The 144,179-nt window shown below is 40.1% G+C and overlaps 1 pseudogene across 1 annotated transcript; it reads right to left on the bottom strand.

The window, feature by feature from the left end:
- Positions 1-14,763: 14,763 nt before the first annotated feature.
- On the bottom strand, positions 14,764-15,308 carry LOC112608449 (annotated as a pseudogene). The gene has a single exon (XR_003115996.1). The product of XR_003115996.1 is annotated as a cytochrome b-c1 complex subunit 6, mitochondrial pseudogene (transcript).
- Positions 15,309-144,179: the final 128,871 nt, after the last annotated feature.

Below are 144,179 nucleotides of genomic sequence, written 5' to 3'. Positions count from 1 at the left end.
ATCCTCTATTTTCTTCCCTTTTGAGCTAGATAACAATTTGCAATGCAGCTGTGTAACATCTGGTAGCCAAGAAATACTGCTGGAGAGGTTTTCAGTCTCAGAGTTTGATGGGTCCTGATACACAAACCATTTCTCATCAACTTTTCCTGGATGCCAAAATGCATCTCAGGAATACGTGTTTGGGAAATATCCACATGTCTGACATTTTCCCCACATCTTAGCTGAGGAATACCCCCACAGTAAGTTGATATACTTTATTGCAGAACAAAATAAGAGAATACATCTAAGTCTCACTGACTTTTTTCGCTTACCAGCAACTACCTGACCCCAGAATAGTTGATCCAGGGGGAAGCACTGCTGTTTCTTAGGAAGGTCTATACAATTATGGTGAGATGGATAATAAATATCATTCTGCCTTGATTTGAAGACATTTCCAATTATAAGACATGAAACTTATTTAATAAGAGCTCCTTGGGGGGAAAAAAAAAGAGAGAGAGAGAGAAGCACTGCATTAATGTACATGTCAATTGTGAGATATCCCAATTTCAGAAATGTTAAATAACAAAAAAGTATACCTCAAAATCTAGAAAATATAATAGCTGATATATATAAATTGGCAACATGTGTCTGTGGTTGTTTTTTAAGTTTCTTTTATACTCAAAATGAAGTTGTGAGTTAGATATTTTGATGTCTCTTTTACAGATGAGGAAATTGAGTCTCAGAGGTTGAATCAATGGCACAGAAGGGAATCGAACTAGCTCTTCCCAAGAAGGTCTTCACATCAGAGAGAGATTCTTCCTTCCAAGCTCTAGAACCTGCAGGGAGGTGGAAGGACACTAAACTTGGAGACACAACAAGCTGAGTTTCTTCACAAGATTTGGCCCTAATAGAGGCAGTGTTAGGGCTAGAAGCTAGTTTGCATGATTCCACAGTTATCCACAGGGACTGATATTTAAAATTATATCCAGTGTTCAAAGTTCATAAATTACTGATAAAAACAGCCTGTTGAAATTTCATTGAATAATTGTCAGCTTAGTTCTCTGTCACTGCTCTAATGACAGCCACCAAGTACCTAACATGTCCTGTATGCTACATTCTTAACACTTTATACACATTGTGTTAGGTTATAGTCACAGTGAACCTGTGAGGCAGGTGAATTGTTATAAGCACAAGGAACTTGAGGCACAAAGAAACTCGCTCAAGATTCAGAATTCAAATCCAGATTTTTCTAATTCCACAGCAGGGCTTTTAATAACTAAAATAACTAAATAAATTGTTATCAGGACACAGAAGAAAAAAATACAAAAGGCAAAAACCTCTACTCCTAGAGATTTGAAATCCATTTGGTGAGGTAAGATTAAAACATATGTAACAATGAGAATAAAATTCCACTCATAAATGTTATTACCCCATTTTGCAGATGAGTAAATAGAACCTAAGGCTATAAAAATCAGTGAGATAGAATTCAAATCCAGGATTTTAAAGCTCTGCTCCAATTCTCTTTCTACCTTTACATTGCATCAGCCATGCCATTTCATTTTTGAGAAGGAAGCCAGGTCCAAATGATATTCAATAACTGTCCCAATATGAAACGTTTATCAAACTTTGATGATGTGACTGCACCCGGTGATTTATGTCTGAAATTCCAAGGATGAGCTGTGACAACTGAAAGGCTCTGTCCTTTAGATCCTCATATTTACTCCATCCTCATTGCTTCCTGCCTGGCACTCACTCACCCCGATCATAAATATTGTCTGCCACTTTTATGATTATTGGTGGTTAGATATGATGAATTCTGATACTAGTCAACTGTGGAGGAGATATTAAATACATTAGCTAAATTTTCCTTAATGCCTCATCCAGTATGAATCAATATTGGTTTAATAATTAACACGTTTAAACATTTTTATGTATATTTCATGATAAGATGATCTATGTTTATTTTATGAAAATGAAATATTTAGCTCCCTGCCACCGATGGTAAAGCCATTCCAACTTAGAGCTTTCTCTTTAGCTTGCTGTGGGGCCGTCGTTTCACATTCTGGGAGAACTGGCTGGTTCTCACCAACTGTGACCCGGTAGAGGATGCTGAGTTCATAATGAGAAGTTGAGAGCGTTTGGAAAAAGAAAAGGCTTAATGCTGAATAGAGAGCTCTGAGAGGAGCCTGCTGGAATGGTGGTAGCAACTCTGACCCCTGACCCACCTCTGCTTCAATCCTACTGCCCCAGCTTTGCCTCAGTCCTCCTCTTCAGTCTGAAGGCATATACTGAGCATTGACTGTAAGTAGGATTCCACTCCCTCACTCAAGGAGAGGCATTATTGGAAGGTGGAGTGAAAACCATGATTTAGAACCATGGTTCTCACTTGGGGGCTATTTCTGGTCTCTCCCACCACTCCTTGGAGACGTTTGGCAATGCCCGGAGATATTTTGGTTGTCACAACTGGAAGACTGTTACTGAGTTCTGGTGAGCAGAGGCCAGGGATGCTGCTAAACATCCTACGCAGCACAAGACAGCCCCCCACCAGCAAAGAATAACCTAGTTTAAAATGTCAGTAGTGCCAAGGCTGAGAAACTCTGATTTACCATCAGACACTGGTAGGCTTGACCCCAGTTCTACCATGTGTTGTGTGAACTTGAAAAGTTTCTGGTCCTTGCTTTTCACATCTCTAAATTGGGGATAATATTTATTAAAGTGTCTTCTTTATGAAGCTAGGTAAAAATTAAGTGAAAGACAAATATTAGAAGTCTAATGTTTGGCACTATTATGGACTGAAGGTTTGTATCCCCCGCCAAATTCATGCTGAAACCTAAGCCTCAATGTGATGGGATTAGGAGGTGGGGCCTTCGGGAGATGATTAGGTCATGAGAGTATAGCCTCATGAATGAGATTAGTGACAAAAAAAAAATTGCTCTCTCATCCTCATGTGAATACAAGGAGGAGACGACTGTCTGTTACCTGGAAGGGGGCCCTCACTAGCACCCGGTCATACTGGCACCGTGATCTCAGACTTTCAGCATGCAAAATTGTGAGAAATCAATTTCTGTTGTTTTTAAGACACTCAGTCCATGACTCTTTGTTAAAGCAGACTGAACTAAGACAGGCACCTAAGTTCAGCTACAGGATACTGGAAAACTATCCACGAGAGGTGAAAGGTAAATTTTTAAAAACATTCACTTTTTTTTTATTTCCTCCTGTATTTTATCTTCACTATGTAATTTTGAAGTTCCTTAGTATCTTAGTTTGAGACTAAGCTTCAAGAAGCCTTGGGAGCCTTCATTTGTTCTCCTGGGAATCTGCAACCACTACATGAACAAAGTAGCCTGCTGGGGAATGAGAAACCATGTAGGACAGAGATGAATTATCCCAGCTGATGTCATTTTAACTGGCCCACTAGTAGACCAGAGACCGTGATTGATCCCAGCAAAGACCAGAATAACTGTCTGCTGAGCCCACCCCCAACTGCCAAATGGCATCATAAGCAAAATCATTGGTTGTTGTTTTGAGCTGCAGTGTTTAGGGGTGATTTGTTACACAGCAAAGACTAACTGATTCTGTAAGCTAGCACCAAGCACTAAGAGGCCAGAAAATAGTTTACCCAGAAAGAAGGAGAGCATGTACCAAAATATCTGAAGGAAAGAGAGAGAGAGAGAGAGCAGAATTCCTATCAAACTCTAACTGTGACTAATTTCTTTTAAGAAGACCATGGATTCTCTCCTTAAAGGGTTAATAGCTTCTTTATATTTGCATCCAAAACATTTTTCCCATTCTTTTCATGTACCTCATCATCAGTATCGCCTGAAAACCTTGTCAATTGGACACCCTGTCATGGACCCCATGTTTTAGAGCTGTGCTACCTAACATAGGAGTCACTGGCCACATGTGGATATTTAAATTTAAATTAATTAATTAAAATGCAATAAAATGAAAAAAAATCAGTTCCAAAGTTAACTAGCCACATTTGAAGTGCTCTGTAGTTACAAATGCCAGGTCATATCCATCATCACAGAAAGATGTACTCGAGTGCTACTTTAGAGAACCTCTCTCTGGTTCTTCTTTGGAGAAAGGAAGTGAGAACTATATGGGAATAAAGGGATAGCCAAACTTCCAGACCCTGCATCATGCCCAGAATGATCCACCCAGACGACTCCAAGTCCACTTGCAGAGTCCCATCCATGGATCTGGTGCCTTGAGAATGGGCTCAGCTGTTGATATGCATGTCTCTAGGTATGAAGGGTGCCTGAAGGGTATGTCTTAGATGGAAGGGTGAATTTGAGGCCTGGGATTTCCACACACAAGCACATGAAGATCCTCTTGATGTAAGAAAAAGCTGGAGTAAACAGAGAAGGTAAGGGGGCTGCAGGCCAGGACCCTCTATTTCTAATCTTGCCTTAAGCCTCACAAAAGTGAGGGGCAGGTCTGTTATCACCTGTATTATAGAGTTGATTAGTGATTATCTTTGTTTCTGTTTTAGCAAATTACCACAATCTTAATGGCTTCAACAATGCAAATTATTATCTTAAAGTTCTGGAAGTCAGAAGTCTGAAATGGGTGTCACTGGGCTAAAATCAAGGAGTCAGCAGGGCTGCATTTCTTTCTAGACATTCTACAGAACAATCTCTTGCCTTGATCTTTCTAATTTCTAAAGGCCACCCACATACCTTAGTTTATGGCCCCTTCCTCCACCTTTAAAACCAGCAATGCCAGGTGAGTCTTTCTCATGCTACCCTCTCTCTGATTCTTTACTTTTGCTATTTTCTTCCTTTTAAGGACATTTGTGATTACATTGGTACCATCCAATAATCCAGGATAATTTCTCTATTTTAAAATCAGCAGATTAGCAACCTGAAGTCCTCTTTCCCATATAACCTAACTATTCACAGGTTCCAGGGACTAGGATGTAGTCTTTCTGGGGGCCATTGTTCTTCCTGCCACAGTGATTTAAGAGTATCCTGTACTGTCAAGCACTTGTGGGTCAAGAACATATGTTCCCGACTTTAGCAATTCCACAGTCTGTGCCAAGCACTTTTATATGCAGACCTTATTTGAGCCTTACAGTATTGCATCTCTATCAAGCACCTGCAATATGTCAGCAGGATTTAATTGCCTGTGCAAGTAAGATACTATTATTTTTATTCCACAAATGAAAAATCTGAAACTAAGAAGAGGTTAAGTAACTTGTCTGAAGTCCATTTCCTTATAAAGTGCAGCATTGAAATTTGAACTCCGTTGTGCAACTATAAAACCTGGACCGTTGTCAGTATGCCAAGACCTTTGCATACATTATTCCAGTTAATCCACACAACATTAATAATAATGCATGCTCTTCATTGTACTCTTGCTACATGCCATGCATTTCATATATCTTATCTTTGATCTTTATGGCAATTTTACAAAATAGGCAATATCATCTCAATTTCTAGAATTAAAGAAAGCCAGACTTAGCAAAATTGAATGAATTATCTGAAACTATTTTAGTTTCTATTATATGGCAGGCACTGTTCTAGGGGCTGGTGATACAACAGAGTAGCATGCTTTCATTCTCATAGGACAGATAGATCATAATAATCCAATCAATAAATAAAGGAATTGATCATATGAGAGGTAATGAGTGCCGTGGGAAAACTATAAATTATAGTTTAAAGACAGTGTGTGCTACTTTTATATAGGATGGTTGACAAAGACCTCTCTGAAAGTCATTGTTGCGCAGAGGCATGGAAGAAATAAGAAACCAATATATACAAAATCATCTGGGATGAGAGCATGATAAGTAAAGAGAATGGCACAAGCTCAAGTTCTAAGGAGATAATGAGCTTGATGGGATCAAGGAACAGCAAGAAAGTGAATCTGGTGTGAGCTGCATGCAAGCAGGGAGAATATTTTTCCCCAATGGAGTCCCAAGGGGTCCAGATGACACAGGGCAGCCCTGGTTATTGTCCAGTCAGAGTCACTTGTTTTACTCCAAATAAGATGGAAAGCTATTAATCAGAGGAAGATTTTGAGTAGGGAAATAACAACAATGGTTCATATTGTAAAAGAATTACTTAGGTGCTAGGAGGAGAATAGACTGAGGGGGCAGGGGGGGCAGCATGGAGACCAGAGAGGAGGCTGTTGCTCTTTTCCTGGAGAGCTGATGATAGCAGTAGTCATGAGAACTATGAGAGAAAAAGAAAAAAGAGACAAAGACGAGCCCAGAGTTCTGGTCTGAGGAACTGGAAGAATAGAGCTGGTATTTACTGCAAATGGGGCTGTCTCCATGAACCTGGGGTCTAGGGTACTTTTTTTAGACCATGGGAGGCATTATGTCATGTTTCTATGCTAATTGAGAAGGTTGTCTGGAGAGGGGAAAAATATGATTTAGGCAAGCCAGGATGATTTCTAAATTACTAAAGCAGTGACCTTGAGAGGAGGTTTGGCTGGGATGGAGAAAGGCAGAGATGATATCTACAGGCATGAACAATAATCTATAGAAACAGGAGGGAAAGAAAGTATAGAGGCCCAAATCCCAATAGGCTGGCAATAGTGATAGGGTTTGTAGATGTTCTCATCAATTTTCTCATGAAATAGGTAGCAACATCTGAGCAAAGAGTGAGAGATGGAGGAGAGGTATTGGATAGGTGAGTGAAACAGAGAAGAAATCAAATAGTCATGGTGAAGGGATGATGAAAATGTGGTAGAATTTGAATCCAGGTTAATCAGGCTCCAACATCAGCAAACTCCTCATATACCATATGGTTTTGATTTTTCCTGTAAATATATATCCTATTTCCAATTTGACAGATGAACAAAATGATTATTACAAGAGTTTATATGGCCTAAGTCTACTCAGCTTGTTACACTGCAAAACCTGATTTCAAACTAAAGGTTCAGACCACTAATTCACAGCCTAATGAACCTATTCACAATTCCTCCTGTAGGGAAACTGAAAACCATGGCAGATGATTCTCTGAAGGGGTAATGAGGTGCTGAGTCCGTACCTCAAGCAGCCCCAAAATGTGGCAAATGAAAATCATTTTTCTGCACGTTTCCTTGGATTTTCTCAGCTGCATTTTCCCCTAATACCATTGCCTGATCTCTTGTGTATTCAGCTCTCTTCTATACTCAGGTCAAGTTAAAGCAACAGATATAAGACTAGTTTTGACCTGCCCCTGTGAGTCAATGACATAAAGCAGAATATTTTTGTGCTGAGGGCTTTTGAAAAAGGGCTGAACTTTCCTGGAAAAGATCAGATCAAGATAGGACATCTGCTTTTACTTTTTTTTTTCTTGCTCGTGAGTCTATCCTTCCTTTTCTTTCCTTTCTTGATCCTGTGAGTTATGATTCATAGCTAAATGTGCCAGTTAATAAAAACTTTGGAACTGGGCACAGTGGCTCATGCCTGTAATCACAACACTTTGGAAGGCCAAGACAGGAGGATCACGTGAGCCCAGGAGTTTGAGACCACCCTGGGCAACATAGTGAGACCCCATCTCTATAAAAAATTTTAAAATTAGCTGATGTGGTGGCAGTCGTAGCTACTCAGGAGACTGAGGCAGGAGGATCGCTTGAGCCCAGAGAGTTGAGGCTGTGGTGAATCAAAATCATGCCACTACCCTCCATCCTGGGTAACAAAGTGAGACCCTATCTAAACCACCCCCCTCAACACACACACACACACACATACACACACACACTTTGGATTCTGTATTAGGCTGTTCTTGCTTTGCTATGAAGAAATACGTGAGGTTGAGTAATTTATGAAGGAGAGAAATTTAATTGGCTCACAGTTCTGCAGGCTATACAAGCATGACACCAACATCTGCTCAGTTTCTGGGGAGGCCTCAGGGAGGTCATGGCAGAAGGTAGCAAAGGGACAGGCATATCACGTGGCAAAAGCTGGAGCAAGAGAGGATGAAGGAGGTGCTACACACTTTTACACAACCAGATCTCCTGTGAATTCAGAGTGACAGCTCACTCATCACCAAGGGGATGGCCCAAACCATACATGAGTGATTCACCTCCATGATTCAAACACTTCTCAGCAGGCCCCACCTCCAACATTGGGGATTCCAACATGAAAACTGAGCAGGGACACGTATCCAAACTGTATCACGTTCCAAGAAATTTTCTCGTCACAATCTTTTTCAGGGTTGAAAGAGATCTTGCATATCACCATGCCCAGAATCACTTTCCTCAAATGAAGAGACTGAGACTAAAGAAAGGAAGTGACAGTAATTGCAGACCAGAAATAGTGGTTTCTTCACTTCCAACAAGGTCTGGAAGAAGGTTGTATGTTATTCAGACTTTAAAGTAACCCACAGAAAATGATACAGGATTCACAGTTTCCCAACCAGACTCCTCAACCCTAAAATGACATTTGCAAATAACATCAGGAAGAACATTTTTCCCCTTGTTTTTGATGTCTAATGTTTAAACTTTCTTTAAAGGTTGTATTCTAAAAAGGTTGAGTTCATGGAGGGTCAGTGACTCAGAGACAGACTTCAGGGCTATTTAAAACCAGCCCTGTTTTTGTGGCTTTTAGTGTCCCCACCACAAAGAGAATGGTGGGGTGGGCCCCACAGGAAACTGGCTGCAGTGAAGAGAAAGTGAGGAGCAGGACAGCACCCCCAACCGCTTGGACAACCTCAAGATTTCAGTTATAGCCCCTCAACTCACTGCCTCCCTGACCCACCTACAAACTTAACTGCATCTACACTTGTTCCCTGCCTTCTCTCCTATTTCCGAACTTTGTGGTACCTAAGATTTTTTCCTTCTGCTCCATGTCTTTAAACTCATCTCTCTACACCTCCTGTAAGACTACATTTTCTCAAGTGGGTCTTTCATTTCTGAGATGTTTAACTCTCCTTTTCTACCACTGCCTTCCTATCAATAATCACATCTATCTCCCATAGCAGCTCCTCAAGTATGCCATGTTCTCTCCACATCTCATCTTTTCTTAGTCCTTCAATGATGAGCATCTTGAAGAGTTTCTTTGCCTTGACTATTTCTACATTCTTACTTTCCATTCATTTCCCAAGCCAATGGAATTGGAACTCTTCTTCCAAAATTTCACTCAATCTTCTCTTGCCAAGGTCACCAGTGATATCCTAACTTCTTACTTTCTTATTTTCTAGATAGGGTGTCTGTACTATTTGCTATTGGTTACTTCTTCCTCAAAATGGACTTCTTTCCAGGATTCTCAGGCTCCTACAAAGAATCTTTTTCCTTTACTGATTTTGTAAATACTAAGGTTTCCCACGATTCTCTTTGACTATATCTTTGCCTTCAATATACTTTCCTTTTTCCTCCCTTCTTTCTTTCCTTTCTCTGTCCTTCTTTTTCCTCCTCTTTTCTTTCCCCCTACTCTTTTCTCTTCTCATTCTACACTCTCTCTTGTGGCAATGTCACTCAAACTCAAGGCTTAACCTACACTCATAGTCTAACAATTCTAAACTTGCCATCTTCTTCTTAACCTTTTTCATAGCAATAAGCACAATTTTATGATCATCTATTAACAATCTCTGCTGTGCACCAGGAGATTTTTTATCAATCTCCTTAGGCCCACAATGCCACTGCTAACCTCATCTTTAATACATGCTATGGTTTGACTCTGTGTCCCCACCCAAATCTCATTTTGAATTGCAATCTGAAATGTAATCCCACACATTGCAGGGGCGCACCTCATGGGAGGTGATTAGATCATAGAGGTAGTCCCCCCATTCTGTTCTTGTGATAGTAAGTGAGTTCTCATGAGATCTGATGGTTTTGAAAGGGGCTTTTCCTCCCTTTGGTCTGCACTTCTCCTTCCTGCTGCCATGTGAAGAAGGATGTGTTTGCTTCTCCTTCTGCCATTGATTGTGGGTTTCCTGAGGCCTCCCCAGCCATGCTGACCTATGAGTCAATTACACTTCTTTCCTTTATAAATTACCCAATCTTTGGTATGCCTTTATTAGCAGTGTGAGAACAGACTAGTACAGCACATGTAATTGTTTACCAAGTGCAGCTCTTGCTACCTCCTGATAGCAGTGTAGTCTGGTGGAACTATTAGGGAACTGCTCCGTAGACAGCTGTCCAGGCTTCTAGATTGCAGGGGAGATATCTGATCTGGAGAGTACACACTGGGAATGATCCAAAAGAAAGGAGAACTAGAAGTAGGTGAAGTCACCTAAGAAAGACTCAGAACAAGAATTCAAAATCTAGGGGTACATGAATGGTTCCTCAAACGATATCTAAATTTTACATATTGGGTACATATGTACATTGTTTCAGATAATTCATAACTTTCAAAGGTATCAGTGGATCTCAAAATTCTAAATAACCCCTAGTTTAGGGCAAAGTTAATTTTTGTTTAATTATTACATATATATGTATATACATATCAATATATATACACACACATATATAAAAATATGTATATATATTTGCACTTTTTCTATTGGGGATCTGCATCACTGATTCAATATTTGTCTTCTCCACTAGATGGCAAGCTCCAGGAGGGCAGGGTCTACATTATTTGTGATTGTATACTGAAACAGTGCACATAAAAAGTATTCTTCCCTAATTTCCTTCAGACCATCAATTCTCTTTCTTGGGCTTCAGTGACTTCATCTATAATGGTAGGTATTCATTTTTCACAATTTGTTTTTCTAAGCATCAACACTCTGGCACAGTGTTGGTCTTCATCACCACTATATCCACAGAGTCTTCTGAGCCTTAGTGCTGGATCTTCTAGTCACATAGAACAGGTGGGAAAAGATGGGAGTAATTATAATAAATTGTGATGTGTGCTACAATAATGGCATTAGAAGATGCTAAGGGAGAGGGGGTGGCGAACAACCATATCTGGAGATGCAGGCATAACTTATCTCTAGAAAAGTCCTTGGACAAGTTCACATTAGGCCCAGAGCAGGATGGACATTGCCTCCTTTAGGTAACCCCCAGAACTAATCATACTGGCCATACTCGGGCAAGCTCATAGAACTCCTTTCTAATCATTTTAGATGTCTTTTTTTTTCCTTCTCAATTTCAACTCAGGTCTCACAATTTATAAAAAAAGAGAAAATTACCTGACACCATAGTGTGTAATTTTCAAAACTACCTGTTCACCACAGCAAAGCAACAATGCCCAGCTCCCAAAGGAAGCATCATTCTCTCCTACATCCCCTTCCTTCCAACTTCATTGTGTGCTGTGTCACATGAAGGCCAGGAAGGAACAAACACACCAGAATTCAGCCCGCCTTGTGGGTTTACTACCTCATCTGAACCGCAGCCATTTGAATGTCTATAAACTTCTTTCATTTCTCCTCCTCATGGCCTTTGAGCTTTTCTTTCTTAAAATGATACTCTCATTTTTATTAAAAACAAGACTTGCAACTTCTTATATTTTTAGCCTGCACCACGTTTAAAGTAATAACTTCTCTACTTCTCCAGATTATTCCCTTCCTTTGTGCCCTATTAGTGTGATGTAGTTAAAACAAAGACGAAATCAAAACAAAGAATTTGGACTAAAAATCCTTACTTTTGAAATCCAGCTCTATATCCTGGCCAATCCATTCTTCTGTCTGCACCTTAGTTACCTCATATGTTAAATGAGCACAGTAAGAGTGCTATTACACCTTCTCATAACACTTCTTTCGGTGAGAGTTAGATCCGAAATCATGGGGCCAAGTGTGCTGTAAACTCTGAGATCCTCTATGTAAGTCAGTAATTAGTATGATTTCTTTTAAACTTTATGGTCTATTTCATACCTTCAACTTTGGTGAGCACCTTCCTTTTTTAAGTCTTTATACCTTTTCCAATTTTAGAATTTTAATCAAGCTTCTCAAAATTTACTTCTCCATGTAGTGAAAATTTGTTTTTTGGTTAATCACGTTTGTTATTCAAGGAAGCAATTCTATCTGACTAATTATTTATTCAACAAACATTTATTGTGCATATAAAATGTGTAAGTTATGATCTTCGACTTGATACAATGCAGTTCCAACTCCCTCTATAACAGTGCCACCTGATGGTTCTGATGGTTATCCCACGTGTGAGTGCTCAAAGAAGTGAGGGAACCTACATGTCAGCTAATTTCTTGAGGAGGCAGCTTTAATTTTTAGGAAGTGATCCTGAGCTAATCTATATCTTCCTGCAATTTCCACCTACTGTACTATTCTAACATTCACTGTTCTCCTCTACAAGTGTTTGGATGTTTGCAGATCACTACCAAGATACTTTTCCCAACATTTTCTTTCTCCAGGCTAAGATTAAGAAGGTTCCCCAACCATTCTTTGTTTCTGATTTGCTCTTCCTTTTCTTCTAGCCTCATGGTGGTTTGTCACCATCAAGTTTATATTGTGATTGAACCACAAATTGCAGATGTGGTTGGACCATGGTTAACTAGAGTAGGGTTATCATTTTTCCCCATCGAGCATGAAACAACTCTTAGTTCAGCCTGTAAGAGCATTAGCACTTTTTGTTCCAGTCAGAGCTCATTGTTGACTCATGCCACTGCCATACTTAAATAGAAATAAAACCTCAGACTTTAAACCTATCTTCTCTCCAAACCATATTTTCCTCATCTCTTATTTATAGAGTTGGAGTTTAAAGTGAATACCTGATATTTGTCCTATTCAATTTTATCTTTTTAGATTTGATCCAGTGTTCTTATTAGTCAAAAAGTTGTTGAATCCTGATTATCATTCAGTGTACTGGCTGTTTTTCTGAACTTCATGCCATAGAAAATTCAATTAATAAACCTTCCATGTACTCCTACTGTTAGTTAGCATGTTGCAAATTATGGTTGCAAATGAAGTTTATATACAATGTAACTGCACCCTGGGCAATTATGTTATCTTTGTTACCTTTTTTATTTTTTATTTTTTGAGAGGGAATCTCGCTCTATTGCCAGGCTGGAGTGCAGTGGTGGTATCTCGGCTCATTGCAACCTCTGACTCCCTGGTTCAAGTGATTCTGCTACTTCAGCCTCCCAAGTAGCTGGGATTACAGGCATGTGCCACCATGTCTGGCTAATTTTCATACTTTTAGTAGAGATGGAGCTTCACCATGTTGGCCAGGATGGTCTTGATCTCCTGACCTCGTGATCCACCTGCCTCAGCCTCCCAAAGTGCTGGGATTATAGGTGTGAGCCACCGCACCTGGCCTGTTACTTCTTTTTTAATCTTCAAAAATCACTACAGTGTATGAAGACTTGATACTATGAAGCATACAAAAGATATCACATCTAGCATGTAACCGGTGTTCAACAAATGCCTCTCAGGTGAACAAAACCAAGAAAGAGGTTTACCAAACCTAATTTAGAAAAAATATCAAGGAAACTACACAGAGAAAAAATAAGAGTATCCTCCATATAAAAGTTGATGAAAGGGAACACAAAGTTATAAAGGTAAATTAAATTCTGAATGGAAGTCAAAAACCAGAAGGTGTAGCTGTATTCAAAATGAGACTAAGCACTCTAAAACTGAGAAGGTACATAAAATACTTTCCCTAAAGACAGGAGCAGGGTGATGGCTGATACTGATGGCCTTCTGAGGATGTTTCGATGAGCATGAGGAAGCAGCACACAGAAATAAAGCATCCATCCCCTCAAAACACACACACACACACACACACACACACACACACACACTCAGAGAGAGAGAGAGAGAGATATGAACTAACTCCCCAGAGAACATCCACTGTGGGCCAGGCATTATGCTAAGTCTCATTAAAGTCTCCCCAAAACCTGCAAGAATGCTGAGGAAAAAAATAACAAAATAAAGAAAAAATAAAAATTAAAAATAAAGTCTCCCCAAAACCCATTGAAGTTGATACTATGGTCATGTCCACTATATAAAAGATAAAACTGAAACTTAAAAGGTTACATAAATTGCTCTAGGTCATGTACACAGGAAAGATCAGATGTAGGACTTAAGCTTTGTTATATCACTACTGCAACTGTACACAAGTGTCTGTAGGTACTGTTACACAGTTTGAAACACTGGCTACAGTTAATCGATAGTTACTACAAGAGAAAGTACTGTCAGATCAAGACTCAAAGTACAATTCCCTAAAGACCAATAAAGAAACCCCTGTGAAGGCAGGTCTAGAGCCCTCAGATCCCTCTCCAAAGAGCCTAGTCTGGGTTTTCCATTTGTGTAAGATATCTAGTTCCCCTTAGCATTTTTGTTTTCTCATGCCAGCCAGTTCTGGCATTTTATCTGTAGTCCACACACTAATGTTTAGATTGAAAAATTAGGTTGACAACATCAAGTGCATAGCCTTGGTCATCCCCCAACCCCACATCCATTCAACTCTTAGCCAACTTAAGTGATTCGCTTATGATCTTTCACCTCACTACCTTATCTGAGTCAACCCACGTCTCCTTTGATTCTCTTACTTCAATGTTCAGGTCAGTCTAATGTCTGTGTCACAGAAAGAATGCTGGAATTGGGAGAAATAAAGAAGCAATGGGATGTGAGGAATGGAAAGCAAGCATTGAAGCAATGAGAATCTAAATATTCAATTGCCAGGCAATCAATAACCTCAGGCACCTTGCAGAAGAAGATGGTAGGTTTCCAGGAGGATAGTCCTGAAAGCCCTGCAGACACATCATTTATTCACCGAATATTAATGGAGGACCCCCTATGTGTCCAGCACTTTGCTATTTACTGAGGGTACAAGAGTGTGCGAGTCAGAATCAATAGTTTACTGTCTACTGTGGATCAATGGGAAGCCTAGACACCAAAATCTTAGCACTAACTTTGCTAATGACACACGTTATTGAGATACCCCACTTTTTTTTTTTTGCAGATCACAGAACACAGAATTTTATTAAGATGGAATCACTGCGAATTACATAGAAGCTACCAGCCTAAGCCAAAATCCATGAGGTTCATGTGAACTTACAGTTACACAAATAAGAAACAAATGGTAAATCCAAAACCATAAGGAAATATTCTGATGCCCAGAAGATGAAGGCTGGGGTGAATAAGTCCACACACTTATTTCAAGTTGTTAAAGAGTTTGTGGGCCATGCAATGGTCCCTTGCATACAAGAAGTCTAAGAGCTCCTCCGTGCAATCCTCTTCTGTATGTGATCGAGAGGATACACGCTCATCACAGAGCTCTAGCCGCTCCCGGGCCTTTACACATTTCTCCAACTGCTCGCATTGCTCTCTCACTGTTGTTAGGGGATCCACTAATTCCTCCTCTTCCTCTTCCTCCTCCTCAGGATCTCCGGACTCCGGAAGCATCTTTCGCTCATCCTCCAGTCCCATGTCTGGCTACAGTTCTAGATTCAACAAGAGCAGCAACAGCGGCACCTAATCCACTTCAGGATCAAGAAGGACTTGAGACACCCCACTTTCTTCCAACTCAGTTTCCCATCTGCATAACATGTGGGTAAAAAATGCTAGACAATGCAGCAATTAAGGTCTCTTTCAAGGGTGGTGGCTGTTTTCCTGAAACAGTCAATATCTTAGATTCTTTGTTGGTGGCTTTTCTCAAGTTTGCCACTTGGATAGGGAGTGGGGAAGCTTCCTGCTGGAAAAGTTCTTTACCATTTTCATAATTGAGTTATGCACTCCCCTCTGTAGGTCTTTAATCTTCCAACATTAATCCCATCAGTTCTGTCTCTAGTGAGCCCTCAGTCCAAGATGTTTGTCTATTAAATTAAGAGTTTTGCAGAAGGGTAGAGCCATTTAAAGGCTGTAAATCACTGGGCAGTCTTTTAGCTGCTCTCTGCTCAGAGCCCCACTGCATCATCCAGCACTCATCCTGCCACTGCCTCCCCTTGGGCCTTGGCTCTCAGAGACAGACAGCTCTGGAGCGTGCAACTGGCACAGACCTGCCTACTCCAAAACCTCCTCTATAGGGCCAGCCCGTCCTAGGGGTGAGTTGATGGAGAATTTATATGAGTCATTGATTAACCTTCAGGAATGTCAAGGGCAACTTGATGCTCTCACTGGTTCTTCTTTCACCTTTTTCCCTAGTGCTTTTCATGCAGCCAGACCCGTGCTTGAGATCCTAGTTTTAATAACTGTATCGCTTGATTATATTCCTGACCCTGACTTGAGATTCGAACCAGAATAACAGAAAACTAACACTCCTGGGACCCTAATTTTTTATAAACCAGATCTTGTATATAGCTTCTATCATTTATATTTTTGTCTTTTACCTGTAAGGTAAATGATATTATTATTCCCATATTATTGATAAAGAAACTGAGGCCAAGGCAGATTACATAAAGTGCCAAGTTTTTATGACAAGTTAATGATGGAGATGAGATTTTGAATCTGAAGCTCGTTTTCACCAAAGCCTGTGATATGCATTCAGTCATTCATAGGTGCTTTTTCTTTCTTTTCTTTTTAATTAATTAATGTATATTTTTTGAGACGGAGGCTCGCTCTGTCACCCAGGCTGGAGTGTAGTGACCCCCGATCTCAGCTCACTGCAATCTCTGCCTCTCGGGTTCAAGTGATTCTCCTCTCTCAGGCTCCTGAGTAGCTGGGATCACAGGCGCCCGCCACCATGCCCTGCTAATTTTTTATGTTTAGTAGAGATGGGGTTTCACCATGTTGGCCAGGCTGGTTTTGAACTCCTGACCTCAGGTGATCTGGCCGCCTCAACCTCCCAAAGTGCTGGGATTACAGACGTGAGCCACTGTGCCTGGCCCATAGGTGCTTTTTAAATGACTACTGTCATCTGTCATGCAGGGTACCAGGCTAGTGTTGTTATGGTAACCAGAATACTTAAGATATCCACATCCTCTTGGAGGATACAGTCTGCCCTGCAGAGGTAAGCATCCCCTGAGGACATCAGAAGCATCGGTACCAGTTCTTTCTCCCTGTCTCTTCACTTGCTGATGAGATTTCTATTCCTGAACCTTCATGCTGTGGCCAGAGTGCTGTCACTTTCTAACTCTTGTCCTGTCCATCTATCTGGCTCTCAAGAAATTGCCATAGACTCCCCAAGCCACACTCACGGGGAGCCCTTGTTAAAGCATAGCATGGGCTAGCGGTAGACTGCCCAACGCTCTACTGCACGATATATCTTTCCTGCTGCTTCAGATTGTCTTCTCTTGTCCTTCCTCTGTAGTGCTTCCCCACTCCTGGGGAGGTTTTCAGGTCTTGCCCCAATGTCTGCTTGATTGTTTCAGTCTGTTGCATTCCACCTGCCTGCCTGTTTCATAATGTTTATCAGCCAAAATAAATAAAACAACGCACAATAATGAAACACAGGAACAAACCCTGGGGGTGTATTCTCCATATATATGACTCTTTTCTCAAGGACCTCCTGATCTCAGGCTGTCCCATGACACCTGCTTTCCTGGACTCCACCTAGGTTGACCTTCCTCTAAATGCCTCATGCCTCTCAATGAGGCTTCCCTGCTCCCACTCATGATGAATCTCTCCAGCTTCAGGAGAAGCTGTCATCATATGTAAAAAATGACATGAAAGATTTACTTACAATATGTAGAATGGGGATCACACAGGGGCCAGAAATCAGACAGGTTGATTCAAGTTCCAATTCTACCAGTTACCAGCTATGAGATATTGATCAGGTCCCACACGCTCTCTGGGGACGTTATTTCTTTACCTGTTAAATTGGAATATCAGAAGCTATAATGACTTTATAATGGGTCTATGTAGGTAGGCTGAACTACATTTCCCAGAATTCCCTTTTTTATGTTTCTGGTTAGGCTGCACCATAAAGGAAGAGCCCTGCAAAGTTCTGGAGGGTGGACCAGTAGCCATTTAATACCTCACATATGTTATTACTGACAAGCTGGCTCACCTAATTGACTTGAAGTAGCAGCTGGGCTTGCAACTGCTCTATTTTCCCCTGGGTCCTCCTTCAGCTTCTACCACTGCTGGGTCAGGTGCTATGTTTAACTCTATGACAAGTGATATGTATGGTGTCTGTAGAATACCTATATCACCAAGGCCAGAAGCAACAAGTTTCAGTCCATCCTCATGGGGTTTCAGCTGATGCTTGTGGATTGAGTCTGCCCTCAACCTCCAAGCTTTACATCTATCTTACCTTTCTGACTTCCAGCCCTTTGAGCTTTGAGCTCCATCTAGCATTAGATGCAGAGACAATGGACTTACAGACACACTTAACCAGCTCTCATAATTGCAAAAGGCCAAAAGCCAGTAACAGGAATTTTATATATAGGTATAAGTTTGTGTGATGAACCTGTATTTGTTTGTGTGCATGTGTGTAATCAGTAGTTCTGCTTCCCTGGTTGAACCCTGACTAACGAAAAGACCATTTATTAAACTTTCAAGAAAAGTACGAAACTCAGGAGCATAAAAGGATAACCATCAGCTCATGGATCTGCAGTTCAGCTGAAGGGACTCTTCTTCAGGCAGCATCTCTGTTGGTTACTTGGAGTGCCTGTGTTCCACTTGTGTTTATTCTGGAGCCCAGGGACATCAGTTGCATGAGGAAAACTCTGCTCCTGAAGATGACAGAAGCTCTAGGGGACAAACCCCATTGAAAAAGCACATTTTAAGCCCCTGATTATATAATGTTTACTGACATCCCATTGGCCAAATCAAATCACATGGCCAAGTTCAAAGTCAAGAGGCAGAGCGATGCACTTGCCTTTTGTGAAAGAAAGTACAAATGTGTATGGTGAAGGACATGGCTACAAAATGAAGAATGGGGGACTACACTTCCAAGAGAGTGGTTCAGAAAAGTATCCAGAAACCTGCTTCTGCCCTTTCCCAGCTATGCTGTAACTAGATAGGCTATGAATGAACTGAGCAATGACTCTTTCAATTCTGATTTTGCTACTAAGTAGCTGTGGGTTATTTAAAAAGTTAATTCATAACACTTTGTCTGAAAAATTGGAATAATAATGCTTAGCCTTGGAGTAAGACCAACTGGATTCAATCTTTTGATGATTCATTGATTTAGGGAGAATATGCAATTATAGAGTCATCAAAAGAATGGGAATAATCAGGGGTTTATTTCTTTCATTTGGTCATTTTAAAATTATTTCATTTTAAATACATTTTATGATACAATTTTAAAATTATAAGTAAAAATAAAAGACTACTTTCAAAGCCCTCACACCCAAGTTCATACCAATGCCCCCTCAAAGGAAATCATTGTTAAAATTTTGCTTATATATTTCCAAATATTTTCATGACTTTATATATATGCATGAATTACACACACATGATCATATTTTCTCATACTGTAGCTTGCTCTTTTACTTTGCTATGTCTTCATTATCTTCTTATTTTAGTCTATGTAGATCTATTTCATCCTTTTAAAATCTGTCTCATATTCCGAAGTGTGAATCTACCAGAATATGTTTAACATTTGCTCTGTTAATGATCATGGAAATTCTTCCAGATATGCCTTAACAAACCCAGTGTTGAAGTTTGTACCTGTCTTTGTGTAATGTGAGAATGTTTTCTATAGGATAGACACCTAAGAAACTGCTGGGTCGAAGAGTATTCATGTTTTTGAAATTTTGATAGATAACTGCCACACTGCCTTCAAACAAAATTAAAAAGAAGAAAGAAAAAAAGCCTGATCCAATCTACAAACTCACCAACATTATAGAGAAGTACCATGTCTCCAAATATTTCACAACACACAATGCCATCAATTTTTGAGATTTTTTTCTAATAACGGATTGGATGGTTGTCACAGGACTATTATGATGAATGATGTCAGTAGGCACAAGCAAAGAATATGAGTTCTTTTAATTTAGTAAAGAATACCATATTAGTCCATTCTCATACTGCTATAAAGACTTACCTGAGACTAGGCAATTAGAAGAAAAGAGGTTTAATTTACTTACAGTTCCACAGGTTATACAGGAAGCATGGCTGGGGAGGCCTTAGGAAACTTACAATCATGGTAGAAGGCAAAGGGGAATACTGGGGGAACCTACCCCCAATATTTCAATGTAGGTTCCTTCTATTTTCCATAAGTGTCAGACAGCTGAGAAATAACAAGAGACAGTACAAAGAGAGGAATTTTACAGCTGGGCCACTGGGGGTGACATCATATATCGGTAGGACCATGATGCCTGCCTGAGCCTCAAACCACCAAGTTTTTATTAAGGGTTTTAAAAAGGGGAGGGGATATAAGAACATAGAGTAGGTACAAAGATCACATGCTTCAAAGGGCAAAAAGCAGAATTACTAATAAGGGTCTAAAAAGGATCACATGCTTCTGAGGGAACAGGACAAAGGGCAAACACAGAACTACTGATAAGGGTCCAACAAAGATCACAAGGCAAAGGACAAAAGCAGAACTACTGATAAGGGTTTATCAGTACAATACAGTACAATACAGTGGTGCACGTATTGTCTTGATAAACATCTTAAACAACAGAAAACAGGGTTCGAGAGCAGAGAACTGGTCTGACCACAAATTTACCAGGGTGGAGTTTCCCAACACTGGTAAGCCTGAGGGTACTGCAGGACACCAGGGCATATCTCAGTCCTTATCTCAACAGCACAAGACAGACATTCCCAGAGTGGCCATTAATAGACCTCCCCGCAAGGAATGCATTCCTTTCCCAGGGTATTAATATTAACATTCTTTGCTAGGAAAAGAATTTAGCAATATCTCTCCTACTTGCACATCCATTATAGACTCTCGGCAAGAAGAAACATATGGCTCTTTTTGCCCGATCCTGCAGGCAGTCAGAACTTATGGTTGTCTTCCCTTGTTCCCTAAAAATAGCTGTTATTCTGTTCTTTTTCAAGATGCACTGATTTCATATTGTTCAAACACACACGTTTTACAATCGATTTGTATAGTTAACACAATTATCACAGTGGTCCTGAGGTGACGTACATCCTCAGTTTACAAAGATAACAGGATTAAGAGATTAAAGACAGGCATAAAAAATTATGAAAGTATTATTTGGGAACAGATAAATGTTCATGAAGTCTTCACAATTTATGTTCCTCTGCTGCAGCTCCAGCCGGTCCCTCCATTCGGGATCCCGGACTTCCTGCAACAAGGGAAGCAGGTATGTTTTCTCATGGCCAGCAGGAGAGAGAGCAAAGGGAGAAGTGCTACAAATTTTTTTATTTTTTATTTTTTTAGACCGAGTTTCACTCTTGTTGCCCCGGCTGGAGTGCAGCAGCATGATCTCCGCTCACTGCAACTTCTGCCTCCTGGGTTCAAGCAATTCTCCTGCCTCATCCTCCTGAGTAGCTGGGATTACAGGCATATGCCACCATGCCCAGCTAATTCTGTATTTTTAGTAGAGACAGGGTTTCCAAATGTTGGTCAGGCTGGTCATGAACTCCCAACCTCAGATGATCCTGGTCACAAACTCCCAACCTCAGATGATCCACCCACCTCGGCCTCTCAAAGTGCTAGGATTACAGGTGTGAGCCACCACACCCAGCCTAAGTGCTACACACTTTTAAATGATCATATCTGGTGACAACTCACTCACTATCATGCGAACAACAAGGGGGATGTCTGCCTCCATGAGCCAATCACCTCTCACCAGGTCTATCCTCCAATGATGGCAACTACAATTCAACATGAGATTTAGGTGGGGATATAGAACTAAACCATATCAAATAATAAACTTAATCTCCTGAAGACTTAACAGTGTTCTCTTCACTATAGGGGCAAATTTTGTTGGTCTTAAATCCTTCACAATAAGTCTTTTTGTAGGTGATACAACTCAAACAGAGTAGAAACCGTACTGAGCCTGCAAGTAGCTCAGCTGTGGTAGGCAAGATGGTTCCCAGAAAGTGTCCATGCCCTAATCCCCAAAACCTGTGAATGTTACTGTACAAGACAAAAGAAAGATTGCAAATGTGATTGTGGTTAATAATCTTTAGATGGGGAGATTATCCTGCATAATACAGGTATGTTCAGTCTAACTGTGTGAATCCTTAAGAGCAGAAAACCTTTCCAAGCTGTGATCGGAGAGAACCATGTTTACAGAAGAGTAATCAGGGAGATACTATGAAGATGGGGGAAAGGGTTATGAACCAAGGAGTGGGCAAAGACAGATGCTTCCATAGAGCCTCCAGAGTGTAGTGCAGCCCTGCCAGTGTCTTGCTTTTAGCCCAGTGCGATCCATATCAGACTTCTCAACTACAGAACTGTAAGATAACAAATTTGTATTCTTTAAACCACTAAGTTTGGGTTCACTCATTATACTCACAACAGAAAATTAATCTAGTTACCCTCCTTGTTTGTGTTCTGGGGCAGAAAGGCAGTGATAATCTCCTTTAGGATTCTTCCTAATGAAATGTGGGTTAGGCTCCTGCCTACCCACTAAGTACAAGGAACTGACAAAAACCATAGAACATTTGTCAGTATTGGCTGCAGGAATTAACCAAAGGTCAGTGTATACATGTTTGACAGGCATCATCTACCTGGCAGATACAGATGCAACATACAAGCCTGTTTGACTTAATGAAAACTATTATTTCAATTGTGCCTCAGTTTTAATTTGTTTAATTGTGAATGGGGTTAGTTTTCCATGTATTAATTAGCCATTTTTTAATTTGCTGGCTTACAGCTTTCACTAATTAATCAAATGGGTTGTTTGCCTTGTGATAATGACTGTAAAAACTATTTATATATTTTGTATTCAAACCTTTCGTCTGTTAAATTTGTTGTAACTATTTCTCTCATATATATATATATGTTTTATATATCTCTATATATTTCTATGTAGACATGTATAAATCATGTTCCACATAACAACATTTTCATCAACAATGGACCAACAGTGGTCCTGTAAGATTATGATGGAACTGAAAAGCTCTTATTGCCCAGTGACATCTTAGCCATTATAATGTCATTGTGCAATGCATTACTCAGGTATTTGTGGTGAACCTGGTGTAAGAAAACTTATACAAATGTAAAGCACATACAATTATATACAGTACATAATACTTTATAATGATAATAAATGACTATGTTACTGGTTGATGTATTTACTGTTATTATATTTTTAATCATATTTTAAAGTGTCCTTCTACATCTTACATATATGTAAAGTTAATTGTAAAATGGCCTCAGGCAGGTCCTTCAAGAGGTATTCCAGAAGAAGGCATTGTTACAGGAGGTGACAGCTCCATGTGCATCATTCCCCCGAAGACCTTCCAGTGGGACAAGATGTGGAGGAGGAAGACAATGATAATAATGATCCTGACCCTATGTAGGACTACATGAATGTGTATGTTTGTGTCTTATTTTCTAACAAAAAAGTTTGAAAAGTGAAAAGCATTTAAAATAGAAAAAGTGTATAAAATAAGGATATAAAGAAAAATATTTTTGTATAGCTGTACAATATGTTTGTGTTTTAAGCTACCTCTTTTACATTACTACAAAAAGAGTAAGAAAGTTCAGAAAGTTTAAAAGTTTCTGAAATAGGAAAGTTACAGTAAACTAAAGTGAATTTATTATTGAAGAAATTCAAATATAAAAATAAATTGGGTAGCCTAAGTATATAGTGTTTATAAAGTCTATGGTAGTGTATAGTAATATCCTACCTCTTCACATTCACTTTCCACTCCCTCATTAACTCACCCAGAACAACTTCCAGTTCTGCAAGCTCCATTTATGGTAAGTGCCTATACAGGTGTACCAATTTTTATCTTTTATATTTTACTGTGCCTTTTCTATGGTAAGGTATGTTTAGATACACAGATACTTACCAGTGTGTTACAATTGCCTACAGTATTCAGTACAATAACATGCTGTACAGGTTTGTGGCCTAGGAACAATTGGCTATATCATATAGCCTAGAGGTGTAGTAGGCCACACTATCTAAGTTTGTGTAAGTACACTCTTTGAGATTCACGCAATGATAAAATCTCTCCTAATGATGCATTTCTCAGAATGTATCCCTACTGTTAATCAACACAAATGTGTGTGCAACTCTCTCTCTCTCTCACACACACACACACATACACACATCGGTCAGTTTGTGTTTTTCTCTGTTTCTACTGGGTATTGTGACTTCTATAAGAAGGCTTTGGCAAACTAGGTTTATTTTTATGAATTACCTTCTACCTTATTCTACCATTATTCAGTTTATGACTTTATGCCCATATTTTGCTCTTTATACATGTGAAACTTATTTTTTAAATTATTTTGGAGTTTTAAAAAAATGTTAATTGACATAATAAATGTACGTACTTATGTTGTACACTGTGATATTTTGATGTGTGTATTCAATGTGTAATGATTAAATCAGAGTAATTAGCATGTGTATTACCTCAAACATTTATTTTGTGTGTGTGTGTGTTGGGGACATTCAAAAGCCACTCTTCTAGATATTTGAAAATACACAACTAATTGCTGTTAATTAATGGCGCCATATAGCACTATAGAACACTAGAAACTTTTCCTTCTATTTAGCTCTAATTTTGTGTCTGTTAACCAATCTCTGACTATTCACACCCTTGCCCAACTTCAGATGGACTAAGACAAGACTTAAATATGAGACCCTAAACTATGAGACTGTGGTAACCACTATTCTACTCTCTACTTCTATGAGACTAAATTTTTTAGCTTCTAAATATGAGAAATATGCGAGATATTTCTCTTTCTGTGCCTGACTTATTTCACTTAACGTAATGTCTTCTAAGCTCCTCCATGTTGCTGTGAGTGACATGACAGAATTTTGTTCTTTTTTCTGGGTGAATAATATTCCATTGTGTATATAGATGACATTTTCTTACCCATTTACCTGTTGATAAACACTTAGGTTGATTATATATCTTGATTATTCTGAATAGTGCTGTGATAAACATAGGAGGGCAGGTATCTATTCAATATACTGATTTCCATTTGTTTTTGGCTATATTCCCAGTAGCAAGATTGAGATATCATATGGTAATTCTATCTCTAGTTTTCTGAGAAACCTTCATACTATTTTTCATAATGACTATAAATTTATATTCCCACCAACAATATAGGGGTTCCCCTTTCTCTGCCATTCTAACTGAGATAAGATGTTACTCCATAGTGGTTTTGATTTGTATTTCTCTGATGATTAGTGATCTTGACCGTTTTTTCAGGAACCTGCTAACTATTTGTATATGTTCTTTTAAAAGATGTCTATTCAGTTCATTTGCTCATTTTCAGATTGAATTATGTAAGAGTTTTTGTTTGTTTATTTGTTTGTTGCTATTGAGTTGTTTTAGTTCTTTGTCTATTCTAGATATTAATCCCTTATTGGAAGAATAGTTTGCAAATATTTTTTCCCATTATTCAAGCTATTTCTTCACTCTGTTCATTGTTTCCTTTGCTGTGCAGAATATATATAATCCAATTTATCTATTTCTACTTTTGCTGCTGTGCTTGAGGTCTTCTCCATAAAGTCTTAGTCCAGATTAATGTCCTGGAGGAACGCTCCTTTGTTTTCTTTTGGAAGTTTCATAGATTTGGGTCTCACATTTAAGCCTTGTCTTAGTCCATTTTGTGTTGCTATACAAGAATGCCCGAGACCGAGTACTTTTTTTGGGGGGGGGGCGGGGAAGGTTTATTTAGGTCATGGTTCTGAGGCTCATAAGTTCAAGGGCATGGCCCTGGCTTCTGGTGAGAGTTACTATGCTACATCACAACACAGCTGAGAGAGCGTCAAAGGGAAAGTGGGCCTGTAGCAAGAGGGGAAAACCTGAGAGATGTCCTGGCATTATGACAACCCACTCTCATAGGAACGAATCCATTCTGATGAGAATTAATCCAGTCTTGTGAACTCTCTGCCATGAGAATAGCATCAAGTTATTTATGAGGAATTCAGTCCCACAACCCAAATACCTCCCACTAGGACCCTCAACGCTACTGTACTGATGATCAAATTTCAACATGAGTTTTTGTGGGGACAAACAAATTATATCCAAACCATAGCAAGTCTTTAATCCATTGTTAGTTGATTTTTGCATAGGATGGGAGACAAAAGTCTAGTTTCATTTTTCTGCATATGGATATCGAGTTTTCCTATCAGGAGTTATTGAAGATATTATTGTTCACCCAGGGAATGTTCTTGGTGCCTTTGCTGAAAAGCAATTAGCTGTAAATCTATGTATTTATTTTTGGGCTCTATATTCTGTTCCATTGGCCTATATATCTGTTTTTATGCCAGTACCATGATCTCTTGATCATTATAGCTTTGTAGTACATTTTGAAGTTGGCAATGTGTTGCCTCCAGTTTTGTTATTTTTGCTCAGGATCATTTTGGCTTTTTGGAGTCTTTTGTGGTTCTGTACAAATTTTAGAATTGTTTTTTCTATTTCTGTGAAGAATGTAATTGGGATTTTGATATGTTTTGCATTGACTATGTAGATTACACTTGGTGGCATGACCATTTTTACAATTTTAATTCTTCTAGTCCATGAACATGGGATATTTTTCTATTTTTTATGTCCTCTTCCATTTCTTTCAGCAGTGTTTCCTAGTTTTCCTTGTAGAGATCTTTCATCTTCTTGGTTAAATTTATCCCTAGGTTTTTGTTGTTGTTGTTTGTATTCACAGCTATTGTAAATAGGATTACTTTCTTGATTTCTTTTTCCACTAGTTTGTTGTTGGTGTATAGAAATGCTATTTGCTTTTGGTATGTTGATTTTGTATCCTGCAACTTGGCTAATTTTTAAATTTAGTTCTAAGAGTTTTTTGCCAAAACTTTTAAGTTTTTCTTCATATAAGACAATGTCATCTGCAAATAGCGACAATTTGACTTCCTCCTTTCCAACTTGGATGCTCTTAATTTCTTTCTTTTGACTAATTGCTCTGTCCAGGACTTGAAACTTATTTTTTGAATATAATGTAAAATAGAATTAAAACTTTTTTCCACGTGAAAAGCTTTTACAATAACTATTTAATGAATAACTCATCAATTTTGACCCTGACTAAAAATGCCATTTTTATAATGTGCTACATCTTCAATATGCTATCATCACTTTCTTGATATCTCATTTTGATTTGCTATTTTATTGTGAATATTACATTAAAAAAATTGACCTGTTTAATTATTTTCAGACCAGGTTGTAAGATTGTCTAATTTTTGTATTTTTGATAGAGACAAGGTTTCACTATGGTGCCAAGGCTGGTCTCAAACGATTCACACAGTTTTGCCTCCAAAAGTGTTGGGATTACAGGTGTAAATCACCGAGCCTGGCTGTGAATACTACATTATTTATTTATCATGGAATTACGTGTTGAAGTTTACCTGGGAAAATCTCTTCTCATTGTTCTTCTCTTTCAAATTATTTTTTTATGACTCTCAGGCTTTTTTTTTTATTTCCCAGTTAGGTATTGCAGCAAAGTCGTAATGCTTCATTATAAGAAACAAATAGCAACAACAACAAAAAGCTTCTGACAAGTGAAAAAATAGGGAGATCCTGGAGATGAGTCAAAATGTAAGAAAAGATACAGGCAAAGGGCAATTGTTTTTCTTTTTTCTTTAGTCTTTTAGTGGGAAGACAGTTTCCAGTTTTTGTATCACACAATAATCTGAAACTCCAATAATCTATAGTGTTTCTGGCCTAAGGAACCACAATGTTGATTTGAGGCCAACTACAGGAACAGAAAAGTGAAAGGGGAAGCCTGGAAAAAAGTCTCAAATTCTGTGCCTAAAAATTAACAAAATCTCTACTGACCCTTAAACCACACATATGTAAGGCAGATGGGAACAACTCACTTCAGGGTGCTGGAGAAGTGTTGAGCTGTGATTTGAACTGCTATGTAAGAGACTTTGTGATTTGAGAGATCATTTAGTTTTTTGCTTAACAAAAATCAACACTCTGCAGAGCAGTGGGATAACAAAATCCCAAATCTCCATAATATAATACTCACCATGTTCAGAAGACACACAACATTACTTGTTATTCAAAGAACCAGGCAAATGTTACCCATTCTCAAGAGAATGATAATCAATAAAGGTCAACCCTGAGATAACCCAAATATTGAAATTAACAAACAATGACTTTAAAGTAAGTATTATTACTATGCTCAATGAAGTAAAATATCATATGCTTGTAATGGAAAAAACATAAGAATTCTCAATAGAAGAATGGGATCTATAAGGAACCAAATAAATTTTTTAGAATCAAAAACGACAATGTAAAATATTTTTTAAAAACACTGAATGGACTTAAAACGAGAATGAGGACAGCAAAGGAGCAAGTCAGTAAACATGGAGCTAAATCAAAATAAATTATCAATTTGAAGAATAGAAAAAATATTGAAAATAATGGACAATATTAAAATGTCTAAATACATGTAATTATAATAGAAGATGGAGAAGAAAAAGACGGATGCAGAAAAAAATATTAGGGGAAATAATGACCTGAAATTTCCTGATTTGGTGAAAAACATTAACTGACAGATTCAAGAATCTACAAGCAGGATAAGTTTGAAAAAATTCATGCTCAGATACATTAGAGTCAAATTTTAAAAAATGATAACGAGAAAATACTGAAAGTAGCTGGGTAACTGTAGTCAATAATAACTTGATTGTATATTGTAAAATAACTCAAAGAACATAATTAATTTGTTTGTGACTCAAAGGATAAGTGCTTGTGGAGATGAATACCTCATTCTCCATGACGTGATTATGACACAGTGTATGCCTGTATCAAACATCTCATGTACCCCATAAATATAAACACCTACTATGTACCCATAAAATGTAAAATTTTTTAAATTTTAAAAGAGGGGAAAAAAGGGGAAAGAACTCAAAACAGCATACAGAATAACAGTTATGTGAATTGATCACTGACTTTTTATCAGATACTGCAAAAACCAGAAGATGGCTGGACAGCATCTTTAAGGTGATGAAAGAAAAAAAAAAACCAACTATGAATCCAGAATTTCATATTATGCAAAAGAACCTTCAAAAATGAAGGCAAAAGTAAAACTATATTAAGATACTAAAATTAAAAGGTTATGCCACCAGCAGACCCATACTAAATCAAATAGCAAGAGAGGATCTTCAGGCTAACGGGAAATGACATCAGAGAGAATGTAAGATCTTCAGAAATGAATAAAAAGCATTATGCATGGTAAACTTCTGTGTAAATATAAAAGGCTATTTTTCTCTTAACTCCTTAAAAATGTATGACTGTTTAAAGCAAAATTTAGAATGCTGCCAAGTGGAGATTGTAATATACGTTGTTTAATATATGTGATAACTGTAGAACAAAGGATGGAAGGGGAAATAATAATGAAAGATCTTTAAAATTTCAGGTTTTCTATATTTTATGTTAAGTGGTACAATATTAACACTAAGTAGACTGCAAAAAGTTTAGAATAAATATTTTAATCCCTAGAGCTACTACTAGAATAATAATAATGCAAAGAAGTATAGCTGAAAACACAATAGATAAATTAAATGAAGTTCCACAAACACTCAAATAATTCAAAAAAGATCAGGAAAGGGGACAGAGAGTCAAAATCAGAAAGGACAAACAAAAACAAAGGATAAATGTGATAGATTTAAATCTAACATTATCAATCTTAAATGTTAATGGAGCAATCACTTCCATTAAAAGACAGAGATTATCAAAATTGCTAAAATAGTAAGACCCAATTATATGTTACCCATGAGAGATATATGATAAATATAAATGCACAGCTAGTTTGGAAGAAAATGGATTAAAAAGTTACACCATGCAAACAATAAGCATCAGAAAATGAGTAAGTTTTCATGAATATCAGATACAATAAACTTCAGGAAAATAGTATTTCCAGAGGTAAATAGGAATATTTAATAATGACAAAAAGATCAATTCATCAGCAAGACATAACAATCACAAATATCTGTTTGCCCTATAACAGATCTTTATATTACATGAAGCAAAAATGGACAGAAATCAAGAGAGAAATAAACAAATTCACAATCATAGTTGGAAATTGTAACACCCTTCTGTCACTAATGCTAGAACAACTAGTCAAAATTTCAGCAGTAAAGGTATAGATGATCTGAAGAACAGTATCATCTTTCTTGACCTATTTGATACTTATAGAACACTATATCCAACAGTTGTAGAATGCACAGTTGTCATATTCTTTCCCAGTGCACAAGATAAAACATGTGCTTGGCCAAAAACAGCCTTAATACATTTAAAAGAGTTAAATAATACAGAGAATAGTCTCCAAATGCAATGGAATTAGTTTATAAATTAATAACAATTAAGATATCTAGAAGAAAAATGGAAACTACATAATATGGTAGTAAATAAGCCATGGATCATAAAATAAGTCAAAAAGGAAATTACAAAACATTTTCTTCTGAATGAAAAGAAGACTACATATCAAAATTTGTAGGATGCAACTAAAACTATGCTCAGAGGGGAAATTTATAGTTTCAAACACTTATATTAAAAAGGGACCAATGGCTAGAATTAATGACCTAAAGTACCACCTTAAAAAGCCAGGAAAAAAAAAAACAGCAATATAAATCCAATTTAAATAGAAGAAAGGAAATATTAAAAAGTAGAAGAAAATGAAATGTAAAAATAAAGAAAATTAACGAAGTCAAAAGTTGGTTATTTTAAGATTAACAAAATTGATACACTCTCAACTAGATTGAGTAAAAAAATCCCCAAATCAAAAAAGAGCAAGAGCACAAATCACTAATATGAAGGATGAAGACGAGACTATCATCACAGATTAAATATAAAAATAATTATATATTTAAAATATTTAACAAAGATATTTTTTAAAATAACAGATATTATAAGCCACTTAATACCAACAAATTTGACCATTTCAAACCTATGGACAAATTCTTGAAATAATACAAGTGACCCAAATTGACAGAGACAAAACAGAAATATAAATTGTCAATTTTCAAGAATAAATCTGTTATCAGAGACCTTGCCACAAAGACCCATGCCTCAGAAATGTTTCCTTGGTGAATTCAAACAAATATTTAAGAAAGAAATAACAACAATATTATATAAAATATTTGAAAGTATAGAGGAAGAAGAAATACATCCCAATACATTTTGTGAGACCAACGTAACATCTTACACCAAAATTCACAAAGGCATTATCAAGAGAAAATTATAGACCAATTTGTTTCATGAACATTTACGTGAAAATCTTTAACAAAGTATTAGCAAATCAAATACAGTATATTAAAAAGACAACTTATTTATTTATTTATCTATTTATTTTCGAGACAGAGTCCTGCACTCTCCCCCAGGCTGGAGTGTATTGGCACCAACTTGGCTCACTGCAGCCACCACCTCCCGAGTTCAAGCCAATCTCCTGCTTCAGCCTCCAAAGTAACTGAGATTGCAGACACACATCACCACACCTGGCTAATTTTTGTATTTTTAGTAGACATGGGGTTTCACCATGTTGGCCAGGCTGGTCTTGAACTCCTAACCTCAGGTGATCCACCCATCTAGACCTCCCAAAGTGCTGGGATTACAGGCGTGAGCCACCATACCTGGCCTCAAAGAGAACTTATTGAAATGGCAGACGTTCCCTAATCCTGCTCACAGGGCGGGACAGGGGTGTGGTTCACTTCTTCCATGCCCTGTTGCTCAGATTCCTATGCGGAACATGCAGGTTGGGGGAGCGTTTTTGGGCTCTGATGCCACAGCAGCGTCTAGGGTTGAGTGTTTACAGCTCCTGAAGCCCCAGTGGGAGTGTGTTGCAGTGCCATTTTTCAGTTTTGCCATCTGTAGGTGGCTTGTGTTAATCAGCTCAACTAGAATCTCTACCTTATTCGAAGGACAGAGGGATTTCTGTATTCTGGGTTCTTGCTCTAGTGTACCGGAAAAATCGGATCACACATAGGCTTACAGGATGAATGCAACGTTTTACTGAGTGGTGGAGGTAGCTCCCAGTGAGATGGATGGGAAGCCAGAAGGGGAATGGAGTGGGAAGGTGGTCTTCCCCTGGAGAGGGGCCACCCAGCGGCTGGACTCCTCTGACTGCCCGCAGAAGAATTCCTCTCAGAGTACCTGTCATTCTGCCGTTGGTGGCCTGCCAGTGTTTGCTAGTGTCTGTGGGTGTGTTCTGCTCTCTCGACAGCCGCTTGTGTGTGGTCCACTGTGGTTCCTGGTTTTTATGGGCACAGGATGGGGGTGTGGTAGACCAAAAGGCAACTTTTTGGGCATGAAGACAGATATGCTTGTCCTTATTTAGGTCTGTGGGCACAGGCCCAAGGCAGAGCCTTCACCAGGGACCCCACCGTTCTCTACCCAGCACTTCCCTGCCCTGCTCCCATATCATTATGACCATAAAGAGCTTATCCCATGAATGCAGTTTGGTTTTATATTCTCTGAATTGTTCATTTTAAAATGATTAATTTTATAGTATGCAAGTTTCACTTCAACAAAAAATGCATGTAATTCATCATATTAAAAAACTAAAACAATACAATCATCTCAATAGATGCAGAAAAAACATTTACACAAAATCCAGCACTAAATAATGATAAGACTTCTCAGCAAATGAGGGATACAAGGAAACTTTTTCAAACAAATAAGGGGAATCTGTAAAACTTACAGATAACATCATCCTTTGTGGTATCATATTGTACTCTTTTCCCCTAAGATCAGGAGCAAGGCAAGGATTCCCACTTTCACCACTTCTACTCAACATCACACTGAAAATCCTAACCATTTGCAATAATAAGAAAAAGATGTCAGTGGCATACAAATTAGAAAGGAAGAAGCAAAACTGTCTATATGAAAATGACATATTTACCAAAAAAATCATGGAAAATCTAAAAAGCTACATAAGAGATAATAAGTACATTTACCAAAGTTACAGAATACAAGATTTTGTTTAAAAAATTAACTGTAACCACTGTACATCTATTAGAATGGCCAAAATCCAGAGCATAAACAACAACTGTTGGCAAGGATATGGAGTAATGGGAGCTCTCATTCACTTCTGATGGGAATAAAATGGTACAACCATTTTGGAGGATAATTTGGTGGTTTGTTGCAAAGCTAAACAGACTATTATTACACTATCCAGCAATTATATTGCTTGGTATTTACTCAAAGAATTTGAAAACTTGTGTCGGCACAAAAACCAATACATGGATGTTTATAGCAGCTTCATTCACAATTGCCCAAACTTAGAAGTGATCAAGATGTCCTTCAGTAGGTGAAGGGATAAATAAACTGGTACTTCTAAACATTGAAATATCACTCAACATGAAAAAACAAACATACAAACAAACAAACAAACAAAACCACACAGAACTATCAAATCATGAAAAGACATGGAGGAAACTTAAATGCATATAATTAAGTGAAAGAAGGCAATCTGAAAAGGCTACATACTGTATTATTCCAACTGACATTCTGGAGAAGACAGAACTATGGTGACAGCATAAAGATCGGTGGTTGTCAGGGTCTAGGGGTGACAGGGATGAATAGGTGAAACATAGAGAATTTATAGGGCAGTGAAAATACTCTGTATGATACTATAATGGTAAATACATGCCATTATACATTTGTCTAAACCCATAAAATGTGCAATACCAAGAATTAGCCTAATATAAACTATGAACTCTGTGTGATAATAATTGTCAATATAGATTCAGGAATTGCCACGAATGTATCACTGTGTTTGGGAATGTCGATAATGGAAGAAGCTATGCATGTGTGAGGCCAAGGGGTATATGGGAAGTCTCTGTACCTTCTGCTCAATTTTGCTGTGAACATAAGACTGCCCTAAAAAATAAAATCTATTTTTAAAAGTAGTTTGTATGCTGTGAAAATTTATAGAGCTATATACACTTATAATTTTTGCAGTTTCTGTACATGTATACTTCATTTAAAAAATCAATTGTATTGTTATATACATAATTATGCAAACAATAAAGATATGAAATTTAAAGCAATTCCCTTTATAGTAGCATCAATGTGTAAAATACTTAGAAAAAAATTATCAATATATAAGCAAGACTTCTTATATAAGCAAGACTTTAATTACAAAATGTTGCTGAGAAATATTTTAGAAGACCTAAATTATCAGGATCCCATGACACTGGCACTGTAATTGACACATAGATCAACACAATAGAGAGTTCAGAAATAGACCCAGACTTAAAGGGTCATTTGTTTGTTTTCTTTAACAAAGGCACCAGAGCAACTCAATGTTACAAAAAAAAAAAAAAAAAAAAATTAAAAAGGGGGGGCATGCCCAAGATGGCCGAATAGGAACAGCTCCAGCCTCCAGCTCCCAGCGTGAGCGACACAGAAGGCGGGTGATTTCTGCATTTTCAACTGAGGTACCGGGTTCATCTCACTGGGTCGTGTTGGACAGTTGGTGCTGGTCTGCGGGTGCAGCCTGACCAGCAAGAGCTGAAGCAGGGCGAGGCATCGCCTCACCTGGGAAGTGCAAGGGAGAAGGGAATTCCTTTTCCTAGCCAAAGGAAATTGAGACACACAATACCTGGAAAATCGGGTAACTCCTACCCTAATACTGCGCTTTACCAAGGGTCTTAGCAAATGGCACACCAGGAGATTATATCCTACACCTGGCCCAGAGTGTCCCACGGCCACGGAGCCTCCCTCATTGCTAGCACAACAGTCTGAGATCTAACTGCAAGGCCAGAGCAAGGCTGGGGGAGGGGTGCCCACAATTGCTGAGGCTTAAGTAGGTAAACAAAGCCGCCAGAAGCTCGAATTTGGTGGAGCCCACCACAGCTCAAGGAAGCCAGCCTACCTCTGTAGACTCCTCCTCTGGGGACAAGTTATAGCTAAACAAAAAGCAGGAGAAACCTCGGCAGAGGTAAATGCCCCTGTCTGACAGCATTGAAGAGAGCAGCAGATCTCCCAGCAGAGAGGTTGAGATCTGAGAACGGACAGACTGCCTGTTCAAGTGGGTCCCTGACCCCTGAGTAGCCTAACTGGGTGACATCTCCCACTAGGTGCAGGCTGACACCTCACACCTCACAAGGTGGGGTACACCCCTGAGACGAGACTTCCAGAGCAAGAATCAGACACCAACACTAGCTGTTCAGCAATATTCTATCTTCTGCAGCCTCCGCTGCTGATACCCAGGCATACAGGGTCTGGAGTGGACCTCAAGCAAACTCCAACAGACCTACAGCTGAGGGTCCTGACTGTCAGAAGGAAAATTAACAAACAGAAAGGACACCCACACCAAAACCCCATCAGTACGTCACCATCATCAAAGACCAAAGGCAGATAAAACCACAAAGATGGGGAAAAAGCAGTGCAGAAAAACTGGAAATTCAAAAAATCAGAGCACATCTCCCTCTCCAAAAGAATGCAGCGATGAGCTGGACAGAGAATGACCGACGAGTCGAAAGAAGAAGGCTTCGGTTAATCAAACTTCTCAGAGCTAAAGAAGGAACTACGTAACCAGCACAAAGAAACTAAAAACCTTGAAGAAAGATTTGACAAATGGATAACTAGAATAACCAACGTAGAGAAGTCCTTAAAAGAACTGATAGAGATGAAAAACATAACACGAGAACTACGTGACAAATGCACAAGCTTCAGTAACCGACTCAATCAACTGGAAGAAAGAGTATCAGCGATTAAGGATCAAATGAATGAAATGAAGTGAGAAGAGAAGTGTAGAGAAAAAAGAGTAAAAAGAAATGAACAAAGCCTCCAAGAAATATGGGATTATGTGAAAAGACCAAATCTATGTCTGATTGGTGTGCCTGAAAGTGAGGTGGAAAATGGAACCAAGTTGCAAAACACTCTGCAGGGTATCATCCAGGAGAACTTCTCCAACCTAGCAAGGCAGGGCAACATTCAAATTCAGGATAAACAGAGAACGCCACAAAGATACTCCTCAAGAAGAGCAACACTAAGACACATAATTGTCAGATTCACCAAAGTTGAAATGAAGGGAAAAATGTTAAGGGCAGCCAGAGAGAAAGGTCGGATTACACACAAAGGGAAGCCCATCAGACTAACAGCAGATCTCTCTGCAGAAACCCTCCAGGCCAGAAGAAAAAGGGGGCCAATATCCAACATTCTTAAAGAAAAGAATTTTCAACCCAGAATTTCATATCCAGCCAAACTAAGTTTCATAAGTGAAGGAGAAATAAAATCCTTTACAGACAAGCAAATACTTAGAGATTTTGTCATCACCAGGCCTGCCCTATAAGAGATCCTGAAGGAAGTGCTAAACATGGAAAGGAACAACTGGTACCAGCCATTGCAAAAACATGCCAAAATATAAAGTCCATTGATGCTAGGAAGAAACTGCATCAACTAACGAGCAAAATAACCAGCTAATATCATAATGACAGGATCAAGTTCACACATAACAATATTAACCTTAAATGTAATGGACTAAATGGTCCAATTAAAAGACACAGATTGGCAAACTGGATAAAGAGTCAAGACCCATCAGTTTGCTGTATTCAGGAGACCCATCTCACGTGCAGAGACACATATAGGCTCAAAATAAAGGGATGGAGGAAGATCTACCAAGCAAATGGAAAACAAAACAAAACAAAAAAAGCAGGTGTTGCAATCCTATTCTCTGATAAAACAGACTTTAAACCATCAAAGATCAAAAGAGATAAAGAAGGCCATTACATAATGGTTAAGGGATCAATTCATCGGGAAGAGCTAACTATCCTAAATATATATGCACCCAATACAGGAGCACCCAGATTCATAAAGTAATCCTTAGAGACTTGCAAAGAGACTTAGACTCACATACAACAATAATGGGAGACTTTAACACCCCACTGTCAACATTAGACAGATCAACGAAACAGAAAGTCAGCAAGGATATCCAGGAATTGAACTCAACTCTGCACCAAGTGGACCTAATAGACATCTACAGAACTCTCCACCACAAATCAACAGAATATACATTCTTCTCAGCAACACATCACACTTATTCCAAAACTGACCACATAGTTGGAAGTAAAACACTCCTCAGCAAATGTAAAAGAACAGAAATTATAACAAACTGTCTCTCAGACCACAGTGCAGTCAAACTAGAACTCAGGACTAAGAAACTCAATCAAAACTGCTCAACTACATGGAAATTGAACAACCTGCTCCTGAATGACTACTGGGTACATAATGAAATGAAGGCAGAAATAAAGATGTTCTTTGAAACCAATGAGAACAAAGATACAACATACCAGAATCTCTGGGACACATTTAAAGCACTGTGTAGAGGAAAATTTATAGCACTAAATGCCCACAAGAGAAAGCAGGAACAATCTAAAATTGACACCCTAGCATCACAATGAAAAGAACTAGAGAAGCAAGAGCAAACACATTCAAAAGCTAGCAGAAGGCAAGAAATATCTAAGATCAGAGAGAACTGAAGGAGATAGAGACACAAAAAACCCTCCAAAAAATCAATGAATCCAGGAGCTGGTTTTTTGAAAAGATCAACAAAATTGATAGACTGCTAGCAAGAATAATAAAGAAGAAAAGAGAGAAGAATCAAATAGATGCAATAAAAAATGATAAAGGGGATATCACCACCAACCCCAAAGAAATACAAACTACAATCAAAGAATACTATAAACACCTCTATGCAAATAAACTAGAAAATCTAGAAGAAATGGATAATTTCCTGGACACTTACACTCTCTCAAGACTAAACCAGGAAGAAATTGAATCCCTGAATAGACCAATAGCAGGCTCTGAAATTGGAGCAATAATGAATAGCCTACCAACCAAAAAAAGTCCAGGACCAGACAGAATCACAACCGAATTCTACCAGACGTACAAGGAGGAGTTGGTACCATTCCTTCTGAAACTATTCCAATCAACAGAAGAAGAGGGAATCCTCCCTAACTCATTTTATGAGGCCAACATCATCCTGATACCAAAGCCTGACAGAGTTACAACAACAACAAAAAAGAATTTTAGACCAATATCCGTGATGAACATCGATGCAAAAATCCTCAATAAAATACTGCCAAACCAAATCTAGCAGCACATCAAAAAGCTTATCCACCATGATCAAGTGGGCTTCATCCCTGGGATGAAAGGCTGGTTCAACATATACAAATCAATAAATGTAATCCAGCATATAAACAGAACCAAAGACAAAAACCATATGATTATCTCAATAGATGCAGAAAAGGACTTTGACAAAATTCAACAGCCCTTCACGCTAAAAACTCTCAATAAATTCGGTATTGATGAAACGTATCTCAAAATAATAAGAGCTATTTATGGCAAACCCACAGCCAATATCATACTGAATGGGCAAAAACTGGAAGCATTCCGTTTGAAAACTGGCACAAGACAGGGATGCCCTCTCTCACCACTCCTATTCAACATAGTGTTGGAAGTTCTGGCCAGGGCAATCAGGCAAGAGAAAGAAATCAAGAGTATTCAGTTAGGAAAAGAAGAAGTCAAATTGTCCCTGTTTGCAGATGACATGATTGTATATTTAGAAAACCCCATCATCTCAGCCCAAAATCTCCTTAAGCTGATAAGCAACTTCGGCAAAGTCTCATGATACAGAATCAATGTGCAAAAATCACAAGCATTCTTATACACCAGTAACAGACAAACCGACAGCCAAATCATGAATGAACTCCCATTCATAATAGCTTCAAAGAGAATAAAATACCTAGGAATCCAACTTACAAGGGATGTAAAGGACCTCTTCAAGGAGAACTATAAACCATTGCTCAGTGAAATAAAAGAAGACACAAACAAATGGAAGAACATACCATGCTCATGGATAGGAAGAATCAATATTGTGAAAATGGCCATACTGCCCAAGGTAATTTTTAGATTCAATGCCATGCCCATTAAGCTACCAATGACTTTATTCACAGAATTGGAAAAAACTGATTTTTTTTTTTTTTTTTTTTTTTTTGAGACGGAGTCTCGCTTTGTCGCCCAGGCTGGAGTGCAGTGGCACCATCTTGGCTCACTGCAAGCTCCGCCTCCTGGGTTCATTCTAGTCTCCTGCCTCAGCCTCTGAGTAGCTGGGACTATAGGCAGGCACCACTACGCCTGGCTAATTTTTTGTATTTTTAGTAGAGACGGGGTTTCACCGTGTTAGCCAGGATGGTCTTGATCTCCTGACCTCGTGATCCGCCCGTCTCGGCCTCCCAAAGTGCTGGGATTACAGGCTTGAGCCACCATGCCCGGCCTGGAAAAAACCGCTTTAAAGTTCATATGGAAGCAAAAAAGAGCCCGCATTGCCAAGACAATCCTAAGCCAAAAGAACAAAGTTGGAGATATCACGCTACCTGACTTCAAACTATACTACAAGGCTACAGTAACCAAAACAGCATGGTACTGGTACCAAAACAGAGATATAGACCAATGGAATAGAACAGAGCCCTCAGAAATAATACCACACATCTACAGCCATCTGGTCTTTGACAAACCTGACAAAAATAAGAAATGGGGAAAGGATTCCCTATTTAATAAATGATGCTGGGAAAATTGGCTAGCCATAAGTAGAAAGCTGAAACTGGATCCTTTCCTTACTCCTTATACAAAAATTAATTCAAGATGGATCAGAGAGTTAAATGTTAGACCTAAAACCATCAAAACCCTAGAAGAAAACCTAGGTAATAACATTCAGGACACAGGCATGAGAAGGACTTCATGTCTAAAACACCAAAAGCAATGGCAACAAAAGCCAAAATTGACAAATGGGGTCTAATTAAACTGAAGAGCTTCTGCACAGCAAAAGAAACTACCATCAGAGTGAACAGGCAACCTACAGAATGGGAGAAAATTTTTGCAATCTACTCATCTGACAAAGGGCTAATATTCAGAACCTATAAAGAACTCAATCAAATTTACAAGAAAAAAACAAACGACCCCATCAAAAAGTAGGCAAAGAATATGAACAGACATTTCTCAAAAGAAGACACTCATACAGCCAACAGACACATGAAAAAATGCTGATCATCACTCGCCATCAGAGAAATGCAAATCAAAACCACAATGAGATACCATCTCACACCAGTTAGAATGGCAATCATTAAAAAGTCAGGAAACAACAGGTGCTGGAGAGGTTGTGGAGAAATAGGAACACTTTTACACTGTTGGTGGGACTGTAAACTAGTTCAACCATTGTAGAAAACAGTGTGGTGATTCCTCAGGGATCTAGAACTAGAAATACCATTTGACCCAGCCATCCCATTACTGGATATATACCCAAAGGATTATAAGTCATGCTGCTATAAAGACACTTGAACACATATGTTTATTGTGGCACTATTCACAATAGCAGTGACTTGGAATCAACCCAAATATCCATCAGCGACAGAGTGGATTAAGAAAATGTGGCACATATACACGATGGAATACTATGCAGCCATAAAAAGGATGAGTTCATGTCCTTTGTAGGGACATGGATGCAGCTGGAAACCACCATTCTCAGCAAACTATCACAAGAACAGAAAACCAAATACTGCATTTTCTCAGTCATAGGTGGGAATTGAACAATGAGATCACTTGGACACAGGAAGGGGAACATCACACACCGGGTCCTATTGTGGGGAGGGGGGAGGGGGAAGCATAGCATTAGGAGATATACCTAATGTAAATGATGAGTTAATGGGTACAGCACACCAACATGGCACATGTATACATATGTAACAAACCTGCACGTTGTGTACATGTACCCTAGAACTTAAAGTATTAAAAAAAAAAAAGTTAGGAACCAAAAAAAAAAAAAAAAAGAAAGAAAGAAAATGTGGCACATATACACCATGGAATGACTAAGCAGCCATAAAAAAGGATGAGTTCATGTCCTTTGTAGGGACATGGATTCAGCTGGAAACCATCATTCTCAGCAAACCATCGCAAGAACAGAAAACTAAACACTGCATGTTCTCACTCATAGGTGGGAATTGAACAATGAAATCACTTGGACACAGAAAGGGGAACATCACACACCGGGTCCTATTGCGTGTTGGGGGGAGGGATGGCATTAGGAGATATACCTAACGTAAATGACGAGTTAGTAGGTGCAGCACACCAACATGGCACATGAATACATATGTAACAAACCTGCACGTTGTGCACATGTACCCTAGAACTTAAAGTATAACAATAATAAAAACAAGTTCTTATGCACAAATGGTGTTCATATGAAAAAAAAAACTTACCTAAAATTCATTTGAGGTGAATTATAGACCTAAATATAAAAGCTAAAACCATAAAACTTTTGTGATTTAAAAGCATAGCTGATGATCTTCATTATTGGGGATAGACGCAGATATCTTAAACAGCTCATAGAAAATGTAACTATAAAAGACAAAACATGCTAATATGGCCTCCTCAAAATTAAAAAAAGTCTTTTCATCAAAAGACACCATTGAGAAAATGAATAGAAAAGTTATAGGCTGTGAGAAAATATTAATAAATATTCAATAAAGTACTATTTACCCTGGGTATATAAATAAGTCCTATAACTCAAACATAAAAAGTCCAACAACTCAATAAAAAGTAGGCAAAATATTTATACACTCTTTACAAAGAAATATACAAATGACCAATAAGCAAATCATAAAGTGCTTAATATTATTAGTCGTCATACAAGTGCAAATTAAACCACAAGAAGATATAACTACACACCTAAGAAAATGGCCAAAATTAAATATACCAGTAACATTAGAAGTTGACAAGGATGTGGAACAATCAGAACTCTCTTATATTCTTGGTTATAAAGAATATAATCAAGGGGTATATATTATAAAATGGTACAACTACTTCAGGGAAAGTTCTGACAGATTCTGATAAATATAAATACATACTTACTTTGATCCAGCAAATCCAATCATTCGAGAAATAAAAATATACATTCACACAACAATTTGTACATGAATGTTCACGGAGGTCTCCTCCTCCTCCTCCTTCTCTTCCTTCTTTTTCTTACTAATAACAACAGAAATTTATTGCTCACAGTTCTGGAGGCTGGGAAGTAGAAACAACCTATATGCCCACCAACTGATGACTGAATAAATAAAATGTTGGCTGGGCATGATGGCTCATGCCTATAATCCCAGCACCTTGGGAGGCCCAGGTGGGTGGATCACTTGAGGTCAGGAGTTTGAGACCAGCCTGGGCAAAATAGCAAAACTATTAGTTTCTACTAAAAATACAAAAAAAAAAAAAAAAAAAAAATTTAGCTGCGTCTGGCAGCAGGCACCTGTAAATCCCAGCTACTCAGGAGGCTGAGGCAGGAGAATCCATTGAACCCAGGAGGCAGAGGTTGCAATGAGGTGAGATCATGCTACTGCATTCCAGCCTAGGCGACAGTGTGAGACTCCATCTCAAAAGAAGTGTATGCATGGACATATTTCTGGGGTTTCTGATACATGCTGCAACATGGATGAACCTTGAAGATACTATGCTAGATGAAAGATCTAGTAATAAAAGGTGACATATTGTATGATTTCATTTGTATGAAATGTCTAGAATAGGCAAGTCTATAGAGACAGAAGGTAGATTGTTGGTTTCCTAGTACTAGGTGGCGGAAAGAACATGCGGAGTGAGGATGGGAAGGGAAGTGACTGCTAATAGGAATGTTTTCTGGGGGAGTGATGAAAATATGAAATCAATTGTGGTGATGGTTTCATAGCTCTGTGAATACTATATGCTGCAAAACAATGAATTGTGCATTTTATTTTATTTTATTTTTTTATTTTTTATTTTTTTTTTGGAGACGGAGTCTCGCTCTGTCGCCCAGGCTGGAGTGCAGTGGCCGGATCTCAGCTCACTGCAAGCTCCGCCTCCCGGGTTTATGCCACTCTCCTGCCTCAGCCTCCCAAGTAGCTGGGACTATAGGCGCCCGCCACCTCGCCCGGCTAGTTTTTTGTATTTTTTTTTTTTTTAGTAGAGATGGGGTTTCACTGTGTTAGCCAGGATGGTCTCGATCTCCTGACCTCGTGATCCGCCCCTCTCGGCCTCCCAAAGTGCTGGGATTACAGGCTTGAGCCACCGCGCCCGGCCGAATTGTGCATTTTAAATAGGTGAATTTTATGGCATATCTCAATAAAGTTGTGATTATAAAAGTTGTCAAGGATAACATCTAGGTGGTGGGTATATGGTGTTTGCTGCCGTTATTTCAATTTTACTGTATATTTGAAAACTTTTAAAATAAAAAAATCCTAGAGAAGGTGTTGATTGCAATTGTGTGAATTTTAGAGATTCCCATGAAGAAAACTGATATCTGTATTTAGTCTTTGCAGCTAGAAATAGATTACTCACTGTTTAAGCACCTCTTCAGCATCATTGATAGCTATCTCAGGCTACTTCTGAGGAGTGTGTGCCAGGACCCACAATTCCATCATTGCACAGCTCTGGATGTTATAAAGTTCTTCCTTAAAAACTATTGAGACAAAAATCCTCATCACTACCTCATTAGAACTGGTTGTTAGCTTCTTGAAACTTTTTTCACATTTCATTCGATCGTATGGGAAGACAACAGTTATAAGTCTATCAGTTTCTAGTTTTTCAGGCTTTACCTGCCTGATCCTTCCAGCTGTTTTTTGTTTGTTTGTTTGTTTGTTTTTTGCTTTGTTTTTTGTTTGTTTGTTTTGCTTTGCTTTGCTTTGTTTTTTGCATGATTCTGAGACCCTTCATGATCTGGATGACCTTTCTTTGAAAGTCTTTGATTTCCCCTAAACTCCCAAGTATAACAAGAAAGGAACAGTATAGTCCAGGTAAGGTCTGATTAGCACAATAAATAAATTGTCTCCTTCCTTATCCGACAGCTTTTACTTCTGTTAACACAGTCTAGAATTACAATAGCTTTTCTACGTAACCATAGCTCACTGCTATAGAATTTAAAGCCCTTCAGTCTATTTCCATGCATTACGCTAACTATGGTATGCTTCTCTCTATACCTGAAATGACCTTTTATTAAAAACTCAAGGACATTCCTCAGCAAGTGTTTTCAGAATGCTAAGTGTCTCAATGCTTGGTTTAGTGGCCACCTACCTTTGAGAGAGCTGCTTTTCTGAATTTGCGTCATTTTCATGATGAATAAAGCATGGAGAATCACTCTCAGCTGGTAGCGATATTCATAGACTTCCCAGATTGGAAGAGACCTTAAAAGACTGTCTCATCCCTCCTCCTGTCACCAAGTATGATGATATCTACACTAATTCTCTTCAGAGAGAGGGCAGCAGCTGCCACCAATCTACCCAGATCTCTAGGCTGTCCCTCTGTGACCCAGTCTCAGGGTAGCATATTCCTGTTGATTAAGAGTTTTGAGAGCCTTGGATGAATGCAGTACTGAAATTAGCAGGAAGTAGTGGAAATAATTCGCCTGCACTCAGCGTCTTCTGCCGACAGCATCTGCCAAACGAGGGGAATTGCGGGCAGGCAGAGATGCTGTGCACTCCATGGGTGATGAGGGGGCTTGGAGCTCCCTGCACCATGGGCAGATAATTACTTACTCCCAGTCATCCACTTGGAGATGATTCTATGTATAGAACTCCACCTCGCCACGTGGTGTCCATAGCCCACAGAGGAAAAGATTTTCCAAGGAAAGTAGGTCAGCGCAGTTCCTGGATAGAGAGGGTCACTTCACCTATTGTCTGGGTCAGTTCCAAGACCTACAGTCTCTTACTGCTAAGAGGCTGAGAGCTATAGTGCAGGGAGATTTAACTTGCTCTCTTGCTCTTAGTATTATACTCCTGTTAATTTCTTAGATTTTGCACTATTTTTGCCATATATAGTATCACAGAACTGAAGGTAAGATGTGGGTCATGAGATTCCAAAATTTGCCTGTGAGTTGTGAGATCCACAAAGCATTAGCTACCCCAAAATTTATATTAATAATTGTGGTAATTTTAACATATTTCCACCAATTTTTTGAGACTCCTCCCTCTAGGATATGAGGTTTCATTCCCCTCCCCTTGAATATAGGCTAGAATTAGTGATTTGCTTCTAACAAATGGAGTGTGGCAAAGGAAAACTGGGAACTTTACGATGGAGAGCTGGCAGACACTGCCTTGACCAAACAATTAAGGTTAACAGCAATGGTAACATTGATACTTCGTACCCAGAATTGGCTTCACAGATGTGTAACCTGTGCAGCCAGACAGCTCCATGCTTGGTAAGGCCCGCACACTTGGTTTAATGCTCTGCTCTTGGCGTCTTGAAATTCTTAATAATTTTATCTTTGGACTTATGTTCTATGAATGATGAGTGAAGTGTGATGGGAAAATGGAGCTTGTCTGTGAGCAGAGAGGATAATGTACAATTTGAATGTCTACTAGTCTTTGCCACCTGATTTACAAATAGCTAGGATGCCCACAAGCACAGGATTTCAGGGAGCCCATGGTGCATGGAAGTTCAGCCCAAAGCAAGTACAAGGGAAATGTTAATACACTTAGTAACATCTATGACTTAGTAAGCAGGGACACTGACAGCACTTAGAAACCATACTTCCTTTCAAACAAGAACATTCTTTGAACAGAGAAGGAAAGCAGAGGTGTTCTCTGAAACATAAATCACCATGAAATCCTATCATATCCTTTTTTACCCATGTTACTTCCATGTTTCAGCTAATTATGCTGAAAATGATATAACAAAAGGAAAGTGAAATGTAGGGCAACCAATGTTTCTTTGCTTTTCAGTCCTTTCTTATTCATCAATAAACTGCAGGTGGAGTGTTGGTAGAATATGTGCATATCAAGATGCAAAATAAAAAACAGTTGAGTTCATTTTGTGCATCATCTCTGTTGTTTGGGTAAAAATGAGACACATTCATGTGCAAACTTCAAAATACTAATTGTGCAATTTTGGTGATTCTGCATATGAGTTAAATGCTCCTATATATGTACTTAAGACTGTCATTGCACAATATAAAGATAAATAATAAAATTTGTTAATAATTTAAAATGTTGTATTTTATTTAGAATACTATTAGATAGCAAATAAAAAACATCATGACAAGTTGAGAGATAAAAGCTTTATATATTATTATCTTTAATACATTTTTTTCTGCTTTTTGAACAAGTGGCTTTCCGTTTTTACTTTTACTGGTCCCTGCAAATTATGCAGCCAACCCTAGCTATACACCTAATACGATGGTATCTCCTCTTTGATAGACCTCCTCAAAATACTTAACTCTAGTATAACCATAAATATCTAATGAACCCAAACTGAGGGACATTCTCAAAACACATGAACAATACCCTTCAAATGTGTCAAGATCATGAGACACAAAAGAAAGACCAAAAGACCATCACAGATGGTAGGAGATTAAGGAGATAAAATGATGTAATATAACAGGGTATTAGATTATGGAACAGAAAAAAATGACATTAGTTATTATAGAACAGAAAACAATGACATTAGTAAAAAAAAAAAAAAACTGTTAAAATCCAAATAAAAGTCTTTGTTTTAGTTAATAGTATTGTACTCATATTCGTTTCTTAGTTTTAATAAATGAATCATGGGCATTAAATTGTTAACGAGAAGTTGGGTGGCAAGTATACAGGAACTCTGTACTATCATTGCAATTCCTCTGTAAATCTAAAGTTATTTTAAAAGAACTTTTTTAAAAACGTTATTTTCAGGTCTACTATGTGCAGAAAACCACTATCAATGTGTTCATGTATGTATTCTCCTTTAATCCTGGTAACAGCATGATGCTGTATATGCATAAGCTCCATTTCACAATCAGGAGGAGGAAAACAAACTCAGAATGTCGAAGGAACCATCTGAAACTGTAAATATCTAAAGTAATGCAGCCTTAATCCCAAGTCTAATGATCTCTTTGTGCTCTGAACTTATTATTTATTCCTCATTGTCTCCCAGATAAAATCTGAAGTCATGGGTCTTGTAAACCCAGGTTTTCCTTATCTTGCTTTAGTTCCAGACTTAAATTATTTTCCACTGTATTGCTTCACACATGCAGCTTCCCAGTAAATTTAGCTCCTCTCTGATCAGTAGACACAGCCTGTATTTTCCCTGCTTTATGTTCACATTCACATTCCTCCTTTGCCTACCTTTCCCTTTCTTCTCTACCTGAAATGTCCACAAGCCCAAATCTCACTTGACCTTTATGCTGCAGCTCTAGAGCTCCTTTCTCCTTTAAATCTTCCCTTCTCTTTCCTCTGGAAGTGGTCTCTCTCTCTCCCCTTAAATTTAATACCATGATGTGAATTCCATATGATTCAGAATAACAAAAATGATACCAACACGTGATATTAGTAAGCATTTACTAAGATCATGCATGTATAATCTCACTGAATCCCCACAACTGTCCTCTAAAGTCAATATTATTGTTATATCTACTTTACAGATTAAAAACTGAGGTTTGTAGAATTTAAGCAAATTGCACAAGGTCACAGAGCTACCAATAATGATACCACAAAATTATATAATTTATGGATAACAGATTTTTATTTTAAAACATATATTTGACAAATAAAAACTATATATATTTAGTTTGTATACATTTATATATATTAATATTCATATATATTTATATAGTATTATATATATATTCGAGTTGTACAATGTGATAATTAGGCATACATGTACACTGTATAATCATGACCAGAATGAAATTAACACATCCATTGATACCCATAGTTACCGTTTTTGCTTTCTGTGTGTTTGTAGTAAGGACACTTAAAATCTTCTTATCAAATTTGAAGTAAACAATATAATATTATTAACAATAATCACCAAGTTTTACATTAAATCCTTATAACTTATTCATCTTATAATTGGATGTTTGTATCCTTTGACCAACATCTCACCATTTTCCCCACCTTCTAGCCCCTGGCAACGACTGTTTTACTCTGTTTCTATTAGTTCAATGTTTTTAGATTTCTTAAAGGCCAACTAACTGACCAGCCATCTAATACTTGGATTTTCTTTAGGGTATCAGAAGCCTGAGACCCCGAATGATGAAAATGGCTTCTCCAAGGTTACAAAACAAGTCAATCATAGAGATGAATTACAACCCAACAATCCTAACACAGGGTTCTCTCTGACATGCCAGGCTGCAGTTTCACATATTTTTGTCTGTAAATATCTTCAGCCCATCAGAAGTGCTAGCAGTCTATCATGGCAACTCAAAGATGAAGGCTTCCCACTATCCTCAGGAGAGTAGAAACTGCCTGTGCTTGAGAGAATTTTTGACCTATAGCAATGGTATTCAATCTCTAGTACCCAGACCAGCAGCAGCAGCATCACCTGGCCACTTGCTTGAAATGCAAATTATTGAGTCCCACCCAAGACTCACTAAATTACGAACTCTGAGGTTTGGGGCCCAGGACTCTGCTTAATAAGCTTTCTGGGTAATGACATTATTTGCTAAAGTTTGAGAACTACCATACTAGGGCAGATTCTGTGGCACAAATAGAGAGGTATGTTACCAACAGCAACAATTCTGTGAGCCGTCTGAGCTACTGTAGTTGGATTTTTTGTTTCATGAGGCAACTGGTTTTCCTTTTCCTTAATAGACCACTTGTCCATTAGCATCTGAATTGAGAGAAACAGGTGAGAGGAACATTTCCAGCTGGAGCAGGGTCAGCATCTTGGCTTTAGCTGCCTCAAATCTATTCTTTCCCTTCCTCCTGGGTGAGACTTGCCATATGGGTGCTCAGTATAAAAAGGTTAATGCAGAAAATGTAAAGGATTCTTTTTATGGGTATGAGAAACAGTGCATTCTTCAGGATCTTGCTAATGCAGCGGTGCCTTGATCTTCCTACCCTGAAAGGGAAGATTGAATTATGTTTTTAAATCCTTTCTTCTTCTGTAATAAAATTGCATCCACATTTGGCTTTTGAAGTGTCTCCCTCTGTTGGTGGAGTCTCCTTCCCTGCCCCATTGACGTTGACGTTGTCTTGATAAATTGTCTGGACCAGTGGAATGTTGACAGATATAACATGAGTGGAAGCTTTAAATTTGTTTGTATATCATTTTTGTCTTCATCAGTTTAGGCTGATATGACAAATATACTATAGACTAGGTGGCTTAAATAGCAAACATTTATTTCTCATAGTTCTGTAAACTGGAAAGCTAAAGATCAAGGTACAGGCAGATCTAGTGCTTGGTAAGGCACTCTTCCTGATTTTCAGATGGCTGTCTTCTTGTATGATCACATGACAGAGTCAGAATAGAGAAGCAGCAAGCACTCTCATGACTATTTGTATAAGAGCACTAATTTTATCATGCGGCTCCACCCTCATTCTGTAATTACTTCTTCAAGGCCCCATCTTTAAATACCATCACAATGGGGATTAGGGTTTTAACATATGAATTTTAGAAGAATACAAAAATTCAGTCCATAGCATATATCATAATCCCATTAATCTCATAGAGCCACCATAAAAAGAGTATGTCCCAGATAGCCAAAGAGAGGTATGGGGCATATGGATCATAACTGAACCCAATTCTTAGCATAAAGCTAAGCCCAAATGATCTCAGTGAAGCAGTACCAACTCAAGTCTTCATGAGCAAGAAAATAAATGTTTGTTGCAAGTCATTGGGCTTTTTACCAGCAGTAACTACTACGCTGAGAGAGTCTCAGGACCTGCCAAAGATATGTACTGCAGCCGACCTTCACAAAAGAAGACAAATATAAGCAGCTCTGGGCCCTTCATAAGGAGGTCTTAGAATATGATCATAACAATTACCAAAGGGAATTCTGCTTCTGCTTAGGATGTGTAAGTTCAAGACAGACCATTGTGTCCACAACTAAAACTAACAGAAAATAGGCTGGGCGCGGTGGCTCATTCCTGTAATCCCAGCACTTTGGAAGCCTGAGGCAGGCAGATAATTTGAGGTTAAGAGTGCGAGACCAGCCTGGCCAACAGGTTGAAACCCTGTCTCAACCAAAAAATACAAAAATTAGCCGGGCGTGGTGGTACATGCCTATAATCCCAGCTCCTCAGGAGGCTGAGGCACGAGAATCACCTGAACCTGGGAGGCAGAGGTTGCAGTGAGCCGAGATCATGATACTACACTCCAGCCTGGGCAAAAGAGCAAGACCCTGTCTAAACAAACAAACAAACAAGCAAACAAAGCCGGAAAAGAAAAAAAAAAGAACAGAAAATAGTATATAGGTTTCAAAGACATTAGTTAACTACAAACACAAAGAAATCTAAAAGAATTAAATTCCAGAGAGAGTGGAGCCTTTCTGTGCGAGCAGACAATAGTGTCTGCTTTCTTCCCTGGCAGTATCTGCCATGTCTACTCCTGAAAGGGTGGAAGACTATACCTTCCTTCCACAGACAGTCCTGTAGGGGTCAGGGATAAGCCAGCAAATCTTTTCAATCCATTGTGCCAGGCCATGTGAAAATTAAATTTGTGAGACTCCAACTCCAACAACACAGCACTAATTCTCCCCACCCACTGATTCTTCCCCACTGGACTTTGGCTAAGTGCATGGTCAAATTTTGGGAGGTGGAGGGCTGGGATGGAAAGAGAACAATTTCCTTTTATATTATGGTCCTCAGAGCTCAAAGTCCTCCTAGAGATGGGGGCTGGTAATAATTGCAAGACCTTATCTTGGCCATACACATTTGAAACAAGAGGTGAACTAAAAGTAAATAAAGCTGTAGCCCAGATGTGGCCTAACTCAACCCATGATTGAATCTAATTGAAGTCATCATTCCTTTACTCTGGTTTTCTGACTTAGTAAAGAGTTTGTCCCTCTGGAATAAACTAATATTTTCTCCAGTCCCTAAAGTTGTTTAAATCACAATATATGGCATGCAATAAAATTTCAAGTTATGCAAAGGAGCAGGAAACTGTTACCCATAAACAAGAGGGGAAAATAGCCAAAACAGCAGACCCATGCATGACCCAAATATTAGAATTAGCAGATAATGGCCTCCAAAAAACTACTGTAAATATTAAAAGAACTTAGAAGAAAAAAAATAGATTAAAAAAAGAATTTGATAGAGAAACAGAATCTCTTATAACAGATCTGAATATACTCATTAAAACTAATAATTATATTGGACACGTCTAACAACAGACCTGACACAGCCGAATAAAGGAACAATGAATTCAAAGACAAATCAATAGAAATTATCCAACCTGAAGCACACACAGAAAAAACAAAATGAAAAAGACACATGTAGGACAATAACAAATGGTATAATTGGAGTCCCAGAAGGAGAGAATAGAACAGAGGAAATATTAAAAGAGATAATGTTGAAGGATTTCCCAAGATTTAGGAAATAGGCCAAACTATAGGTTCAAGAATATCTTGGAAACTCAATCAAACTGAAGATAATCCTAGCCAATCTCAAGGTGCCAGAGGTGATCACTGGGTATGTTAATTTCCCCTTGCACTGGAATCTGTCTTCCCTCCATTAAGTCCTACGGACTGACATCCAGACTTTACTGCCTACTCTAGTGGAACCCTCACTGTACTGAAGAGATCCAGCATGGGAGCTACCAATGCCACTGTGTTAGTTCATTTTGCATTGCTATAAAGGAATGCCTGAGGCTGGGTAATTTATAAAGAAAAGAGGCTTATTTGGCTCATGGTTCTGCAGGCTGCAAGCATGACACCAGCATCTGATTCTGGTGAGGCCTCATGAAGTTACCAATCGTGATGGAAGATGAAGGGGGAGCTAGCATATCACATGGTTACAGAGGGAGAAAGAGAGAGAGGAAAGAGGTGCCAGGCTCTTTTAAACAACCAGATCTCATGTGAACACATAGAGTAAGAACTCACTCATTACCATGAGGACAGCACCAAGCCATTCATGAGGAGTCCACCCCCATGACTCAAACACCTCCCACTAGGCCCTACCTCCAACATTGGAGGTCACAATTCAATAGGAAATTTGGAGGAGACAAAACATCCAAACCATATCAATCTCTGCCACTGTCTAAGTCAGACTAATCGGAGCCCACATAAAGTCATCAAGGGAAGTGGTGTTTGGTTATTCTTTGAATAAAAATGCCACTTGTGTAGTAAACTGGATTCAGAGGCAATCCCTGCATAAATGGCCAGTGATCTCTAATTTGCCATGAAGCCAAGTTTTTGCCCAGTAGGAATACTTTTAATTAGCTAACTAAACTAACAGGATTAAAAAAATGAAAGAACTAGTTAATTCAAAACAAGAGAAAAATAAAGCATTAGATTTACAGGTGAAAAAACTACATAATAAAGACACCATATAAGCCTAGAAGAAATAACCCATGGAGCCATCCCAGACTTCTAATTCATTCAATCTGTGCAAGATATAGAGCATGCAACTCAGTGCAAGATACAGAGCATGAAAGTTACATTTGCAAGGTACTACAACAAATGCTTCTAGAGTTTATCTTGTCTTTGCCAACATAAGCAAAGTTATGGGCCAGCTGGAACAAGTCCATCTGTTGACCCCATGGTTAGTCTCTGTCTGGGACCCAATTCTGCCATACATAGCCCACTGAAATGATCCTATGGCCTAAAGTTCCTATAACATCAGGAAGCTGCTCTGGAGCCCTCTTCTTCCCTTGCTCCATGCTGCAGGTCCTAATCATTGTGAACACACACACACACACACACACACACACCAACCTCATTAAGCCATTTTTAGGTATGCCTGTTAGGTATTAATTCAAATGAACAAATATTAACTGAACACCAATGCTGCACAAACCACTGTACTACTTGAGGTAAGTACATACAATAAATAAATAATTTTTGTATGAAAACTCAGATTCATCAATAGAGGAAGTCCAGGGAGCTTTGTTTTAAAGGATTCTGAAGTCTTTTCCAAACATTCTGGTAAGGAATGCTGTGATTGATTATCAATGTCTGCCTGGAGCAAGACATGAGGGAAAGGCAGGCAGAACATTGCACACTTGCCATCCTAACTAAAGGAGATATAAACACATATTAAGGGATTTCTTGTCCCGAAGAATCTCTCAATCTAGTGGAAAAGACAGACAAATACATAAATAGCTAAACCACAAGGCACATAAGCCCACAGTGAAATATTAACAAACTTCTATGATGATATTTTGGAGAAAAAATGTACTTGACAGTGAGGATTGAGAAAAGTCTTGGAGAAGCAGCGAAATTTGAGCTGAGTTTTAAGTGGAATTAAATCATCTGTGAATTCAGTTGAAAGTTACAACTGAAAGAGGTTTTTGGATGTTTGGTTTTGTATTGTTCTTTTCTGTTTCAAATACAGCATTTCATTTTGGACTTTATGTGTTCTACACCCTTGCGTTATTAGAGTTGAGGAAGTTAATGTCAAGTGTCACTCCTGACTTCCTTCTCTAATTATTTTAGGACATTTTGTGGCCCTCCAGCTATGCCAGGCATGTTCCCACTTTCAACCTATCGTTGAGCACTCCAAGGGTCTGAGATCCATTTCCAGGATACATGGACAGAAGAAGATTCCTGTTGGCTCACAGTGTAGTCATTGGTCATGCCATTGTGTGTCGATCACCTTCTTTGGAACACAAGATTTTCCTTCCCACAAAGCACATGAATACCTTTGAATGGAAATGGTATTTATGAATTTAATTTGTCATTTTTTGCATCAGAGGCTGTCTTTCTGGTGAGATGTAGGCATGGGAGCCAAAAGAAGTTAAACTCGCCACTGTGTGCATTGGAACAGGTCATCCTTGAAACCGTGTAGGGTAAAGAGACTAGAGAGCATCTGTGTTCAGATTCTGTCTTCGCTTTGACCTGAGACATCCAGAAAAATCACATTTCCTCTGAGTTATTGTTTTATTATGTGCCCTTTGAAAACACTGGAGAAGACAATCTGTATGTGCTCCTCTGATATAAATTGCTGTGATGTCTATAAGAGGGATAGCACTGGCTGGGCGCAGTGGCTCATGCCTGTAATCCCAGCACCTTGGGAGTCCAAGGTCAGTGGATCACGAGGTCAGGAATTTGAGACCAACCTGACCAACGTGGTGAAACTTCATCTCTACTAAAAATACAAAAATTAGCAATGCATGGTGGTGCACGCTGGTAATCCCAGCTACTCAGGAAGCTGAGGAAGGAGAATCACTTGAACCTGGGAGGCACAGGTTGCAGTGAACCGAGATTGCACCACTGCACTCCAGCCTGGGCAACAGAGCAAGACTCTGTCTCAAAAAAAAAAGAATGAGATAACTCTATCAGACAGTGAAGGGTATGGATATTTGGTTATGGAAGGGTACGGATAGAGGTTAAAATCAGACATTGTGAAGCTGCTTCAAGTCACCTTCCTTGTGATGGTCATGAATTCTGTTATTTCTTTTAGAAGGGTTGAAGGCCTAAGCCATTCTCTCTGTTCTTTGCAAGGGAACTTAAGATCTGCAGAGTGTGAGCCACCCATATACTCACTGGTTGTAGGCAGTAGGCAGGAGAGAGATGAAATAAAAAGATGCGGCTGGATCTGCACAGATGGCAGTCCCTGAATTAGCCACCTGTGATGGTAAGCATATGACTGACCGTAGAACAAAGAAAGGGTAAAAGAGAGCACCGTGCCTGTGCATGGAATAAGTGACACAGTAACCCTGCTTACTGGTAAAAAAGTATTGCAATGAATATCCTGGGCAGAACTAGGAAAGAAATGAGCAGATGGGCAGAGGCACAGGAAGTCAGTTTCAAAACTTTCCCCCAAACTCATGAGATCCAGCCAGCAACTGCCTGAGAACTTGGCACATCAGGGCAACACTCAACAGTCATTTTCATTTGGAAAGCACAGAAAAAAATATAAGAAAAGCAATAACAACAACCAAAGCAAAGTAATATATGAATCATTTGAGAATAATTAAGTAGTAGTTTTCTTTTGACTAATTATAAATGTATTTAGAGTTTAGAGAAGAAAGGTCAAATGAGCTGGAGAGATTAACAAAAGCCTCCTGGTTGAGACTGGATTTGAAGTGATCTTGAAGAATAGGAGGGGATATTAGAGAAAGTGGTAATAAGCTTTACAAGAGTAGGGGATAAGATCTGAATACATATATACACTGCTTCAACAGGAAAATACCAAGAGAATACATTTCAGGAAAGGTAAGAAAATAAGCAAAGGCACAGAACTGGGACTCAACATGACTTGTTTGGGAAAGGGAAGAATAATTCCGATGTGACTGGTGAGCAGGGGACATAGGGAGGTGTCTGGAGGGATGGGGTGAAGTTAGGTTTTGGAAAACCTTCCAATTAGACAGTGAAGTTTGGACTTACCTGGAAGCCAACAGTAAGATTTATTGAAAGGCAATAGGGAACAGGGGAGTGACAATATAAGAGCAGGATTTTAAGAAAATAATTCTTATGGCTCATGAAAGAGGAATTGGCATTGAAGGGCTGGCTAGGAGATTGCTGTAGAAATCCAGACAGAGGTATTGAAGATCTACATCACATGGTTAGAGGCTCAAAAATATCCATAAGCTGAATGGTTGAAGCCTGGATTGAAGAATGGCTGCAGAAATGGAGATAAAATGTCAACTCAGAGAGGCAATTTAAATGAATAGGTGTCACGTCTCAATGAAAAATTGGATACTCAAGTGAATAATTTTAAGAAATATCTCTCTAGATGTATATGTGTACCTTAAATGACTTCCTATATACTTTTCTCAAGGAAATGATATATAATTCCAATTTGGAACTAGATTTCACTTTAGGTCTAATTCAAGCAACAAGGATTAAGACACCGACTACCTAATGCAAATTTTTGCTCCAGCCAATGGCTGGAACTCCAATGTAACCAGTGAGGAAGTTGTTCATGATGGTTCTCATCCAATTTGGCAGGCTCCATCACCTCAAAGTTTCCCAAGGAACACACCAAATCTGGGTTACGTGAGAAGATAATTTGGAAAGAGGATGACCTTTTCAAGAGCTTTCCTAGATAGTGTATTGTCACATTGAAACCTCACATCAACCCTATTGATATGACACACAGATCTTCCTGTTTAATGGCAAAGAAACAGTCACAGAAAGAAAGTGAGAATGAGACAGGGCCAGCCAACCAGGTTGTGGATGCACAGAAGATCCAGTTCGTCCTTCTCTAAACACATACTATTCCCTCTATACAATTCAGGGATTATGCTTTCAAACCCAGGGGCATATTTATTCTTTGATCCAAAGTGGTATGCTGTAAATAACTCTCTCTTTCCAAGTGCCCAGACACTAGTCTATAAATAAAAAGAAAAAAAAAAAAAGACGTGACTAGGGAGTTCCCTGTAGGACAAGAGTCCTTTCTCTAGTGTGACTTGATCCAAAATAAAGTCTAAAAAGGAGCTTTTGTTCCAAAGGATGCTGTTAGAAATGTGCACCTCTTTTCCTCCAAGCTGCATATGCACCTATTCCTCAGTCACCTTTGTGCATTTCTTTCCTCAATGGATGAGTGTTCTGAACTCTGCCTTGATTGATTCCAGAGGATTTTATATTTAGACTTAGCTCACAGCTGGATCCAGGGGACCTTGTCTTACTTCTCTTCTGGGGCATCATCTATTGACCTGTATCATCTGAAAGGCAGCAAATGTGGTGATGTTTTGAATGCAGCAAGACCATCTCTGCTGTCTCCATAATTTGCTTCAGCTGCCTATTTCCTTTTCCAAAGAATCCTAGGATGTAATCGCCATGACGTGGAGGAAGGAAGCAGTCAAAGTGGGCACAGAAACGTGGGCTACAGCACATTGCCAGTGCACTGACAAAGAGTGGAGCTGAATAAGAAAGCATATCTAAAGTTCCTCAGGACTTAGGAATGCTGAGCTTCTATCAGAACATGTGTCAGCTGCAGCTTGCCAGGGAGCTTACCAGGCCGAGGGGCAAAAATGCAATGGCTACTCCCTAAATGTAGGATGGAAAGGAAAATGTACACACCTTTGCTGGCGAGTGTGTATGGTGTGGGGGCGTAAGTGAGAACAGGGTTTGGGGAAAAATTAGGGTTTCACCAACAAATTTTCATCGATACCTTTGTGTTTGTCAGGATAATAAGCTAGTTGGTAAGGATATAGCAAAGAAGATAGAATTCATGTTGGAGACTGGCACTAATCATGTGATCACACAAATATCATAAACTGTGCTTAATGAAGGAAAAAATTCTATGAAGGTACGAGTGTGTATAAGAAGAAATTCTGATTTAGCTTGATCGGGGAGCTATTGCAGGCAGGAGGCGGCGGCAAGGCATGAGGAGAAAGTGTTCCAGTGTGTTCTAAGCCTAGTGTGCAAAATAAGGCCAGTGCAGCTGGGGGACAGAGGGGATTAACCCAGGGCTGGAGAGGTGGGTGAGAATCAACTCAGGCAGGACTCTGTGGGCTACAATGAGCGTTCTGATACCTGATTGATGGAAAATTTACTTTGATCACTAATTATTGGGACCCTTGATGGGTTTTAGTGGATGGGTAAAGTGGTCGAATTTGTAGTTTTTAAAGATTATCCTGGCCATATGTAAGGAATTAGAATGCTGAAAGCTCACAAATGGGTAATCAGTACCTAATAAGATATAGTGAGATTGTCACCTTCTAGGCAAGATGAATAGACAAAGGAGAGGGGTCAGTTTTTGTTCAGTATCTTTTATAGTCCAAGGACTGTGATAAGGATTTAGAGATTCTCATTTTATTTAATCTCCATAACCTCTCTATGATGTAGGTGGTATTTCTGTCCTTTTACAGATTAGGAAATACTTGCTTTAGACAAATTTATCCATTCATGCATCTATCCGTGCATCTATGCATCCATCCATCCATTCATCCATCCACCAACTTACTTACTCACCCACCTAACCTAATATTTTACTGAGCACTACAATGAAGGTACCTTGTTAGGGACTGAGATTATATTGGTAAACAAGACGTGGTCCATACCCTCAATGAGCTCATAGTCTAGTGGAGATGCAAATAAGTAAATTGGTGATTAAAGCTCAGTGGTGAAATTTCTGTAATGTGGTTAAACCCATAGTGCTTGGAAGAGCAAAATGAAAGCACCCAGCCCCATGTTGGCAGGTGAGAAACCTTACCCAAGGTCTCATAACCAGTGCCTTGAGTGTCAGAACCAAATCCCAAATCCATGTAGGGCTGCTTAATTCGAAACCAAAATGGTTTTCATTTTACCATTATGTAAATTAATTATGCAAAGAATTACTTTGGATTTTTTGCAAACTCTCTGAAAACATGTGACCCATGTTGACGAAATCCCACTGGAGTTTGGCTGCTACAAGTGGTGTGAGTAAGTGCAACCAAGGCCGGCAGACTTTGGCTACCCTCACCCCACCACTAGACTTGGCTAGAGCCAGACCACTCTGGATGCCTTGAGCACTCGGGCCTCCATAAGCACCTGCCCAGGACAGGTCGTGCGTTTAATGAGCTCTGCTATGGCAGAGGGGCACCTGGCACCTCAGCTGATACAAACGGCCCCTCTGGCCAAACAAAAATGAAGTGCACAGGCTGCCAGCATTTTGGAGCATGAGAGAAAGCAATCTGGGTTGAGTGACAAAGAGCTATTAATTATAATCTCAGCTCGGGCCTTAGAGTAGTGAGAAGTGCTTCTGGAAATCACTTGTCTCCGAGAAAAAGAGAGTGCTGTCCTTCATTCTGTTCCAACCCAAGGGGCCACAGAGGCCTTGCAGGGCTGCATGAACACACACACACATACACAAACACATACTCTCTCTCTCTCTCTCTCTCTCTCTCTCACACACACACAAAATGCTTTACTGAACACAAATTATGTGTCAAATATGACACTCAGTGTTTGCCTACATTATCTTAGCTCCTTCCTACAACAACAGCTCCATAGCATTTCTTAATCATTATATATTCCCTATCAGTGGAATAAAAATATAGACTCCCCCCGCTTTGCCCTCCACTTAGCTTTTCCAAACTCTGTGTTTTTAATTTTTAATTTTTATGACTACATAATAATTGTACATATTTAGGGGCTACGTGTGATATTTTCATATGTATACAATGTGTAATGATTAAATCTGGGTGACTGTGATATTCATCACCTCACATGTTCATGATTTCTTTGGTTGGGAATATTCCAAATCTTTTCTTCTAGCTATTTTGAAATATACAATAAATTATTGTTAACTATAGTTGCCTATTTTGTTTTTGAACACTACAACTTATTTCTTCTATCTAACTGTATTTCTGTACCCATTAACCAACACTTCTTCATCCCCCCTTCCTACTACCCTTCCCAGCTTCTAGTCACCACCATTCTATTCACTGCTTCTATGAAATCAATTTTTCTATCTCCAGACTATTTTCTGACTTTTAACAAGTTTATTTAAAAGGGTAAGTTACTTAGAAAACATACTATTTTGCACTGACATCTTTTTTCCCACTGTCATCCAAGGAAGGGAGCCAACATTTATGACTTGGGCCTGTGAAGGGAATTATGCTGCATCATCCCAGATGACCACAGGAAGGAGAAAAGTGGTCATTTATTTGGAGGGAGTGATGGAAAGAGTTTTACAGGAGTGGAGGAGACTGCCTAGAGAGGGGAAGTATCTGAGTAGCAGACACTGGCCTTGGAAATGAGAGTGTGCTGCCATGTCTGTGTGCAATGAGAAGAACCACTATGCAAAGCATCTCAGTGCCTTATGGGGTAGCTCTGCCTTGGATCAACATCTGCAGTCAAAGGATTCAGCATACAGGGGGAAACTGCATCCCCTGCCATGAAATAAGGACCTGTTCTCTACCTTATTCCTAAAATTTACTCTACCCTCAAGGAATAGAGAGGCAGTACTGGAAGGGGGAAACTCATGTACTTTATAAATATTTCCATAGGCACTGCTCATAGGCCCATAAAACAAGCCCATCCCCTCATATACACAAAGTCACAATCACACGATCTCAGTAATATACACAGTGCTTCTATCATTCACTCATTTTTTAGTGACTGCAAATGCATGCGTATATGTGTGTGTGCATGTATATATGTGCATGTACATGTGTGCATCCATGTGTGTGTATTAATTCAGAGGGCAAGGATGCCAGGGGGCCATCTCAATGATCCATTTAGGGCTGCACATGAAAGTAACAGACTTCTTAAAGAAACAAATCAACATTATTGAGTGACATAGAAAAAGGGAGGGAGAGGGCGAGAATGAGAAATGGCCAGTAAGAGAAGCCTCCTTGATTAGGGGACAGGATGTCTTTCATCATATGCAAAATCAAGGCCAGGCAGATGGGTAGCTGCCTGCCTGGCATGTTGGAAATCTCTTCTCCACCCCCAAAGTCTCCCCTTAGTTATTCTTCAGCACCCTGGATCATCTCCCACAAGTCACTCTTTGAGCTTAGGGAAAAGTGCTTATGTTTTGGCAGGGGTGGGAGGGGAGATGTTTATGTATTAACTCTTTATCCATATAGTGAGTTAGTTACAATCTTGGCCTAGAGACAAGGTTGAATCCTGTTTGCACTACTAATTATCTGAATGATTTTGGCAACCTCTTGTACCTCTGTTGGCTGCTATCTTCTCATGTATAAAATGGTTTTTGTTCTTTTTTGTTTGTTTTTGTTATTGGTGTCATTTTCACACTATAGCATAGTGGAGAGGATTAAATGAGGAGATGCAAATGAAGTAGAGGTCTCATTCAATACTATTGTTGTCTTCACAAGCCATTGATCTCTTATGTAAGATGTAGTGGCAGAATGACCAGCTCTGTGACTGAAAATCACAGAAGATGAGCAATAGGATGAATATCTTTTGATGTGGAAGACGGAATGAGGAACTGCCAAGGGTGAGAGGATGTTTGTCAGGAAAAGCAGAGCTGAGTAGGGTCTGGAGTTGATGGTGATGGGAGGGCAAACTCTCACACGTGTGTAGGTGTGGGGATGATGGTCCTGTAATAGCAACAGTTACTTTAGTCTCTTCAAGCTTGATGGGAGGTCGGTCAAATATCATCTGTCACCAGGACCGCCCTATTCCAAGTTCCTGCTAGAACCCTATGTCTTGCAACCTGAGAGCTTGAACAGATTTCAGAGATTTAGCAGACCAATCCTCTTATGGTCCAGAAGAAAGCAGTGCAGGTCAGAGAGGAAGGAAATGTGTCCAAAGTCACACAGCAGGTCAGCTCTGGAGTTAGGATTGGAACTCAGGTCATTGGATGCCAATTAGAGCACCTTGCCTGCACTGTCTCAAATCAAATTCCAGGACCAGTCTGTGATAGAGGGCTTTATCACCCCAGCTCCTTTGTATTGTAGCTTACCCTACCTGACACTGCCATTAGCTAACTATGGTCCTCAGGGGCACCCTGTTACTCTCTGCTTGTAAATTGGGTGGCTGATCTGGATGGTTTCAAAGGTCCCTTTGACTTTGATGGTCTGTGCTTTCCCGGCTCACGTGTTGTGGAAGCTGTCAGATATCCGAGTAGGAGGAGGACGCAGCATGACAGGTGGTGTCCCTGACTCTGGAGGGGGACTTGGCAGAGCTGCCTCCTCTGATGAGGATGGGGAAGGTGGGAGCTGGCAGGAGGATCCACCCACTTTGGACAAAAGTTATGATTCACCAAGTGGAGGAAGGAAGGAGGGGGGCACATCAGCCAGTAGCATGGGACATTCCACAAAAGGTGTCTGTGATCTTCTAAGCTCTGAACCCCCAGGCCTTTACTGTGCACAAAAGGCTTGTAGCTGACTCAGGCAAATCCCAAAACTTTAATCCACAACGTTCTCATTGAGATTCAAGGAGAACACTATTTTTGTGATAAAGATATTTCAGGATGACTCAGCGAATTTTCATGACTCAGTTCTCCATGGCATAGCCAGACAAGTCTTTCTAAAATAAAAAATTGGGTCATGGCATTTTCTAGCTGAAAACCTTTCAGGGACTTCCTCAATCCTTGCTGTGGCTTCCAGAGTCTGGTGAGATGTGGCCTTTGCCTGCTTCTCTGGCCTCCTCCTAACCCATACCTCCCTACTCATTGCAACAGTCCACTTACAGTCATCCCTTCCTTTTCTCAAAGGACCCAACTCATTCCTATTTCACTGGTTTTGTATGTTCTGTTCTTGCCACCAGGAATTTTGTTCTCCCCACTCCTTGACCATCTATCACTGATTTTTCTTTGGTCTTTGATTGTACGTCTTTTTATCAAGAAAACTCTTCTTACCCTTTCTCACTCTAAATGGTGATCCTGTCTCTTATACTGGTTCACACTACTTTAACACAATCGTCGTCCTTTTGACACTTACCTAATTTGCAATTCTGTATTTATTTAGGCTTATTTGTTGCTCTCTTTCTCTCTCCCTCCTTATTATTTCCAAACCTCCTAAGACCAAGAAACATGTTTATTCTTCTCATTCCTGAAATGTCAGTCCCTAGCACAGTGCCTGGCAAGTAATGAACACTGAGGAATATTTTTTTTGTTCGTTTCTTAAAAAAAGAAATGTATAATCATTGAGTCCAAACATCAGGAATAACTGCCATAAAGTGCAGAATGTGCACAGTCTTTTCCAAAGGGCCTTTGGGAAACTTGTGCATTTAAGTAAATCAGTGCTTTTGTCAGCCTTCCTGGGGAAGAGTCACTTTAGAACCATGCAATGTCCAGAGTGCCACAAACAGCATCCAACTGAGTGGTTTCAAATTCTCTTTTAGTCATGAGCCTGTTTCTCAGCCAAAGCTGTGTCCAAACCCCAACATATAAACCACATGAAATCAAAGGTCTCTGGCAAATGGAGGGGCTGGGGCAGAGGGGAAGGAATTTTTAGAATCTTTACTCTTCCCTAGTGGTGTACCTAGGGTGGCGCGGGAGGATGGTTCACTTTGGGGTGTAGGTAATAGGGGGTATATTATCTGTAGAGAATTTAAAAACAATAATGTAATCAATAAACAACTAATATAAACCAATAATATTAACTAAAACTTGGTCTGTTTTTCAATAGGCAGTGCTAGACAATATCAATGATAAAAATGTTCTTACCTGTCCCCCATCCCCTCCCAACACACATGCATTATTTGTATGCTTTGGATCCTCTGGCTTTTCTCCATGAAATTCTCATCTAAAGCCCTCATTATAGAAGAAACTGACTTGATCAGACTGTAGGAGCTCCCATGTAGGGCAAGCCCAGAATGAGGGCATGCAAGTGGAATTAAGTCAACCTATGTTGAGGATGAGTTCAAAGTGCCTTAGTGTTACCCTTCTGGGTATTCCCAGGACAGAGGCTTGTGTCTTTGAAAGACAGGATTGGATCAAAGTTAAGGGCAAGGACAGTGCAGCCAGCCAGCCTGGATTCAAATCTCAGCTGTGTCCTTTACTAATGTGTTGAGTTTAGGTAACTTACTAGAGTTCTTTAAGCTTAAGTCTTCATTTACAAAAATGTAGAAAGGAAAGTGACCTATCTCTGAGTATTACTTGATGATCAGAAAAGGTAATCAAGGTTAACTGTTTAGCAAGGGAGTAATCACTAGTACATGTGAACTATAGTCCTTGCTTGGGATTTACGTATCTGGTATCCTCTTTATTCTGATGCCTGGTTTCTGGCTGTTGGATAAAACACACAAGGTATCAGGGTATCTTTGACTCCAATATTTTTTGGGAACCTCTCTCCATGTGGAGATACTACTTGGAGGGGGATGAATATACAAGATGTTGAGATCCACATGAATCCAAGGAATATCTGATGGAAACCCTAAAAAAAATATGAAAACTTTCATCTTTCTGCTTGGACTTGATAATCTAATGACTGAGTTCAAGGAGGAGGATTAGGACTGTTGCTGTGCTCTGGACAGAGCCAGAAGTGCTATCGTTAACAAAATAATAATGAAAAGTAGCTCTCTAGATTCCTCCTCTCTGGGCAGGGCATCTCTGGAAGAAAGGCAGCAGCCCCAGTCAGGGGTTTATAGATAAAATTCCCATCTCCCTGGAACAAAGCATCTGGGGGAAGGGGTAGCTGTGGATGCAGCTTCAGCAGACTTAAATGTTCCTGCCTGCCGGCTTTGAAGAGAGCAGCGGATCTCCCAGTACAGCACTTGGGCTCTGCTAAGGGACAGACTGCCTCCTCAAGTGGGTCTCTGAACCCTGTGCCTCCTGACTGGGAGACACTTCCCAGCAGGGGTTGACAGACACCTCATACAGGAGAACTCCAGCTGGCATCTTGCAGGTGCCCCTTTGGGACAAAGCTTCCAGAGGAAGGAACAGGCAGCAATCTTTGCTGTTCTGTAGCCTCCATTGGTGATACCCAGGCAAACAGGGTCTGGAGTGGACCCCAGAAAACTGCAGCAGACCTGCAGCAGAGGGGTCTGACTACTAGAAGGAAAACTAGCAAACAGAAAGGAGTAGCATCAACATAAACAAAAAGGACGTCCACACAAAAACCCCATCTGAAAGTCACCAACATCAAAGACCAAAGGTAGATAAATCTATGAAGATGAGGAAAAACCAGTGCAAAAAGGCTGAAAATTCCAAAAACCAGAACTCCTCTTCTCCTTCAAAGGATCACAACTCCTCACCAGCAAGGGAACAAAACTGGAAAGAGAATGAGTTTGATGAATTGACAGAACTAGGTTTCAGAAGGTGGGTAATAACAAACTCCTCCGAACTAAAGGAGCATGTTCTAACCTAATGTAAGGAAGCTAAGAACCTCAAAAAACGGTTAGAGGAGTTGCTAACTAGAATAACCAGGTTAGGGAAGAACATAAATGACCTGATGGAACTGAAAAAAACAACATGAGAACTTCATGAAGCATACCCAAATATCAATAGCCAAATCAATCAAGCGGAAGAAAGGATATCAGAGATTGAAGATCAACTTAATGAAATAAAGCATGAAGACAATATTAGAGAGAAAATAATGAAAAAAAAATGAACAAATCCTCCATGAAATATGGGATAATGTGAAAAGATCAAACCTACATTTGATTAGTGTACCTGAAAGTGATGGGGAGAATAGAGCCAAGTTGGAAAACATTCTTCAAGATATTGTCGAGGAGAACTTCCCCAACCTAGCAAGACAGGCCAACATTCAAATTCAGGAACTACAGAGAACACCACAAAGATACTCCTCGAGAAGAGCAACCCCAAGACACATAATCATCAGATTCACCAAGGTTGAAATCAAGGAAAAAATGTTAAGGGCAGCCAGACAGAAAGGACAAGTTACCCACAAAGGGAAGCCCATCAGAATAACAGTGTATCTCTCTGCAGAAACCCTACAAGCCAGAAGAGAGTGGGAGCTAATATTCAGCATTCTTAAAGAAAAGAATTTTCAACCCAGGATTTCATATCCAGTCAAACTAAGTTTCATAAGTGAAGGAGAAATAAAATCCTTTACAGACAAGCAAATGCTTAGAGATTTTGTCACCACCAGGCTTGCCTTACAAGAGCTCCTGAAGGAAGTACTAAATATGGAAAGGAAAAACCAGTACCAGCCACTGAAAAAAGATACCGAATTGTAAAGATCATCAACACCATGAAGAAACTACATCAACTAATGGGTAAAATAACCAGCTAGCGTCATAATGACAGGCATCAAATTCACACATAACAATATTAACCTTAAATGTAAATGGGCTAAATGCCCCAATTAAAAGACACAGACTGGCAAATTGGATAAAGAATCAAGACCCATCAGTGTGCTGTATTCAGGAGACCCACCTCATATGCAAAGACACACATAGGCTCAAAATAAAGGGATGAAGGAATATTTACCAAGCAAACAGAAAGCAGAAAAAGCAGGGGTTGCAATCCTAGTCTCTGACAAAACAGACATTAGCCAACAAAGATCAAAAACAAAACAACAACAACAACAACAACAACAACAAAGAAGGACATTACATAATAGTAAAGGAATCAATGCAACAAGAAGAGCTAACTATCCTAAATATATATGCACTTAATACAGGAGCACCCAGATTCATAAAGCAAGTCCTTAAAGACCTACAAAGAGACTTCAACTCCCACACAATAATAATGGGAGACTTTAACACCCCACTGTCAATATTTGATCAATGAGACAGAAAATTAACAAGGATATTCAGGACTTGAACTCGGTTCTGGACCAAGTGGACCTAATAGACACCTATAGAACTCTCCACCCCAAATCAACAGAATATACATTCTTCTCAGCACCACATTGCACTTATTCTAAAATTGACCACATAATTGGAAGTAAAACACTACTCAGCAAATGCAAAAGAATGGAAATCATAACAGTCTCTCAGATCACAGTACAATCAAATTAGAACTCAGGATTAAGAAATTCACTCAAAACCGCACAACTACATGGAAACTGAACAACCTGTTCCTGAATGACTACAGTGTAAATAATGAAATTAAGGAAGAAATAAATAAGTTATTTGAAACCACTGAGAACAAAGACACAATATACCAGAATCTCTGGGACACAACTAAAGCAGTGTGTAGAAGGAAATTTACAGCACCAAATGCCCACAGGGGAAAGTGGGAAAAATCTAAAATCAACACCCTAACATCACAATTAAAAGAAGTAGAGAAGCAAGAGCAAACAAATTCAAAAGCTAGCAGAAGACAAGAAATAACTAAGATTAGAGCAGAACTGAAAGAGATAGAGAAATGAAAAACTTTTCAAAAAATCAATAATCCAGGAGCTTGTTTTTTGAAAACATTAACAAAATAGATAGACTGCTAGCTAGACTAATAAAGAAGAAAAGAGAGAAGAATCAAATAGACACAATAAAAAAACTGATGAAGGGGAGATCACCACCAATCCCACAGAAATACAAACTACCATCAGAAAATACTATAAACACCTCTATGCAAATAAACTAAAAAATCTAGAAGAAATAGATAAATTCCTAGACACATACACCCTCCCAAGACTAAACCAGGGAGAAGTGGAATCACTGAATAGACCAATAAAAAGTTCTGAAATTGAGGCAATAAATAATAGCCTACCAACCAAAAAAAGCCCAGGACCAGAAGGATTCACAGCTGAATTCTACCACAGGTACAAAGAGGAGCTGACACCATTCCTTCTGAAACTATTCCAAGCAATAGAAAAAGAGGGAGTCCTCCCTAACTCATTTTATGAGGCCAGCATCATCCTTATACAAAAAGCTGGCAGAGACACAACAAAAAAGAAAATTTCAGGCCAATATCCCTGATGAACATCAACGCGAAAATCCTCAATGAAATACTGGCAAACCAAATCCAGCAGCACATTGAAAAGCTTATCCACCACGATCAAGCTGGCTTCATCCCTGGGATGCAAGGCTGGTTCAACATATGCAAATCAGTAAACGTAATCTGTCACATAAAGAGAACCAATGACAAAAACCACATGATTATGTCAATAGATGCAGAAAAGGCCTTTGATAAAATTCAACAGTGCTTCATGCTAAAAACTCTCAATAAACTAGGTATTGATGGAATGTATTTCAAAATAATAAGAGCTATTTATGACAAACCCACGGCCAATATCATACTGAAGGGGCAAAAGCTGGAAGCATTCCCTTTGAAAGCTGGCACAAGACAAGGATCCCCTTGCTCACCACTCCTATTCAACATGGTATTGGAAGTTCTGGCCAGGGCAATCAGGCAAGAGAAAGAAATAAAGCATATTGAAATAGGAAGAGAGGAAGTCAAATTGTCTCTGTTTGCAGATGAAATGGCTGTATATTTAGAAAACCCCATCATCTCAGCCCAGAATCTCCTTAAGCTGATGAACAACTTCAGCAAAGTCTCAGGATACAAAATCAATTTGCAAAAAGTCACAAGCATTCCTATACACCAACAACAGACAGAGAGTCCAATCATGAGTGAACTCCCATTCACAATTCCTGCAAAGAGAATAAAATACCCAAGAATCCAACTTACAAGGGATGTATATGACCTTTTCAAGGAGAACTACAAATCACTGCTCAAGGAAATAAGAGAGAACACAAACAAATGGAAAAACATTCCATGCTCAATGGGGAAAGCATTCCCTATTTAATAAACGTTGTTGGGAAAACTGGCTAGCCATATGCAAAAAACTGAAACTGGACCCCTTCCTTACACCATATACAAAAATTAACTCAAGATGGATTAAAGACTTAACGTAAGACCTAACACCATAAAAACTCTAGAAGGAAACCTAGGCAATACCATTCAGGACATAGGCATGGGAAAAGACTTCATGATTAAAATACCGAAAATAATGGCAACAAATGCCAAAATTGACAAATGGGTTCTAATTAAACTAAGAGCTTATGCACAGCAAAATAAACTATCATCAGAGTGAATAGGCAACCTACAGAATGGGAGAAAATTTTTGCAATCTACCCATCTGAAAAAGGGCTAATATCCAGACTCCACAAAGAAATTAAAAAAAATTAAAAAAAAAAAAAAAAAAAAAAAACCATCAAAAAGTGGGTGAAGGATATGAACACACACTTCTCAAAAGAAGACATTTATGCAGCCAGTAAACATATGATAAAAAAAAGCTCATCATCACTGGTCATTAGAGAAATGCAAACCAAAATCACAATGAGTTACCATCTCACAGCAGTTAGAATAGCGATCATTAAGAAGTCAGGAAACAACAGATACAGGGAAGGATGTGGAGAAATAGGAACGCTTTTACACTGTTGGTGGAAGTGTAAATTAGTTCAACCATTGTGGAAGACAGTGTAGCAATTCCTTAAGGATCTAGAACTAGAAATACCATTTGACTCAGCAATCCCATTACTGGGTATATACCCAAACGATTATAAATCATTCTACTAGAAAGACATGTATGTTTATTGCAGCACTATTCACAACAGCAAATACTTAGAATCAACCCAAATGCCCATCAATGATAGACTAGATAAAGAAAATGTGGTACATATACACTATGGAATACTATGCACCCATAAGAAACGATGAGTTCATGTCCTTTGCAGGGACATGGATGAAGCTGGAAACCATCATCCTCAACAAACTAACACAGGAACAGAAAACCAAACACCACATGTTTTCACTCATAAGTGGCAGTTGAAAATGAGAACACATGGACACAGGGAGGGGAACATTACACACTGGGGCCTCTTGGGGGCTTGGGGGGCTAGGGGAGAGAAAACATTAGGAGAAATACCTGATGTTGATGACGGGTTGATGGATGCAGCAAACCACCATAGCACATGTATACCTATGTAACAAACCTGCACTTTCTGCACATGTACCCCAGAACTTAAAGTGTAATAATTAAAAAAAAAAAAGTCCAATGAAACCCCTATTCAAATCTATGCCACTAATTCTTGAAATGATGTTACTGTTGGTTTGGATAAAGTCATTTTATCCGTCCTTTAAAAAAAATAATAATGAAAAGTAAAAGTTTTTTAGAGTTAGGCTTGAGATACTGGTTTTTCTTCTTCCACAATTCTGGCAGGCCTAATGGGTTCCCTTGGACAATATTAATTTCCTCTTGTCTGTCTTACTTTAAGACTCCCAGTAAAGCCAGAGCACACTCAGCCTTTTAGAAACAGAAACACTGCATTGCACAGTATGTCTTATTGATACATCTATGAGTTATATTTTTAAAGAGAGAAAAGGAGCCAGAAACCATTTACTGCATGCTACCAGGTGCCTGATGCTGTGTAAGACACTTCTTGTGCGGCATCTCATTTAATCCCTGTAATAATCTTTCAAGATATTCCCATTTGTCCAACTGGAAAATTGATGCTCAAGAAGTAAAATAACTTGTCCAAGGTTATGCAGCTTAGAGGGAATAGAGTAAGTATCAGAACCCAGGTCCAAGAGACCCTGAAGTCTTTACTGTTTTCTCTATTTTACTGTGTTGTCCTTTTCAAACTTTACTTCTCAAGCATTAATTTATTCATTATTAAAACAGCCTTGGGAGGTAGAGAACACTGTGTCCATTTTAGAAAAGGAATCAGAACTTGAAGGGGATAAAAAATGAGTGTCCCTTGTCACATAACAATTTTGAGGGCACAGCAGTGTTTGTTAATAAAATACTCCCTCCACTATGCCTGGGAGGATCTCAAATCCTTTGTAACTCCCTAGCATCTTTTATTTTATTTGTTTATTTATTTTATTTTTTAAAATTATACTTTTAAGTTCTAGGGTACATGTGCAGAATGTGTAGTTTTGTTACATAGGCATACACATGCCATGGTGGTTTGCTGCACCCATCAACCCATCACCTACGTTAGGTATTTATTCTAATGCTATCCCTCCCCTAACCCCTTACCCCCAGACAGGCCCCAGTGTGTGATGCTCCCCTCCCTGTGTCCATGTGTTCTCCTTGTCCAACTCCCACCCTAGCATCTTTTCTAAGGGAGGCAGAGAAAAGACAAGGGAAGGTGAATAATTTTTAGAAGACCACACAGTAAAATGTTTCTCAGTCTTTCATCTGTAGGGCTTTGGAGAACCTCCTCTAATGGGCTCTGTTTCAAGGTTTTCAGAAACAAAAGCTTTGTTCTGGATCACTGTGGCATCAGATCTTGGGTGGAATGGAATTTTCCATTGATCGAGTGAAATTGACTTCTGAGTGACAACATCCTCCTACCTAGAACCTAAATTGAGTCCAGGATTCATGTTTCAGGCACTGCCATGAAATTCACGAGCCCTTGTCTCTGGGGACAGGACTGTCAAGCATGGTGTGGGCAGGTGACCATGCTGAAGCCCATCTCTGAGAACTGAAGGGTGATTTCTGCTCTGTTAGCAGAAAGGAGCACATGGAGAAACCCACTCATCCTGCAGGTCCTAGAACATATTAGTCATGATGATGACTACTGATGACTCTAAGCAATGCAAGATATAGCACAGAATGGTAGAGGGAAGAGAGCCTCTGAGATTGTCCAGATAAGCTTCCTGATGAGGAAACTGAGGCCCAGAGTGCAATCATGACTCTTGGAGCTGAGCGGTGTTCCTCTGACTTTTTACGTGTGGGTGTGGCTGTGTTACAACAAAGCCAGCTCAGCTCCTACTTATCACATGCACTTGCCACCTGGTCATTGCAATTGTATTTATTCATTCATAAGACAAATATGTAGAAAGTGCTTACACATGCCAACACTGTCTTGGATTCAGGTATGCAATAGCAAATTAAATAAGACCCTGATTTTCTGGAGCCTGGACTTCACAGATTCTTCTCAAATATTATCTCCTGAGTGAAGCCTTGTCAGGTCACTCCAGACATACATGGTTCATCTTTCCACATTTTTTTAGAGCATATAAGACCAGAAACTTAGTAATGCCTGACAAATATTTCTTGAATTATTTAATTAACTCAGCTAGTTAGTCATCCACAAACACTTATTCAGCATTTTCTATGTGCAAGGTCCTACATTGGGGTTTATCATATGATGATTAGTATTATGATTCTCCGTATGCATGACTTGCCTTCTCAACTCTAACACAGACTCCTTGACAATGATAGGGACTACTCGTCACATGTCTATGTATATTGTACTTGAAGTTTACTGGGAGTTAAATATCTACTTAGTATATGCTATTAGAAGGAGAGAGGAAGACGGTCAGCCCTGTCAACTTTTTGAAGCTTTATAATAACAGAACATATGATCATTACCATTTCAAAGGCAAAGAAACTATAGATTTTGTAGGTAGGTCATACTAAGAATCAGAATTAGAACCAGGGACTTCTGAATATCAGTCTGAGACCTTTATTCTCTTTGGGTAAGACATAGGATGTTAGAGTAAATTCAGGAGAAAGAGCTCTCAGAACATTACCTGTAGAGTGAGGAATCCTAGCCACCTTCTGGACGGGTCATGGCAATTTTTGCTTCATGCACAATGCCCTTGGCAATCCATTCTGGAACTGAAAAACCTTAATTTCCAGGAAGTCCCTCTTTATAGCCAACTGGAATCTCTCCATCTTGCTTTGAATTGGTTCTGACCTCCAGGGAAATGGAGCTTAATGACCTCAGAGTTTTTGTCTAACATAATGCTTAAGAGCACAGACTTTGGTATCAGACTGAACGTGGTTAAGTTTCTTACATATTTAAGTTTCAGGTTTTTTCCTCTGCAGATTGCATCAGTGACAGCACTGACTCCTAGGTTTTTGTGAAGATTAAATAATATAATCTGCATAGGTTTCCTACCTCAGGACTAAGCCCATGAGAGTCCTCAACAAATGTTAGTTCCTGTGGCTGTTTGCTTACATGAAGATAATCAGCCACGCAGCAAACCTTTCCTGAGGGTTGGTCCTATGCCAGGCATTGCACAGTGCTGGAGATTTGAGAATAACTAAGATCAAAATCCCTGTTCCTCAAAACCTGATGCTGTCACTGGAACCTGACATGTTCACAAGTTGTATTCATTGAGGCAGAATTAAACACAGCATAAATGGAATGCTGGTGTTGCAGGATGCAGGGAAGAAAGCTTAATTGTAAGGGCAAATTTGAAGAGGGTGTGGCATTAGAGCTTCATTTTGAAGAATGAACAATGAAGAAGAGGAAGAAGGTTGAGGGAATGCGATGGGCAATGCTGAAGAACAGCCAAGCATTTTCAAGGAACGCCATGTTGTCTGATGCAGCTGGAGCACAAGAAGGGTAGACAGGTATAATGGAGAGTAGGACTGGAAAATGCAGGCTCACATCTGCTGCTAGGATGTTTCACTACCATGAAGAGTAGTCTGAACTTCGTTTTTTTAATGTCAGGTAGCCATTGTGAAGTTTTGAGAATGGATATGACATGATCTAACCCGAAACTGGATGAAGATTTCGAAGTCAGATGCACAAGGATGATTGGAAACAAAAGACCCTGGCAGCAGGAAGGGCAGTGAAAAGCTCTGCAGTAGTCTGGACAGCAAGTATTACTCAATTTATTCCAGGGAATGCCCATAATTCCTTACCTTGGCCAACAATGTCTTGAATAATTTAGACTCTGACTACCTTCTCGCCTCCTTTCCTGCTGCTCTACCCCTTACTCACTATCCTCTAAACAGACTGGCCTCTGCTCTGATCCTATTGGTGCAAAAGTAACTGTGGTTTTTGCCATTAAAATTAATGGCAATTAATGGCAATTTTGTGGACAGAGAGCATATCAACCTACCAGGGACCTGGCATACTGCTGGCAAAAACCACAATTACTTTTGCATCAGCCTAATAGAATGCCCCCAGTGTACCTAAATCTCAGGATCTTTGCACTCGCTTTTCTCTTTGCCTGCAATATTCCTCTTCTAATCACCCATATGGCTCAGTTCCTTATTACACTCTGTTCTTACCTAGAGGTCACTAACCTGTCTAAAATGCCCCCTAGTCATTTTTAAGCCTCTCATCCTGGTTTATTTTTATTCACAAAACATATGCTACCTGTCACTATGGCATGTCCTTACTTGTTTATATTTTGGTTATCTGTTTTTTTTAAGGGTATGGAATTTATCACCTTCATTTATGCCTATATACTTAGTGCTTACCCATTAATCGTAGGGACTTGGTAAATATTTGTTTAATGAATGATTGAATGAATAATTTTCATTTACCCCTAAATCACAGCAGTTTCTCACTAGCTAAGGCATTTTTGTGGTGGGACAAAAACAGGAAATGGCTATTCTCCTAGGAGATCTTATGAAATGACCTGTAAAATGTGTGCACAAAGGTGAGCTCAGAGAGTTTACAGCACAAGGGAGGTGTCCCAGTGTGGTGAAATAAACACTTGCAGCCATAGCTTCTTGGGGCCAAAGGGGAGGTTGAGGATAAGATTTTGCAGATGGAGAGCATATCAACCTACTGGGGACCTAGCATACTACTGGCAAATATTAGCTATTCATAAAGATTTGATGCATTACTAAATGAATGGCACATTTTGTTGAGTTATTTCTAACGTTTTCATGCCTATTTTAAGAGGCAAGATAGAAAATAGGGAAAAATACTGTACCAGAAGGCCAGAGCAGAGCTGGGAGCAGTGAGAGGAGGAGTGAGGCAAGCACACGCTTTTATTTATGAAGGCTCATGTAGACCATTTTCCTCTCACAATGAGTAGTGCTCATATTATGTGGTGTTACAAATGCTGGAGCAACAATACCTTGTATTTATGGAGTGGCTGTCTCTCAGGGGCTCAGACCATTTTATAGACATGATCTCATTCATGCTGTCTCAGGTCTTCTATTCAATTACAGAATGGTTCATTGTTCTAAACGATGCTAACTATTTCTTTTAGATGCACTCTTAGAATTATCCATTCTCCTGTTACAGGTTCAAAGATTTACAAATCATCACCAAATGGCTCCAGAATTGCTACCGCAGGAAAGGAGGTGGGTGGAAATGGAAATGTTCTGAATTTATAATTTATGAATTCTTTAAATATTAGGAAGTCACTTTTTGTACACTCATCTTAAAAACAAGGGAAAACATATGCTATGGCTTTGTTGCAGTCATATAATATGATAATAAAGGTAGGAGAAAAGAATATTAATTTTTATAACATTAGCTAAAGCTATAAAAATAAGAGTTAACCAGTGTGGCTAAGAGGCGGGATAATCATAACCATAATAAGCATAAAAGCAGAAAGTAATGTGGACATATTCCCGAGCTAAGGCCACAAGAAGTTGGATCTTCATTTGCTCTGCTATGAATTGCTCTGTGACCTTAAACAAATGCTTAACTTCTCTGTGCCTTGATTGCCTTATCTGACCATGAGAATCATTGGATTAGGTGCTCTCCAAGTTCCATTAAGGAGATTTCATGAGTCTGTGTGGTTCTTTACCACCACCACAATCACCAGCACCCACATTACTGCTGCCTAATGCTTAACCTGGAACATAATGGATACCCAAAGTATTTACTGCACAGTAAAGGAATTTGTCCAGTGTCCATTAACTTGCAAACGGAATTTGACTTAATAAACATTTGTCGAGTGTCTACTATGTCCTAGGCACAGAGGTGATGATGGGATACAGGAAAATATAAAAAACATAATGATCAAAATGTATGAAAAGCATGAAAGAAGTCAAAATGCTTGGCTCTGTATCAATAGGGGCTTTCTGGAAGAGATGACATGATCTGAGTTTAAATAGATAATTAATAAAGTTCACCAGATGGACTAGGAAAGGAAATAAGAAAATAAAAGCCATTACAGTCAGAGGGAAGAGGATGTCAAAAGACACATAAGTATGAAAGAGATAGAGAAAATGTGAATAAATGTGAGGATGGATCAGTAAGAAGCCAGACTGAAAATAGATGTGAATCACATGACTAAGATCAAAACCTGGCTTTGGGTCTCAGGTTTCATCTTGCAGGCTACAGTTGCAGAGTTCATAGTATCAGATACTCGTGTTTGATTTTCGAAAGGAACATTGTAAGTTACTTTACCATATTCTTCACTTCAAGGACAGTATCAATTACATGTTATTCTTGTTTCACAAATGGAGAAGTTGAGGTTCAGGCAAAATAAGGAACCTGTAGCAGAACGAAATAGTTCTTATGCACTTCTAACAAACTCTTTAAATGCAAATCCACCAAAATCTGCTATCTCCTACCTATGTTATTTAACTTACTTTTTCTCTTTACACAGACCCCTTGTTCCAGCTGATAAGTCACTTGCCTATTCCTCGAGCACACAATGACATATTCCTTTCCTGCTCTGGCATCTATGCTGTTGTTTTGATCTAGGGTGTGCTACTCCTGTCCTCGTCCAGTTCAAATCCTACACATGCTTCAACTCAAGCTCCACCTGCACTGGGAAACCTTCCTTAGCCCTTTCAGAAGGACTACTCAATGGTGTCTTCAACAATTTCAGATGGTACACAGCTTCCACGTACTTTGCATCATGCTAGGCAGTGGTCATACTATGGCAAGCAAAGGACAATTCTTACCCTCACATATCTTTAGTCTAGTTTGAGAAGTGCTATGGTCTGAATGTCTGTGTTCTCCCAAAATTTATATGGTGGAATTGAGTCCCCAGTGCAATAGTATTAAGAGGTGGGCCTTTCAAAGGTGATTAGGTCATAGGGGTTCTGCTCCCATGAATGGTATTAATGCCTTCATAAAAAAAGGTCTGAGGGAGCTTATTTACCCCTTTCACCATGTGAAGACGTAACCAGAAGGCTCCAGTGATGAGGAATAGTGAGCCCTAAACAATCACCAAATTGGCTGGTGCTTTGGTCTTCAATATTCCAGCCTCTGGAACTGTGAGCAATACTTTTTTATTATTTATAAATTACCCAGTCTAAGGTATTTTGTTATAGTGGCCCAAATGAACTAAGACAAGATAGAGAGCAATCAATAGTCATGTGTTAGCCAAGTACCATGGCTCACACCTATAATCCCAGCAGCTCAGGAGGCTGAGGCAGGAGGATCACTTGAGGCCAGGAATTCAAGATCAACCTGAGCAACATAGGAAGACTTCATCTGTAATTTTTTTTATTAGCCAGATGTTTGTGGTGTGCACCTGTAGCCCCAGCTACTCAGGAGGCTGAAGGGGGAGGATCACTTGAACTCAGGAGTTTGAGGCTGCAGAGAGCTATGATTGCACCACTGCATTCCAGGGAACTGTTTCGAAGAAGTTCAAGGTGGCAAGAGTAGATAAGGAGAAAAGCACCCCAGTGGCTTAGGTAAGGCTGCTGCCATGTGGAAATGATGTCCAAGCTGGGATCTGGAGGGTTAGAGAGTGGGTAGGGGTTAACTAAGTGGAGGCAGAGAGAGAGAAAGGGTAAAAGAGTGGCTTAGGTGGAGGAAATACCCTGCCCAAAGCTCTCAGTGGAACAGAGCAAGATATTCTGAGGTTTGGTTCATCCATCAGGACACACAGGGGCAAGCAACCAGAAACTGACTCTGGTTAAGTTTAAATCACATGGAAAACTATTGGAAAGACTGATAAGTTCCCAGCATCACTAGAAAGGCCTAGCAAACAAAATGGGTGCTCACAACCAAAACCCATCAAGCCACATAAGCCATCTGGTGAGGATACTGATGGCTCCATTGTTTTAACTTTGAACTCTGTAGCTAGCACCATCAGCACCCTCAGCACAGGGCTTGTGGGGCCACCTCTAGCTTCTGTGTTACTAGTGCCCTGGAAAATAGGCAAATGTCACTGCCGCCATCATATCGGATTTTTTTTTTTCCAGTTTTCTTATTTTCCATTTCTTGTACCATTAGTCCTGGTCAGACACTTTTTTTTTTTTTTTTTTTTTTTTTTGAGATGGAGTCTCTCTCTGTCTCCCAGGCTGGAGTGCAGTGGCGCGATCTCGGCTCACTGCCACCTCTACCTCCCTGGTTCAAACAATTCCCCTGCCTCCTGAGTAGCTGGGATTACAGGTGCCTGCCATCATGCCCGGCTAATTTTTGTATTTTTACTAGAGACAGGGTTTCGCCATGTTGGCCAGGCTGGTCTCAAACTCCTGACCTCAGGTGATCCGCCTGCCTCAGCCTCCCAAAGTGCTGGGATTACAGGTGTGAGCCACTGCGCCTGGCCCTAGTAGACACTTCTAATTGGCCAACCATTCCCTCATTCTTTGGATACCTGGGAAAGTTCATATATATTTATTATTATTATTATTTTTAGCTTCTATAGTGGGAAGTGAACTGTTTTCCATCAAGATTTGTAGGGTGGAAAACTCCCCAGACATAGAAAGAGGATTCAGATGCGGGCACACGGCAACACTGCTGGAGGACGAGAATGCCAGTAAAATTCTCTAATAGTTTTAGTTGTGTTCATCTCATCCGCCTCAATGACTTGTGATCTCCTTTGGGGAAGTGTTCATGCTTTCTTCATCCCTCGTAAGCTCAGCCATGACTGACGGTCCTGGCCACATGCTCCCTGCTCAATAAATTCTTGTTGACTTCCATCTAGTTCATTCTGCAAAGGTCATTTCATTTGGCCTTAGCTGGGAGATGATTTTCAAATGTAAAATATGAATAAATTGGCCCTGGAGTCAGTAACATCTGTAGATAATCATGTCATCTGGCCATTCAGAACCTCTGGGCATGGGGAAGTTTTCTGGGATATGAGGAGATACGAAATGGAAACTGCTACCTGTTGTAGCCTCATCACTTCTCAGGGGCAGATTCCCTCTAGGGCAGTAGAGGAGCTTGTGTCTTGAAAATACATTTGGGCATTCCACTATTAGGTAGTGGTTACTTATGTGGAAAAGATCCTTAAAAAATGAACAGTCTACACAGTCAGGTGCAATGCTTTGCAGTGAGTAGTTTCTTCTCTCATTTTCTTTTAGTGTTCTGGTGGAAGGAGTGCTGGCTTAGAAACCAGAATATCTGAATCCAAGACCTGGTTCTGGGATAATAAGACATGAGACCTTGGTCCAGTCCCATTATCTTGCGGATCCTCATATCCTCTATCTATAAAGTGAGCAGGATGATTTATTAGGTGCAAGCTGTGCTAGGCATCTGTTGTTTCCATTTTCTCAACCTTTCTCTTTTTCTGGAAATAGTTCATGTGTCTTTTTTTAGAATAATTATTCCCAAACTTAAGCATGTATCAGAATCACATAGAAAGCTTGTTAAAACAGATCCCTGTATCCTCTTCCCAGAGTTTCTGATTTTGTAGATTTGGGATAGGTCTTGAGAATTTGTATTTCTAGCTATTTCCCAGGGGATGTTGACATTACTGGTCTGGGGACCACACTTCGAGAACTACTGTACTAGAAATCCACCTTTTCTTATTCTCAGTCCAAGAGATTTAGACTATGCTAATATCAGCCCTTGGCTTTAAGAGTGAGAACATGGCTGGGCGTGGTGGCTCACACCTGTAATCCCAGCACTTTGGGAGACGAGGCAGGTGGATCACTTGAGATCTGGAATTCGAGACCAGCCTGGCCAAAAAGGTGAAACGCCATCTCTACTAAAAACACAAAATTAGCCAGACATGGTGGCGGAGCCTGTAATCTCAGCTACACTAGAGGCTGAGGCAGGAGAATCACTTGAACCCAGGAGGTGGAGGATGCAGTGAGCTGAGATTGTACCACTGCACTCCAGCCTGGGTAACAGAGCAAAACTCTGTCTCAAAAACAATAAACAAATAAAAATAAAAGACTGAGAACATGAACCAGACCCAGCTAATTAGTTTATTTCAACCACCTCTGGTCACCTTGTCATAGAAGATTACTGGGGAGGGCAGGAGACTCCTATCAGACCAGTTCACTTCAATACTTTAGCTGAAACACAACTTCCTGCTTGGGTTACTTGAAGCCACTGAGGGCCATCCTGCATCTACTGATGACGAAACCAACAGAAGAAATCAGAGCTGAGACATGCAAGACAGAGATTCCTGAACCTCGACTTGATCTCCTCCAGTCATCTTGAGGCATGCTCTACGGGATCACACATGCTCTTTTTTGCTTGAGCTACTTGGGTTTCTGTCATTTGCAACCAGATAATCCCAAATAATATGTACGCTTTTCAAAAACAGAGTCTGAATTTAGTCTTTTTGTAAAAAAAAAAAAAAACAAAAAAAAAAACAAAAAACTTCCAAGAAGTTATACTCTGAGGCAATGAGCAAATAGAAAAATTTTGAAATCGAAATACAGTTCTTTTAAGAACTAGCTGGTCAGACAACTTGAGAACAGCATACCAAGAATAACCATGATAATTAGAGAAAGAATAGTAAGTAACTTTTACTGAGTATTTAATGAATACTAGAATCTCTAATTAATTACTTACATTAATTATCTAATGTAATCTACATAATGCCCTTTGGAGTCAAATATTATCATAATCTTAGCTAACAGATAAGGATACTAACCTTCACAGATTTTAAGAAACTTGCTCATGGTTACTCAGTGAGCAACAGACCATGAGAGAAAGAGAGAGAGAGAGAGGAGAGACAGAGAGAGAGAGAGGAGAGAAGTCAATCCAAAAGGTCTAACTTCAGAAGCCATATTCTGTTATCCTTGTGAGATCAGAAGTCTTGATCTTTCACTTTAATTCAGAGACCACACCATCTTGAGGATATAAGGATGATGCTTTGTTCAAACTAAGGAACAAATATAAAAGTGGTGGGGTTCCTTTGAAAAAAAAAAGATTAAGACACAATTTTCCCTGGTTTCAGAAGATTGTAAAAGCCTCCAGTTGACTCCAAACTGGTAGAATAGTGCCGGAGTAGTGCCAGTAAAGCTGTCAAGGGTCTGAAAGCAACTGCCACTGTCTCTATGACTGACTGACTATCTCTGCCTACCTTAAACTCTGTGCAGTGTCAGCTTTAGGGACCTCTGACTGGGGCACTCAAAGTCAGCATGCCTGGGTCCTTGCCTGTCCTGACCTCAAAAAACCCTTAAACTGCCCACTCATTGCAGTCCTTTTGTTACATTGAGAGCTGCCCCAATGAATGCCTACCCAACAAATCTAATCAGTATCTCTGGCAAGCCTACCTTCAAGAGCCTGTGCCCCAAACAGAATTTTGTAGGTACTTCAAAAACATACCCAATGAATATTTTATTGGTTACCAATTTTTCCATCTCAAAAACATAGACTTCAATGGGTTGATTGCAAAGAAATTGATTTGTTTTTATTTTTATAGCTTTTATATCTTTTTAGTGTATTCTGTGGCTTCTCATCATCACCTCAACTGCTCTACTCTTCAATTTTTGTTCATTTGTATTTGCTCCAAGGTAAAACGGCATGTTAGTTTTCCCTTGTGTATGCATTGTAGGTGGTGGGGTTCAATCTGATATTGTCTGATCAATTCTTCTTTATTGCCTGATAGAATAACTTTTTCACTAACTTCCTAACTTGAATTTTTACCTCCATTCTTACCCTGCACACCTATACCATGTTTCACCCAGCTGCACTATCTTTCTGAAACAAAGATCCTTTTTACTCATTAGCTAAAAACCTGTCATCAACCCAATTTCTTGAATGTGACATATAAATGCCCATGAAAACTCTTCCTAAACTGCTCTTCTAGCTTTGCTTCCTTGAAGCCACACCCTAACTGCACATTCAGCCTCAACTACCCCATCCCTGGCCCATCCTGGGCAGACCACTGTTCCCTGGATTCAGTCTCTGCACCTCTGCTAAGGACTGTTTCCTTATACCATCATAACCATCTTCCTGAATTTTTTCTCATCCAAATATTACCCATCCTTCAAGTTCCAGCCAAAAATTTTCTTCCTCCATGACACATCCTCAGATCCCCTTGGCTGGAGACAATATCAGCCTCTTCTGGACTTCCATAGCACTTTTATTGCTCCTGTCTTACAGCTCCTAGTCCTGTCTCTATTATAGTTATTTATAGATAGAAATCTTATCTCCCCCACTAGTCTATAAAACCTTTGAGTGCACAATCCCTTTGTCATTCATCAATGAATTCCACACTGGACCTGGCTTAGTACCTTGTACGTATTAGAAATTCACATATTAATAAAAAACTAAACTGGGGAGTTCTGGGATGGGATCCTACCCAAAAATGTCCCTCTCATTAGTTTGTCATATACACGGAACTCTTATAGTGTAAGAACAGTTACCCTGGGCCAGTACCATGTGCCCAGAGTGGGAGTATTTCATCAGATCATATTTTTCAAATATCTCCAGTGATGTGGTCAGTGACCAGGTGCTCCTGAAATAATCAGGGACTCAGACTGAAACAGCCTCACATAAGCAAGATTTCTTTTTAAATATAATGATTTATCTTTTAAAATCCATGTGCATTTTGAATTCTCTTTCATAAGATATAAATATTTAGTTTAATTTAAATATTTTATCCCAGTGGTTAAATAAAACTGAACCTCATGCATCTGCACCAGATATATCCAATGGCACTGAGTACCTGCTGGCTCCCCAGTATAGAGGATGTTACTCCTGACTGCAAGACACAGCGTTAAAGGATCTTTGTCATTAATATATTAGTGTTAATTAATGATTCAGCTCTTTTCTAGCTGAGGGCAATGAGAAGACAATATGAGGCATGGGAGAATTAATAGGGGCCAACTAGCATTGTGTTTTCTTGTGGGACAGAGTCAAACAGGTCTGGGGGAGACAAGCAGAGAAAATGCCCTTGGCATTCAAGACTAGCCATGCTGCCCTGAGATTGAAGGTGAGGAAAAGAGTCAGATCTGGTCAACAGTTATTCACGGGAGGGTCCGGTTTTGCCTGCTTCTCTCCCCATTGAAGTAGGAGGCACAATATAGAGAGGTCATCAGTTCACTTTCCTATTGGAAGCTGAGCTAGCTTATCCAGAGCCTGGGGGCTGTCAGCACAAGATTGTTAATGAACATGTTTCCTGTAGATAATTATAGGAAAGGGAATATTGAAAGCACTTAAAACATTTCATTCTTTTTAATTCATTAATTATATTGCAATTATCCCATGCTCAGGAGCTGTTCAGGAGGCTGGATTCCAGCTATTCCTGCAAGCCTCCATGGGCAGAAATGAGGGCTAAGGGCTTGGGAAGAGAGAGCCTGAAGAGAAAAGTTCAGAAAAGGTTAACCGTGCAGATACAAGAAGCTAATTGGAAACCTCGTAAACAAAATCCAGGTTAATGAGAGTTGCAAAGAACAACACATCTCTTTTATAATGATTATTACAATTATCATTATTTCCCCACCTACATCAAAATTGCTTGCATTTTGATAGGTTCACCATAAGCAACACGTCATCTCCTGAAAACACCTGGTCTTGAAGTTGAATCAGAGAATTAGATTCAACATGTGGCAAATCTTATGGATGATTACGGAATGATGGGGGCACAAGTCTAAATACTGCATCCTGCTCTGTCATATCCTAGACCTGCTATTGTTTTTCTCTTCACTTCTTATGTTATTCACAGAGAGTTGTAAGTAAGTAAATTGACATACCAGACCCCTACTGTGTGCCAGGAGTACAATAATGGCAGTGGTACAGATGAGGTCTCTGCCCTCATAGCACTTTCAATGAAAAACATGGTCCACTGAATAGGGAATCAAAATACAGGTGATGGGGAAAGTACAAGGAGCAGAGGAGTTCCTAGGGTGGTCAGGAGGAGGGACAGTTAGAAAGTTCTCTGTGTGCTCTCTTCTGTACACATACATCACATTAGTAACAATATCCCAAATCTCAATACTTTCAGACTTCATATTGTAGCTTTTGGGAATATCAAGTTGCTTTCTTCCCCAGTGATTCCATCTAGGAAATACTGATGGTGAGAGTGGGGAGGTGGGAAAGTTGCCCTCACATATAATTGAAGCTATAGCCTGAACACTTTTTTTAATCGGTTCACTAATTTTCAGCTCTCTGTTCCTGTCCCTCTGCTATTCATCGGTTCCTTCTTGTTCCAGTGGCCAATACCACTGCTAATTTCTTCCAAACTGCTAACCTCCATGCCACCCATTGATAATATGACCTCTGAATGCAAGGCATAACATGAAATTATCTGAGCCATTAATGTATTTGTGTGAATTAATGACTCAGTTCTTTTCTAGCTGAGAGGAAAGGAAAGACAATATGAGGAATGGGGCACTTAAAGGGGCCAACAAGTATTTTGTTTCCATGTAGAATAGAGGAAGACAGGCAGATAAAGTATCTTTGGCATCTGAAACTAACCAGGTTGCCCTCAACCTGAAAGTATGTTTCTCACTGTCTCTATCATAGGACCTAATTCATGTCACTCCGACGGAAGATGATGGAAAATGTGAACCAGAGATGAGTCCATTCATTTTTCTAAGCAAGGCCTGAAATATATTAGAAAGTCCAGCCAATATCAGCAAAAACACAGCTGGCTCACAGCTGACCACAGTCACATGATAGAATCCATCTGAGACCAAAGAAACCACTCAGCTAAGCCTAGTTTAAATTGCTAACCTGTAGAATTATGAGCTAAATAAATGGCCATTGTTTAGGCCATTATGTGTTGGGGTGGTTTGTTACACAGCAATAACTAACTGATAAAACACTTAACTATATTATAGATCAGTTCTATTTGAGCAAGTCACTTTGAATACCTACTATGTTCCTAGTTACCAGAGGCATAATAATAAGACACAGTCCCTGTTTAGGGAAATTTACAAGCCAATACCTCTTAAGTGTAACTAAGCAATTAAAAAAACACATGAGATTTTAACCTTTAATTTATGCAACACTACAGTGCCTATGTTTAAGTCTCAGGGTGGTTTCTAGAGTCCCTGAAAAATGTATTAAAATTTTGCATGTATGTGCCTATGTACATTTTTTGAAGAGAAAGCCCTTGGTTTTACATCATGTTGTCAAAAAGAACAAGTGCCTCAGAAGATGTTAAGAACCACTGTATGATGTTATCTGAACCTGTTCACACTGCCCGACACTCACATAGGAGTCCAATCTATTAAGGGGTACATTTCCTTGCTGACTCATCCTATCAGGAAGATGTCCTCAAAATGACATGCTGCCAGAGGCCACTGAAGTTTACATGTTGGATGACCAGAGTGCTATAAAAAGCTTACAACAGATAATCTTATTATTTTTTGTCTTATAGAGCAGAACCTTTGTATGATCCAAAGCACATTTTCTGTGAAAAATGATGAGCTTATCTGTGTCCTTCTTTTGCTCAGACCTACCCTAGGTTTGGTAAATCTTTTTCCCAGGGCAAGAATACGCATCCATCATTCCCCAAAGCCTCCCGCTTCTGGCAACAAATGCCTTTCACTAGCCAACAATGTTGAATATCTACACCACATCTTCTTGTTGAAGGATTTCATTGAGATCTATTTGAGATTAAGAATCATACTAAACTTTAATATAACAGCTCATGTTTGGGGAGACAGTCCAATTGGCAGACGAATCCTCCCTTTCTCTAAATTATTAAGGTTTTCTGCATTTTTATGTTAGATAAACAGAAAGAAAGAGAGGAATAGAGGGAAGGACAGGAATGTACCCTGGATATCTAGAACCATTTCTTATTTCCAGTTCTTACACAATCTTGCAACTTTGATCAAAACAACTCTCTCTCTCTCAGTTAGGTTTTCTTATGTGTAAATTTGCCTCTCTAACTCACGTCCTGCTATCATCACAAAGGTGGTTCTGTGCAGCTTAAGCAAAAACAAAACGTGGGAAAGTTGCTTTAAAAATTTTAAAGTGACACCAAATTTAAGTTTGGTCTCTTCTATATTGGGTTTCTGTGATTCACTTGAAGTCTTAGGCCTGATCCTATGTAATTCTACCAAATCTTCACCTCTGGAGTTAATGATATCATATATCATTTAAAATATCATGGACAACATCACTCACAAAATCAACTTGTCTGGGAAGCCTTCCTTGACTCTCACTTGACGGCTGGGGTGGCCCAGCGTTCAACTCCTGCAGTTCCTGTGCTTCTTTGGATTGTTGTGCTATAATCACCACTTTTATTTCTGCATTAATAGATGATATAAATTAGCAGTTCACAGTGTGACTTTGGAAAAACACTGCGTGGGGTCAAATCCTATAACAACCACTTCCTGACTATGTACATTTGTGCCAATCTTTTTACCTCCCTGTGCCTCAGTTTTTCTTGTAGTAAAATTGGGAAGATAATAGTATCAATATCTCACATGGTTTGGAGAGGATTAAATAATTTAGTATGTAAAATATTTAAAGCAGTTCCTAACACTTAGTGGAGTGTGAGTAGACCTTAAGAACTAATATTATTAGTTTGTAGTTAGCTAATATTATTAGCTCTTTGCTGTGCCAACATGGGACCACCTTTGGTTGCGATAGTGGTGGAGATATTTGCTTGCTCGTTTCCATAACTTCAATACCTGCTGCTTGATAGGTGCTCAACAAATATGAAAAACATGCAATAGATAGTATGAATAAGTGAATGATGTTAAGAGGAAACCTGGTTTAAGGCGGTACACATATTCATGAGCTGGACCTCGTTCAATCTCTAACTTCACCTGACACCTCTGAAACACATTGTTTACCTCTATAATTCTCAGTTTCCTCCTCTATTAAATGATAGCAGAGGACTAGATATTTCAGTTATGACCATTTCATATCCACAGGTCTATAAAATGGGATTACAGGGTAAGAAGAAGATGAGTTATTTTACCCAAAGTCTACTGATGTGACAGACAATTTACATAGAGCATCATGTCGGATCTTCCCAGTGGACTATCAGATAAATGAGATTGCCTTTATTTTATAAATATAAAAAATGATGAGGCTCAGAGAGGTTAAGTAAATTTCCCAAGACCACACAGCCAGTAAGTTGTGAAGTAAGGACTCAACCCAGTTCTGACTAAAGTTAAAGGTCAGTCATGTCTACCATTTCTACTATTCTACTGAGATGCAAGATATAAAGGCAAAAATGTAGATAAATGTAACACACCCCGCTTCCTGTCAAAGGGAAGCAGAGGCAGTAAGCAGCAGGGAGGTATACTTAGAACAGGTATCAGGAGAGCTGTCATTTGACATACACATTTAGACATGTCAGCATCTGTGTTGGAATCCAGATGGGGAGACATCAAGTAGGGGAGACAGTAACAGCTATAACATTAGCCTTGAGTTAATTGCTATTTTGGTGTCCTTATGGAAAGAAACATCCACTGTACATATTCATGCAGCAAATGGAATTTATAACAATTTCTCTGAGTTGGGAACCACTTGTCCCCTCCTCCCTGGAGCTAAGCCAATGTCTATATTTAACCCAGCGGGCTGGGTGGCATTACATTTGGGTGATTATTTATAGATACCCTCATGCACAGTCTGCTGAAAAGCCATAGGGATTCTGCCGAGGCAGGGGAAAAGAATAGCTCCAGATGTGTGCGACTGCACGTGAATCCACGTCTGGTCCTTTGTTGGATAGGGATGTCTGGGAGCTCAAACATGCATGAGATCTTGGATGTCTCTGCCTTTCATTTTTATTCATAACTCCCAATATGAGGGTTTTATTTAAACATGTGAGTAGCTAGATCATAAAAATCTTGCAGTTGGAAGGAAATTTGGAGTCATTAGCCCAATCTCCAGTCTGATATTTGAATCTTCTGTACAGTATTCTCATTCAATAAGGACTTATTGATTGCAACTCTAATTTTACTGTTCATCATTTCAACAGAGTGGTTGGAAACCTACACTGAGATCTGCTCTGGACTGCAAAGATGACTGAACATGATCTCTGCCTTTAAGTCCCAATCTTTAGTTGGAAAGATGACGACTAGATAAAGATTTTTAAGATAAACAATCAACAAGACAAATGGTATCATGGAAGAAATCACAGAACATGGTGTGATTGCCTGGCACACAGTATCTGGCACAGAGAAAAGCTCAATAGTAGTCAATAGTAGCCAAGATTAACATTCCCATTTTATTGATGTGGTTGATTAAAGCTTTACAGCTGAATCTTGAATATTAAGTTGGATTTCTCAAGACAGAAAAGAAGGTAAATAGGATAGCACAGGAAGAATGAGACAATAGAACATCATCAGGAAATGGTTAGAAAACCAGAGTAACTGAAATGTATTCTTCATGATTTAGATGAGACTAGAAAGGTAGATGAGGCTTGTATTTGAGCACTTTGAATATCATCCTAAATAGTAATAAATTATTCACAATGATTTGATGAGCAAGGGAGTAATGAACTTTTTGTGTCTTAAAATATGCAAACATTTCTGTATCAGTTGATATTACTCAAATTTTAGGATTTCATGGGAATGATATAATTGCAGTCTGGAACATTAGTATCTTTGAGCCTCAGTTTTCATATCTGCAATGTAATTTGGGGAATATCTCCCCCAAAAGAGTTTGTAGTCCAGAAAGAATAAGATTATTAATATGGTTACAGTATAAGGCAAGTTAAAATTAATACAATTAGATGTTGTAGGGGTCTTGTTTCACTAATACATTGGTTAAATACTACAATTATGAATGTATGTCTGCTATTATTAATGGTTACTTTTTATCAATCACTATATGAAAATTACTTGTCCAAAACACTTTGCTAAGTGTTCACCTTTAATTTAATGTTAAAAACAACCCTATCATGCAAGTGTAGTTAATATTCATTTTGCAAATGAGATACAGTTCAGAAGAGCTAATTAACTGGCTCTAAGTTATACAGCTAGTAGAGAAGAACAAGGAATCAAGCCCAAGTGTTTCTGATTCCAAAGCCAGTGTTTGCCACCTGTCACTATGCATATGGTACACCTTTAAAGTAGAACGTTTCTCTGTATGGACTGGGCAAGTTAGGAAACATGATAGGCATTGTTTACCTGTCTTTCTGTGGTCTCACCTCTAAAGGTTCTTCACCCCTCCCAGAGCCTACATTCCAGACCATCCTGAGACTCAATCTTTGTGAATATGCCCCAGTCACTTTTTATTTATGTTGCTTGGGGGAATTGCAGCCATGAATTTTCTAGCTTTTTTTTTTTTTTTTTTTTCAGTAAAGCAATGTTTACATGGTCATGGTAAAATGTATACATATGCCAATCTGATATTAAGGTTTATTGTAATGAAATCTAGTTAGCATACTTTTTAGTTACCTTAAAGTCACAAATGTGGAACACATCCATCTCTGATGCCTACTGTTTTCTATTGTCAATATCTGAAGGCTATATAGATTTTATTAGGACCCCATCTTCAAGTAGTGTGCAATCTTAGACAAACCATTAAATTTAGTGAAATTAGTAGGTTTAATTGTTCTGTCTTTAAGCATTAAAGCATTATAATTCTAAGCATTTAAGCATTAATTTACATTTTAGTAATTCTATATTCTGGCCCTGGACTAGGTGCCAGAAAGCATAGAAACCTGGAGAGATCATAGTCTCACTCCTCAAGGAATACACAAGCTACAGCAATAAACAGAATCTGAGTTAAAATTTCAAGCAAACAATGACACAATACAGCACAAGTTAATTTCTCCAAAAATTCCTCAGGCAGCAATTGCTGACAGTGTTGAGGAAAGAATATCATTTGACTGGGGTGAGTAGTTCAGAATGAGGTCAGGGAGGAGCTAGGGTTACGATATTGATGAAAAATTTTGACCAACTTTGTGATTCTCTTGAATTATCCTTGATGATAAATCGATGTGCATAATGGTTGTTATATTTGCATACATTTCTCTAGCCTGTGCAATTATATCTTATATACTAACACTTGTAGAAATACATAAACACATTAACAAGAAGTCAGAAGACTTGGATTCTAGCACCAACACTGCCATTAATTCCGGTGACCATGAGCAAACAGCTAGACCCCTTTGGCTCTAAATTTCTTCACCTATAAAATGAAGACATCAAAGTAGAAATTCTCAGATTTCCTTCTAGTTTAATAACATAATCATATGATTCTATATTTGAATAGCAAAGAAGGAAAATTGCACAAGAAAAAAAATCTACACTTCTGCTAGCTTACCTTTCTAGTGTAAAACCTTTTTGCTATAGCACAAACAAAATTTTTCTTTCTGGCCAAAAAAAAAAAAAAAAATCAATTTTTGACATATGTCCTAAATGTTCACTAGGTTTCAATGACAATATTATAAATGAATATCTAGTGACAGTCTTGTCACCTATTAATAGCTTATAATTTTAGGTGGAATTCTGGGATTTATGCAAATGAAAGATAGGATCCTCTGTTACACTTTCTTGGGAAACCTCCAATATGCTGACTTGATAGCTACAGTGTACCAGAAAAAAAGAGAAGACACTCACATATATTATAAGAGATAATGAATTATTCTAAAAGTAGGCTTGTTGCACTCATTTGCATATAATGTTTAATTTTTACTAAATGCTTCATTTTAATACATGAAAAAACGATCAAAAACTATCAAAATATGCTAATGAACTTTCTATTGCAAATATATTGTTGCCCCTGATTCTCTAGGTTTATTACTAAAAAATGGAAATTTTCAATGGTTAAGTGATTCTTTTAATAAAAATAATACTGAAAATATTTATACACTTCTGTATTGGAAAGGACCTTAGAGATCATTCATCTAGTTAAAACTCCTTATTTCTTAAGCAGCTACTGGGGCTCAGAGAGCTGGAGCAATTTACTTAAGGCCACACAGCTAACTAGTAGCAAATACCAGAAGAGAACCCAGGATTGCTGCTGTCCTGTTTAGTGTATTTTTTACGGGATCACATTATCTCAAACAACCAGATTTAGTGCTTGTATTTCAAATACTCAGAACTCTATTCAGTTTGGTTATAGTTAACTACTTATAAGTTATTACAGGAATAAAATAAAGGTTGAGGAATAGAGGACAAGACAGAGGCTACCAGATATGTAGACTAAAGTACAATGCAAAACTCTCTCATAAAACAGTATTTCATAAGCCACTGTCATTCAACAATCATCTTCATAATTTGTTGCTATTTATAAACTCTACTATTTATTTGTTTTCTTAATTAGTTAAGTATATGCATGTTATAGAAGAACTTGACCATAGTAAACGGAAAGACAAAAATAATGTGTTTTAAATCAAACACAATAAAAAAAAGTGAAAACATATTATTGTTCATAATGGAACTTGCTGTGTCTTTGTCTTTAAAAAGAGTGGAGAAGTGGGGAGATTAGTTAGTATTAGAAATCTTAAAGATGTTAGCACCCAACTAAGATTTTTTCCCTTGACATTTAAAGATGATTGAAAAGGCAATGACTTTCTCACAATATTATTCGGTGTCTTCAGTGTCCTGTCCCATTTAAATCACCTCCTGGACCATCTGTGGTATGCATCTCACACTTTGGAAAATGCTTGGCTAGAATAAGACATCTCAGTCATTGAGGTCTCTGACATATTTCCGACCAAGAAACTATACACCAGAGAAACTGAAAGAAATTTCAGCAATCATCCAAGCAATATAATACAGTGGTAGAGTTACAAATGCTGGAAACAGTGGCCTGGTCTGTACCTTGCCACTTAACTGTAAAGAAAGTGAATTAATTGCCCTGAGTCTCAGTTTCCTTATCTGTAAAATGGTAATAATAATATAACCTGTCTCAAAGGGTTGTTGTAAAATTATCCAAGAAAACATGTAATATAAATTGTAAACATTTACTGAGTATATTGTGTCAAGGTTTACATATATGATACACTGAATCCTTGCACAGTCCTTTAAAGATAGACATTATTAATCTCATTTTACACTTTAGAAAACTGCAGCATAGGAAATTTTGATTCCCCCAAGCTGGTACATGGCTGAACAGGAATTAAAGCTTATGTTTTCTTATCTCCAGCTCATACCTTCTTATCAGTTATGCTCTAGACATGCAGATACAATGGTTAGAGAAAAAGAGGATATCTCAGATGGATGGGACACAAGCAAAAATGTCTACAGATAAGACTGACACAGGTAGCAGAGGATTCTTTAATTTGATTATTATATTAGTTAGCCACTGCTGCAAACATGCTGCATAGCAAAACACTCCATAACTTGGTGCCTTACAACAACAGCTTTTTTCTTTCCACTCACACTCCAGACTTTGTGTTTGGTGCATGTCAATGCCACATGTGTCGGCTTTCTCCTTGGATTACCAGCTACTCAGATCTGTTCTTATGGTGGGTGACAGAAGCTCAAGAGAACAAACCAAATTGCACATGCGTATTTAAGACCTCACCTTCCACTAGTCACAGCAAAGCACATAGCCAGTCTCAAAGTGGAGCTGGATATGATACTCCACCCCATTGGGAAGAGAGAGGAGAATAAATATTCTGTAAAATATTTTAGTCTATCACCCCTATGATGGAGAATCTACCAAGAGGAGTAATGAAAAAGATCCCTCAGAAGACAAATTGGTGTCTGATTGTGGAGTACCCACATGCCAAAAGGTATGAATATGATTCTATAAGCCACATGGAACCACTGAAGTTTTCAGCATGAAACTTGAATCTCACACATTCTATCTCATTTCCTTGGAGCTCCTTTGTTAACCAGTTCACAATACATTGTTAGTAAATGGCAATTGTAAACCAGTGCTCATGCATAGGTAGAGAACATTGTAACCTGAAGCACCTCAACTGGGAATACTAAACAATGGTGGAGAGAACAAACATTGCAGCAAATTTTTAGGTAATGAATAGTAAGGCAGATACCTCTCAAAGTCCATGGGCTGGATGACTATCTGTCTGTGCAATTAGGAACAGAACTATGAGACTGGAGAATGGGGAAAGGCAGTATGTCTTTTACTATGTAAGACCATTTAGAGCCTTTAAATGTTGTACCATGTGCATACATTCCTTAATAAAAAGATGAATTTAAAGTTATTCCCAAAAATATAGATTTTTTTTTTTTAAAGATTCAATAGCCTAGTGTGGAATAAATACATGATTGTTCTGCTTAATTTTTTTTCCCACACTTAAGCTATTGGAAGCAGGGTGAAGAAATGTTTTTCTCCCTTCTGCTTAGGAAGAGAAAAGTAGAACTCTCCCTTTACATATTATGATATCTTCCCTTTCCACATGTAAGAGGGGTCTCTGAATACACAGCAGCTATAAGAGATTTTATTAATAGCCCCAATTAGTCACATGTCCTGAATTCACACCTTTTGCCAAGTGATTTTTTTTCTAACATCCTTTCACTAAAGGAAGAGTACACTTTGCCATCCCTTAAATTTGGGCTAAGCCATATGACTTGTTTGGACAATGGACTAGGGGTAGAAATGACAGGGTGCCAGCTCTGAGTCTAGGCTTTAAAATTTGTCTCATGTTCCCATTTGCTTTCTAGCACCCCTGCAATTTTCATGAGAGGAATACACCTGGCTAGCCTGTTGGTCCAAGGCAAGAAGTACATGGAGCCGACCTCACCCAACTTGCAGCTTTGAGCCATCTAGATGGGCCCAGCTGAAGTCAGCAGAGCTATTAATATGTGATAAATAAGTGCTTATTGCATGGTTTCTGAAATGTGTAGTTTCTTGAAATGCAGCAACAGATGACTGTTACAACACTAAAAATTGAGAAATATTTGATGCAGGTACTACTTTTCAAATTGTATGGCCTGGGTGACTTCTTGCCCTCTCCTAAAGGAAGGAAACACACTGACACCTGCTCTGATGCTGTATCTTGTCACACATAGAGCTAAAGTCTTGACCTGTATTTTAACTTTTGATGCTCACAAAATCCTATAACAGAGGCACTAATAGGTCCCTTTTTTAAGAGAGGAAATAGAGACCCAAACAAGTAAACAATTTTCTGAAGTTTGTAAACATGGTGAATGGCAAAATTTGGGTTTTAAACTATTTATATTTGATGTCCCTCTCTCACAGAAAACAAAATGCTAATTTTTTTTAGGCAGGCATAGTCTAAAACATACCCCTTACCAGGAGCTCTTGTCCTTCTCCAGCCAAGTCACATGCTGGACGCTAGGACTATCCTAAGGCATAGCTAAAAACGGAGCTTCTGGGAGAGTGTCAGGGGACAAACAGAGTTTTCATATTCATCTCTGGAGAGTTATTCCCGGGAGAGGCAAGATTCCCTTCTGGAAACATGGGCCCTGGGCAGTGTGCAAACTTCTGAGTTCAGAGCAGCCCCAGCTAATAAATCATTTGTGAGACAATAGCCTGAGGTATCAAGTTACTCCAAGTCCAATTTTGCCATCTCTGGATAAAAAATTGTGCTCTGCACTGCAAGCTAAGAGCTGGGAGCAATGTGCTGCTTTAAAGTGTTCAGGCTTCTTGTGATACCCTTTGCTTCCAAAGTTCTGTAGCAGGCTTCTTTTGGGAAAGATAATAGGACCTACTCCCGCTTGGCAGAAGAGGTTCATGTGCCTGCTTATTTAAAATGGTTAGGAAGAAGCATCATCCCTCTGGGAATCATTTTGGAAGTCATGACTGACTCTCCCAATGATATTCTCATTTGCTGCTCCCTATAGCTCAGTCAGCTTTATCGTCCTTAAGTTTTGGATAAGAAAACCCCTAAGTTTTGGCACTAAGACTATGAGGGAGTAGCCCCTGATTCTGCATCTGACAAGGAGGAAACCCGGATTTGAAATTCTGGTGTCTGCAACCAAGTCTGAGGCTTGTTACTGAGGACTGGCTCACCTGGTGTCACCAAGCCTGCGTTGCCATCAGAATTAAGCTTTCTTTGCGGATAAGCTTTGTCCTCTCCTATTGACTCTCTATGAAAATGCAAATTACCTGCCAAAGATAATTTTGATTGAGACTTTATACATTGGTGTACATGAGTTGATCATGGAATAATATGGAAAGGATGCACCTTCCTTAGAGGCATACCTGTCCCAACTGCTTCATTTCGTACCTGGAGAAACAGATCCAGAAAATGAGACCCATGTTCCCAAGACCATGGAGGTAAGTGTCAGTATTAGAAACCCAAACATATTTTACATCATGAAAGTAGCGCACTGTCCTCCTTACAGAGCCAGTGTGAAGCAAAAAGCATTAAAAAGAGTTTGTTACATGTTTACAGAGCTTCACGAAGCCCTGTTTGACCCACTCTCTTATCAGCCCCCCTCCTGTGAAATAATCAAGGCAGATTTTTGTTTTCTCATTTCCCAGGCAGGGATACGGGCATCCAAAGAGATGAAGTACCTTGGTTTGAAATACTCTAGAGCTGAGTGGGTTGCTAGAGATCATGGAGAAAACAACCTCTTCATTTTCCAAGGAATCTTAGTAAGATTGATTTATTTTTATTCTACAAACATTTACTGCACAGGGATATGCTGTACGCCAGCTTCAGGGCTGGTGCTAGAATGGTAAAGCACACAGGCTCGGTGTCTGCCCTCACGGATGTCACATTCTAATCACAAAAGCGGACATGAAGTCAGTAATTACACAAATAACTATATCAATTAAATGTTGACGAATGAAATAAAAGAAACACAAGCAGTCATAAGAGTTTTTAGTGCTCTTGGTGGGAAGGAGGATTTATTTGATCTAATAGGTGAGAAGAGGGTTCTCTTAGGGGACACTGGTAAGACACGGACATTCCCAAAAGGGAAGAAGAGACCAGAAGGTGCAGAGACCCTGAGATGGGAAGGAACATGTTGTGTTAGACTAACAAACAAAATGTCAGAGTGAGCTGAGCACGAAGAATAAGAAGAGAGTACAGTGAGTGAGATGGGAGGCTCCAGAGGGTCAGAGCATGGAGGTCTTTGCAGGCTAGGTGAAGGATTGTGACTTTTAAACTAGGAGTAAAAGGAAGCAACTGAAAATGTTAAGTGATGGAGCAAAATGATCAGATCTGTGATTTAAAATGGAAACAAAAAATGCTGCCTGTAGCATTGGGAACAGATCAGAGAGGCACCATGTGAAGGCGTGGCTGCCTCTGACTAGTATGGTGGCCGTGAGAGTGTTGAAAAGTGGATAGATTTGGCCAACATTTGGGACATAAACTCAGTAAGATTTAGTGACTGATGGTTTATGATAGCAGAAAAAAGAGAGAATGAAAGCTATCAAAAATGATCCCCAAGTTTGCGGGGTAAGAAATTAGGTAATTAACAGAGATGGAAAACACCAGAGGACAATAAATAGATGGCAATGTGTCTAAGGCTGGGCAAAGAGTGAAAATTTCAGTTTGGGACATGTAGCAATGTTAGGTCAATGACTGGTCATGAGCTCAGACCTCAGAAGACAATTCAGGCTGGGGAGATACATCTGGGAATCATTGCATATCGATGATACTCAACATCGTGGGAATGGTTGGGATTCTTCAATGAGGAAATGACCAATGAGAATGGCAGAGCACAATAGAGCAATGCAGAGAACCCAGGAAAAGAGGAGACCCACTATTCAGCTCTGGAAATGTTTTGATCCAACATTTTAGGTCAAAAAGTAGGGGCTCACAGTAGAAACTGGGAATAAATGAGCAGCCTAGTGGGAGGAGAATCAAGACAGGATTTCAAGAATGGATAATGTTGCCCACATGGTATAGACATCAAATAAACTGAACATTTCAGAAGGTAGCCTAGATTTGGCAACATGAAGGTAGCTGGGGTGGGATGGGATGATGAGCTGGAGTGGGATGAGGTGAATCAAGACAGGATTCCCAGAATGGCTAATGTTGACCACATGGTACAGACATCAAATAAGCTGAATACTTCATAATGTACCTTAGATTTGATAACATGAAGGTAGCTGGGGTGGGATGGGGTGATGGGGCAGAAATTTGTTTGAAGTGAATTGAAGACTGAATGATATAGAGAGGAATAGAGACTCCATACCCATGTTCTCAGTCATAAGTGGGAGCTGAACAACGAGAACACATGGACACAGGGAGGGGAACATCACACACCGGGGCCTGTCAGGGGTGTGGCGGGCGCTAAGGAAGGGATAGCATTAGGAGAAATACCTATTGTAGATGACAGGTTGATGGGTGCAGCAAACTACCATGGCACGTGTATACCTATGTAGCAAACCTGCACGTTCTGCACGTGTATCCCAGGACATAAAGTATAATTAAACAAAAAAAAGAAACTCCATCGCAGCAATGTTTTTGAGAAGTATGGATGTGAAGAAAAGCCGAGAAATTTGTCAATAGCTGGAGGGAAATATGTTGCTACCTAATTGTTATGGATATATCTGCTGTGTCACCTTGGGCAAGTTAATTAACCTCTCTGTTTTGACAATATAAAAGGAAAATAAGGTATATTTGTCAACTGCTGAGAAGACCCAAATGGAGAGGGAGACATTGATGATGAAGAACAGAGGTTGGATGACAAACAGAACTGGCTGGAAGGAATGGAAGTACAGAGCACAAGCAGAGGGAATGGTTGCTGGCAGAATGAGAGACTGTTTCTGCTGCATTGGAGGGAAGAAGTGAACAGCTGGAGCAGGCACAGGTAGGGTGCCCATGTGAGTTAGAGAAAACCTGACCTGAAGGCCACTTGTGATTCCAAACCCAGCGAATATGAGGAATCAAGAAATGAGCTATGGAGGAATTGAAGACAAATGTGACAGATGTGACTGATTTCTGAGTCACTCCTCTGGTCCATGCGGTGGGTAGGTCCACACTGTTTGTAGGTGGAAGCCCCAGGCCAGACCCCGAAGGTTTCAGACACAAATGTGAGCACTGTCAGTGCACTGAGATCAGAGACAAGATCGCATCAAATCAGGTTCAGCTGGGTCACAGTGCACAGTGGGGCCGCAGAGGCAAGGCACACCAGTGTTCAAGTGATTAATCTCTTGTCTCCATTACTCTAAATGAGTTAAACAGATCCCTTGCTGGGCCTGTCACACTGATGGTTCCGCATGTAAATTGTTCCTAATGAGCAGGGCACGGGGCTGGTCCCCTGGTTGGTAAATCCATTCATTTCACAACACATTGTCTTGTTCACATATTTCTGTGACACAATCCATTGGCAGATGAGCTGTTAAATAAAACACTGGCCACTCAGAACTGCTTTAGAAATGTGCTGTCTTATTCATAAGGAAGATGTCTTTCGTGCAGTGAACTCAGCATTGGAGGACCTTGGGTGCTTGTTCTGATTTTGACAATTTTCCCTTCTCTGAGCTTCTACTTCTTACATACACAAAATGAGGCATTTGGGCTAGATGCGGTGTTTCCAAAGTGTTTGGCGGCATTTCTGTAGTTTACAAAACACATTTTAAAAGGGTTCCATAATAAAGTAGAGTGGGAAAATAGAGGGTTGAGAAACTCAACAAGTTTTGTTTTGTTTTGTTTTTTATCATGAGACATTTCAGAATGATCAATATGTTAACTTGAATTGTGGGTATTTGATCAAGCAAGCATGTTTTAAAACAGACCTTTTTTTATCAAATCTTGAAACTGCTGGGCAGGATGAATCCTGGAGATCCCTTCAAATCCATAACTGCCTAAAGCAGTTAGAAACCAGTGGGAATTAGAGACAGAGGGAAAACTGCAAGAAGCTGAATGAGGGGTCAGATTAACTGATTTCAGGGACAATAATTGGGCCTCTGCTCTATGCCAGTCATTGTTTTTCTGGTTTATCCTTCACTTCTCCTGGACTCAAAGCAAGTAAATTTGGAAAAGAAAGGATATTCAAACCACTTAACGAATTGTATTGTATTTGTCTGTATTGCGAATCATATTTATTGCATTATGTTTCTCTCAGTGTTGGCAGCAGATCTTATTGAAACCCACATGATCCCTAAGCATCCTCACCTCTCTATGTATTATCTGAGGTCCACAGTCTGCGAGAATACTTTCAGGAGTGTGGAACTCTATATCTTCCAAAACTTCCCACTTCTTCTCTGGGCATCATTTCCTTAGGGAATGCCTAAAGTTCCTCCCCAATGTTCCTAAGTGAACCAAGTGTGACCAAAGATGTTATTTTCTCTTTCTGTGTCTTAATAGAAAACTAAAGAGCTACGTAACTTGCCTCTAAGTGACCTTCTCATCACTTAGCCTTTTTGGGCTCCAGATGTGGACAAGTCATAGGGTGTAAAATTGGGGACAGTGTTGCACAGTAGCTGTCCCAATGTAGGAACTATTGAAAAACATGGTCTACCTATATCCATTAAGGCTGATCAAACCCAAAAGGAGCTGGAATTTCTCATGATAATAAGGACACTAAAAGAAGGGCAATCATTCTAGATTTCAAGCTCTTCTGTCATCAGTCAACTGTGTAACTCGTAGCAAATCAATCCTCCTTTCTGAGCTTGTTCACACACTTGTAAAATGACTGTGTTACGTTACAGAACCACTAAGGTTCCTTTTAGCATTAACATGTTATATGCCTCTATCATGAGTCCAGCACTCCTTCTCGAAGGAATTTGGCAAAGAAGGAGAAAGAGAAATGTTTTTACAAGCAAAATAAACATCAGAAGTCTCCGGAATTGTCACATGATCAAATCTTTATGATGGACAGTAGAGAAACCCGTTCTAGAATATTAAGAGTAAGAACTAATAACAGTGATTATTGTAGATCATTTATCCTCACTTATTTGACGAATATATTTAAGACTTTGCTTTCTGACAAGCACTGCACTGAACTCTCTGGATACTGCAATGAACAAGACAGAAACAATTTCTGTTCTCATGGAACTTACATTTGTGCACGTGTGTTGGGGAAGTGGGAATAGACATTAATCAATTAAATAAACAAGCAAGGTGACTTGAGATAGTATAATGGTGAGCAAATGGACTTGATGGCAGTAATAGCAACTGCATTTAACATTAGCTCATATATGATAAAAAGTTTGATTTTAATCATATAAGAGCCCGGACGTAATGAATCCAGGGCTGGTATAGTGATTCCATACTGTCAGGAAAACTGGTTCCTCCTCATTGCTTTATCATCTCTAAGGTGTTTCCCTTATCTGCTTAGCTAAAGATGTAACCATTATTTTGACCTTCTAGCCAGTTGGAAGGAAAGGGAATACCTTCCTTTACCAGTTTGTAATGGCGAGAAGTGCCAGAGTTCACTTCTGCTTACCTCTCCTTGGCCAGAGCTTGTTACATGGTTATGCTACCTGCCAGAGGTCTAGAAAATGTGGCCTTTATTCTGTGCAGCCATTCCTTAGCAAAAAGTTAAGGGTTCTGTTATGATTGAAGAAAGAAATAATAGATATTGAGGAGAAACAATCATTTTAATAGATAATAATAAGTAATGCAAAGAGTGTATCAGCCAGATTAGGCTAGGTGATGCGATGCCAGAATCTTAGTGGCTTAAGATTGAATGTTGCTTATCTTAAGTCATGATGGTGGGGCAAGGGAATCTCTTGCCATCTTAATCACTTAGAGTCCCATCTCCAGTACTGTCAGTTATCCTGTCAGAGGGAAGAGAGCTCTCTGGAAGTTCTTGTATTGGAAATACAATGCTCAGCGTAATTAATGTTATTTTTGCTCATAACTCATTGACCAGAACTGGGCATAGATTCCCACCTAATAAGAAGAAATGAAGCATGTAATCCTATCCAGTTCAAAGAAGGAGATGGAACTGGAAATCTTTGGTAAACAACACTGGCTACTAACCCCATAAAGTAATGGGACAGAGATCGGCTTGAATAGAGAGAGGGTCTACTTAAAATGTCATGGCTGCTGGAAGCCTTTCTGAACAGTAAGGGGAGCTGAGACTTGAATGATGAGAAATAGGTCATGAGCATGTGAAAAATCTCTGGAAAGAACACAGTTGTTTAACTCACTGTGGTTGCTATTATACATAGACGGGTACAAGGATAAGCAAGGAGATAAGCAAGGAGATGAATTGGCAGTTATTGTCACCTTAAGGCAACGTTAATAGGTAAGCATTATTACTATCTCAGCTTTAGAGACGAGTAAACAGAGGAATCAAAGGGTTAAATAATATGCTGCAAATCACATAGCTAGGGTAGCTAGGAAGTGATAGCCCCAGAATTTGAACTCGAGTAGCGTAACTCTGCAGTCAAGTTCCAAACAACTAAGTTAATCAGCCAATCCAAGTCCTTTAGGTAGATAGACTCACTCTAGTGAGAATGATAGGTTTAGGATCAGTCAATTAGGGTATCACATAAATTTGGAGAGGAGGCACAGGAGTCAAAGGAGCCCACCAGAGGCCTGCATGGCTCCCTGGGGTCATCAGGAGGCTTCTCCAAAAAGGCTCTCTTGTGAGTATGTTTGTTAAGCGGAGAAGGAGTAGGGAGTACACAATCTCAGCAGAGGAAACAGGATCTGCAAGTGCTCACAGACTTCAAATGTGGTGGGAGAGAAAGGGCTACAGAGAGAAAGTGGCAGGGAATGAGCATGAAACCTTAGTTGGGGCCCGTTTCTCCCACCAAGAATAATGAAGAAAATGCATCAATTATTCAAACTTCTTTCCAGTTACAATCTCATTACAAAGTGTTCTTGTTTTACTGTAGGAAAGCCAGCTCCCCATGTAGTTCTGGGGCTCATCAGTGAAAACAACAATCATCTCACAGATGCACCCGGGAAAACAGAGTCATCAGCAGGGACCAGATTTATGCTAAAATGGACTTGGGCTCAGTATAGGGGGAGAGAAATAAATCCAGGTGTAAAATACAGGGCCCCATGAGTCCACATTGTGACATTCAGCCTTATTAACTGTCACTCTTGCCTTGTACAGTGAGGCCTGGAGAAAGAAGCTCACAGTTGGAGTCAGCCGACTTCGAGACCACTGAGCAAGAGCACAGAAGGAACCATCGTCAGGCCACAGGTAGCTGTCACATCAGGAGGTCACCAGCATCAGAGGGATCTGGCAGAATATGGGCAGGGCCAAAGACTCCAACACGTTTACCCTGGCCTCCAAGGCTCTCTCACAGATCCAGCCCAGCTCCCTAATGGATTTAATTTCTCACCACTCTCTTCTGTCCTCACTGCACTGCAGCCTTGCTGGTCTTTGAGTGACACACACATGCCCCATCTTGGTGCCCCTAATTACCTCCACCTGGAACACACTGACCCCACCCAGATAGGCACAGGAACAACTTTTCCACTGTATGGGTCTCTGTTCAAATGCCACATCCTCTGAGAGGCCCTATCTGACACCCCTGCTGATCTAAATTAGCACCTCTGATGCTTTCCCTTCGCTTATTTGTCTTGATAATACTCACTACTGCATATCGCAGTGCACTTTCATTTACTCTTTTGCTTACTTGTCTCCCTGTGGAAGACAATCTCTATGAAGTCATTGTCTATCTTTTTCACCACTATATCCCTAGTTAGAATACTACCTGGCATGTAAACAGTGCTTATTAAATACTCATGAAATGAAGGGATGATTGGAGTCAAGTGGCAGAAACTGGTGTACAATGCAGGGGCTTGAAAACAAGGGATATTAAAAAAACAAAACAAAACAAAACAAAAAACAGTCACTCTGGAACTAGGGTAAAAACAGAAACTAGAATTAAGCCAAAATAATGAAAAGTCACTTAGTGACTGGCCTGAATCTCTTTCCATGGATTTTAGTAGGATAGCAGGGTAGGATCAAGCCCGGAGTAGGCCCTATTGTCCTCAGGATTGGAGATGGGTGGGTCTAAAGTGGGTGACTAGGATTCTCCTTTGCTATCTTTCTTCAATCCAGTTCACTTTCATCTGAAATACTTGGGGAGTGGAGTGAGGACCTACTGAGCCCAAAAAAATTGTGGTGTGAACCTCTAGTGCTATATCCATCTATTCCAAAACAGCCCTTACTTCTGGTTTTAGGGCCTGATGGTAAGACCAGAGATGGCCATGATCATAAACATTAGAGGAACTGGGAGCCAGAGCAGCTGGCAGCATCTCTCACTGTGTCATTCTGCCCAGCCTGTGGTTTGCTAAGAGCCTGTCGGCCAGTTTGCCATTCCTGTGGCAGGGCCAATTATCTCCATATCACAGCAACAAGCGTCCGGACCACATAACTTGACAAGCGCCACAGCTCATTAGGACGATTACACACTCGGAGGCTGCCCCCATCAGTGGCTCAAGTCTGTGAAATGGACTGGAGCCACCCTTTGCTTTCCAAGGCCCCTACCCCATGACTTCTACCACTCCCATCCTGCACAAACAAGGAACGAGGGTGTGAAAATCTATTTCAGTTGTAAAATTGCCAGCATATAATACTAAAAGAGCTCTGGATTTAGTGAGCTGAGAATAGAGATCTGCTCCTTGCTTTGTTTCTGATTTACTGCAGGACTTAAGGTGAATTGTTGAAGATCTCTGGGCTCAGTTCTTCCTCTGTAAAATGAGGTCAAAGGTGCCTGCCTTATCTTCCAGAGTTGTTAGGAAGATTATTTATGAAACCATGTGTTCTTTTGAGGAATGGTTATCATTTGTGACCACTTGTGGGGAGGGAAGGGCAAGAGAGGTAAATGGGCTACCATTTGCCTTTTTGTTAGGAATCCAGACTCATGTTATTACATAACACTTTCATCATAAGAATAATGCCTGCTCAAGGCCGGGCGCGGTGGCTCAAGCCTGTAATCCCAGCACTTTGGGAGGCCGAGGTGGGCGGATCACGAGGTCAGGAGATCGAGACCATCCTGGCTAACATGGTGAAACCCCGTCTCTACTAAAAATACAAAAAACTAGCCGGGCGTGGTGGCGGGCGCCTGTAGTCCCAGCTACTCGGAGGCTGAGGCAGGAGAATGGCCTGAACCTGGGAGGCGGAGCTTGCAGTGAGCCGAGATCGCGCCACTGCACTCCAGCCTGGGTGACACAGCGCGAGACTCCGTCTCAAAAAAAAAAAAAAAAAAAAAAAAAGAATAATGCCTGCTCATTATAGAGACTTGCAGATTTAAATCTCTGGGTAAAGCAATTTATACCAACTTTTAAAAATAACATTGGCCACAGATCCAACTTTTCTCTTCAAGCCATTTCTTTCCACTGTGCCCCACCACAAGCCTTCTTTCTCGTGTTAAATAGTTGATAGGATAAGATTATCATACTTTTAGGTGGATATTAAACATGCTGTCTCTCCCAGTTAACATATGTGTGTTTTAATAGTTTTTTTGGAAACATTACCCAAGGAATGGCACTAACATAGACTTTCAGGCACAATGATCTTATAATTGGGAATTCAAGAAGGGTCATCAGCTACTTTATATCCTTATTCCTTGAAGTAAATGCAGTTTCACAGAGGATCAGCCCACAGAACTTTTCTTCCATCTTTCTGTCATCACTAGGCTCAGAGTCTTCAGGCTTCTTTATCTTTGTGTACCCACCACAACCCAGGGGCCTGATTGCAAAGGAAAAAGGATCTAGAACCAGGAGTACCATATGACGCAGCCATCCCATTACTGGGTATATACCCAAAGGATCACAAATCATGCTGCTATAAAGACACATGCACACGTATGTTCATTGCGGCACTATTCACAATAGCAAAGACTTGCAATCAATCCAAATGTCCATCAGTGACAGACTGGATTAAGAAAATGGGGCACATATACACCATGGAATACTATGCAGCCATAAAAAAGGATGAGTTTGTGTCCTTTGTAGGAACATGGATGCAGCTGGAAACCATCATTCTCAGCAAACTATCGCAAGAACAGAAAACCAAACACCGCATGTTCTCACTCCTAGGTGGGAACTGAACAATGAGATCACTTGGACTTGGGAAGGGGAACATCACACACCGGGGCCTATTATGGGGAGGGATTGCATTGGGAGTTATACCTGATGTAAATGACGAGTTGATGGGTGCTGACAAGTTGATGGGTGCAGCACACCAACACGGCACAAGTATACATATCTAACAAACCGGCACGTTGTGCATATGTACCCTAGAACTTAAAGTAAATAATGAAAAAAATAATAATCTGAAACATCCCTGTTGACAACAAACAAACACAAAAACAAACAAAAAACAAACAAACGAACAAAAAAGTTACTGGAATAAGGCTAAAAGTGGAAAGTGAGATTAAGCCAAAGTAATGGAAAGTCACTTCGTGGCTGACCTGAAACTCCTTCCATGGATTTCTCTAGGATATCAGGGTAGGGTCAAGCCTGCAGTAGGCCCAGAGAATGCAATGGAAAGCCAAACTCAGAGAACAGAAGACAGGCTGGGTTGCTTATTAGCAGGTGAAGAAGATTATTAACATTGGATGTTAATTATTTCTTCAAGTCTTCTTCACCTGCTGATTTCTATCGTCTCCTGGTCTCTTGCTCAGAAATGTAATCTCAGACCCCACCAATTCTGGAAGTATACATGGTGGGATAGTTGCTGGCCTAGGAGGCAGATAGCCTGGCTTTGAAGCCTGGCTCTGCCACTTTCTTGACCTTGTCAAAGTCACTGACCCTCCATCATACCCTGCCCCACACTTCCCAAGCTTTAGTTGCCTCACTGTGCAATGAGTAGGGTTGAGGAGACAATGTCTAAACCTTTTCCAGTACCATGATTCAATACATTCTCAATTGATTTCATTTCAATTAATCTCGATTCAATCTAATTTGCTATATTTCAATTCAATTATTTCCATTTAGTTTAGTAATTCCATTTCATTCAGTTGAAGTCAATTCAAATAAACTAAATTCCACAGACTCCAATCAGATCCCTATTTTCCTGGTGTCTGAAGCAATTTCTAGGACTTGAGAATCTAGGACTGAGATGTGGGGAGGGGAAGGGCAGAAGGAACTCCTCCATGTCCCCTGTCTGGATTTGAGTAAGTTACCACTGGAATGCCTGGATCTGTAAAGGAGAAAGCCTGAAGCATTGGAAAGGGTACAGGATTAAGAATTAAATGTGGCTGCATGTGGCCTTAGAGGTCTTGAATCTATAATAGGCAATGAGCAAATGCTATTGAATAAGTAGATGAATAAATGAATGCATTTAACTACTAAGTGAATTAATTTAAATACAGTACATATTGAGTGAATTGAAATACTTATTGAGCCAATGAATAAATTTAAATGGGCAAATTCCTAATTCCTCTCTTTCCACTCTGGCTTTCTAGATGTCCTTGGTCAAGTCACATCACCTCCTTATTGTCATGAGAGAACTGAAGGTGCTGTACTAGGCAGTCCAGCTCTAAACCCCACATCTGGGATTCTGTGAATCCTCTTCTCCTGCTCTCTTCTGCCTTGGCCAGGCTCTCTCTGTGGGCCAGAGAGCTCCTCCAAGGAGCAGAGCTGGAAGAACAATGCCCTGTGATTGGCTTTGGTGGCTTCCCTAAGGATAGAGCAGCAGGTGAGCAGGTGGAGCCCTGATTGCAAGGCCCCATGATGAGCTGAGAGGGATTGATTAGTTCAAGCCTCTTAAGTCAAGTGGTTCTGAAATTCCCCAGTGAGCACGTCTCTCCCCTCAGCTCCTGGCCCTGGAGCTGCATGTTTTGCCTCCCACAGCAGCCACCCTCCTCCATCTGATGATTTCCTTTGTGTTCTCTTAAACTTCTTGGAATTTAAAGAGTTGAAAAAGAAAGAAGAAAATACCTGGTGCTTATTATATGCCAGATAGAGTCCTCTGATCTCCAAAAAATCCTTATGATGCCCTCTGGGAGATGATGTCTCTATCACCTCCAGTTTACTAATGAAAACAGAGGCAGCTCAGAGAGGGAAGTCACTGCCCAAAGTCACACAGCCAGTAACTTGTGAAACCTTCAAAACCAGAAGAGATGATATTCAAACAATAGGGTAATAGGCATGCCATGCACATCAGCTCCCTAACCTGTCTTTCTTAGGCCCTGGTGTGCCTGGTGAGACCTCAACTCACCATCTATTTCCATGGCCCCTAGATGCAGTCAGCCTGATGCCCTAGGCTCCCTTCTGGGTTTGGAAGCTGAATCTTTCATCCCAACCCAGAGCCAACTAGGCTCAGGAAGCAGACTCCAGTTCTGAACCCTCCATCATCCTCCTGGCATTGAAGCCATGCCTCCTTTGGTCAAGAGCTAGGCTACCTTTCAAGTCTAATAGGGTGAGAGGCAAGCAGGCCAGGCCAAAGTCAAATTGAGCAGGAGGTGGAGGCTGTAAGCAGGCTGCTTTGACTCCTACACCCCAGGCACCTGGTTGTGAGATGTCCATGTCTAAGAGACTCCTAGCATCAGAGCATACCAACTGAGAACCTATCCCCTACTTTCATCTCTGTAACAGAGGATGGGGGCTGATGGTGAATCAGATATAGGTATCCATCCTAGAGCTGCTTGCTCTATTATCTCCCCTATGTAATTTGGTTCTTTAAGTAAATTCAACAACCAAACAAAAAGTCTAATAAATAGAAGCATAGAACTATGGTTGCCAGAGGTGGGGGGCAGGGAAGGAAACAGGTGAAAGGGTACAAATTTGCAGTTAGATAAAATGAATAAGTCTAGTGATTGAATGCATGGCATGAGGACTATAGTTAATAATGGGTAACTGGAAGGTGACGGATATGTTAATTTGTTTGCCTGTAGCAATTTCACTGGCTATATCAAAACATCAGGTTGTATACCTTAAATGTATACAATACACAATAAATTTTGAGAATAGACCCTCAAAGAGGAAGGAAGGGAAGGAACAACCAAAGTTGATTAAGGCGGTTCTCAAACTTGAGGGTGTGTAAGAATCCCTTGTGGTGACCATACATAAAATTAATTTGAAGATTCACTTTCAGAGATACTCACTCACTCATTTATTCATTCATTTGTTCTTTTATTCCTATCATCAAGTACTGTTCTAGAGACTGGAGACAAAGTAGCAGAAAAGTTCCTATGTTCATGGACAGGACAGAAGCAGAGAAAATAGACAATAAAATATAAGTAAATGCCAGGTGGTAATTATTATGGGAAAATTTGAAGCAAAATAAAGAAGTGGAGAGGCCCTAACAGGAGCAGATCTGGGGTTTCTATTTTTCATAGGTACATCAGGGGATTCTAACACAGGAATCCCTGGACACTTTTAAAAATGGTGGTTGGGTTGAACGGTAATTCTGTGTTTAGGTCTTTGAAGAATCAACATAGAGAGAAACAAAGACACTGGGGCCTACCAGAGGATGGAGGCTTGGAGGAAAGAGAGGATCAGGAAAAATAACTAATGAGTACTAGGCGTAATACCTGGGTGACAAAATAATCTGTACAACAAACCACTGCAATATGGTTTGGCTGTGTCCCCACCCAAATCTCACCTTGAATTGTAATAATCCCCACGTATCAAGGGTGGGACCAGGTGGAGATAAGTGAATCATAGGGGCAGGTCTTTCCTGGGTTGTTGTTGTGATAGTGAATAAGTCTCATGAGATCTGATGGTTTTATTGAGGGGAGTTCCCCTGCACATGCTCTCTCTCTTGCCTGCCACCATGTAAGATGTGCCTTGCTCTTTTGCCATGATTGTGAGGCCTCCCCAGCCATGTGGAACTGTGAGTCAGTTAAACCTCTTTCCTTTATAAATTACCCAGTCTCAGATATGTCTTTATTAACAGCATGAGAACAGACTAATACAGCCTGTGACATGAGTTTTCCTACATAACAAATCTGCATATGTATCTCTGAACTTAAAAGTTAAAAATAGCTGGCTTACTCTATGTCAAAATAAGTGCAGTTTCATAGAGAATCAGCTCAGAGTACTTCCTTTCCATCCTCCTGCCACTAGGCTTAGAGTCTTCTGGTTTCTTTTTTTAGGGAGTGTACCCAGACAGAGAATAGAATCGAAAGCCAGCATCAGAGGAGAGAGGACAAGCTGGGTTTTTTATTGGAAGATCAAGAAGGTTATCAAAGCTGGGTGCCTCGTTGTTTCCCCAAGTCCTCTTCACCTACTGATTTCTATTAATTCCTGGCCTCCTTTTTAGAAATCCAGCCTCAGACCCCACCAATTCTGGAAGATTTATGTGGCAATTTTATTTAAGACTTGTACCAGTGAAGGTAGTTATTGTTATCATTATTCACATCTAACAGATGTAAAATCCAAAGCTTAGAGAAAAGAAAAATTTTCCAAAGTTATAACAGCTAATAGGAAAGTGTGACTTCAGATCCTGCTTATTTCCCTGTGTAACACATTAAGGAACGGCGAAAATTACCAAGAGCATAGCCGGCTTCAGAGCCTATACGTCTTTCCCGTTGCCCTTCTAATGGTGTCCAAACCTTCCCTATTTGCAAAGCTCGTTCTAACCCTTTGTGTCATTTGAGGTTCACAACTCTGATGGGGAAAGCCTTGCCCCTGTTCCCTGTCCCCACTCATCAGTCACACAGTGGTAGGCGTTAACAACTATCACTGCAGATACACGAAAACCCCAATCCAAGTCCATCCAGATTAAGATCATCTACCCCGGAAATGGGAAATGGTCTTGCTGATACACTTGAGGAGACTCCTGGGTACTTAGGTGTTCAAACAGAGCTTTGGGCTTTCGCTACCCCACAGGGTTGCCAGTCTATACAACTGGCTGTCTAGCTTGGTTTCCTGAACCTCAGCCTCTTTCCCCTACTTCCCTTTAGGCTCAACCTCTCTTCTGAACTCTCAGCTTCTGTCTAAAGAGCTGCTCCAAACACTCTTTCAGACAATGTCTGAATAGCTGCAATAATAGTAAGCACTTGGCTGACACATAGTAAGTCCCCAATACATATTTGTGTAACAAGGGGTTGAATGAATGACTAATTACAACTAATATTTTTAGGTGATTACCATGTTCCAGGTGCCATGTTAAGCACTTTTACATTTAATTCTCACAAGAGCCCTGTGAGATAGGTACTATTTTCATTACTCTATTTCACATAAGTGGTGACTGAAACTTGGAAAGTTCAAGTTATTCACTCAGGTTCACAAAGCTTGGAAACAGTTATGCTTGCATTTGCACCTGTGTCTGTCTGCTTCCAAAACTCATGCTCTCAACCATAATCTATAATCAGAAAACAACAAATTATATCATCATAATCTTCTTCCTGGTTAGTTTTGCCCATCACCACTGCCTGGAAACTTCTGCAGCATTATAGGATACCATGGATTAGGTCATCACAAACAACAGATCAGAGCAAGACTGAGTTTTCTCCACTCTTTTGGCCACTATACTTTGGACTCTCGGAAAGCTCATTTTTAGGCCAACCTGATACTTAATGAGCTCTCTTTAGTCATGATCCCATCAGCTTCTTCAGTCTTCATCAACCTATGCTGATGCCCCAGCATAGCTCACAGTGACCTAATTGATGGTGGTTTGGTAACATGACCACAGCAATTAAAAAAAAAATAAACTCAGTCCATCGAGAAGTAAGTCTATGTCCCTACCCATGGACTTTTGGTTGCTTTGACCAACAGAGTAGAAAGAAGTGTTACCATGTGACTCCTGAGACTAGCTCATAAAAGTTCATGTGGCTTCTACTTTTATTTTTTAACTGGAATTCTCACTCTCTTAGAGTTCCTGAATAAACATGTAAAAACTTACAACACCTGGGAGGTCACCATGCTGTGGGGAAGCCCAATTCATATATAGAGGTCAGGGTAGGCACTCTGGTCAACCTTTCTAGAATGAGCCCATCCTTTGAGTTGTCTCAGCCCAGCAGCCAGACCAAAAGCCTATTCCCAGCCGAGGCTCCAGACATTGTAAGGTAGAGAGATAAGACATCCGCACTGTGCTGCATCCAACTTCCTTATCTATAGAATCCACAAGCATCATATAATGGTTATTGCTGGTGTTACAAAGTTTTGGGGTGGTATGTTTCATAGCAATAGATAACTGAAACATCATCTACCTAGTATAACTCAATAGTTTAGTGTAATTGTTGAGTGTTTGGCTCTGGAGTCACACCGAACTGGGTTTGTATTATAGAATATGACATTTCCTAAATTAGGCAAATTCTTTCACTTTTCTGACCTTTACTTTCCTCAGCTGTAAAATATTAGTCACAATATTTTAATCCAGGAACTCTTATAATGATTACATAAGATGATGCATAAAGATCTACTTAGACAGTGTCTTGCATATAGTAAGCACTCAGTATATACTGGCTCAGATTATTATAATTGAATATCTTAGTAAGTGCAGTTATTATTGCTTTACTTTATGAAAGAGGAAATCAAGGCTAGGAGAAGTGAAATGACTTCCCCAAGGGCACATGACCAATCAGATTTTCTAACTCCTTGTCCAGAGTATCAAGGCCTTGCCAACATGGACATGGCTAGGCTCTGGAGGGAGCCAAATCATTTTCAAGGGGCATAGGAGATGGTAAAATACTTCTCAAGGGTTAGACAAGCACCAAAGGAGACAGAATAGTGCAACTTCTTTCCCTCTGTCCCCACATTCATGGAGTTACAAGTACCAAATTAGGGACATCTTCCAAACACATTCCCAAATCAGCTTCTTTTTAAAGCAAAGCTATAAAAAGACATGGCACTCTAAATGCCACCCCTTCCCAGGCTGGTAAGCAGCTTATTTAGCCCAGCGTGTGGCCATCTTATGAACCCAGAGAAGAGAGCCTGCTGCTGGGAATTATCTCTAGGAGTGCTGGGGGTGAGTGAGTCACTATCATAATGAGGAGAGAGAAGCAGGGGAGGGCAGGGAACAGCTCAGGTGACTGCACAGGGACAGAAATTCCCACAGGAGTAGGGTGAGGGGCAAAGTGGGAAAGGCAAGGGTTGGGCATGAATTTTCACGGACATAGAAACTAGAGGTTTGGCAGATGCAGTGGCTAGCACCTGTAATCCCAGCAACTTGGGAAGCCAAGGCAGGAGGATTGCTTGAGGCCAGGAGTTTGAGAAAAGCCTGGGTAACATAGCAAGACTTCATTTATACACACACACACACACACACACAGACACAGACACACACACACACTTTTTTTTTTTTTTTTATTAGCTGGGCATGGTTGTCTGTGCCTGTAGTCATTCCCAGCTACTAAGGAGGCTGAGGCGGGAGGGTCACTTGGACCCAGGAATCAGAGCTGCAGTAAGCTATGACGACACCACTGCATTCCAGCCTGAGTGACAGAACAAGCCTCCATTTCTTAAAAAATGAAATAGAAATAAAATAAAAATAAAAATGAAGAAACCAGAGGCTTAGAATTTGACAGGTAGGAGCGGCAAAGCAAGATGGTCGAAAAGGAACAGCTCCAGTCTCCAGCTCCCAATGCGAGTGACACAGAAGACGGGTGATTTCTGCATTTTCAATTGAGGTACCAGGTTCATCTCACTGGGGAGTGCCAGACAATCAGTGCTGGTCAGCTGCTGCAGCCCGACCAGTGAGAGCTGAAGCAGGGTGAGGCATCACCTCACCTGGGAAGCACAAGGGGGAAGGGAATCCCTTTTCCTGGCCAGGGGAACTGAGACACACAATACCTGGAAAAATGGGTAACTCCTACCCCAATACTGCGCTTTACCAAGTGGCTTAGCAAATGGCACACCAGAAGATTATATCCCACACCTGGCCGGGAGGGTCCCATGCCCGCAAGGGTCCCACACCCACAGAGCCTCCCTCATTGCTAGCACAGCAGTCTGCGATCTAACGGCAAGGCAGCAGCGAGGCTGGGGGAGGGGCGCCCGCCATTGCTGAGGCTTAAGTAGGTAAACAAAGCCACTGGGAAGCTAGAACTGGGTGGAGCCCACAGCAGCTCAAGGAGGCCTGCCTGTCTCTGTAGACTCCACCTCTGGGGTCAGGGCACAGCCAAACAAACAAACAAACAAAAGCAGCAGAAACCTCTGCAGATGCAAACGACCCTGTCTGACAGCTTTGAAGACAGCAGTGGATCTCCCAACATGGAGGTTGAGATCTGAGACCGGACAGACTGTCTGCTCAAGTGGGTCCCTGACCCCTGAGTAGCCTAACTGGGAGACATCCCACACTAGGGGCAGACTGACACCCCACACCTCACACAGCGAGGTACACCCCTGAGATGGAGCTTCCAAAGCAAAAATCAGACAGGTACACTTGCTGTTCAGGAATATTCTATCTTCTGCAGCCTCTGCTGCTGATACCCAGGCAAACAGGGTCTGGAGTGGACCTCAAGCAATCTCCAACAGACCGACAGCTGAGGGTCCTGACTGTTAGAAGGAAAACTAACAAAGAGGAAGGACACCCACACCAAAACCCCATCAGGACATCACCATCATCAAAGACCAAAGGCAGATAAAACCACAAAGATGGGGGAAAAGCAGGGCAGAAAAGCTGGAAATGCAAAAAATAAAAGTGCATCTCCCCCTCCAAAGGAACGCAGTTCATCGCCAGCAACAGATCAAAGCTGGATGGAGAATGACTTTGACGAGTTGAGAGAAGAAGGCTTCAGTCCATCAAACTTCTCAGAGGTAAAGGAGGAATTACATACACAAAGAAACTAAAATTACAGCACAAAGAAACTAAAAATCTTGAAAAAAGAACGGAAGAATGGATAACTAGAATAATCAATGCAGAGAAGGCCATAAACGAACTGACAGAGATAAAAACCATGACATGAGAAATATGTGACAAATGCACAAGCTTCAGTAACCGACTCGATCAACTGGAAGAAAGAGAATCAGTGATTGAGGATCAAATGAATGAAATGAAGCGAGAAGAGAAGTCTAAAGAAAAAAGAGGAAAAAGAAATGAACAAAGCCTTCAAGACGTATGGGATTATGTGAAAAGACCAAATCTACATCTGATTGGGGTGCCTGAAAGTGAGGGGGAAAATGGAACCAAGTTGGAAAACAATCTGTAGGATATCATCCAGGAGAACTTCCCCAACCTAGTAAGGCAGGCCAACATTCAAATTCAGGAAATACAGAGAACACCACAAAGATACTCCTTGAGAAGAGCAACTCCAACACACATAATTGTCAGATTCACCAAAGTTGAAATGAAGGAAAAACTGTTAAGGGCAGCCAGAGAGAAAGGTCAGGTTACCCACAAAGGGAAGCCCATCAGACTAACAGCAGATCTCCCAGCAGAAACTCTCCAAGCCAGAAGAGAGTGGGGGCCAATATTCAACATCCTTAAAGGAAAGAATTTTAAACCCAGAATTTCATATCCAGCCAAACTAAGTTTCATAAGTGAAGGAGAAATAAAATCCTTTACAGATAAGCAAATGCTTAGAGATTTTGTCACCACTAGGCCTGCCTTACAAGAGACCCTGAAGGAAGCACTAAACATGGAAAGGAACAACTGGTACCAGCCATTGCAAAAACATGCCAAAATGTAAAGACCATCAATGCTAGGAAGAAACTGCATCAACTAATGAGCAAAATAAACAGTTAATATCATAATGACAGGATCAAGTTCACACATAACAATATTAACCTTAAATGTAAATGGACTAAATGGTCCAATTAAAGACACAGATTGGCAAACTGGATAAAGAGTCAAGACCCATCAGTTTGCTATATTCAGGAGACCCATCTCACATGCAGAGACACACATAGACTCAAAATAAAGGGATGGAGGAAGATCTACCAAGCAAATGGAGAACAAAAAAAAGCAGAGGTTGCAATACTAGTCTCTGATAAAACAGACTTTAAACCATCAAAGATCAAAAGAGACAAAGAAGGCCATCACATAATGGTAAAGGGATCAATTCATCAGGAAGAGCTAACTATCCTAAATATATATGCACCCAATACAGGAGCACCCAGATTCATAAAGCAAGACCTTAGAGACTTGCAAAGAAACTTAGACTCCCATACAATAATAATGGGAGACTTCAACACCCCACTGTCAACATTAGACAGATCAAGACAGAAAGTTAACAAGTATATCCAGGAATTGAACTCATATCTGCACCAAGCAGACCTAATAGACATCTACAGAACTCTCCACCCCAAATCAACAGAATATACATTCTTCTCAGCACCACATTGTGCTTATTCCAAAATTGACCACATAATTGGAAGTAAAGCACTCCTCAGCAAATGTACAAGAACAGAAATTATAACAAAATGTCTCTCAGACCGCACTGCAATCAAACTAGAACTCAGGACTAAGAAACTCCATCAAAACCTCTCAACTACATGGAAACTGAACAATCTGCTCCTGAATGACTACTGGGTACATAATGAAATGAAGGCAGAAATAAAGATGTTCTTTGAAACCAATGAGAAAAAAGATACAACATACCAGAATCTCTGGTACAAATTTAAAGCAGTTTGTAGAGGGAAATTTATAGCACTAAATGCCCACAAGAGAAAGCTGGAGAGATCTAAAATTGACACTCTAACATCACAATTAAAAGAACTAGAGAAACAAGAGCAAACACATTCAAAAGTTAGCAGAAGGCAAGAAATAACTAACATCAGAGCAGAACTGAAGGAGATAGAGACACAAAAAACCCTCCAAAAAATCAATGAATCCAGGAGTTGGTTTTTTGAAAAATTGATAGACTGCTAGCAAGACTAATTAAGAAGAAAAGAGAGAAGAATCAAATAGACGCAATAAAAAATGATAAAGGGGATATCACCACTGACCCCACAGAAATACAAACTACCATCAGAGAATACTATAAACACCTCTACGCAAATAAACTAGAAAATCCAGAAGAAATGGATAATTTCCTGGACACTTACACTCTCTCAAGACTAAACCAGGAAGAAATTGAATCCCTGAATAGACCAATAGCAGACTCTGAAATTGAGGCAATAATTAATAGCCTACCAACCAAAAAAAGTCCAGGACCAGATGGATTCACAGCTGAATTCTACCAGAGGTAGAAGGAGGAGCTGGTACCATTCCTTCTGAAACTATTCCAATCAATAGAAAAAGAGGGAATCCTCCCTAACTCATTTTATGAGGCCAACATAATCCTGATACCAAAGCCTGGCAGAGACACAACAAAAAAAGAGAATTTTAGACCAATATCCCTGATGAACATCGATGCAAAAATCCTCAATAAAATACTTGCAAACTGAATCCAGCAGCACATCAAAAAGCTTATCCACCATGATCAAGTGGGCTTCATCCCTGGGATGCAAGGCTGGTTCAACATATGCAAATCAATAAATGTAATCCAGCATATAAACAGAACCAAAGACAAGAACCACATGATTATCTCAATAGATGCAGAAAAGGCCTTTGACAAAAGTCAACAGCTCTTCATGCTAAAAACTCTCAATAAATTCGGTATTGATGCAACATATCTCAAAATAATAAGAGCTATTTATGACAAACCCACAGCCAATATCATACTGAATGGGCAAAAACTGGAAGCATTCCGCTTGAAAACTGGCACAAGACAGGGATGCTCTCTCTCACCACTCCTATTCAACATAGTGTTGGAAGTTCTGGCCAGGGCAATCAGGCAAGAGAAAGAAATAAAGGCTATTCAATTAGGAAAAGAAGAAGTCAAATTGTCCTTGTTTGCAGATGACATGATTGTATATTTAGAAAACCCCATCATCTCAGCCCAAAATCTCCTTAAGCTGATAAGAAACTTCAGCAAAGTCTCAGGAAACAAAATTAATGTGCAAAATACACCAGTAACAGACAAACTGAGAGCCAAATCATGAATGAACTTCCATTCACAATTGCTTCAAAGAGAATGAAATACCTAGGAATCCAACTTACTAGGGATGTAAAGGACCTCTTCAAGGAGAACTACAAACCACTGCTCAGTGAAATAAAAGAGGACACAAACAAATGGAAGAACATACCATGCTCATGGATAGGAAGAATCAATATCGTGAAAACGGCCATACTGCCCAAGGTAATTTATAGATTCAATGCCATCCCCATCAAGCTACCAATGAGTTTCTTCACAGAATTGGAAAAAACTGCTTTAAAGTTCATATGGAACCAAAAAAGAGCCCGCATTGCCAAGACAATCCTAAGCCAAAAGAACAAAGTGGGAGGTTATCATGCTACCTGACTTCAAACTATACTACAAGGCTACGGTAACCAAAATAGCATGGTACTGGTACCAAAACAGAGATATAGACCAATGGAACAGAACAGAGTCCTCAGAAATAATACCACACATCTACAGCCATCTGATCTTTGACAAACTTGAGAAAAAACAAGAAATGGGGAAAGGGATCCCTGTTTAATAATGGTGCTGGGAAAATTGGCTAGCCGTAAGTAGAAAGCTGAAACTGGATCCTTTCCTTACTCCTTATACGAGAATTAATTCAAGATGGATTAGAGACTTAAATGTTAGACCTAATACCATAAAAAACCTAGAAGAAAACCTAGGTAATACCATTCAGGACATAGGCATGGGCAAGGACTTCATGTCTAAAACACCAAAAGCAACAGCAACAAAAGCCAAAATTGACAAATGGGATCTAATTAAACTAAAGAGCTTTTGTACAGCAAAAGAAACTACCATCAGAGTGAACAGGCAACCTATAGAATGGGAGAAAATTTTTGCAATCTACTCATTAGACAAAGGGCTAATATCCAGAACCTACAAAGAACTCAATCAAATTTACAAGAATAAAAACAAACAATCCCATCAAAAAGTGGGCAAAGGATATGAACAGACATTTCTCAAAAGAAGACATGCATACAGCCAACAGACACATGAAAAAGTGCTCGTCATCACTGGCCATCAGAGAAATGCAAATCAAAACCACAATGAGATATCATCTCACACCAGTTAGAATGGTAATCATTAAAAAGTCAGGAAACAACAGGTGCTGGAGAGGATGTGGAGAAATAGGAACACTTTTACACTGTTGGTGGGATTGTAAACTAGTTCAACCATTATGGAAAACAGTATGGTGATTCCTCAAGGCTCTAGAACTAGAAGTACCATATGACCCAGCCATCCCATTACTGGGTATATACCCAAAGGATTATAAATCATGCTGCTATAAAGACACATGCACACGTATGTTCATTGCAACACTAGTCACAATAGCAAAGAATTGCAATCAACCCAAATGTCCATCAGTGACAGACTGGATTAAGAAAATGTGGCACATATACACCATGGAATACTATGCAGCCATAAAAAAGGATGAGTTTGTGTCCTTTGTAGGGACATGGATGCAGCTGGAAACCATCATTCTCAGCTAACTATCGCAAGAACAGAAAACCAAACACCGCATGTTCTCACTCCTAGGTGGGAACTGAACAATGAGATCACTTGGACTCAGGAAGGGGAACATCACACACCAGGGCCTATTGTGGGGATGGGGGAGGGGGGAGGGATTGCACTGGGAGTTATACCTGATGTAAATGACGAGTTGATGGGTGCTGACGAGTTGATGGGTGCAGTAGACCAACATAGCACAAGTATACATATGTAACAAACCTGCACCTTATGCACATGTACCCTAGAACTTAAAGTATAATAATAAAAAATAAATAAATAAATATATATATATATGTATATATATATATAAAAAATAGAATTTAAGAGGTATTAGGAGGCAAAGTGTTTAGTCCAACTTCTATCATTTTACTGATAAGAAAACCAAGGACTTGGAAGAACATGAAAGGGGAAAACTTTTAAATCTAAAAGTTCACTTACATGAACTGTTTTTAAAAAGATTCCTTAGCTGCCAAACTACAGAGTTCATGGAGCTGTGAAGTAAGGCAGTATGGTTTTGTTTTTGTTGTTGTTGTTGTTGTTGTTTGTTTGTTTTCAGTAGTTGAGGATATTGAGGAAGATGAGAAGAGGAAGCACCTCACCAACGTTTACACAAGAGATTAACCTGGAAGGTACACTAAGAGCCTGGTGTTTAGATGATGGGTTTTCTTTGCATCAGATCCATACCCCTTCCAACCCCCATAAACCAAGAGTAAGAGATTAGCCCACTACTTCCCCTCCCAGAAATTCACAGGACAAGAGTGTGCTTCCTCTGTAATAATAGGGAATGTGTCCATTGTCAGAGTTAGAGACATACATGTCTTCTGAGACTGGGAAAAACAAAAAAAAAAGTGTGAAAATTAAATTAGAAAAGATTTTAAATTGGAAAAGATCTAATTTCGTAGAAGGAGCCAATGCCCAGAAGGGTAAAGTCACTTTCTAGCTTTTGGAAGGTTACATTGTGTAAAGAAAGGAGCAAGGGCTCGGGAGCCCAGATGACCCAGATTCTCATTTCTCTTCCCAGGCTAGGCCTTCACCAACCATGCATCCTTGGGTAGGTTAGTTAACCTCCCTAAACCTCTATTTCTTTGCGTGTAAGATGGGAGTAAAAATAACCACTTCATATGGTTGCTTTGAGAATTAAATATAAAACAACTAGCCTGTAGGAGGTCTCCCATAATTTTTCTTCCTAAAAGGAGGACCCAAGATTCAAAACAGGCTTCCTCAGTCCCAGATTCTATTAAAAAAATTTGAGGCCAGGTGCGGTGCCTTGCACCTGTAATCCCAACACTTTGGGAGGCCAAGGCATGTGGATCACCTGAGATTAGGAGTTAGAGATGAGCCTGACCAACATGGAGAAACCCTGTCTCTACTAAAAATACAAAATTAGCTGGGCATGGTGGCGCATGCCTGTAATCCCAGTTACTCGGGAGGATGAGGCAGGAGAATCACTTGAATCTGGGAGGTGGAGGTTGTGGTAAGCCGAGATTGCGCCATTACACTCCAGCCTGGGCGGGAAACTCCATCTTAAAAAAAAAAAAAAAAAAAATTGATATTTCTGGGTGGGGAGCATGTAACAACCTCCCTGGGCCCCCATTTCTCATCTTTTGCAGTGGATACCAACTGAAGCAGCCACTAAGCTCTCTACACCTCTCTCACTTTCGGAATGATCTCGGTACACAGAGGTGGAATGCTGGTGGCCATGCTTGGCCCTAGCCCCAAGCCATAGCTAACTGGCCCAGAAGTACACCTTGTATATAAGCCAGGCCATTCAGAGTTTTTCCCTGGGATTTTCTTACCAGAACTAAAGGGAGAGAAAGGAAGATTCTCAGTCTCTCTCAGGTGGTAGTCATGAAATATGAGTGGTAGGAACCATGGCCTTATAGAGGAAGCCAGCAGTTTATCTAATGGAACTGGCATGCAGAAATGAAAGACATAAAGAAAGGTGCAATTCTGCTAAGTGAAGTCCCTGATTCCAAGTGTCCCTACAACCCAGATATACCCTTTACACAAGGCTTGTAAAATGCTCCAGTGTTTTCTAGTGGATGAATGTCTTCTTGCTTAAGGTAATATTTTGCCTAAGGATTTCTTTCCACAGGGTTGAACTGGATGATCATTAAGGCTTCTTCATCGCTTAATCATCTGTGGTTCTTAAATGTGGACTGAAATACCTACTGTACTCTTATCCTGGGATCCTAAGACTTAAGGACAGAAGAGATTTTCAAGACCCCAGGATAATAAGCCACAGGGATAAAAATTTCTAACATATTTTTCCTATACACCTTCCTATGACTTATTCCCCACTCCTAAAGCTAGAAGGATAATATATATAATATCTATGTAATATTATATATATGTAATATTATATTATGTTTTATATATATATATAAAACAAATAGCATTTCATATCTTATAGTGTTCTTTATCATATAGGAAATTTATAACACCCCTGCATAGAGGTATCACTCTTTTTGCTACTGTTATAGAAGTTGGTCTCTTGGTCTTTCCTGGCTTAAATCTCCAGTCTTCTCAGGGAACCCAACTCTGGAAAAACCTATCCCCTCTCCACCACTCCTCGGTCAATCAAGTCTTACAGCAAGAGTTTTCAGTTCTGGGGTCCTGACATATCTTTTGTTCTTGAGTCAATGCATTAGTCTGTTCTCACACTGCTATAAAGAACTATCTGAGACTGGGTAATTGATGAAGAAAAGAGGTTTAATTGACTCACAGTTCTGCAGACTATACAAGAAGCATGGCTGGGAGACTTCAGGAAACTTACAATCATGGCAGAAGGATGAAGGGGAAACAAGGCACATCTACACATGGTGGCAGGAGACAGCACAAAGGAGGAAGTGCCACACACTTTTAAACCATCAGATCTTGTGAGACTCACTATTGCAAGAACAGCAAGGGGAAAATCTGCCCCTATGATCCACTCACCTCCTACCAGGTTCCTCCTCCAACATTGGGAATTACAATTCAACATGAGATTTGGGGGGGACACAGAGCTAAACCATATCAGTCAACAACGTCTATTGTAGGCTCACACTGTCAATGTATTCCTAAAATAGCCACTAGGGTCACCTGCAAGAAGCCCTGCAAATTGATTCTCTTGAACGGTGTTTTCAGCACCCATAGCACGGGGGCCTAGGGATATGTGCTGGGGAGAATGTCAGAAAAGCAAAATATAAGACTCCTATCCCCAGCAGGTCACCACCTGGGTGGGAAGGAGGCCATTGTCATAGACAGTGGCAACCGTCTAGGGATTATGTTATGATCCAGGTATACATTATCCAAGGAAAGAGAACAGCAAACCACCTCCATGAATTCTGAGAAGGCTTTCCAGGACACAGCACAGCTGGGTCTTGAATCATCTCAGCCACTGCACAGTTCTCAGCCATTGCACAGTTCTGTAACTTTGGGCGAGTAACCTTATCTTTGGCATGTTAATCTTCTCCTCTGTAAAATGGAAATAATAATTATGCTCCTTCATAGGCTTGTTGTGTGGATTAAATGAATTAATGTGTGTAAAGTGCTTAAAACAGTGATGGGCACACAGAAGTATTTAACACCCATTAGCAATTGTCATCACCATTATCATCATCATTAAAAAGTAAGAGTTTATCACAGAGGCAGGCAGGGTAGGATGTCAGTCAGAGGGAATGACAGGGGTGTGTAAAAGCAAGTCATACTTGGAGTTTGGCAAATTGTGCCAGCTTGCTGCAAAGTCAAGTGTGTAGGGATCTTAGGAGCTGATTCTCCAGGTGTCACCAAACTTTTTCAATAAAAAGTCAGATACTAAATATTTTAGGTTTTGTGGGCCAAGAGGCAATGTCCTTAACTTTTTAAGCAACCATTCTCTCCAAAAGTATAATGGTTTGATTAGCATTTTATGTTTAAAAATGTCAAACCATGTTTTTTTGTTCATGGAACATATAGGTTGTGGGTTTTATTTGGTCCATGAGCCACAGTCTACCAAAGTCGGCTGCCGAAGTCGCCTAGGGGCTGGGCTGTTAAAGATAGCATACGCCTTGCTAAAGAGGATGAGCTTCTGTAGGCAGGGGAAAGGCAAAGGGTTTAAAAGCAACTTCAAGATCAGATTTGCATGTGGTAAAGTAACATACAGAGTGGATTAGGGGTGAAGAGGGAGGGGCAAGCTTAAGCTAGCAGTCTAATTAGAAAATGAGAATAATTGCAATCGAAGTGATATTTGTACAGGGGCAGTACTGATGAGGATGCTGAGAGATATTTAGGGCAAAATTAACACAACTGGTTGTCTGGATTTAGGCAGTATGAGGGAAAACGGAACACTCAATGTACCTGCTTATGGAAAGACAGATCGACCTTTACTTAGGATGGAAGTGAGTGCCCCATGCCCAGAAGCATTCAAACAGAGCATAGATTCCCACCTGACAGGTATTCTGCAGACAGTAATGGATGGAAATAGAAGCAGATAAAGTATCTTCTAGCTCTGAGGGCCCAGAATGTTATGGTTCTGTGATCGTCTTTATCAATCTAAGAGGCACAAATGATTTGTTTAGTCAATGAGGGATATAGACAAACTTCACCCCTCAATACAAATCACCTTAATTTTGCAGAAAGTTGTCTATTTTCTAAAGTGCTCACATCCATTATCTCTCTGAGGAGCCTGGAAAAGGACTCAGATCTGAAACACACTGGACAGACATGAGACTGTTATCATTATTATTTTAAAAATATGCTTCAGTTGAATATAAAAGTTATTTACATTATTTCCAATTTAGTGCAGTTATTCTGACTTGGGAACAGCAAATTATTCACTTCTATAACCCTCTAATTTCTTGGACAACAGTTGGCACATTGCAATATTACACAAATGTTAGTCAAATCCTAGCAATCCATCAGGAGCCAGGTTGTAAAGCAGTTCCTCCATGTGGCCTTCCACCACGATGCTGCAGAAAAGACCCGCACATGTCATCGCTGGCTCCCACTGCAGTGAGAACAGCATCATTGTTGATAGTAACAGACACCTTTTTCGGTATTCCTTGTGTGGCAGGTGAGGTGAGGGTGAGGCTCTTTACAGACATTCTCCACTAAGCCTCGAAAGAACCTAATGTGTTTCTCTTTTTTCTTTTCTTTTCTCTTCTTTCTTTCTCTCTCTCTCTTTCTTTTTTTTTTTTTTTGTCTGAGACAGGGTCTCACTCTCTCACCCAGGCTGAAGTGCAGTGACATGATCACAGCTCACTGTAGCCTCGGCCTCCTGGACTCAAGCAATCCTCCCACCTCAGCCTCCCAAGACTACAGGTACACCACCTGGGACTACAGGTTAATGTTTTGTTTTTGTTTGTTCGCTTTTTGAGGCGGAGTCTCCCTCTGTGGCCCAGGCTGGAGTGCAATGGCGCCATCTCAGCTTATTGCCACCTCTGCCTCCCGGGTTCAAACCATTCTCCTGCCTCAGCCTCCCGAGTAGCTCAGATCACAGGTGCCCACCACCATGCCCAGCTAATGTTTGTATTTTTAGTAGAGATGGGGTTTCACCATGCTGGCCAGGCTGGTCTCAAACTCCTGACCTCAGGTGATCTGCTGCCTTGCCCTCCCAAAGTGCTGGAATTACAGGTGTGCACCACCACTCCTGGTTACGGACCTAATGTAATAGATGCCATTGCACTGCCCATTTTACAGATGATAAAGTTGCAGCCCAGAGACGTGAAAGGCTAATTTTATTTTATTTTATTTATTTTTTAGAGACGAGGTCTTGCTCTGTTGCCCAAGCTGGCCTTGAACTCTTGTCCTCCTGTGATCCTCCTACTTCAGCCTCCCGAGTAGGTGGGATTACAGGCACCTGCCACCACACCCAGCTCACACAGGCTAATGGTTGAATAACCCTGCCTTTCCAGCAGACACAATGAGGACATTTTTGTATCTATTTATTCAAGGAGGGAGAGGTTGGGGCTAGTGGGTGTGCCCGGACTGGTAATAAAGTCTTGTACCATAACCGTCCCAAAGTCTCCAGGCAGCTGTGGCCGACACGTGCATCCAGGCCCACAGGCTCTGAGGCGGAAACCACAGTTCCAGGTCCCCAGGCTCCAGCCGCCAATGCGGCCACCGACCAGCAGAGGGCAGCTGCGGGAAGCCGTCCAAGGGCGCACTCCACCCCCATTAGAGCTAATTAAGCCGCGAGAGGCAAGAGGCGAGCGTGTGGTGAAAAAAAACACATGTACTTCTGGGTTGAGCGAGGCTGGGGGATTTGCTGGGAGGGAGGTTTACCCGCTTCCAAAAAGCCGGCTGGATGGTGCCGTGGTGGCTGCCTGCAAAGGAACACCGGCCTATGGGAACCGGACCCGGGGGCTTCCCGTGAGCTTCTCCTCCTCCAGTCGGTAAAACAGGAAAAGCCTGGCCCAGGGATGGAGACGCTGTGGAGCAGACGGACTGACTGGAGCCAAAGGGCAGCTTGTTTGGAGCAGAAAAACAAACCCAGACATACCGAGAGATGCACAGAATGTCCACAAAGCGCGTGCTGACGAAACAGGGTGAAACATACACACATTTAGAGTAAGCCACAGTCCCAGCCTGACTGACAAAACCCGGACAATCTCGCAAATCATGATGGTTGGTTACTTGTCAGTTGAATACACATGAAGGCTGTACACATCCAGAGGCACAAGTGTAGAGATGTAGCACAAACACCCTCCATCCCCGCCCCCCCACCAAATAAATGCAAATGTTTAATCACTCAGGCATAGGCACATTGAGGCAGGAGGCTGCACTGGTTTGAATTCGGAAGGTCTGAGTTCCAGTCCCAGCTCTGCCCCAAATCTGTGCCACTTCGAACAAGTTACCAAACCATGTTGGGTCTCAGTTTCCTAATTTGTAAAATGGAGGAGTCAAGCCCGTCGGGTTTCTTAAAATTATACAGCTTAAAAGCATTAAGTTCTCCAAGGAAGCTTGGGACTGCTTCTTATTTCTTCACCAAATCTCCAACCTTAGGGGAGGAACCAGCAAGATGGCCCAGTCCAAGTCCCTGGCCCCAAACCATTTCATGCAACATCTCTATGGATGTTCTTATCTGTCTGACAACCTGGAAATCTTTAAGTCAGCGAGTGTATGATCATCTCCCTGTGAACACGATCGTACTGAATATGCAATTTCTTTTTCTGTCCTCCTTTTTCACTTAACTTTAGTACAGAGCATAAGAATTTCACAAACATGTTTTTAAATGGCCATGAAATGTTTCCTTATATGGATAACTGTACCCCTCAGTTCGCTTTTTCATTGTGCGCCCCCCCATGTCCCCCCCACACCCCGCGTTAGCTGCTATAAATAATACTCCAGAAAAAAAAATCTTCATACATATATCTTTTTTTCTATTTTTGGATTTTTTCTTTCGAAAAAAATCCCAGAAATTAAATTACTAAAATTAAATCATATTTTAAGAGTCTTCATGCACATTGCCAAATTGTTTTCCAAAACTGTCGCCCTAGTTGACATGTCTACCAGCAATGTGTGAGATTCTTTATATCATCCCATTCTCAAAAGCATTGACATCCTCTTGTTTTTGTTTAAACTTTGCTAATTCAATAGGCAAAAAATGTTATCTCATGGTTTTAATAAGCCTTTCTTTGATTATTACAGAGAGTGAACATTTTTTTTCTTGTGTTTGTTAACCAGTTGTATGTATTTCCTCTTTTGAGAATTGTCTGTTCTTGCCCTCTGCTCACTTATCTACTGGGTCTTAGTGAATTTAATTGATTTGCATGCGCTCTTTACATAATAAAGATAGTAATCCTTTGTCATATTTGCTGTGGGTATTTTTCCAGTTTGCTTTATGTCTTTTCCTTTGTGATTTCTTCTATCACTTCTAAGCTATACAGCCACCCCATCCTCCAGAGACTTGATAAATATTCATTTCTAATTCCTAGTATTTTTTCTCCTGGGATGATTTGATTCTATAAGCTTAAGATTCCATGAGACCACAAATCTATGATTTTGTGCTTCCAAGATGAGTACTACTAGCTCCCAATTTTCTTTCAAGGCATAGAATCCCTAATTTATTTCATATTTCCTTTTTACATGTCCTCACCCTTTGGATTATAAACTCCACGAAGGTAGGGACTGTGTCTGCCTCTTTCCACCTGAATCCTAAAAGCCCAGCATAGTGCCAGGCACATAATGGGAGCACACTAAATGTCTACTACTTGCTTATCTTCCTGATCTGTTTCAAGCTCTTGAGAATGCCCCAGTTCTGGCCCCACATCCAAGCATGCAACATGGGTGGTCAGATGCATGGTGTGACAGCCCCTGGGGAAGCAGGAGGGCATTACCAAAAGAGAGGACAGCAATAGTGGAATTAAAATGTGTGAAGGAACATGGCATGTAGAAAACAATATTGAGTCTAACATGTCAAGAGTGCAGGATGTGTGTGCTTGTGATAGGAGATACAGCTGGAAATGGAAGTTGGAACCAACTGGTGAAGGGCTCTGAGACAGTTTTGGAATTTCAGTCACAAAAATTCCATTCTCCACAGTGCAGCCAGAGTGATCTTTTTAAGAGGTAAATCTGATCACGTCATTTTCCTGCCTCATATCTGGCAAAAGCTTCCCTTTGCAGGTAGGACACAGTTGAGAATCTTATTATAGTCTCCAGGGTCCTAGCTTTTCCATTCACCATGCCTCTTGCCACTCTCCCTTTGCTCACATCACAATTCCTTGCTGTCCTTCGGCTCTGCCAGGCCTATCCTGTAACCAAGCTTCTGTGACTGCGGAGTTTTTCCCATTAACCCTCTCACCCCAAGGCTACACATGTTTGCTGCTTCTCTTATTAGAATAGAGTTCAAACATGCAAGGCTTCCCACTTTCCTACCACTCTTCTCTTTCTTCTTGTTTTACTATCTTCATCCAGTGTATCACTATCTAAAGGGATCTTCTTTGTTTATCTACCTGTTTATTTTTTCTGTCTTCTTGAATGTAAACCTCAGGAGGGCAGAGGCCTTCCCTATTTTATTTACTGCTATAGTTCCATCACCTACAACAGTGCCTGGCAGGCATAGTAGGAGATGGCTAAATTTTGCTTGAATGCATCAGACAAACTCATGGGCAGCTGGAGCCACAGGGAAAGGGGGGTGTGAGTAGGATGGTGTGTCTGTTTCAGAGATAATTCTGCTAGCATGGTGGAAAATGGTTTGGAGCTAGAGAAACCAGGGGCAGGAAGAAAGAATAATGTTACCCATAAATGGCTGATACCAGAAACTTTTCTGAGAAGAGGGTTTGATCTAGGGAGAGCTAGAGATGGAAGCATGTTGTATACTGGGTACCGGAAAGGATTTTTTAAAACGTGCAGAGTTAGCAATGTGCTGGCAACCGGTCCAAAAAATCCACAATTACAACAAATAATTATATGGTGTTTTCGCCCCCTTAAGGTTTTGGCACTCTCTCATGATATCCTCACCATCACGATACAAAGTAGTCAAGGAATAGGCTGCCATCTTCATTTTACAGATGAGAAAACTGAGGTCCTGGAAAGTTAACCCAGGGTCACACAGCTTGTGAACAGTGGATGTAGAAAGAAACTGAGGTTCTGATGCTCAGCCCTGCCTGAGCTCTGCCTGGCATCACAATTTTTCCACAGTAGCTGCCCTCCATGGAATGCTGCTGTGGGTAAAATAATATTTTAGGGTTAATGATCCAGATGAATAATGTTCCCCCACCTTTGGGCCAGGCAGGAGAAGAGAACTGCAGTGCCACTTCCTTCCTTAAGAGAGTTAAAATATCACAAGTCAGAGAGGAGGCCATTTGCCGCCACATTAACAGCAAATGCCATTTGTTCCCAGTGATATCTCCGCATCTGACTTCTGTTTCCCTCCCCCGTGGCTGAAATTACAACAAAATGAAGCAAGGGCCAAGGGAAGGAAGAGATAAACAAGGCTCGGAAAAAGACAAGGAGTGACGCCTCTGTTCGACTAGGCAGACAGGCTGAGAGTCCCAGATCTCCTTATCCTTTCTAAACTGGAGCCAGTAACATCTTTATGGAGGTAGCAATTACTGGTGGCTCAGCAGGAAGCCAGGGGCAGGGCTGGTGGAGAAGTCTCTGGATGTATGAACTGGAGAGGCAGAAAGAAGGGCTTGGAATGTCTTACGATTCTTCTGAATGGAATAGCTCCCCAACCCTCCAATTTGGCATGCCAAACCCTACCTATTGTTCAAATGCCATCTGCTTCATGGAGCTTACATAGGTCACACCAATCATTTTAATTCAGAGCTTGCGCGTATCTGTCATGTTTCTTTAGACTGTGAGAAAGACGTGGAAAGCAACAGGGGCGTGGATAACTGCACCCATCGTTGAGCCTGAGAAAAAAGCATGAGGTGAGGGCACAGCACAGACATGGGTTCTCATCTGGACAGCTCCAGAAGGTGATAGAACAGCACCTTCCACCTCTTCAAGTCTTTCCAGCATTGTGCACCCAAATGCAAATAGGGGGGCCATTTGAAAAGCCTTATCCCTAGCTGCTGACAGTAGTTCAAGAATTGTGTGACTAGGGAGAGATAGTGATTTCAGGGAAGTGTGTGCTGGTTCAGGGAATGAGGTCCCGTAGCCCACTCTCCCAGAGCCTACCAAACAAGTAATCTGTCTTAATGGGAGCAAATCAATAAATTTTTTTCCTTCCTTCCCCCTTTCCTTTTTTCTCACCACAATTTCTTTCTTCTGTTCTTGTTTCAAATTTTTTTTACTCACTCATTCCTCCTTCATCTTTTTTTTTGTGTGGGGGGAAGGGGCCTCTCTCTCTTCTGTTTCCCTGAACCCAAATTAATATTTTCAGATATCTTTCCTGTGTTATTAAAAAAAGTTCACTGAGTTCAAGACATACTACCTACAAATTATTACAAGGAAATTACTTTGTGTTTCTGCATAGTTCAGTGTATTTTTGTCCACAGATAAACAGAGACATCATTTTAAGGTAAAGAACAGCTTGTGTGTGTGCATGTGTGTGAGAGCATGTGTATATGTGTGAATGTGTCTGTGTGCGTGTATGTATGTCTGTGTGCATGTGTGTGTGCATATGTCTGTGTGTGTGTGTGTGTGTGATGATCTGATGGCTCCCAGGAAAGCAAGGGAAAAAAGGCAGAAAACACAAATTGGATTCATTCATTCATTCACTTGATCAAGAAGTATTTGTTGAGAGCTTACTGTATTTTTTTTATTTTTTATTTATTTATTTATTATTATTATACTTTAAGTTGTAGGGTACATGTGCATAACGTGCAGGTTTGTTACATATGTATACTTGTGCCATGTTGCTGTGCTGCACCCATCAACTCGTCATTTACATCAGGTATAACTCCCAATGCAATCCCTCCCCCCTCCCCCCTCCCCATGATAGGCCCCGGTGTGTAATGTCCCCCTTCCTGAGTCCAAGTGAGAGCTTACTGTAAGCCAGGTGCTATGCTGATTCCAGCCTCATGGAGTCCCCAGCCAGGTACAGGAGTTAAAGAGAAACCAGGAACTTGTAAGCCAGTGAGCTCAGCCTGTGGTAGGGGACATATGAGGAGTGCAGATGAAGGACACAGCAGAAGCACTGGCCTTGGGATCATTTCTTGGAACAACTGAAGCAGCTCAGGCAAAAGAAAGGATATGTGTCAGCCCTGTCTAAGAAGAAAGGCAGAGGGCGAAGTTCAAGAAGCCCTGCTAGCCAGTACACATGAGAAAGGTGTGCAGGGTCCAGCCCAGAGGCAAAAACTAAGAGCTGGGGCAGTAAATGAGGAGCAGGAGCAGGATATGTATGTTGCAGGGAGGTGGGGGTGCATGCTTATCACTTTAATTGGAAAAAAAAGTGTTAACTATTCAAAATCTGTATGTCCACACTCTTCTCAGGCTCTCCTAGGAGAAAGAATCCTAGGAAGCAGATCTGGTTTTGCTTTTGTTGAATGCAATTATTGAAAATAATGAAATTGAATTATTGAAAGCAAAATATAAAAAAAATGCTTTTGTTGAAAATGCAGAGAGGCTAAACTCTGAGAAAGGGATGTAGTTTTAAAATATAAGTTTTCCTATTATTCAGGTGCGGTGAGGCTAACAGATCACGAGATGATTGCCATTGGAAAGACAGTTTATTAAACTCACAAATCTTAAGAGGAGGGGACACACCATACCGTAGTGGTCACACGGGGAAGCACCAGGGCTGGTTGGAAGGCAGAAGAGGGCAGAGGAAAACACGGACTAAAGTCTTCATTGTTGTTTCTGTGGGAAGAACTGGGCAAGGCATGGAGCAAGGCAGGCTAAGCAGGTTTCGTATTGGCCAGTTTAAATAATTTCAGTGCATAGGGGCTGTCTCTACTAGTCTGGTACCTTGGCCTAGGGTGATTAGAGCAGAAGAATAATGGCCCAGAGCACAAGAACCCAGTCAAGGAAGTGCTTGGGGGTATGGGCTCTGCATTGATTGGTTTGCACACCAAAGACACGCTTGCAAGGAGGTCCTTTACTATCTCTAGGAGTTGACTAGCCCTGGGAGGGGCAGTCCCTTCAGGATGAGAAAGGCCCCAAGATGTCAAAACATCAAAAATATAGAAAATAAAAAAGCATGATTAATACAGACAGCAGGCTCCTAAGGATGGAACAAAGGGGAGAGGTGGGGAGTAGGGAAGAAGCAAAGGTTTAGATGCAGATAAGAGGAACAGAGACAGACTGAGAGGAGAGCTGTGTTTCAAAGAGTGAGTGTATGTTTTTGTTTTAAAGAAAGAGAGAGGCCAGGCTGGGTGGCTCATCCCTGTAATCCCAGCACTTTGGGAGGCCAAGGCAGGCAGATCACCTGAGCTCAGGAGTTCAATACCAGCCTGGCCAATGTGGAGAAACGCCATCTCTATGAAAAATACAAGAATGAGTCAGGTGTGGTGGTGCACCTGTAATCCCAGCTACTAGGGAGGCTGAGGTGGGAGAATCTCTTCAACCTGGGAGGTAGAGGTGGCAGTGAGCCAATATCACACCACTGCACTATAGGCTGGGTGATAGAGCAAGACTCTACCTCAAAAAAAAAAAAAAAAAAAAGAAAAAGAAAAAGAAAAAAAGAGAGAGAGAGAAAGAGAGAAACAGAGAGATGGCAGCTGCAACAAGGAATGAAACATAGGAGATAGAACCAGGACAAGTAGAGGAAATGCTCAGGACACTTAGCTGCATGACAGACATGTAAGTTCCTCCTTTATTAAATCAATATTTTTCATTAATGCTTTCAAAGTTGAACTTGGGAGGGGCTGGTATTACATTAGACTAATCTATTATATCAGAGAGCCCATTCATATTTAAATTTTATCTCGATATTCTAATCCAGTGCAATAGTTTTCAAACTTTTATGAGCCATGGAATCTTTTCTCCAATTGAGAGCTTTTGCAAAAGTCCAGTATGTTTAAATATATATGTGTGTGTATATACACACACACACACATGCACACATATATGTGTATATATATATAAAGAAAACTACCCTGGCTGATGATGGGGTTTTCAGGCTTTATCAGCCCAGCTTCCCTCAGTCCCCATAGTAGCCCCTGGGATCCCTCTACCCAAAGTGCAAAGCTTCCCTGAGCATATTTTGAAAACCTCTGCTGTGGGGCAGTGACAACTGTATGAACTGAAGCCAAACTTGAGGATAGATTTGAGCCAAGCCTGAGGACAGGTTTGAAACGGAATGCAGATCTAAGAAGGTCCCACTCTGGAAAGGACCCACGTACATGCATATATGTAGTATAGGGAAGAAGTTAAGAGAATGTGCTTTTTCAGTCATATGAATCTAGGTTTCAAACTCACCTCCAATCCTTGGGCAAATCATGGGAACCTCAGTTTCCTAATCCATAAAATAGGATGCATAACATGTATCCCAAAGCCCAATAATCAGAATTAAGCCAGAAAATGTACTTACTAGAGTGTTTAATTGGTAGTCAGTGTTCAGTAAATGTAGACTATTATGAACATCCTCATTAGTGTAATTCCCCAGCGAAACTAGGCAAATTATAATAGTTTGGCCTCAATAAGACCTTTATACCTCTCAAAGTTGTACAAAAATGAATGGAATATCTAATGGTGGTGACTTGCCCAATTCGAAGGATTTTTAAAGAGAAACTCAAGGCTATGCACAGGGATATTGCCAGGTGATTTAATTGATTAAGCGAGGAGTGGGACTATATGATTTTCATAGGTCTATTCCAATCTTGCAAATCCAAGTGTTGTGGCTACATAACTCTAATCCCACTTGGTTATAAGATCCTCAGACATTAAAATTCCATCAGTGGGGCTGGGCGTGGTTGCTTACACCTGTAATCCCAGTACTTTGGGAGGCTGAGGCGAGCCGATCACCTGAGGTCAGAAGATCGAGAGCAGCCTGGCCAACGTGGTGAAACCCTGTCTCTACTAAAAATACGAAAATTAGACAGGCATGGTGGTGCGCACCTGTAATCCCAGCTACTCGGGAGACTGAGGCAGAAGAATCACTTGAAGTTGGGAGGTGGAGATTCTAGTGAGCTGAGATCGCACCACCGCACTCCAGCCTGGAGACAGAGCAAGACTCCGTCTCAAAACAAACAAACAAACAAACAAACAAACAGAAAAGATTCCATCAGTGTTCAATTTTGTTAAGCCAGTTCTGACTTAGTCCAGAACAGACCAAGGCTCAAACTCAGATTCCTTGAAGGGATGTGGAAAGAGAGGAAGGCTCGGTAATGGGGTATCAGCCTGGGAGCCTAGCAGTCTAGCCCTTTGCAAGGCTGCCAGGTCTCACATCACTCAGGTGGATGAAACTTCCTGAAATATTAACAGGTCACAGGCAATTGCTGTTTCCCAACCCAATTAGAACCTAATTTGAAGAAGTATGCTTTTCTGAAGAGGTTCATTAGCCAAATGCCACCCCACCTCAATTCTGTCATGCAGAAAAGATGAATGGGCCCAATATGTTGGCACTTGGCTGATGCCTGGGGTGAAAAGACAGATGCATTAAACTCGATGGGAACACAAATCACTTTCCATCTTTGGAGTAGCTAGTCATCATTAACCCCGCCCATCACCTAGCACATGAGGGCCTTCAGGACAGCTTTGGGAATGGCACCACCCCTCCCCCCCGAGTAATCCTATAACATTCAAAAAGACCTTAGAGGTCATTAGTCCAAGTAACCTCTCAACTTAGAAAGGAGTCCCCTTGACAAAGACCCCAACCATGGGGCTTGAGCATAGGGAAGGATAAGAAACTACCTCCTTCCCTACGAAACCCATACCCCTCTAATAATAAAAAATAGCTTTTAAGACATACTCTCTCAACCTCTCTGCCCACCTGTAAATGGAACTTTGCTTTGTGCAGTCAAGACAAAACATCTTTATTGTTTTTGCCTTTCAGTTCCTTTGATGTTCTCTTTCAGCTTCTCTTCTCAAGAGAAAATGGTCTCAGTTTCTTCAAATGCATTTAACTGTACTTCAAAGCCACTCACCCTCCTGGTCCTATGTGCTACTGTGTACCTTTGAACACATTCTCTTTGGTCTACCAGTCTCCTAAAGTATGGTGCCCAGAACCAGAGACAATTCTTCAGGTGTCACATGGAAATTACAGAATATAACTGACCTAGTTCCTTTATTCTGGATACTTTATAATGATACCTCAAACAATAGATGCCTTTTACTGCATGTCAACGTGTGCCAGACATATGCTAAATGTTTTCATCATTAATATAAACCTGTGAGGAGAGTATTATCCCCATATGCGGAAGCCATGGCATGAAATGTTTAAATAATTTGCTCAAGATCACACAACTGTCTATTGTAATGTCAGGATTGGAATTTGAGACTCTCAGACTTTGAACTACTATTCTGTTCTTGCCTCTGCTTGAGATCAGTTGTAGCATCATTCTCGTTTTATAATAACTCTATTATGTTTAACAGTTTATACAAAGTGTTTTTGTTTTCGTTTTTTTTTTTTTTTTTTGAGACGGAGTTTCGCTCTATCGCCCAGGCTGGAGTGCAGTGGCCAGATCTCAGCTCACTACAAGCTCTGCCTCCCGGGTTCACGCCATTCTCCTGCCTCAGCCTCCCAAGTAGCTGGGACTACAGGCGCCCGCCACCTTGCCCGGCTAGTTTTTTTTTTTTTTTTGTACTTTTTAGTAGAGACGGGGTTTCACCATATTAACCAGGATGGTCTCGATCTCCTGACCTCGTGATCCGCCCGTCTCGGCCTCCCAAAGTGCTGGGATTACAGGCTTGAGCCACCGCGCCCGGCCTACAAAGTGTTTTTATATAAAAATTCATTTTATTCTCAAAAAGATGCTGTTCCTCTAGTTCCCTGAAACCTCAATGTCTAAGAGCCACATGAATGGCTCTGAAGTTAGATTTACCTCATCTGGTACTATATTTGTTATTGTTTTAAAATATAAATAAAGTGCAAGAGTTCATGTACCCCTTTAAATTTCACTGTGGTTGTTTCTCCTGATATTTCCACCCATGAAGATAATTTTGAGCTTTTATTTTGTCTTCCAATGTGTCTGCAATATCTGTATACCTGATTAGCACCCCTTCTATATCTTCAGCCCAATCATGCAGACGTGTTGACAAACACTGGTTCAAGGACACAAACCTGCATCTTACCCTGGTAAGTAACCCCGATAATTCCACCACTGACTGATCCACCTAGTTATTCTAGCCCACTGGTTTCCAAAACAAGATGATCTTCAGAATCAGTTGGAAATTGTTGTGATCACCAGGTCCTACCCAGGACCATCTCAATCACGATTTCTGAGAAACATATATGTTTAAATAACTTCCTGGAAATTCTGGTTGTCTCTCAAGAGCACACACTTACCATTGATCTAGTCTATGTGTTTTCAACTTGTCCAGAATTGGACAAGTAAGGAAAAACTTGATCCTGTCACTTGCTGAAATTGAAACATATCATACCTGAGATTCTTCTATCTGATACATCCATAAGAGAAAATCAGGTTGCTTTAACATGTAACTTAATCTTGATAAACTACAGAATTACTTTATAACACTTGATGAGATTGAGGATTAATTTTTTAGGCTCACCAATGATAATTATAATATGTTTACTGAATTAGTGATTAATTTCTGATTATCTGGCACTATAATTTTATCAAAGAAAAACAGAAACCTACAGGAACAAAGTGACTTTCCCAAGGTCATGCAGTGAGTCAGTAGCCGAGTCTAAACTAGACTCCAAATTGCCTGATTTGAGCTCACTGCTCTTTCCTACACATCATGCTGTGTCTTAAAATTTATACTTGGCTTTGAAATTCATAGTGGTTTTGTTTGATTTACTACATATCAGATGGCCTTCCTTATTCAATTTTGCTTTTGCTGATGTAAAAATGAATTTGCATTCATAGAGCACATGCCAACTAATAGCAGAACTAAGTGGAGGGGAAAGAAAGGAAGCATTTCAACCATCTTCCAAAGGATATGAAGTAAGATTCAAATTTAAATATGTTTGACGAAAATACACAGAGACCACGTTAAGTTAAAAAAATTGAAAGAATAGTGGAAAGTGATCTTGACTGAAGATCTTGCTTGGTACTTCAGGTAAACTGACAAACTTTTTACAGAATCCAGGAGTCTTGAGAACGTCATTTTGCTATGGAAAAGTACATTTCTAATAAGATAGGTGATTTCATTCATTTGTTTAATCTGTATCTAAAAATTATTCTATGGCATTTTTTTGAAGAGAAACTAGAGCAGACATCACTTTACAAGGCCACAATATTAAAACTGAGATCCATTTACATTGTTGAAAGAAACATTTCAATAAAAAATCAGAAAATATTTGAAAAGAATAAAGAAAACACTTTATTTATTCATTATTACTACAACGATGATAGTCACAATAACTAGTCACTGAATCTTTGCTCTGTGTTGGACACGAAGCTAAGTTCTTTTCATACATTTTCTTATTTAGTGTTTACACCACACCTAGGAAGCAGCCATGGGTTCCATCTCACAGGAGGTGGAAAAATCCTCCAGCTCATGTTGTATGCACTATGGTTTGGTACTGCATTTATTTTGACTTGAGCCCCAACTTAAAAATGAGACCATCCTGGCCAACATGGTGAAAGCCCGTCTCTACTAAAAATATAAAAATTAGCTGGGTGTGGTGGTGTGCATCTGTAGTTCCAGCTACTCGGGAGGCTGAGGCAGGAGAATCACTCGAACCCGAGAGGCAGAGATTGCAGTGAGCCAAGATTGCACCACTGCACTCCAGCAGCCTGGCGACAGAGCAAGACACCAAATCAAAAAATAAATAAATAAACAAACAAACATTAAAGGGATAATGAGGTTGAATAACCAAGAAATAACAATGGCTTAATATGTATACCTATTCTTATAACCTAAATTTAAGAACATAATACACAATGATTGAATACTACATCTCTGAATTTATCAAAACAGATAATTAATGGCAAACTATTATTAGTTTTATTTATTTATTTATTTATTTTTGAGACCGACTCTCACTCTATAGCCCAAACTGAAGTGCAGTGGCGTGATCTCAGCTCACTGCAATCTCCATCTCCTAGGTTCAAGCTATTTTCCTGCCTCAGTCTCCCAACTAGCTGGGACTACAGGCATGTGCCACCACACTCGGCTAATTTTTTTGTATTTTAATAGAGATGAGATTTTACAACATTGCCCAGGGTGGTCTCGAACTCCTGAGCTCAGGCGATCTGCCTGCTTCGGCCTCCCGAAGTGCTGGAATTATAGGTATGAGCCATCGCACCTGGCCACAAACTATTATTTTTAACTACGCCATTACAAAACATTACTAAGACAAACACAAACATTTTCCTACATGGCACTACAACTAGCTTGAATGACTCCACCTCACTGAAATGCACTGTCATACTGAATTTTGGCATTCTGTATACAAAACTGTAAAATTACTCCAAAATTATTCATTGTATTTGTATATATTGGCATGCAATTTCACTTAGTTTTTACCAGCTGAAGAAAAAAATGACATTTCACTATTTTTGGCACTTAAAAAAAATTACCCAATTCTATTAACCATAGCAGGGAGGGGAGAGGTAACATTCATTGAATACCTGCTAAGTTTTAAGCACTTGCCAGGTATCAATGCCTTCTATCCTCATCACCACCCTGCAAGGAAGGGCATCATTCTCCTTCTTTGACAGGAAGAGAAGGCATGTGTAGTTCAGAATGGCTCAACAACTTGCCCAAGGTCACACCACTGGTGAATAGCAAGATCATGCTTTAAATCCCATAGCTCAGGCCCATTTGTCTACTGCAAGCTGCCTCCCAAAGGTAAGCTTGAAACACAGAAAAACCATGCAGTGTATTCAAGGCCACACAGCAAGTCCATGATGGTTTCAAGCTGAAAGCCAAATGTGAATCCTCCTGGGTTAGGGACTCTGCAATATTGATATTTATCTTTCATAGGAGGCCTAGATGAGTTTTAATTGAAATAATGGATTCCTGAGCACGTAGCTTTTTGAAATACAAATATGACAGGATAGAGTGTCAATAACACAGTCCTTTTCCAGATCATTTCAGAAAGCGAATTTGTTGGCCCACCTCTGGGAACATATATGCAGGGAACAATGAGTATGATATTCGATGTATTGGTCTCTGGGGAACTAATTTATGTAGGGGCTGGGAAAATGCCCAGAAGGTCTGCAAATAAATCAGGGAGCATCTATGTAGTCAGAATTCTAGTTATTGAAGCTAACAAGCCAGCCTACTGTTCTCTCTCCCTCCCTACTCTTTTCCTACAAGACATGCTAAGCTCAACAGAGAAGAGACAGCAGAAAAGAGCCAAGAAGTAAAGGTGAAGGAAAAGCGACTCCCTCCAAGTATGTGAAGTCAGTCCATTTCCATCGCACCGGCTGTGGTTTCTATCTCCCTGCTCACTACACCAGTCTCCCTCCATGGTCTTCTTGTCACAGTCACAGTCCTTCCAACCAGTTCTCTATAGCATAGCCAGTAGCCAGAGTAATGCTCTCTAACACTCAAAGCACAATCTGTTCCTCCCCTCCTCAAAACCTCTTCATTCTCCTTTGTCCACTGGATAAACTCTGAACCCTCAGCTTGGCACTTTGGACCCTGTATATCTGGCTCATAGCTCTCTCTCCATTGTATCTTCCCTTCTAAAGCCTGGCTCCCACTTATAAGCAAGAACATGTGGTGTTAAGTTTTCTGTTCCTGTATTAGTTTAATGAGGATAATGGCTTCCAGCTAAATCCATGTCCCTGCAAAGGACATGATTTTGTTCCTTTTTATGGCTACGTAGTATTCCATGGTGTATATGTGGGAGCTGAACAAAGAGATCCCATGGACACAGGGAGGAGAACAACACACACTGGAGCCTGTTTGGGAGGTGGGGGTGGGAGAGCATCAGGATAAATAACTAAGGCATGCTGCATGCGGGGCTTAATACCTAGGTGATGGTATTATAGGTGCAGCAAATATCCATGGCACACATTTACCTGTGTAACCAACCTGCATGTCCAGCACATGTATCCTGGAACTTAAAATAAAATAAAATAAAATTTTTTTGAAAAGCTGGCTCCTCTGATGCTGGGACTAGGGTGGCGTGAGTGAGACACTTGCACTGGGAGCAAAATGGAAGGGGATGCCAAAATACCCAGTAATCAACATACTTGACACACTAATTCAATATTTTAAGAAATCACAGTCAATGTGAGTAAACCCATGATGAGCAAAATATCAAAAGTTTAAATAAAAATTGCTGTGCCAAAGCATATTGAAGCCTGAGGCAAAAAGAAAAATCAGTAATACTGATTCTGTTTTTATTTAAACTTTTGGCATTTTGTTCATCATGGATTTTTGCATTGATTTGGATTTTTTAAAATATTAATATTAAATATCAGCCCCAGTCCTGCCTGTTAGATCCAAAATACAACAGTCTCAGATTACAAAGGACCTAGAAGAACATGCAAAGAAAGGGAATCTTTAAGTTCTTTTTATGGCCATGGGAGAGAGAGAGTTACAATTTTGACAAGGAGAATGGAATAATTTAGCCAGTCAGATAATTCTGGAAACAAAGGGCTGGCCTGAAGATGACAATGGAAGACAGGATCATTAGTTGTCTTTTGACATAGGTTCCCATCACTTCCTGTCAGCATTATAGGAGTCTTAGGTATACATCGATGACCCTCACTGTCTATGTCGAGATAAGTGAAGAGGCTGATGAGGGTAAAACAAACCAGAACTGAAGGAGAACCAAGGTCTCCTGAACCTTCATTTAACCATTAATTTATTTATTCATTTAACCATCAAGTATTAAGAGCCTAAAGGTAGAATTATTAGATAAACTATAGGATATTCAATTAAATTTGAATGTCCGATAAACAATAAACAATTTTTGGTGCAAGTATGTTCTAAATATTGCATGGGACATACTTATATTAAAATTTAATTGTTGTTGTTGTTTATCTGAAATTCATATTAAATTGATCATCCTGTATTTTTGTTTGCTAAATCTGACAACCCTACTATATATAAGGTTACTATGTACCAGGCACTTTACTAGGAAATAAGAGCATATTGGAAAATAAAATATACCCAATCATTGTCCTCCTGGAACTTAAAATGACTGAGGCAGACATTAATAAAAACCACTGCATAGATAATTTTAAACAGTATATTGTGATAATTTCTCAGGAAGGTAAAGTACAGGGTGTAAAAGCAGGAACTAACTTGATCTGGAGCACTAGTGAAATATTTTCTGGGAAAGGTATATTTGAGCTGAGATCTGAGGGTTTGGTAGGATTTAATTAGATAAATAGAGTGAAAAGAGGACTTTTTTGGACAGAAGGATCAATATGTATGAAATGATCTTGAGGTAGGAGGAGTTATGGTCTGCTGGAAGGATGGGGAGAAAGCACAGTCACTGAAACTTAGAGATGGAGGATGAGAATGACAAAAGGCTGGGGCGGGGTGGGGGGTGGGCAGGGGTCAAGACAAATGAAGCCTTGTAGTTCATTTTCAGAATGTTGGACTTTGTTCTAGAAAAAGGGAAAATCATTGAGGGGTTTTAGATGAGATTGAGATGACTAAAGCTGAGTTGTCAAAATATTGCCTAGTGAGTGGTGGAGAGTTTAAGACCCAGGAGGAACCAGTGGATCTATTAGGGACCTCTGCAGTAATGCAGGTGCGAATAATAGTGCCTTAGACCAAGGTGCTGGCCCAGGGTTAGGATAGAGAACATTTGAATGCATTGTCCTTCCCATTACCTTAGTCTGTCAGGCAAGAGATGACATTAGTGATCATGAAAATGGAAAGGAAAAGATCGATGCAAGAGACACTATAAAAGTAAAATTGACAGGGCTGGTTCAATAAGTGCTTCTTGATTGATTGACTAGAAATTAATGTCTGATGCCTTCTGTGGAAAGAAAAAAAAGCACACACATTATGCAACTGTTTAAAAATTGCTCCTTTATGTTCTCCTAGCTCTTTTAATGTCATCAAATGTCACCTTTTCTGATTGTGTGCATGTAATACGACATGTAATTAATCCTGCAGGTAGCAGGATGTGTAATTAAGCATATATGCATGGTGACTTGTAATTAAGCACACATTTATTGTGATGTGTGCATTGGTGGATGCTTCCTGGTGTGTGTAATTATGCATATGTCAGATGACATGAAATCACAACTCGTTCGGTGAACTGGCTAAGGTCTCAACTCCTATCCCAACCTATTAATTGGTATTAATCTACCTCTTTTAGAAAAACATGTTTGGTAATTGAACCTGCTCTACTCTGAAGCATAAGCTATGGAAACATTCATGGATGCCAAAAAGAGGGCTCTATTTTCTTTCAATGTGTATGCAATTGATATACATCAATAATTCAAAAGAGAATATTAGGGACAATTTCCAAACAATCTCCTATGTATAATAAAATGTTCTTACAAAGTCAACAAAATAACACAGGTTCCCCAATCATTTCTCCTGTCAAAGAAGACAGCCTGGAATGGCAAGAGTGTATTGTGTAGTCCTTAGTAATCTTCAGAGAGATCTTAAGCCATTCTATCTATCAATGAAGCCTGACTTGTCCACTTAGGATTGGTTTTGGGAGTCAGACTGAACTTAGTTCAATTCCTACACAGCCATTTATTAACTTCATTGGACAAACTACTTGTCCGCTTTAAGCCTCAGTTTTTTAACTTGTAAAATAAGAATAATAATGATAGTATCTTGCTCAAGGTTATTAGGATCAAGCAAGTTTGCATCAAAAGGCTTAGCATGAAGTGAGACACACACTTCTTAACTATGTACACTTATATATATTATCGTTTTCAACCCTCACCATAATTCCACAACAGAGATATTATTCCATGTTATAAATAGGGATGTTGAAGTTCAGAGGAGTTTATAGTTTCACACAGCTATTAGGAAAGGAAGAAGTTCAAAGCCAGCCTATCAATGCTATATATTGTGCTTCTTCCTTTTGGTTATAATAAGACTTTGTTTTATTATAGGCTCTATATATAAGGGTGGCATATATATAACTTTCCAGCCTGCTGGACTCATTGGAGAAAATAGAACATAAATGTTAACAGTAGACGTGCTGGAACCAAAGAAACCTAAATAAGAGTTCCAGATCTATTACTCATCGCTGGCGGGAGCTTAGCAAACTATTTCCCCTCTCAGATCTTCAGTTTCTTCATCTATAATATGGGGCTATTAATATCATACTCATAGTATTACCAAGATGATTAAATGCAAATTTGTGTGCAGTAGTAACCACAGAACCCGGCACATAATGTTTGCTCAATGGGAGCTGCCATTATAATTTTTCTTCTTTTTCTCCTTTTTCTTCCTCTTTGCAGCCTCTCAGCATCAAACACTTTTGCATGACACCAAGTAGGATCTTCTCAGGAAATCTGTGTTCAAGTGAGTTGAACCAGATGTTTTACTGAAAACCCTTAGGCCTGGAGATGAAACCTTTTACCTTGAAACTCTTTGAACAACGGAATGGGGTTCTTCTAGACCAAGAACGCTTGTTGCTGCTGCAACAGCCTGGTAAGCAGGAGATGGACAGAAGAGGCTAGATCTCCCCAGGGCCCCAGCTTCCCAACTTTCCCAGCCCTAACCTGCCTCCTTCATCTCAGTCTTGTGATTCCACTACAAAGCCTCCAGCTTCAGACAAACACTGTCTGTCTCACATACTCGGTTATCATGTCAACAGTGAGACACAGGGTGTCGTAGTGACAGGGGTTTGTCATGAGGCTGAAATGTTTGCTGTCTGCACAGGAGAATAGTTTTGCTGGAAATAAGGAGGGAAAGAACACAGGTGCCTGATGGGGCTTGGCAGCTGATTTTATTTCTTTGTCAGAAATAATCTTCACTCTTGTGCTAAGGATAGAGCAGCTTAGGGAACTGCAGAGGGGAAGAAAGCTTAGATATCCCACCCAGATGGCACGCCAGACCCACTGAGATGGATGAGAACAGGGGCCAACGAGAGGCAGATCAGCTCCAGCCAAGGTCCCCCTCACCCATCAACTCAGAATACCATGACTTTCCTGGAGTGCCCGTCAGCCCTATACTTGCTAATGACCTTGATCTACTGGTTTGAAAGATGATAAGGCAAATTTCACTGCTGATTGTAGAAAATCCAAAGACCCTTCTCTTCATTACTCACCAGCTACCATTTTATTCCAAGACTGTATGTCTTCTGATTCTGCCCTTTGATATCTTAGCTTGATTTTCCCACCTTAACACTTAATACTGTCCATCAAGGAATTTTGTCTCAGACCCATTGCTCTGGCATTCTTTACTCTTAAGAGTCACTTTAAATGCATTCAAGTGAGAGAAGAAGAAACTTTCTACTATCTGTCTGGTATTTCAACCTGAAAAGAATATTCCACTTCATACGTGTGTACACACACACATACACACACACACACAGACACACACACCCTCCAGAAGAGAAATTGCTGGTCTGGATAGCAAAGCCTGATATTCACTGGGCTTCATTTAACTAGTGGGCAGGGTCACTGCTTTGATGATGAAGCATATGTGAGCCCATGCTGCCTCCCCACTAGTGACTACCATCCTGCTGAATGACAGTCCTTGTCCCAGAGCCTGTCTGAGTAAGTAGACTCAGAGTCTGTTCTGCAGACCCTACCATTTAGATTCAGTGGAATATAGAATACTTAAGTTTGTGATCACAGGCCTTGTATACCAGCATCTCTTAACAAAGATGATTGGTCATTTGGAAAGTGCTTTGTGGGCCCAGATACTTTTAGTCATAAAACCTGTACTTCTGTTCCCCCATTTTACCATTTTCCATATAAGCATTGTTTCCTCTTCAGTGAGTTCCAGAGGAGATTAGCGATGAAATACCAAACCCTTACCCAGAACACTTTGTAGAAGCACCATCTTGGCTTTGAAGTCCCAGGACTCACCTGGTCAGTCTTTAAACAATTCAGACAGAAATACATTACTTTTACAGTAGATCTAACAGTGATTTAATTTGATTTGGCATCTTAGTTGTGCATGTAGATAATCATCTTATTGAAGATAGAGATTTACATGTACCATATATATATAGAAGTCAGGGTTAAAAAAGATGACAATTTTGGGAAAGGCTTTTCAGATCTGAGGAATGCCACATTCAACAAACTGGTACTAATTTTCCCCTAAAGGACCAAGAACTACATTAGGTACCAGGGATTCAACATGAGTAAGTCATAGCCACTACCTCAAGAAGCCTCCAGTCTAATGGGCAGGAAGGCAAGTAAATAGGTCCTGATATACTATGATAAGTGCCTTGTTCAGAGTGAACACAGGGCATTGAGGAAGGCGTTCTGACTCATAAAGGACAAGTGGAAGATAAGTAGGGAAGGCAGAGGGCATTCCAGAAAGAAGGGCTAGAATGTGCAAAGGCAGGGAACTGAGATCAAACACGGCATGGACAAGAGGAGCTGCGTGGAGGTCAGTTTTGTTGGAGCCATGGTATAGAGTAGATGTAAATGGGGAATGGTGTATAGTGCTGCTGAGTGCAGGCTCAGAATGAGGCTACCAGAGTTCAGACCTGAGCTTTGTCCCTTACTAACTGAGAACCTTGTGTAAGTTTTCTACCTTCCCTGAGCCTCAGGCTCCTCATTTGTACAATAGGGATCACAATAGTCCCTATTTTATAAGGTTGGCATAAGGATTAAATGAGTTATTGCCTATACCGTGGTTAGAACCCTGTGGGACACAGAGTAAGTGCTGAACAGAATGGTGGCTGGATGTGATATAGACAAAGAAGGGGATGGTGGTTAGAATAAACCTTCAGAGATGAGGTTGGCAGAGCTCAGATCCTGAAGGGCATTGTTAATTGTGTCAATAAATAAGATCTGAACTCTACCCAGGCCAGTTGTAGTAGTTCATACCTGTAATCACAGCACTTTGGGATGCTGAGGTAAAAGGATCACTTGAGCCCAGGAGTTACAGATCAGCCTGGGCAACATAGGGAGACCTCATCTCTATAAAAAATACAAAAATTAGCTGGGTATGGTGATGCACACCTGTGGTACCAGCTACTCAGGAGGCTGAGGTGGAAGGATCACTTGAGCCCAGGAGGTCAAGGCTGCAGTGAGCCATGATGACACCACTGCTCTCCAGCCCAGGTGACAGAACAAGACCCTATAAAAAAAAAAAAAAAAAAAAAGAGTTTGTCATCCATAAGGGGAAAGACAATTACAACAGGGTGAGATAAATGCGGCCATGCAGAGAGAGAGTGGGTGGTGACGAGGAAGCTCAGAGAAGGGCCTGGTAGCTGGAGGGACTGAGGGAGATTTCCCAGAGGAGATGAGGATTGGGGGAAGTCCTGAAGGAGGTGACCTAGCTGCAGTATGGGGTTTGGGGAAAAGGACAAGCTGTGATGGGAGGGAAGCACTGCTTGGGTGTATGGTACAGGCAGAAACTATTTCCAGTAGGTCAGGACAGGAAGAGCCGCATGTTCTAGCCAAAAGTTCTAGATACCTAGAAAGTGGGTAGAGAAAACCATCATGGAACCTTGCTGTGCAGGTACCTTGGGAAGCATTTTCATATATTCTCTCATTTAATCTTTCTTACTCCCTGAAAGGTATGAAATCCCCCTTTTACAGAGGTGGCTCCATGAGGTCAAATGATGTACCCAAGATCATAAGGGTAAATGGTGGAACAGAGCTGTGAAGCCCAAGTTCATCTGACTTCAATGCCTGGACAAGCATTAATTTCAGATATCTAAACTTCAGGTAAGATGTGTCCCCGAACATGTTTTTTCAGAAGACAAGGAAGCTATTGCTCTAGATGAGAACCCAAGGGAAGTCCACAAAGCCAGAAAGTCCTTTTAAAACATGAGTGCAGTTAAGTGACACTAAGAGATGAAGCAATTCTTAGTGTATTAGCATGTGTGTATGGATGTGTGCACACACGTGTTGCTGCATGTACAGATGCATTACCAAGATTATGCC

The sequence above is a fragment of the Theropithecus gelada genome, chromosome 15, assembly GCF_003255815.1.
Source record: "Theropithecus gelada isolate Dixy chromosome 15, Tgel_1.0, whole genome shotgun sequence".
NCBI classification, from domain to species: Eukaryota; Metazoa; Chordata; class Mammalia; order Primates; family Cercopithecidae; genus Theropithecus; species Theropithecus gelada.
This window is presented reverse-complemented; position numbering and strand designations above follow the sequence as displayed.